The sequence below is a fragment of the Amaranthus tricolor genome, chromosome 4 (genome assembly GCF_026212465.1).
Source record: "Amaranthus tricolor cultivar Red isolate AtriRed21 chromosome 4, ASM2621246v1, whole genome shotgun sequence".
Classification (NCBI taxonomy): domain Eukaryota; kingdom Viridiplantae; phylum Streptophyta; class Magnoliopsida; order Caryophyllales; family Amaranthaceae; genus Amaranthus; species Amaranthus tricolor.
The window spans coordinates 28,528,070-28,636,322 of NC_080050.1; the positions used below are offsets into that span (position 1 = coordinate 28,528,070).

General features: G+C 32.2%; 8 protein-coding genes, 1 long non-coding RNA gene and 1 pseudogene across 15 annotated transcripts in view; 5 read left to right on the forward strand and 5 right to left on the reverse strand.

The window, feature by feature from the left end:
- The window catches only part of LOC130810929 (gibberellin 20 oxidase 1-like), an 8,627-nt gene extending 1,027 nt beyond the window's left edge, over nt 1-7,600 (forward strand). The window contains exons 2-3 of the mRNA XM_057677049.1: nt 1,423-1,744; nt 7,316-7,600. Coding sequence (XP_057533032.1) covers nt 1,423-1,744; nt 7,316-7,600 — 607 coding nt within the window. The remainder of the gene's footprint in view (nt 1-1,422; nt 1,745-7,315) is intronic.
- A 22,164-nt stretch (nt 7,601-29,764) lies between these two features.
- Nucleotides 29,765-32,419, reverse strand: LOC130810013 (uncharacterized). The gene has a single exon (XM_057675915.1). The coding sequence runs from the start codon at nt 32,223-32,225 to the stop codon at nt 30,180-30,182; it is 2,046 nt and encodes a 681-aa protein (XP_057531898.1). The 5' UTR covers nt 32,226-32,419; the 3' UTR covers nt 29,765-30,179.
- Nucleotides 32,420-34,214: 1,795 nt separating this feature from the next.
- LOC130811982 (U11 spliceosomal RNA) lies at nt 34,215-34,328 on the forward strand (annotated as a pseudogene).
- A 15,780-nt stretch (nt 34,329-50,108) lies between these two features.
- Nucleotides 50,109-52,333, forward strand: LOC130810014 (uncharacterized). Its single transcript, XM_057675916.1, has one exon. The coding sequence runs from the start codon at nt 50,198-50,200 to the stop codon at nt 52,070-52,072; it is 1,875 nt and encodes a 624-aa protein (XP_057531899.1). The 5' UTR covers nt 50,109-50,197; the 3' UTR covers nt 52,073-52,333.
- A 1,498-nt stretch (nt 52,334-53,831) lies between these two features.
- LOC130810016 (CST complex subunit CTC1) lies at nt 53,832-74,866 on the reverse strand. Of its 6 annotated transcripts, none has more exons than XM_057675920.1 (20): nt 73,722-74,866; nt 73,488-73,606; nt 73,301-73,375; nt 73,146-73,224; nt 72,953-73,015; nt 72,793-72,870; nt 70,052-70,252; nt 69,415-69,519; nt 68,615-68,884; nt 66,863-67,324; nt 66,132-66,779; nt 65,117-65,208; nt 62,573-62,750; nt 62,350-62,464; nt 61,086-61,417; nt 60,295-60,460; nt 58,323-59,361; nt 58,102-58,218; nt 57,896-58,005; nt 53,832-54,424 (listed from the first exon to the last, which is right to left on the reverse strand). In XM_057675920.1, the coding sequence occupies exons 1-16, from the start codon at nt 74,766-74,768 to the stop codon at nt 60,299-60,301; spliced, it is 4,026 nt and encodes a 1,341-aa protein (XP_057531903.1). In that variant the 5' UTR covers nt 74,769-74,866; the 3' UTR covers nt 53,832-54,424; nt 57,896-58,005; nt 58,102-58,218; nt 58,323-59,361; nt 60,295-60,298. The 6 variants fall into 6 exon arrangements, with proteins under 6 accessions (XP_057531903.1, XP_057531900.1, XP_057531906.1 ...); XM_057675917.1 differs by having other exon boundaries at nt 53,835-54,424; nt 58,323-58,405; XM_057675923.1 differs by having other exon boundaries at nt 54,386-54,424; nt 58,117-58,218; nt 58,323-58,405; nt 73,722-74,857.
- LOC130810930 (uncharacterized) lies at nt 54,030-54,374 on the reverse strand. The gene has a single exon (XM_057677050.1). It carries the CDS (start codon nt 54,372-54,374, stop codon nt 54,030-54,032), a length of 345 nt encoding a protein of 114 aa, XP_057533033.1.
- Nucleotides 74,867-81,441: 6,575 nt separating the features above from the next.
- Nucleotides 81,442-84,086, forward strand: LOC130810017 (uncharacterized). Its single transcript, XR_009040976.1, has 3 exons — nt 81,442-82,529; nt 83,316-83,645; nt 83,724-84,086. It is a non-coding gene; the product is annotated as an uncharacterized LOC130810017 (long non-coding RNA).
- A 1,904-nt stretch (nt 84,087-85,990) lies between these two features.
- LOC130810018 (protein OSB1, mitochondrial-like) lies at nt 85,991-89,806 on the forward strand. The gene is made up of 4 exons (XM_057675924.1): nt 85,991-86,409; nt 88,340-88,475; nt 88,931-89,006; nt 89,314-89,806. The coding sequence occupies exons 1-4, from the start codon at nt 86,063-86,065 to the stop codon at nt 89,580-89,582; spliced, it is 828 nt and encodes a 275-aa protein (XP_057531907.1). The 5' UTR covers nt 85,991-86,062; the 3' UTR covers nt 89,583-89,806.
- A 5,640-nt stretch (nt 89,807-95,446) lies between these two features.
- On the reverse strand, nt 95,447-96,844 carry LOC130810931 (zinc finger protein ZAT5-like). The gene has a single exon (XM_057677051.1). It carries the CDS (start codon nt 96,746-96,748, stop codon nt 95,447-95,449), a length of 1,302 nt encoding a protein of 433 aa, XP_057533034.1. The 5' UTR covers nt 96,749-96,844.
- Nucleotides 96,845-99,452: 2,608 nt separating this feature from the next.
- On the reverse strand, nt 99,453-106,877 carry LOC130810019 (probable sugar phosphate/phosphate translocator At3g17430). Of its 2 annotated transcripts, none has more exons than XM_057675926.1 (9): nt 106,386-106,863; nt 104,800-104,907; nt 104,029-104,060; nt 103,892-103,942; nt 103,594-103,655; nt 103,256-103,517; nt 102,411-102,676; nt 102,169-102,266; nt 99,453-100,283 (listed from the first exon to the last, which is right to left on the reverse strand). In XM_057675926.1, exons 1-9 carry the CDS (start codon nt 106,467-106,469, stop codon nt 100,197-100,199), a joined length of 1,050 nt encoding a protein of 349 aa, XP_057531909.1. In that variant the 5' UTR covers nt 106,470-106,863; the 3' UTR covers nt 99,453-100,196. The 2 variants fall into 2 exon arrangements, with proteins under 2 accessions (XP_057531909.1, XP_057531908.1); XM_057675925.1 differs by having other exon boundaries at nt 99,462-100,289; nt 106,386-106,877.
- Between the last annotated feature and the right edge of the window lie 1,376 nt (nt 106,878-108,253).

Sequence of the window (108,253 nt, forward strand, 5' to 3'; positions counted from 1 at the left end):
TAAAAATTATAAAAATTAGATATTTATAAGAACTTTATGTTGGGACGAATTAAAGAAGATCTCATTCAACTCTGTTTTAAATTATAGATTGAGAATAAAATACAAGAAAAAACGAATGATGAATAGTTCTCAAAATCAAATAGGACGTTTGAAAAGAAATAAAAAGGCATCAATCAGATGAATAACGAGTTCAAATCTCATGATACAATATTCAATAATTAATAATTAAGATTAGAAAATTATAATAGTTGTCTTTTTTTAAAAAAGCCAACCCTGCTAAAATTCCCAATTTTCATCGTCGACCTATTTGAAAATTTAATTTGATTGTAAAGTTTAATTAAAATAACATAAAAAATATTCTTACAAAAAATTGTCTCATTTAATTAAAATCATCCATTTTTTCATTTAAACTTTTTATTGCATAACGGTCTTATTCCCTAAATCTTTTCTAAAATTACAAAAGTAATTTATTTATTTCATCACAATTAATGGATATCAAATTTAATTTATTTTTAATAATCAATTTCAAATATACTAAGTTATCAATAGCTTTGGTAATATATTTTTATACTTGGCTCTAAGTTACTCCTATAATTTCAAGTGATTTCATATTATCATCTTCAAAGGTATGAGTAAACATCAAAAATTAATTGATATTTTTTTTGATTCGAGGATTGGCTAAAAAAGCCGGAATTAATTCTTTTCCTAGATGATAAAGATCAAATTTTTGTCATAAAACTAAAAGGAAAAAATCTCAACTATTATATCTCCTAATATTTTAATAAATAATTTGACTAATAGGAGAATTAAATAGGTAGTGTTATGAGAGAATGAGAGAACATTTTACTCCTATTACTTTTGAAATTATGAAAAAGCATTGATATAGCAAGTAATTCCTAGGATAATAAAGGGATAATATATATTGAAATTTAATTATTGATTAATTCATCTTAGAAGGACAAAATTTGATTTTATTTATTGTGCATGTAGATGCATAACCTAGTTAGCATTGCAAATGTGTACATTTGGTAACTTTACCATTAGTTTAAAACCTCTAATGCATATACTAATAATAAAATTGTTTGTAATAAATGATGAAAATGATAATAAATATATAATTATAATAATAATAATAACGTAATAAATATATAATAATAACATAATTTTGTTAGGTAAATTATATCATAAAGTTTATTATCATGATTATCCTACTTTAACAAAAAAATTTTACGATTTTCTCTTGGAAATGTCATATAATTAGATGGTAGTGAATCATAACAAAAAAATCATAGCAAATTTCATTAAAATTAAGAATTCTGTAAAATTCATTCCTATTACCACTAAATATGACGTTAAATAGCTCAATTATTATATTAATATGTGGCTAATATGTAATTTATGTTAATTAATTTAAATTTTCAGGTTAGTGTATCAGAAATATTGCGAGGAAATGCACAAATTAAGTGTATTAATAACAGAAGTATTGGCAATTAGTTTGGGAGTGGATAGAAATTACTATAGCAAATTCTATGAAGATGCAAAATCAATAATGAGATTAAATTATTATCCACCATGTGAAGAACCAAATCTAGTACTAGGAACAGGACCTCATTGTGACCCTACTTCTATAACAGTTTTGTACCAAGATCAAGTTGGTGGTCTTCAAGTTTTTGTCAACAATAAATGGCTTGCAATTCAACCTCGTTCTGATGCTCTTGTCATTAACATTGGTGATACTTTCATGGTATTATTCCTTATCACTCTTTTTTTTTTTTATTTCACTAGTGGAAAAAACCTCATTTGCTGCGGTTTTTTTTGCCATTATATGCTGCGGTTTTGGCCCCAAGCAATAGTGATAGCAGCAAATAGCCTATTTTAAATGCTGCGGTTAAAAACCGCAACAAAAAAGGGTATTATTTGCTGCGGTCAGTCCCCAAAACCGCAGCAAATAAGTGGTATTATTTGTTGCGGTCAGTCCCCAAAACCGCAGCAAATAAGTGGTAATATTTGCCCCTATACGCTTGTAGCGCGATAACCCACACCTAGGACACTCTTCTAAGTTCTTGTTTTCATTCCGATATAACACACAATCATTCGGATACGCATGAATCTTCTGGTACTCTAAGCCGAAAGGGCATAATATGTCGATTTTGGAAGTTCATTTCCCTCTGGAAGCATCTCACCTAACGCTTCTAATAACATTGTGAAACTAGCGTCACTCCAATTGAACTTTGACTTAATGTTGAAAATTGTCAACACTGCTGTTAGTTTGGTGAACTTTGTACATCCAGGGTACAAAGGCTTTTGAGAAGCCTCTGTCAACAAGTCAAAAATACGAGGACGTTTTCCTAACTCATCCTCGACTCCCTCCATCATCTCATCAACACGATCCACATCCTCATCGACATTCTCTTCATCTGTCTCATACCCATCAACATGATCTACTACATCCTCATTGACATCGGCCACATTATTGACGTCCTCAACAACACTTTTCTCTTTGTAAACTCCCTTCTCACCATGCCAAACCCAAACATGATATTGAGGCCTAAACCCACGTCGAAGTATGTGTTCCCTAAGGATATCAACACTATCTACCTTTGATACATTGCCACAACTGACACATGGCAATAAAAACCAACTCCCCCCGTCCTAACTTGATGTTCAACCGCAATACTACAAAATTCTAATACGCCATCAATAAATTACGACGATTCAATGCTTCCATACATCCAAGAACGATCGTTTGTCATCCTAATTAGTGTGATTAATTGATTCAAAACAAAATTGATACACAACTTTTAAACATATATACTTATTTATAACAAACATATTTACTAAATATGCAAATAATTAATTAACAAACTACAAACCACAATATAAATAATAAACAACAAACCACATTCCTAAAAATATATACTTTGAATAATTAACATTGTATAACCTTAGAAATATAACATTCAAAATATAAATAATAATTAAAGACAAGTATAACAACAAACCACATTTTTAACAAAATATGCAAATAATTAACAAACCACATTCACAAACCACATTTATAACTAAATTACTAAATTACAAGTGAAACAATAAAAATATAAACTTGCAAATTGATCTTTCTATTTGTAGTGAAAATCGAAAACTTATTACAAAGATAAATAATTGGTGTTCTCATAAAAATAGATATACTATTGTAGTTTCTTAATTCAAAACTTAATTCAATATTTCCTTTCTTTGCAATGATATAATTAGATTTTTCTTGTCAATTAACAAAATAAAAAATTTAAATTGAAATAATATAAACATTCTCGCAATACAAAAAAAATTCCACTAGAGGTACATTTAAATAATTAATCTACACAAAACCAACAAAAAATTTCTTATTTATTCGATGTCACATTATCACCACTCTGTCAGTTATATACTTCATTAATTTCCACTTTGCATAAATAATTTGAAATTATTAGTATTGAAAAATTAGTAAGTAAAAATATTAATATAAAATATGAAAACAACATGGTCTAAGGTTCTTGATTATATTTTGTACTTTATATTATTTTGTATTTAATTTCAACTCATGTAATTAAAATTGAGTTTAGACATCACTAAAAACTTCCTTATTCAATGAGGAATTGAGGCAAATTGATGAGCTTGTTGTTGGGCTTACACATATAGGTCCAAAAGATAACCCGACATAAGTCTGGTTTTCATAATACAACCAATTGGTTTAGGTGCAGAAATCTATTAAATTATATTTGGTCATACTCTAACTTTTCCAAGTGAAAATCAAGATGGTGAGAAGCTCACTAACATAACCTTAAACAAATCACAATACATTTCATAGTCTACTTATGATTGACAAAGTTCAAGTTGCACTAATCGTTGATTCCCTCGACCCTTTTAATTCTACAATGATCACAACTGGGTAGTTCTCTAACACAACTATAACCAAATCACAATACATGCCATAGTCTATCTAGTAAGTAGTATCTATCATCATGTACTACAATAAACGTGATTCACCATGAAGCAAGACAGAAGCAAGCAGCGACAGCCAACAAAATTTTGGTTGAATAACAATTAAAAGGTCACAACAACAGCAAAATTAGAAAAACTTCAAAAAACAATCAGTGAATAAAGAATGATGATGATGATGAACAAGAACACGTACAGTAGAAGAATAGTAGGGGTTTATGAAAATTCGAAGTTTGATGATGAACAAGAACAGAAGCAAGGATTTACCTTCAGAAACCGTTTGTGAAGATGAACAGCAACAAGCTAAGAATGATGACAGCAGCAAATGACCGTTTATGAAGATGAACAGCAACAAGAATGATGAATAACAGCAAATGACCGTTTGTGAAAATGAAGATGAACAAAAGAAACGAACACAAATGATCTTGATGCTTAATCTTATACGTTTGTGAAGATGAAGAAGAGGAACAAAGCAAATGAAGATGAAGATGAAGCGTTTTTTCAATGAGGAACAAAGCAAACTGTATAACGTATTTGAGAAGATATGCGAATAAAAAAGAAACTGGCAGGTTTTAACAAAATTTATTTTTGTCCAACGGTCATTTGCTGTGGTTCATAACAAAATCGGAGCAATTAATCTAATTTTGAAGAATTATTTGCTGCGGTTGTAGAAAAACCGGAGCAATTAATCAACTTTGAAGAAGTATTTGCTGCGGTTGTGAAAAAACCGGAGCAATTAGTGCAAGGTGCTAGGTTATTTGCTGCGGTCGAGGGGGAAACCGCAGCAATTAGAGTATATTTTTTTTTTCTAATACATTTTTCTATTTTTTGCTGCTAATACACAAAAACCGCAGCAAATGATGAGCAGCAAATACATTTTTTTCCACTAGTGTTTTTATGTTTAGCTCATTAAATTTATGTGCATTTTTTATTTATACGAAGTTACAAATAATGTTCGCTATAAAGAGTTCAAGGAATCAACTCAATCAAAAGTTTAAGTTGATGGTTGAGGTCCTAGGATATGTTATATACTCTAACATGCCCCCTCATACGAGAACCCTTTGGGCTAAAAGTGTGGATGCGCATAGGCGCTGAATATTTCACTTTAAATGAGGGGTGGTTGAGATTCGAACATGTGACCTTATGTCACGTTGGCTTCTGATACCATATCAAGGAACCAATTCAACCAAAAGCTTAAGCTGATGGTTTAGGTCTCAGAATATGTTATATACTCTAATAGTTATCACTAATTACAATATTATAATAAGAGTAAGGTTGCATACATTCGACCCTTAATATTCTGCTCTAGTTATGTAGGAGCTACTAATGATATTGGGATGATGAAATAGAATCGACTCTTTAATTTACTTTTTAGCTTGCTTAGTTTTTAGGCTATAGTGAAACTGGTTGGCGGGTTATATTATGTGTGTTTTTATTTATATAAAGTCGCAGATGGTGTTTATTACAAAGACTTAATTGAAAACAACTTTTTTTTTTGTTATCACTAATTACAATAGTATAATAAGGGTAAGGTTGCGTACATTCGACCCCTTAAAACTTCTGCTCTAGCTATATAGGATTTACTATGGCATTAGATAATGGAATAGAATGGACTCTTTAATTTACTTTTTAGCTTGCTTCATTCTTAAGCTATTTTGAAACATTGGCGGACTCTTTATATTATGTGCACTTTTATTTATATGAAATTATAAATAATGTTTGCTACAAAAGATTAATTGAAAACTACCTTTTTGGTATCACTGACAATAAAAGAATAATAAGGGTAAGATTGTGCATATTGGATCCTTTAAATCCTAACCCTAGTTAAATAGAAGCTACTTAATTAATGGCATTGGAATAGTAAAATAGAATATACTCTTTAATCTTGTTTTTAGCTTGCTTAATTCTTAGGCTATAGAACAATAATTTGTCCTTAATTGATATGATATGTCTATTGCTTAGAAACATATATTATTAGCTTTATGAGTAATAGGGAAATGCCTTTCAAAACATTTTTTCTAAGAGTTATAATATTACAATGGTTGACCTTTTAAAATCAATCGTTATATTATTTAATAAATTATAAATTTATTGAATTTAACGTTAAATTTGATATTATTATAAGTAATTGATGAGTTTTTAATTATTTACAAAAATCAATAGTTCAAATTTTTTTTAAAAAAAATGGTTTGACATTTAAAATTGCATGATTGTGATTGATGACTTGGACTAATGAGATGATTGCCTATTTCTCTAGTCTCCTAGTGAATGTTATTGTCCTCAATAAGAGCCAAGTATTCACGTCAAAATCACAAAATGAAAAATAACAAGGGACCTATCAAAATAAGGCAAATCATAAAAATTGTTGTCAAAAGTTTACAAATAGCACATGTTAACTATTTACGTTTTTGTTTTATGGTCATCGATTTATTTAAAATTATCCTGATTACATATATATTGTTCCTATGGCCCGTATAGTATTTTCTAGGAAAAAAGTTGAGCAAAAAAAATAATAAAAATGGACAAAAATGTAATATAGAAAAATTAATAATATGTAGATTAAATAAAAAGATAAATAAATAAATTTATGGATAAAGAAATAATATGGCTTATGGTTAAAAATAAAAATATAGCAAATCAAATATGATGAACCAAAATAAAAAAGGTAATAAAATCCATCATGGTACATGAGTTTTTTTAGGGTAGAAATATTATGTAATGTGGTTTATTGTTTGCGTATTTTTTTATCTCCAACTTTTCAAAATATTACAGTAATGGGGTGTTTGTTATGTGACTTATATATTAGTTTTTTGGTTGGCTTTTGGTTATTTGATTAGCTTTTTGGTTTTGGCTTGTTATTTGGTCAAACAACCAAAAAAATTTGGTGAATGTCTTTTAAGCAAGCTGAAAAACTGGCTTTTAAGCCGAAATATTAGTTTTTTTTTTTACTTTTAGCTTGTTGGCTCACTTTTTTTTTAAAAAATAACCAATAACTAATACTTAACTTTACCAAACATCTCCAAAAATAACTGACTTTTTTAGCTACCTTAATGCCAATAAACACAACCAACATTTTCAGCTGGCCAAACAAGCCAACAAAAAAACCAACCGTCAACAGTCAATGCCAAAAGCTCCCCAGTATATATCCCTATACACCAAATATGCGCCCCATCAAAATGCAACTAAAACATGTACCTTGAAATACTTAATATGTATCTGAAAAGGTTTCAAAATTTTAGTTTTTACCGTTTTAAGTAATTTTTACGGGATCTTTTAATTGCCCTTAGTTGAATAAAGATTTATTATAGTTTTTTAAATGAGAGAAAAATAATTAATGCAGGCCATGACAAATGGAAAATACAAAAGCTGTCTGCATAGAGCAGTGGTGAATGAGAAAGTGGAGAGGAAATCCATGGCCTTTTTTTTGTGCCCAAAAGAAGATAAAGTGGTGAGACCTCCAAATGGTCTTAATAATCCAAGGAATTTTCCTGATTTTACATGGTCTCAATTTTTGGAATTTACTCAAAAACATTATCGAGCTGATCACAATACTCTTCAAAGCTTCACCAATTGGATGTGGTCCATGCTAAATAATGATAATCATGATGAAAAAATCAATACATAAACTTTAGTTTATAAAATGCTTTTAGGGTTTCAATATTTATGTTTGTTGATAATTTATCTCTGGATCTTTTTTTGTGCCGAGGGGTTCTTTGGTTGCACTTTAATCGTAATTTATCCTAAGAGCGAAATACATTGGGTATGATGATGATCTTATTTAAGTTTGAGTGGTTTTTATATGTTTATCTACATTTGTTAGATTCATTGCCTACAAATTATAAGAGCATTTGCTATGATGGGTCATATGGTAAGGGATACTGTATGTGTTTGAATCTGCAATACCGATTTAATTTATATGTTACGGGCTATTGCGTTAAGAAGATTTTCTTAAATCTTATAAGCGTGTAGGATTTTATGTATGGGTGCAATTGAAAAATATTGTTATGCAACTCTAGTGGAATAACATAAGAATTATTTTTCTCGCAAAAGTAACTATTTTTCTATTTTGGGCAAAATGACATTGTTTACCTTTATTACTCTAGTTTACCTCCAATGAGAAATGGCCATGTCAAATGCAATGGACTTTAATGCCCTAGCATTAGCTTTTTTTGCTTATGGTCTCTACATACTTTTACTTTATTTAAATATTTTTTTAATATTTGTGGTTCTTATATTTTTTTCGACTAATTTTATTTCATATTTTTATGCTCATGGTCCTTACTTTATCTCCATTAACTTTATTATTCAATAAAATAATATATTCACAATTTAAAATATTCAATTTTTCTTAATTCTCGTAAACATTTCTTTTGTGATATCAATATGAAACGGAGGCGGTATAATGAAAAAGATATTTGCACCCTTCCTTCCACTTTGCCATCCTAATTACACTAATATATGTCATTAGAATTATGTTGAAGTGTAGAGTTGGATCTTGTCTCAGTGAAAACAAGTATTAATTAAATCTGTATTTGATTTTGATTGACGAACTTCAACCTACCACGTAAAACAAAAAAAAAAATATGTTCAAGGGATGCAACATTTTATTGTTTATTTTGAATAGGAGTAAGATAGATGATAAATAAATATTGCTTTCTCCTTTCAAAATTATTTGCAATATTGCTTAGCACATTATTTAAGGCATACTTTGATACTAAATACATTCATTTCCATTTGGAAAAAATTTATGAAAATTATATATTTAAAAAGTAGATATTAAGCCAAATCAAACATGATCTCATATGGCTATATTATTTCTTATACACAAATAGATATTACGTAAATAAAACTTCTAATAAATAGTTACTATGCAAATGTTGGAAGTAATTTGAAACGAATCAAGCAAATAAAAAAAATATTCAGACTCACCAAAAATGGACATCATAATTATACAAGTGAAACGAATCAAGCAAATAAAAATGTTTGGACATCATAATTCTACTACTTAAATTTTATTTTAGGTAATTTTTTTATCTCTAATTTAATTAATTCATCATTTATCTATCTATCTATACATCATACTGTATACTATATATTCATACGCTAATGGCGATAAGAACACTTGCAAGTTCAAATATTTTTGTTAACTTAATAAGTTATATTAATAATTTTGTTATTTATTTTATCTATTTATTTTGATTATAATTTTTTTTATTTTTTATTGTAGCTTTGCTATAAAACAATGATTTAAGAGACATATAATCATACTATATTTTAAAGTAATAGAAGATTTAAACACGTGTCACTGCAACAAGAAAAGTTTTCTGTTCCAATCCTACAACTTACTTATTTTGATTAGAATGTTTTTTTATTTTTTATTTTTTATATTACCGGAAATTGTACCATTACTGTAAAACAATCATTTAAAATTCATATAATAACATAATTACATATATAAGATTAATAATTTTTTATTTAAATAATTAATAAAATGTGCTTGGAAACCTATCTAGTATAAAAATAATATCATATTAATATAAGTTGGTAGCTGTAGGCCTTAAAGGAGGCCCATTTCTGTGTCTTTCTATCCCAATTCAACCAAATTAATAAAGAAAATTTGAATAAAATAAGATGTTTTAACAACTTAATTCCAAAATAAGCTTCGTAAAAATTTAATTCCCAAAATAAGCGTCCGTACATCCAAACCTAGCCTCGAAGTAAGTCGTTGTTACTAACAAAGACTTAAAAAAAAAAAAAAATTTTTAAGTCGCTGTTAATAGCAGCGACTTAATGCGTTTTAAGTTTTCAGTTCTCAGTTACTTCCTCATTCCAACCTACGAGATTAAGGAGTTAACCTTAAAGTCGCTGTTACTAACAGCGACTTGTGGCTTTTATTTATTTATTTATTTTTTTTGTTTTTCGCTGTTAGTAACAGCGATTTACTCCAAGGTTAGGTTTGGATGTACGGACGCTTATTTTGGGAATTAAGTTTTCACGAAGTTTATTTTTGGAATTAAGTTATTAAATAATCTTATTTTATTCAAATTTTCATTAATAAAATAGTACTAATTTTTGTTTGAGAAAGTCTCACCAACTCTATGAGATGCTTTAATATAAGAGTTGAATAATTCAATTAATATAATTATTAAAATATAAGTTTTTTTATATTGAATATGTCTTATTAAAAGATGGTCTCTTACCACTCATAAAAGTAACTCTAAATTAAATGTCATCTCCAATTCTCCTCCATGTCAATCTTTTTTTTTGGCAAGCTAGGTTCGGGGAGAAGGGCATCGAAAATGGAAACTAAACAAATATATGTTCTAACCAGGAGCAAATCTTGGACACTAGTATAAGGGTGGGTCAAGTTTTACTTTTACTTTTTTTTTTTTTTTACCACATTTACTTCTACGTATTAATGGACCTAACAATTAAGCTCTATAAATATCATGAATAAATGCAAACACGAAAAAGAATTACAAATGTAAACAATTGCACTTTTCATATATATAACAAGTTACAATAACTTTATTGAATAATAAATTTGATGGAAAAAAAGTGAGCATCATACACATTAAAAATATCAAAATAAAGTTGGTGGAAAAAATATAAGGATCACAACTAATAAAAAAAATGTTTTTAAAAAGTTAATGGGAAACATGTGGAGACAATAAGGAATATAAAAATGTTAAAATGAAGTTAGTGAAAAAATATGTGAGGACCATAAGTATTATTAAAATATTAAAATGAGGACGAATAAGATTATTTTTTGCCAAAATTTGTGATAAATAAAAAGATTCCTTATGAAAAAAACAATTGAAACATTAAAAATAGCAAATGGAAACTTCAGAAACGGAGGGAGAAACTATCATGTAATAAAAGACTTACACACGTGTCAATGCAACAATAAAAGTTTTCCCTCTCAATTCTACTACTTAAAATTTTATTTTAGGTAATTTTATATCTTTAATTTAATTAATTCATCATTCATCTATCTATATATACATCATACTATATACTAAAGCAGTAGAAGATTTAAACACATGTCACTGTAATAAGAAAAGTTTTCTCCTCCAATGATACTACTTAAATTATTTTATCGTTAACTAGTTGTAGGGTCGCGTGCTATGCACACAGTCCCCCAAGTTACACTATTAAATTTCATAATGTTATTTTACATATTTCTATTAACAATAATACGAATGCAAAGATTAAATTAGGACATCTTTTGAAGTCATAGGGAAAAATAAATATTCATTAAGCACTTTTATTTTAAGTCACCAACAACATACACTTTACCCATCTCATTATCAATAAACATGCTTTAACTGATTAATTAGTCATATACAAGAACCAAATTGCATGAAATTTGTTCCAAGATATCGAACTTTAGAGCAGGAAGATGCCAACTATGATATCATATTTTAAGAGAAATTGAATAATCATTCATCAAATTATCATAGTTGACCATCAATAAGTTCATTAGTCTTAGTTATTATTATATTTAATCCACAACTATTTAGTAGATCAGCTCCTAAAAAACTGAAAGCTCCTAAAACTAAGACAAAAACATTGCACGAAAACTAAATCATTGTTACTGTTGTCAGAAAGATGATAATATACTAGATCCTCCGTTCCATAATACCCGCTACATTTTCTATTTTTGGTGATTTCATATTACTTGCTACATCTCCGTTTTTAGTAATAAAACAATCATTTAAAGTTCTACCTAGCCCTATTTTTATCCTACTCTATACTCTATAATAAAATACTATACCATACTCTATAAAGTAACCTAAAAGCCTATTTTTCCTTTTTCTTTTTCAATTAACAATAATAAAATACTATACTCTATAAAGTAAACAATCAGCTACAGTGTAGATCAATCACTTTTCTTAATTTGAAGATTTGACAATAATTGAATTTCTGGTTTATCAAAGTACAGTTTCTGTTTTTTTTTCTTGTTTATTACAAAGTATTATATTCTATATATACATGAATACAGCACCATTCAATTATAGTAACTGACAAAATGTAACTGCTGTAACTGCAATGTAACCGCTGTAGCTGCAATGTAACTGCTGTAACTGCATAATAACTGCATAATATAAACATCCTTTCCCATACTCCCCCTCAAGTTAGGTCGTGGGATTACCGATGCCTAACTTGCATAAAGTGCTATTGAAGACCTCTGATGAAACTGCTTTTGTGAGAATGTCAGCTAGTTGGTCTTTAGATCAAATAAAAGGGAGACGGATGACCTTGCTTTCGAGTTTCTCCTTGATAAAGTGTCGATCGATCTCTACATGTTTCGTTCGATCATGTTGGACTAGATTTTCGGAGATGCTTATTGCTGCTTTGTTATCACAATATAGAAGACTTGCCTGTGTCTGGTGAAAGCCTAGCTCTCCTAGAAGTTTCATGATCCACAGAATTTCTGTAACTCCTTTCGCTATCCCTCTGAATTCTGCTTCAGCACTAGACAGGTTTCTTACTCTTCCAAGTGACTAGATTACCCCCTACAAGAGTAAAGTACCCCGAGGAAGACTTCCTGTCGTACCGATCACCAGCCCAATTTGCATCTGTATAACCAATAAGATCAAGATTATTATTCTTTGAGTAAAAAACTCCTTTATTACTAGTTTCCTTTAAGTATCTCAGGATCCTCAAGACTGCTGCCATATGTTCCACTTGAGGTTGATGCATGAACTTGCTCACAATCCCTACTGCGTAGGCAATATCGGGTCTCGTGTGGGATAAATAGATCAGTTTTCCCACCATCCTTCTATAACGATCTTGATCTGCCCCTTCAACAATTTGTAGACCATGATTAGCTACCATAGGAGTATCTGCTGGCTTGCAGTCTAACATGCCTGTTTCTGCTAAGAGATCTAAAATGTACTTTCTCTGATTGATGAATATCCCCTTCATTGATCTTAGGACTTCTATTCCAAGGAAGTATTTCAGTTGTCCCAAATCCTTCATCTCAAACTCTTGGAATAATTTGCTCCTGAGTCGATCAATTTCCTTGGAGTCGTTTCCGGTAATCACCATATCATCTACATAGATCACGAGGCATGTAATTGGGTTTCCACTCCTCCTGAGAAATAGAGTATGGTCTGAGTTGCTTTGTTTGTAGCCAAATCTCTTCATTGCTGTAGTGAATCTCCCAAACCACGCTCTAGGGCATTGTTTTAAGCCGTATAGAGCTCTTTTAAGTCGACACCCTTCTCCTTGGCTAAACTTATCTGTGTACCCGGGAGGTGGCTTCATGTATACCTCTTTCTTCAATATCTCCATGTAGGAAGGCATTTTTTACATCAAATTGAAACAGAGGCCACTCTTTATTTGCTGCTACTGAGAAGAGGACCCGAATGGTATCAATTTTAGCCACAGGTGAGAATGTTTCCGAGTAGTCTACCCCGTAAGTTTGTGTGTACCCTTTAGCAACAAGCCTTGCCTTATACCACTCAATGGTTCCATTAGCATGATACTTGACTGAAAAAACCCATTTGCAGCCAACCGTCTTCTTATCATCTGGTAATCTACACTTCTCCCACGTTCCATTTTTCTGGAGAGCTATGATCTCTTCGTCCATAGCTTGCTTCCACTTTGGTTCTTGGAGGGCTTCTTCAGTGGTTTGCGGAATAGTACTGGAATAAAGGGATGCATTGAAGGCAACAGCTGTTTGTGATAGTTGTTCATCACCTGGTCTACCGATAGGATATCGGGATCTCCGGGATTCATACTCAGGATCATACCGCTTAAGAGGCATTCCTCTTGTACTTCGAGGGGGCAGATTATATTTCCTGGGGATCACACTACTACTTGGCACAATATGGTCAGTGGATATATCAATGAAAGGAGCAGTAGGACTCGGTGTTACCTCTTGTTCGGCCGGATGCTCAGGGACTGGAGTGGTAGTCTGAGGAGATGATTTAGTAACAATGTCGGTGGCAATATCGGTGGTAGTACCTACTTGCTCTTTGGGAGCTCGACTGTCAGCCAAGGGATGAATCAACCAGCTGAGATCCTCATTCATAATCTCCCCCTGAGATTGAGGCTGGGTGAAGTAAGGAGATTGTTCAAAGAAGTCACAGTTCATGGTGGTATAAAGTTTGTGATGGACGGGATCATAACATCGGTAACCCTTTTGTGTAGTGCCATACCCAAGAAACACACATTTGACTGCCCGTGGTTCAAACTTTGTTCGGACTCTAGATGGAAGATGGACATACACAACACATCCGAAGATTCGAGGTGGAAGGGAGTGAGAAGAGGGAACAGGAGTAAAGGTATTGAGTGTGGCAAGAGGAGTCTGGAAGTTAAGGATTTTGTGGGGTAGGCGGTTGGTGAGATATGTGGCAGTAGCAATAGCCTCAGGCCAATATTGGACAGGTACATGAGTGTCAAACATGAGAGCGCGTGCTACCTCAAGAAGAGTACGGTTTTTTCGTTCAGCAACCCCATTTTGTTGTGGAGTGTCAGGGCAGGATGTTTGATGAATAAGACTATTATCAAGAAAAAATTGTTTCATTTCAAGAGAGATATATTCACCACCATTATCTGAGCGAAGGATTTTAGGTTTAACATGGAACTGAGTGAGGATCATGTTATAATATGTGACAAAGACATCAAAAACCTCAGATTTGTGTTTCAAAAAATAAACCCAGCACATCCGAGAGCAATCATCAATAAATAACACAAAATATGAAAAACCATGAGGGGTAGTATGTGGGGCTGGACCCCATACATCAGAATGCACTACATCAAAGGGTTTGGAGCACGAGTATTACTAGAAGAATAAGAGTGTTTATGGCTCTTAGCGAGTACACAAGTTTCACAATCTAAGGATTTAGTACAACTATTAAGAGAAGGAAAAAGTTGTTTTAAATAAGTTAGGGATGGATGACCTAAGCGACGATGCCAAGTCCTCAATTGGTGAGCAGGAGACCATGAGCAAGCATTGCACCACTATTTTGAATCACCTCATCGACATAGTAGAGTCCATCTCGTTCAGTACCACGCCCAATGATCGTCCCCGTCTGAGCATCCTGCACAATACAATTGTCTAAAGTTAAAAGCACAGTACAATTTAAGTCCTTGGTTAACTGGCTAACTGACAATAATTTATGAGACAAAGTGGGAATGAGTAAACAATTTTTAAGATGAAGAGAGGGAGAGATATTGACTGCTCCAGCGTGGGCAACCAGTACACAATCTCTATTAGCCATCCGGATATGGGTTCGGTTAGTAGGATGGGTGGATAAAAAATCACTGTGAATGCCACGTTAAATTAGGCTGGACTTATTGTGAATGCCAGCATATTAACGGGGGGACACAAGTGCACACATTTCATAAGCCAAGGAGATTTATACCATCCCAAAACCATATGGCAATGGGAAGAAGGTCTCTAATAGCTTATAAAGCGTGCACACCATTTTCAATTTATCGATGTGGGATAAGTCATCCCAACACCCCCCCCCCCCCCCCCCCCCTCACATGCGAACCCCCGTCAAGTTCGCATGTGGGAGTAATCAATTAGGGTAGGAACGCCATTCTTTTCGAACCTACCATTTTTAAATTGTTGATCGAACCATCGGCTCTGATACCATGAAGATTTGACAATAATTGAATTTCTGGTTTATCAAAGTACAGTTTCTGTTTTTTTTCTTGTTTATTACAAAGTATTATATTCTATATATACATGAATACAGCACCATTCAATTATAGTAACTGACAAAATGTAACTGCTGTAACTGCAATGTAACCGCTGTAACTGCAATGTAACTGCATAATAACTGCATAATATAAACATCCTTTCCCATATAATTCACATACAAAGGCAACTAATTCTACGTTACATATCCACATTTGCAAAACGATCTTTACAATGTACACGAAGCAAAGAACGAGATTCAGGGAGATTTTATAAGGCCGAAGAAGAAATAAAGAACTTAACACAACTAACAGCTGAATCTGTTTTGACTTTTGAGAATCTTAAAATATACACGAATAATAAGCCTTGAAAGTTGATGTAATGGTGAAATGAAAAGGATAAGATATTATGACTCAAGAAAAGCATTACAACACAAATATGTACTTAAGAAAAAGTAGTTAAATTAAATCCCAATGAGTGCTGAATTCAGTCTGTACAGATCAACTTAGACCCTTAAAGCATTCAAAAATTAGCAAAATTAATTCAAGGTTTAGATCGCAAACCCATTTAAAAGCAAAGCAAAAAGAGCTAGCTCCGCCGAAGCTAGCTATGTTGAAGATGAGATATATGATGTTGATGCTCTTGTCGTTACTAGTGAATATAAGGGTGGTGATTCTTGGATTTTGGATTCGGGATGTTCTAGACACATAAATTTTAACTCTAGGTTCTTCTCAACTTATCAAAAGGTTGATGGAAGGAAAGTCACTATGGGCAATGAGGCTAGTTGTCCGATAGTTGGTATTGGAGATGTTAAAATTGTCATGTTTGATGGTGTTGAAAGAACATTGACCGGAGTCCTTCATGTTCCAGGTATGAATAAAAACATAATTTCCCTTAGTATTCTGGATAAATAAGGTTTTAAGTGCATTGGTGAAGGTGGAGTGTTGAAGGTTGGCAAGGGTCCTAATTTGTTCTTGAAAGGATCCATTAATGATGGCATGTATATGCTTTTGGGTTCAACCTTAATTAGTTCGGCTTGTGTGTCCACTACTTCAACCGAGCATGAAAATGAAATTGATACTTCTTTTAACGATAGTTTGAGAATAATTTCAACATATCCCAATAAGTCCATGGGATGTATGGACTTGATTGGTAATTAAAAGCATACTCTTGTGAGCCCTTTGAGGGCATGTTTAGTGCATGTGCTATGTTTATGCACATGTGTTGTTTTTGTTTTGAGTATGATGTTGTGTAAGTTGTTATATTATGTTGGAGTGAATTAAGAGAATTCCATTGACTTGGGTGAACTCAAGTAAAGGTGGAGATTGTTGTGATTGGTGTGACTTGAGTGCACATTTGATGAGGTGCATTCATGTGTGACTCTTGGGATGGAATTCCATAAGTATGTCATGAATGGGTGTATTAAGTTGAGTCTTGATGATTGTGGTTTATGATGGTGATTAAAAGTATGGATTAATGAGGTAATGAAGTATGAGTTATTCATGGGAGTTATGGGATTTAATGAAGAAGTGCAAAGGTTTAACTCTTGATGCTCCTAGGATGCTGTTTTTGACTCTTCATGTACTTGGGGATGTTTCATTATCATTTATTCATAGGTTTAATGTACTTAATGTTACTTAGTGAGATCTCTCCTATAAATAGAGAGCTCTTATTCACATTGCAATAATCCACAAAATACACCCCAAGCCAAACACTAGCCTATATATCTTCTCTATTGTAATTATCCATATTTGAGAGTTCTTTTGAACTCCTCCTTTTGATAATATAAGAGATACTACACACCGGAGGACGTAGCCTTAGTTGGGTGAACCTCGTTAAATGTTTGTGTCATTTTTATTGCTTTATTTTCTCCTACAAACATCAATATTATTGATAGCGTAATTTGTTTGTCACTAAAACTTCATACACTCGATCTTGACAATATTGGAGTTTGAAACGCATTGTTCGAACTCTAATACATCGGCGTTTTTCAGAAAGAAGCGCCATTCTTCAGCTGTGAGAGTGCCGCCCAGAAAATATGGGGAGATTCATTGAGCAACCAAAATTTAATGAGGAGAGAAGATGAGAGCTGATGGAGGCAGAAGAATTTTGTTTTCTCTTGTGTATTAACCAAGAGATTTGGGTGTAAAGGCAAACAGTGTGGAAGGGAAGAGAAACCAGCAATTAGAGGATGAAATGACATTAAAAAATGACAATTGGCACCTTAAGGTTGACTGGAAAGCCACATGGCAAAAACACTATTCATGAAGGGGATGAATAGTGTTCTTCGCTTCCATTGTTTTTTTATAGTAAGAGGATTTTGATTTCAAATTGGATATTCATGCGCTAATGGCGATAGAAACACTCGCAAGGTCAAATATTTTTGTTAACTAAATAAGTTTTATTGATAATTTTGTTATTTAATTTATCTATTTATTTTGATCATAATGTTTTTTTTTCTATTGTACCCTTGATATAAAACAATGATTTAAGAGACATATAATCATACTATGTTTTAAAGCAATAGAAAATTTGAACACGTGTCACTGCAACATGAAAATGTTAGTATAACAAGAAAAGTTTTCTCTTCCAATCCTACTACTTATTCTGATTAGAATTTTTTTATTTTTTATTTTTTTATTACCGGTGTAACATTCGTTTTTTTTTTAAAAAAAAAAATAATAATAATAAATAAATTTCAGAAATTAAAAAAAAAATTATTAACAAATAACTTTCCACTTCTCCCTCTAAATCTTATAACTAACCTCACTTACCTATTATAAATTAAACCAATTACCCTTAATTCCATTCACATTATTACTCACACTTCTTTCTTCTCCTACAAACTACTTCCTACATCTCCCATTTGCTTAAAATTCAGTCAAGAAAACGCAAGATTTTGATATTAAAGGTATGTAATTTCATCTCTTTATAATATTGTTCTACCAATTTCAATCCTAATTACACATTTTGTATTTGATAAAAAAAATATATACTATTTCTGACCTTAGTTTTCCGGCGATACGGCAGTCACCGGGATACCACCGGCGTGCGACGGCGACCACCGGAGCCACCGCCGGCCGGCTTTTCTCTCTTCTTTCCTTCTGTTTTCTTCGTGGGTTGGGTACTTGTGACCCATTTTCTAAATCTAAAAGTATGACAACTTTTTTTTATTTATTTTATATATTTTCTTTTTCTTTTTTTTTATATAAATTCTTTTTAATTATTATTTAAACTTTATCCTTTTCTTTTAAAACCATTACTACTAATCTTTAAAATTTTAACTACATTTTAAAATTTGTCATTTTAAATAAATTATAAAATATAAACCGAGATTCTTTTAATTTATTTATTTCGATGGGTTGATCGGGGTATTAAATTGAGATATATTATTTTCTCGTGTAGACAGCGGATTCGTAGACAGAGATTATTAGGAGCGTACGTTGTCTAGGATCGCGTGACAAGGTAACTCTCGATGTCCATCTAATTAGGACTATCCCGTTAGTATTATGTGCTAAGTGATAATTAATGTGTTTAAATAGGATGCATGATTTTATATGATATTATTTCGTATGATATTGTGTTTTATATATTCTCAAATTATATTTACTATTATTTTTTTATCAAACTTGAATTTATAATTACTATTTTGCTAAAATTTATATTAATAACGAAATTAGATACGGTTTAATTTGAAAGAGAAATACTTATAATATTATTATTTTGATGAGAGTTGTATTATTATTTTAATAATGATTTTAAATGCGATTGAATTTGGGAGAAATATATTATGATATTAATATTGCAATTGAATATTCTTGAGATATATTTTTGTTGGAAAAATTTATTATCCTAAAATAAAATAAATAATGTATGTTTGATTATATGTTTGTGTGCTCGCGACTAATTATAAAAATCTATTAAATCACGTAAAGTGTAACTCGAGGGAAATGAAGCTCTTATATTTGTTGTGATCCAAGTATAAGGGTGATGAACAGGTTGTCCTGTTTGGTTAGTATAGCTACCGACAGGTATTATTATTTCTGATACTTGATACGATGTTTGGTCTTCCTTCTATTCGTTGTGATCCAAGTAGAAGGGGTGTGCACACTAGGGTTCTCTGAGACTACTCTGCTGGCCTTGAATTATTTGGGGTGACGACCTCTTGATGAAGTAGGTATAGGGGTAAAGCCTCGGCCTACTGGCGTTCACGTTCCCTCAAATTAAAAATTGATTATGTGTTTGTCATTATTAAATATCAAATTAATAAATTGGTTTATGTGATATTACAAATATTGTTTTCTCAAATTGTTTTCTTTTAAACTCAGCTATATATTACTTTCTAAAATTATTTTCAATTTAATTATATTTTATTCTTAAAATCATTTTCGAATATAATCGTTTTACGGGATGGTGTTGGAATTACTCAATTTCCTGATTGTGGGAGTTCTTCCCTTGTTTTTCTTGCATTCTTATGTTGCAGCTTGCAGGTTATTGATTGCGTGGGAATCGTGGAGTGAGGATCACTTAGAAATATAGCTTTTATTAGAGTCGTATTTCAGTTTAAATTTTCTTTTGTTGTTTAAATTTTATATGGACACAGATTACGTTTCAGTCTTTTCTTATGTTGTAAGACCCTTTGTTGGATTTAAAATTATTAAGTTATTTCTTAGTTGTTAAGCCTTACATTTATTTTATTAGAAATAGATGTGGCGGTAACACTCCCATGAGTAGGTTTTGGTTCATGTTTTTCATTAAAGGTGTTTTCAAAAGTTCGACCTATTTTGAGGGTGTTACAACCGGAAATTGTATCATTGCTATAAAATAATCATTTAAAAGTCATATAATGACTTAATTACATATATAAGATTAATAATTTTTTATTTAAATAATTAATAAATAGTGCTTGGCACGGAAACCTATCTAGTATAAAAATAATCTCATACTCCCTCCGATCCTTTAATTTAGTCTCATTTCCTTGGGCACGCATATTAAGGATTGTGTGGGGTCCATGTAAAAGGTGGTAGTTGGGTAAAGGTTTACGGGGGTAAATTCGTAATTACGTGTGTGAACTAAGGGTATTTAAGTAAAAAAGGATTGCCAAAAATAAAAATGAGACTAATTCAAAGGTTTTGCCAAATAAGGAAATGGGACTAAATTAAAAGATCGGAGGGAGTATTAATTATAACTACCAATAAATGATTCATTTCAAATTTTCATATAATGATGCCCATTTGTGTGCCATTCTATCCCAATTCAACTAAATTCATAAAACACTAATTTTTTTTAAGAAGGTCTTACCGACTCTGTAAGATGTTTTAATATATGAGTTGAATAATTCAATTAATATAATTATTTAAATATAAGTTTTATATTTTGAGGTCGTCTTATCAAAAGATGGTCTCTCACAACTCACAAAAGTAACTCTAAATTAAATGACATCCTTAATTCTCCTCCATGGCAATCTTTTTTTAGCAAGCTAGGTTGGGGAAGAAGGGCATCGAGAATGGAAACTAAGCAAGGATATGTTTTAACCAAGGGCAAATCTTGGACACTAGTATAAGGTGGGTTAAGTATTTACTTCTACGTATTAGTGGACCTGACAATTAAGCTCTGTAAATATCATGAATAAATACAAACACGAAAAAGGAGTACAAATGCAAACAATTGCACTTATAGATATATAACAAGTTACACTAACTACTACCCCTTCCGTTCTCTAATGAAAATGTTCACGAAAATTAAGGAAAATAGAATCTTATAGATAGTAGATGTATTATTTTATTGAATAATAAATTTGATGGAAGAAAAGTGAGGATCATAAACATTAAAAAATATTAAAAGAAAGTTAGTAGAAAAAATATAAGGATCACAACTAAAAAAACGTTAAAAAGTTAATGGGAAACATGTGAAGACAATAAGGAATATAAAAATATTAAAATAAAGTGAGTGGAAAATATGTAGGGACCATGAGTATTATTAAAAAATTAAAATGAGGATGAACAAGATTATTTTTAGCCAAAATTTATGATAAATAGAAAGATTCCTTATGATAAAAACAATTAAAACACTAAAAATAGCAAATGGAAACTTTTTTTAAGAAATAGAAGGAGAAACTATTATGTTTCATGGTCAAGATTAAGGATGGCAACGGGTCGGATCTGGACCGGGTCGAGGTGGACCCAGATCCAGATCCGTTTTTAAGAACAAGAACCAAATCCCAACCCGGATCCGCAGGTCCAGTTTTGCAAGACTCAGATCCGGATCCGTGGATACTGCGGATCCAATTGAAACAGTCGTATTATTAGGAGATTTCATTAGTCGTTTTTAGTGCCTAATTTTTCTTATATATTTGTTCGTTACTAATTATAATTTAATTAGTGATGGTAGTAATTTGAAAATTCTCTACAATGATTAGAAACTTGTTAATTCGTAACGCGATTATGAATCGTAACAAGTAACGTAAACTTTGGAGGTAAAACTTAAAGTTGAGCAACTACCCATAACAGTTCGAAAAAAAATTTTAATTATTACCAAAGCATATTATATAACCATAATGGGAGTAAATTAAATATTTCTCACATATACAAGTGATTTTTAAACATGAAGTACAAGTTACATAACTTGTTACATGTACAACAATTTTTACCCAAACTTTAAACTATCTTAGATAAACCTTTCTTATACCATAATAGACCAAATTGAGGACAAAAAGCACTCCAAATCAGCCCCAAACAGCAGCTAATATTGCTGTCCCAAATCCCCTTAGTAGCTCCTTGTTCACTTACACACTCAAGCCAATCACACTACCCAAAACCCCTTTTGTTCTACCCAAAGCTTGTGCATCATTACAAGCATGCAAGAGGTAAATATTTGAAGCAAAAGCACTCAATTTTTTGAATTATTATTCAGCCATAAATCCCAACACATTGCTCCCAAGTTCATCCATGAACAAACACTAGAATCCTCCAAACTTTCAATAACTAGAACACCTTCTTTTCTCATCAAATCTCCTTCAAAAACCCATCTAAAACTTCTGAAAATTTATGTTTATAAACTCAAATCTCCCATAAAAATAATCTTCATCTTAAGTGCTTTCCATAGACACCAAACTTGAAGAAATCCACCAAGTATAGAGTAAGTTATGTTCATTTCCTTATTCCACCAGTTTTGTTAAAAACTTGTTTATGTAAAACATTTTTTTTACATGAATCTTTCTATAAACTAAGATAATTATAAAATGAGTATTTTATCTCTAAACTAAGAAAATCATCACTTATAAATCTATAAAAATAGGCCATAATAGAAAGTAAGAAAATGTATTTCCACAAACATATAAATTTTGTTACTTAAAGGATTCAAGTAAAATTATGGGACTTAACTAATTATGTTGCTCAACATAATAAGTATACTCCAAATATGTTAAAATCATCACAAGTATTAGTCTAACAACTCTAACTAGGAAAAGTTAAGTGCATGTTAGAAATCCAAAATTATTATTGATTTTTGGATGAATGCAATAGGTTTAGTTGAAGAGTTGGAGTTGAGACTTGAAGGGCAAGGACCCAAAGTTAGAACCACTTCTAAGAACGCGTAGGAGCTTACGTGGGAGTTTACGAAATAATTATATAGGCTTGGAGTCGAGGTATGTCACATGGGGTGATTTTTAAAGGATTTAAGAACAAGTTGGAAAAGTTTGTGTATAAACTTCTTTTTAAAAAAAAAAAATAAATAAATTCCCAAAGTGAAGTTCTTAAATCTTGAAAAATGATGTGAAAATGATAAATTTGAGTATGGAATAATTTATTACATGTATTATTATTGTGGGCATCATGCATGTTGATTTTATAAATTATTGTATGTTTAAAGACATGTTTAACACTACTTTGTGAAAGTTATTGTGATGGAAATGATTATATGAATTTGAAAATATTTGAAATTCATTTTAAAAGAAATTTTCAGTAGCTATATGTTAAGAAAATTTCTTGGATACTTTTTTTTGAGATTATTCGTTAAATTGATATTTTAATGGATTTTAAGGTGTTAAATACTCTTATTATAAAACATGGTATTAGATGAACTATTCATCATCAAAAATAATTAATAAAAACATATTATAATGTCTCCAACAAGATTTGGCCAGAATATATTTAGTTTGGAATTTTTTTTTTTTAAATTTTTGAATAATCGTTAAATTGTTTAACGGTAAATTGTAAAATGGTAAAATATAAAATAATTACCAAACAATGACATATGGACTTGAAATTTTTATCACATACTCATATGGACAGTAGGTAAAATTGGTAAAAGTTTGGGAAGGTTTCGTTGACATTTAAGGACCTTAATAAATTTTACTCGGTTATTAATAATCGGTAAGTTTGAAAACGGTAAAATACAAAATAAATACTAAATGACGTCTTTTGGACATGAAAATTTTATGAGGCACTTATATAAGCAGTAGATACATGTTCAAAAATTTATATGGATTTTCGTGACCATATATGGACTTAAATAAATTTTATTCGATTTATCGGTAAAATAACGATATTAATTATTAAAAATTTTCCACATGATTTTTAATGGTTATTTAAAATTTTATACCCCTTAAAATAGCTTCTGAAATATCATATAAATTTTTATAATATTTTATTCGGACTCAAATAATTTTAAACCTATTTTATTCTATTTATCGATAAAATGTCTATACAAAATAATAAAACATCATACATGAGTTTTATAAGTTCAAATGGCCTAATAAACATATTATATGACTTCTGGAACTTTGGTATAATTTTATAAAATAAATTATTAATTATATACTAATTTATCAAAATAATAGAAAATGTTTATTTATTAGAAAGTGTAATATTGTTAATTAAATTTGGGTAAAAATAAACCTATACAAAAAAAAATTATAATTATATTAATAACCTACTGCCTCATAGTATAAATTAATTTTAAATGAGATGGTTTATAAATTTTACGGATTTAAGACACCATTTAAATAACGGTAAATACCCAAATTGTCGAAAATAATTGTAAGATCGTTATAAATTCGCATAACCAATTATAATCTGATGGGACAACCTTAAATTCATTTTAAATAAGGTATTATAATGACTTGATTAATTTGGGCCTTGTTGGAGAATTAATATGTACTTTGTAAATCAATTATCGATTTTAATACCTGCAAAACTATCTCGTATTTAAGAAAATAGTGTTTTATGAAATCTTCTGTCGTAATGATTTTATAGACTTAAGAATCATATTCTAGTTGTTTTGAATGAATTTCAAAACCCTTTTTAGTTATATTTACTTTGAGAAGGATTAAAACGAAACATTTTAGTGGTTTTCTTAAAAAAAAAATCATATTGAACTTTAATTACTTTTTGTTACGATGCATTTCCATACATGCTAGTGATGCCCCAATATAATACAAAGGTTATGTTTAATAATATGATTATGCTAAGCATGTTTTACCCATGTGGGAAATATTATGATTTGATTTTGCTAAGTTGCAAATAAAGTATGTTTTGCTATGTGCAAATAAAAGATGTTTATCATATGGAAAAAGTTAATATTTTTGACTTTCAAATGCTATTAAGATTACAAGATATATATTATGTACAAAAAAATGTTTTAGCCTAAATGGCGGGTACATATGCCACAGCAAATGTTGTGTGCATGATTAAACGGCTCACCAATGCTGAGCGCGTATTGTTCACAATACCATTGTGTTACACTTGCCGGACATGTTGCGGACGGTAGACCGACTACCAAACGAGTCACAGGATGACTCACAGAGTACCCATGTAAACTTATGATATGAGTTTGAAATTGATTTGGATCCATTGAGATCTTATGATTTATGATGAAAAATGAGAATTTGAAATGACTATAGAGCCATTGAACTGGATTTGAATCATAATATGATTTATCAAATGAAAAGCATATTTCAAAATGAATTTACTCAAAAAAAAAAAAGGTTTCAATAACTTGTTTGACGGACACCAGTGTGTTTATACTCAGCCTTTTTGCTGATACTATGCTTTGTATGTTTTTCCAATGGTTTTGTTTTTAGAGTAAACTCCTATGGCACCTCGACGGAGAATGGATATGCGAGCGGATGTTGAACCCGAGTTGGAGTATGACTCCCCTTTTGTTTAGATCTCGTTATTTTATTTGAGAGACTATTAGTTTAGATTTAGACTAATTTAAGGATGTAATTTGAACTTTGGACTTATTTCGATTTGGTTGTAATTTTCCTATATTTTGGACAGTTAAGACTTCCGTTATATTGCTTTGGTTTGGTTCAAGTATTATACTTGAATATTGGTTTGACCTTTAAGTAACCCCTTAATTGTGTTGGCAAAAGTAAGCTTCCGCTTGATTAATACTAAATTCCAGTTAGTGTTTGCCTTCATAATTCGAGGCGGTTACACCAATACCGCATTCGGGTCCAAAACGGGTCTGACTTTTTTTGCCTTTTTTTTGTATTTTTGAATGGTGTTGAGATTGCAATAAAGCTATATTTATAGACTAATGATAATAATATGTAAAATTTCATAATTGATCACCCAAAAAAACATTATACAACTTAAATTGTCTTGAAAATATCCAACGAACACATTAAAGTTGTTTGTTACATAAATAAACATAGCTGATACATAATCTTTCATTCAAAATAACTTAATATAATTAACAAAAGTCGATCATTCATGTTCTTAGTCATCCGATACATAAGAAGCGACAGAGCGACAGACCGTGGGAGTTGGGAATAGCCGAAATTGGGAATTGGGGAACTTAGGGTTTTCGTGGAGTGGGACTGTGGGTGTGGGAGCTTGGGGCTGGGAGAGAAATAGGAAATTAGGAATAGGAGTACTCTGTGTCAAACAGTAAGGGAAATGGGAGGAAAAAGAGTGCATCAATGCAAGATCTGCAGATCCGGGTCTGGGTATTTTTCTAAGATCCGGATCCAGACCAGTGAAATTTAAACGAATTCGGCTCCGACGGGTTCATTTTTAAGGATCCAGATCCGTAAAAACGGATACGGATCCACGGATCCGGGTCGGGTCCAATACCCACCATCCCTAATCAAGATTATGAGGAGGGTTTGGTTCTAGACATATTGACAAGATTACTAGACTTAACTAGGGCTGGCAAAAGTTGACCCAACTTGCTTACCCGACCTGAACCTAACCCGAAATAAGTGAGTTTGGGTTGAGACTTTTAACTCAATTAATTAAATAGAACGACTCGACCTGATCTGTTTATTAAATGGGTTAGATTTAGGTCAAAATTTTAAACCTGAAAAAAACTCGTATAGCCCATTTAATTAAATGTGTTAATTTTGAGTTAAATCAATAAGTATAAGCTAAACTTATTTCATTTAATATTTTCTTATTTTTCATAGTAAATACAAAATTAAAAAAAAACATAAAGTTAAAATTAAAATCTAAAAAAATTAGATTTAATCAATGTTAAAAACCTTAAAACGAAAACAAAAAAATTATAAACAAGTTAAGTGGGTCGAAATCAGGTCAACCTGATCTGTTGCAGTTCGGGTCAAGGTTGTGATTTTCGACCCAATTAACTAAATCGGTTGGGTTTGGATTAAGGATTTTCTGACCTATTTATATATGATCCGACCCCAACCCCGATCCCGACTCAACCTGATATGTTTGAAAGGCATAAGACTTAACCATTAAGAAAAACATGCAAACTTGTTTGTGGTCTCAAATGATAAGTCCATCAAACACTCAACCGCCATTTTTGAGTTTCGATAGTATGTGGCTGATGTCTTGAGTGTTTAGAGTAAAGCTTCTAATATTTGCCCAAAACTTTTTAACACATATTAAGGGGGTTTTGTATGATTTTTCAATACTAAATAAGAAATTCAATTAGTATTACTCTTTATTTTTTATTTGGTATAATATTAGGTTAATTCAATCTTTTTCTTAAAGGTAATAGATATCTTTATTCTGTTATTATCCATTTATGTGAAGTTACAAATTCTCTTTCTTTATGTAGTTGTTGTTTGCCTATATTGTTATATCAAACAACATATAACTACAACCCTTACTCCTTTTCATTATTTTCCTTTCCATTATATTTTATGTTCATATACCAAACATTTTCTAAAGTTCTTGATTTAACTTCAAGAAATGAACATATAAGAACAAATATAACAAAAAAGGACTTTAAGCCGAATTTGACTTTTAGGCTACTCTTCCTCTATACATATGCAACGAAATCAACCATTAACGATGCTAAGAAAAATTAACTTATGATTTTTAGGCGATAAAAAACTGAAATTCAGACAACCGACCAAAAATATAATTTTTACCCATAAGAAAGAGAAATAGGCAAAAAAAAAATGTAGAACTTTTTTTTTTGAGCTTTTTAAAAAAAATAAAGATTTGAGTTTCGGGTAAAAAAATAATTTAAAATAAAGTTTTTTTGTAAAATCAGTGTCTTTAATAGCGATTTTAAATCCATATAAACAGAAAATGTGGATTTTTGAGTCAGAAGGCAAAAAACGAGCATATATTTGCCTCTCGTCTAATTTTACTATTAGAACAACTCATACGAGCATCTATTTGCAATAATAGCATCTCCTATGGTCATTCTATTGAAAATGGGCTTAGTACCCACTACGCACCCTCTTCTACATCTACATTTTCCAAATTCTACTCCATTTTTCAATCCTTTTAACATGGCTGACCCTATAAGGATAAGAGGAGCCAATGTCCTCGGCTCTTTAAAAAAAATTAAAAAATTGACATTTTATTAATAGTTAATATTTAGAGTTTTATAATAATTAGAGACTCATTAATTATAGTAATTAGAGATTTCACCTTGGACTTCACAAATCTCAAGATCAACTCTGGGTCTTAATAGTAGGGATGGCGGGTCTGGAGCGGGTCTTGCTAGACCCGGACCCGGACCCTATTTTTTTGGATCCAGACCCGGATCCGCCCTAAGGGTCCAAAATTTTCGGACCCGGACACGGACCCTACGGGTCTGACAGGGTCTAGGGTCCTTAATGGGTCCTTAATGGGTCTTATACAAAGCCTCTTTGATTTGTCAAAATTGAACCTTTTTCGAGTTTTTTTGTATTTTTTTAAGCAACTTATTATCGTATTACAAATACTTGTTCGAGTCCATGAAATTCAAATACAAAATAATTACTAAAACGTAAAATCACTTGTCAAAATACATAATTAAAATGATAACAATAAATCTAAATTTGTTTTCAAATCAAATCAAATGAAGAATACAAACACTGTAATCAATTTTGAAAATGATACTTGGTATGAATTTTCTCATTCTAATTGTGAGATGGAATTTAATCACTGAACAAGAAATATAAAATATCAGAACTGAGAATGGCCCACGCCCCACGCCATCTATTCATAATATCATAATTCAAAAATATAAAATTTAAAATTTAAAAGTTTAGGGTCCGAGTCCGGGTCTTCACCTTAGGACACGGACCCGGACTCGAAAAAAATTTTTTGATCCAGATCCGGACCCAGATCCGACGGGTCTCAAAAATTAAGACCCAGACCCTTATAAAAGGGGCGGGTCCGGGGCGGGTCCTACAGGGTCCTGGACCCATGACCATCCCTACTTAATAGCCACTAGCCACCCACTTCCACATCTATATTTTCCAAATTAAAATAAGGTTGTGTACATTACTCATTTTGTTTGTTAAAAAGTTCTCATTCCTCCTTTTGAAGTGTTCCTCTTGTTGATCTCATAAATAATTTTTTTATCTATATTATAAATTTTAGATAAAAATATCTTGTTTATTCTCATTTTAATATTTTAATAATGTTTATTTTTCTCACATATTTTTCACTAACTTTATTTTTAACATTTTTATATTTCTTATAGTCTTTACATAATTTCCATTAACTTTATATAATAAATATTTTATATTAATTGTAGTCTTCATATTTTTTCTACTAATATTGATTTCTTTTAATATTTTTTTAATATTTATAATCACCACTTTTTCTTATCAAATTTATTATTCAATAATATATCTACTATTTAAAAAATTCTATCTTCCTTTTTTTCAATTCTCCTCAACATTTCTTATGGTAACATTATTAAGAACCGGAAGAAGTATTTGATAATGTAGTAGAAATACAAAATTCAACGGTACATAACCACTAGAATATTACAATAGTAGATGAAGGATGTTGAATAGTTACTACTTCTTACAATGTACAGAAGTTTGGTACACTTTTTTACAATTTTACATTTAGATTTATACTTTATTCCTTACTTATTTCATTACTATTTTGTTTATTTACTTCTTGAACTGTATAAATTTAAAAATCGTAAAAAGTTAATATTATGAAAATATGTCATTAGACGATTCAAACAAAATTCCACTTGACTATATTATTACTTACATATTAGTCGCAATATATAAAATAAATTTAAACGATAAATAGTGCACATAATGGAAATGTGGCGACTACATGTGGACAAAAAATAGGTCAAATCTCTATCACATTAACGATAAAAGTCCTCAATCCAAGACCCGGGTGCTCATATTGACCCTACCACCGTACCCGTAAGGATCTTGATCGACCGGAGTCGGCGTATTCCATTCCCGTCCCCGTCCCCGTCCCCGTCCCCGTGACCAGCCCCTTCCCCGTCCGCCTCCATAAGATGAACCCGACACGTATACTCGACCATCATCCTTAAAAACAATCAGCTGACCAAACTCATCCCCTGAAATAGCAACCTCCATTAAAGCTTCAGGATTAACCTCCTTACACTTTCCATTTATAAACAACTTCATTACATTCTTCGAATACCCACTAACCAAAACCGCCCCCTTCTGCTTCTTAAACACCGGAATCGACATCGAATCCTGCATTCTCCAAAACACAATCTCCGGTATATAATCACCATACCCTTCTTCTTCATACTTTCTCCTTATCACATGATAGTCTGTCTCCCATGGATTCTCTGAAGCTTTATCAAACTCCATATTGCTAAACACAAACACCTTTTTGATCATCTGATCCCCATTAACTTTCCCATCTACTGCAACCCTAAGAATTAAATCAAACACTTTCTGGAAATCAGGTTTCTTCCCCGATTCAATTTTTTTAATAAATTGTATTTTCGATCTTAAATCATCTCCTTCAATCAAATGGAGATGTGGGTTTTCACTAAATGTTATCACCTTCCCTTTCCATGGAGTTTCACTAAGCTCAGATAGTAATAACCCAAGAGATACACAAGCTTCCATGGAAGTACCTTCCATTGATCTAGAAACATCACAAACAGCTATACAATTGTTTAGTTTACCTTCTTTGGATAAATCCTCAACCATTCTCTTCCATTGAAGCTCTGCAACCATTCCACCATCTCCATCATTCAATAACGAGATAATCTCATGGGGAAGAAGACCTCCGGCTGAGATTTTCGCCTTTTTGGATCTTACCCTGTTGAGATAATCAACAAACCTTTTCTCATCGTGATTTAAGAAGATTTCCTTGTATGTTTTCATTGCGACTGAGGAAACCCGATTGTAAGGCAACTCCGTCCACCGATTTTCCGACATGAAAACTTCTGGAAGCTGTAATGCACGGCGGAGAGGGACGAGGATATCTTTACGAAGACGGTCACGAACACGGTAAGCATAGTGTGCCTCCTCCACACCAGAATATTCCTCATACTTGTCCCTTGGAAAAACCTTCTTAGCTATGGCTTCACAGAGAAGGGTAGCACGATCATAGCAAGAATCTAATGAGGGACACCATTTTGCTGCAAGGCTGATCTTATTAAGCTTCCCTGATTTGAGATTTTCCATATCGATTATCAAATGAGAGGAAAACAGATTTGATACTTTATCATGCAGAAATCGGTAATCGTAATCACTTTTATACCTTTCCAATGCCGTTTTCGCCATATCAGAGCGTTTAGAATGGCGAAGTTTTCTGGCTTCCTGTTTTTCTCTCGCTTGCGTTTCAATGGAGGCTGTAATTCTCGCCTCTCTAGCAGCAGACGCCATTGATTTTTGAACCTTCCTTTTTCTTGAGTACTTCAATGGTTTAAAAGATTGAAACCCAGTGCCATATTGTTTCCCCATTTTAGCTGGGTGAGTAAAACCCAGAACCCGAAACAAAATCTCCAGAAGATCTTTTAAATACCCAAATCTAACAAAACTCTCAAGATTACAAGCAAGAGCTTGAGGATGATTTTCATGGAGCCAAATAGCAGCAGTATAAAACCCATTTTTATCAGATTTACCAGTACCTCTAACACCACGAAGATTACAGATTAGTTTAAGGGTTGTTAAAGGGCTGTAAGACCAAGCAAGATTAAGACGATCGATTAAAGAATCAGAAGGAGTGTTCGGAACATCATTGAAGAAAAGATCCAAACAGGGATTTCCGGTAGAAAGATAAGTAGCAGAGTTGTTTCGGGTTTGACCCATTGTTGATGGGTAAGTATGTAAACTGTTGAAATTGGAAACCATATGGTTAATAAATGGGTTGTCGGTTGTGGTGGTGGGCTGGTTTGTATGTGGTGATGGTGGTCCGACGAGAAAAGAAGCCATTGTTTTGGGTCAGAGTTTTTAATTGAAAAGGGGTGCGGAAGGAAGACGATGATTTATGAGGAATTGAGGATTGAACGGAATAGAGACTACTAGAGGTGTTCATTCGGTTGATCGGGTCGGTTTCGGACGGGTGTTATTCGGTTCGGTTGTATTTCGAATCGGTTATTTTTCGGCCGTGTGTTACAACGGGTCACACGCGGGTCGAGTCGGTTGGAGATCGGTTATTCAAGCTATCGGGTTAGCATCAGTTCGGTGTCGGTTGAAGTTCGTGTCGAGTGTCAATCGGTCTCGAGTTGTCATCGATTACTAATTGGTTCGGTTTTTTCGGGTACAGATCGGGTTCGAGCTTTATTTTTCGAGTAGTTATCGGTTACGGACAACTATCGATCGGGTCAATATCGAAATAAGTTAATAGTCGGGTTTTTAATTGATGTATGCTCATTTTATGGCAGATCAATTTATTTCAATTAGTTTATATATATATATATATATATATATATATATATATATATATATATATATATATATATATATATATATATATATGAGACTTTTATTTAATAATGCATCATGTTGCTACTTTTGATAATTGGTTGAATATTAAAACTCAATAATCGAAACTCGATTTGTTTGAATGAATAAGAATAATCTAAACCATCTCGTAGGCTATTAGTTACGTACTTAGACTTATTAGCGTTATTGTCTTATTGAGTACTCTAAAGTATAAACTAATAGTCTCTCCAATTCAGAGTAATTATCTCGATTTCTTTTTAGGCTTGTAATTAACCTATTAGAAATTTAGAATATATTACTAGAGGAGAATTTATGCAAATTCCAAATGAGACATTTGTTTTTTAATTAGAGGGGGTATAAGCTATTAGAATATACATTACTCTATTACACTAATAATCGATTGTATTTCTAAGTTTGATAATTGAAACTTATTATATATAATAAAGTGAATTAGATTAATAGTAATCATAACCATTTTATATGATATTATGTATTTATACTTATTAGTGACCATGAATACTTTAAAATAATAAATCTATTACACTAATAATTGATCGTATATTCGTATGTAATTTAAAGCTTAATAATGTTTGGAACTATATCTATTGGAGTGAATAAAACTAATACAAACTATCTTATAGAGTTATACTTATAGAGTTATAGTTATAGACTTATAGACTATCATTGACATTTGACTGTTAACTCAATGTTATTACTTATTACTATTAGTTATTAGTTATTATTGATCTTGAATACTCTAAACTCTAAAGTAATTTATAGGCTATTATTAATAATCGATCGTAGATTCGTAATTCAAAGTTCACTTATAATAATTCGATCTATTATAGATTATAGTAAATGAAACTAGTGTAGTACTCCACCTTTTTTGATTATTCGTAATGCATCATGTTGCTACTTTTGATAATTGATTAAATATTAAAACTCGATAATCGAAACTCGATTTGTTTGAATGAATAATAAGAATAATCTAAACTATCTCATAGGCTATTAGAATATACATTACTCTATTACACTAATAATCGATTGTATTTTTAAGTTTGATAATTGAAACTTATTATATATAATAAAGTGAATTAGATTAATCAAGTAATCATAACCATTTTATATGATATTATGTATTTATACTTGTTAGTGACCTTGAATACTTTAAAATAATAAATCTATTACGCTAATAATTCATCGTATTTAATTTAAAACTTAATAATGTTCGGAACTAGACCTATTGTTAGTGACTTAGAAGAAGAGGTAATTAGTAATGACTAGCTATAAACAAGACCAAACAAGAGGTAATTTATGCTTGTCCCACATCGACTTAGAAGAAGAGGTAATTAGTAATGACTAGCTATAAACAAGACCAAACAAGTGGTAATTTATGCTTGTCCCACATCGACTTAGAAGAAGAGGTAATTAGTAATGACTAGCTATAAACAAGACCAAACAGCCTTAGGGCATATTTAAAAGGGTCGGTTGGCTAATTATGCCATGCTTACCCTTTGATTTGGTGAGTGCTGTATGGAAATCAAGACATATGGCCGACATAATTTGTGCAAACTTGGCTCGCTTGGCCGACCCTCAATCTCAGTTAAACACTAGGTTGCACTAAAATGGCGGACACGTAAATGGTGGTAATATAATAAATATTTCAAATTAAAGATAATTTTACAATCTTTCATTTGATATTTGTAAATAAACACTTTAAAAATATAAAACTCACATAACATTCAAATAAGTACCAAATAAACAACATGAGTATTTAAAAATAGTCATACAAACCAAATCAAAGAAAACCAAATAAATAGGTAAATATAAGTTTGATCATCACATATCATCCATATGACATCCATCATCATCCTCCGCTACAAAAGTAGTTTTCCAAATATCCTAAGTTAGACTAAATATTTCCAATATTTTAAAACATTTATTTTTTTACTTATAATATCCACTTTTGTTATTTAATATCTTATACATCATTTAAGATGTTTAAATTAAAATATTCAAATTTTGTATTTGGACTTTTTATATCGTCTATCTCATATTTCATACAAAAATTACTAAATTATCTATCAGCACTTTCTAGTTCCTATTATAATGGGCATGTATAATATAAGTCCATTATCCTACAGATTATTGTGGAATGCTTTTATAATTTCAAATACTTATACATTTAATTAAATAACTAAAAGAAGTTTTTTTTTTTTAAACCTTTTCCAGATATAAAAGGATACTAGATAATAAGATTTTACTCACTATACCTTCAAATCAATCTATACAACACTTCTAATTGGCCCATATAAATAACACACTAGTGGGATTGCGTTCTTTCACCTAGGCGATGTGGGACAATGAGAAAAACAGAATTCATCTTGAATTAGTTGGCCATACATAAAAGGAACGAGCATGCATCAGAACTCAATGACCCAATAAAGCTACATAGATGTATAAGTGATGTAAATTTTTGGGGTTAAAAACTTAATATTTATATATTTAAATTTGGTGGATGTATAAGTGATGAATGTAAATTTTTGGGGCTTAAAGCTTGAAGAATTGGTGGAATCTTATTGGTTTATAGTTGATTTGCTAAAATATTTATATATAAACTTGTTTACAATCTTTCAATATTAGAAATTAGTTTTCAAATATTCAAAAAATCATAATTAGAAAACTGAAATTGGATTCGAATGTATAACAGTTCGATTAAGAATCGGTTCGGGTTGGTATCAGTTCGGGTTAAAAATAGTTCGATTCATAATCGATTCGGATTTGTATCAGTTCGGGTTAAAAACAGTTCGATCTTAATCAGTTTTAGTCAGGTTGCATTCGGTTACGTGCATAATTCGGGTCGGATTTGAATCGGGTCGATCATTGTTCAGTTCGGGTAACATCGGTTAAGGTTTATATGTCGGTTATAAAATTCGGTTGCAGTTCGAGTTCGATTTTGGCCTTTTCGGTTATTAAACGGTTCAAGTGAAGTATCGGTTTGGGTAATTGCGGTTCGGTAAACCTAAAAAACTTACATTTTTCGGGTCGGATAATTTTCGGTTCCGAGTCGGATTTTCGGGTCGGGTTTGTTTTGAACAGCTCTAGAGACTACTAACATGTTTATATAAGGCATAAGGGTGGTGAACTGCTTCTACTTATATGAAATATATTTGTTATATTACGGTTATCGGTACTATTAATTATTTAATTTTATTTTGTACTTTTTTTATTCACTTTATTTGTTCTATTTGATTTTTCAACACTATTTACCAATCACTCTTATTATGTAACTTTTTCTAATCTATAAGTTACAACATAGTCATGTGAGATCTTGTTTAATTCGTCTTATTGTAAATTTTATTGATATTAATTTTTTATAATTTTTAATCAAATATAATTAGAGAGATTTAAAATTGAAAACTTGCATTAGCAAATGTGCCAAAATCAAATGGGACAAGTAAAAAGAATAAGAGGGAGTATTATATTGTGAAGTATGTAAGAAAAAATATAGTCAATCTTGTTTGACTGGTCTAACCAGATACTTTCTTAGTCATAGTATTAACTTTTTATGATTTTTCATGTGTATAGTTTAATATATAAATGATCAAAAATAACATGATTGTGTAAAAAAATCAAATGTAGAATGTATATTGAAACAGGAAATATTTAGTTATATTTACGTTTAATTCTAACTTCAAAACGAGGTAGTATTTAATTATATTGACGATGACTTCTAGATGATGTACTTCTTCTGTTCTAAGTTAGGTAGTGTTTGGTCAAACTTTTACGACAACTTCTTCTCCCAATTTTTCAAAAGAGCTTCATAATTTCTCATTTTATGCTAAAAAAATTCCTATATTTTCTCCATAACTATGAAAATCTTTTTCATTACTTTATTTTTCTTTCCCAAAATCTTCCTCCAAAATTCAAGATTTTCTATTCATTGCATAATTATTCATTTTTTATCACAACCAACATCCCAAATTTTTAAGTAATTCTACACTTATTGAATATTATGCGATTAAATTACATCAAAATTTCACATATGTTTTATCCTTAAATTTATACACATTTAAATATGTTTTTTTATATGGTAAATTGTCAAATTTATGATTTATTTTTATTTTCAATTACTTTAGTGTGTTTTGAATTTTTTTTCTAAGATTATAGTGATTTTTTTTTATTGTATGCTATATGTTTTTTGGTGTTTCTCTTAAAATTGATGCTTTGTGACTTAACTCGACTATTTTTTAGTGTATGCTATATCTTTTTCCATCATATAACAACACTAACTTTAAGTAAACATAATAAAAAAAGGTCAAACACACAAATTGTTTTTGTTTCTCAAAAACTCTTTTTAAAAATATGAGTCCAAACACATCTGTTTCTAAAAAAGTATTCCTCTAAAAACAGTTTCTACAAATACTTTTAGGAAACAAAAGTTGATTTCCAAAAGTTAGGCCAAACATACCCTTAGTCACCAATATTATAAATATTACTCCATTCATTCGTCATCTTAAATTTTAGATTAGCTTTTTTATTTTATAAGTTAAAATATAGTCAAGTGGGATACTGTTTGATACGTTTCAATCTAAAGATTATTAATATCAAATTTTCATAATTTTTATTATATATAATTAAAGAAAATAAAAATTAAATTAATATATAAAACTATTTGAAAAATCAAATGTTTTAAAACGAATAAAGTTTTTAATTATACTTGCGTTGACTTCTAGATGAAGTAATTTTATTTGATTTCTACTATGCTTGGGCTCCAAGGTGTATTATACTTGGGCTCCAAGGTATAAGATTTGGTCTTTGGTTGTTTTGACTTAACAAGGGGAAAAATAAGGCGGAAATTAGGGGAAACTAGGAAGTCTTATGTACAGTTAGTATCCATTAAACTTATCACAAATTTTTAAATAAAAAAATCTCAGTATGATACCATTTTATTAGACTGATTTATATATATTTAGTGTGTTAAAACGATCATTTATAATTTTAAATTGATTAACTATTAAAATAGGCTAATTATATAGGTCGCCTTATGGTAAGGCTGTCTAATACAAGATGAGTTGTAAATTCATATAGTGTTCATCGTTATCCTTTTGAACTTTTAGAGTTATTTTAATGGTTATTTCATTGAAATTTCATCCTTTGACTGAATTATGTGAGAGTTTTTTTGAGTCAAATGATACTTTGATGAACCAATGGAGTAAAATAAATGGGGAAAGAGTTAAAAATATAGAGTGTGATCAAATAAGAGCAAATAATTTTCTGTTCTAGTGATTTACTTTTATTTGTTTTTGACATGGAAATTATGAATTTTAATATAGTAGATTAAAGCTGTGGGATATTTAAATATAAAACAAAAAATATGGAGAGTAGAATTGTTAAAATCATACTTTCTCTTTTCACTTATATTTGCTACATTTAACTGTTTACGCAATATAATGTATTATTTTGTTTATTTATATGTTAAATTATACACATATAAAAATTATAAAAAAATTAATATTATGAAAATATACGATAAGACGATTCAAAAAGGATTCCACTTAACTATATTTTTACTTACACATTAACCGCAATATATAATAAGCTTAAACGATGAATAGTGTAGATAATCAAAATATAGCAAGTATTTCTGAACAGAATAAATTAAACCACACTAGAAAGTTAAGTTACTTGTCTTGTTATGTTTTTGGTATTGTCTTGTATTGTTTTGTTTTTCTTTGTAGGTCTTTTCAAAGCCGATCACATTTTTCTTTTATGGGTATGATTTGCAATCTTACATCCATCTCTTCACCATGTTCACAGTTACTATCGCCACCCCCATGAAATTACAAATTTGCCCCTGGAACTTAAAAAATTACAAAATTGCCACTGGACTTAAAATTTGCTTAACAAATGTAAATCACACTTAATAACACTATTATCACTTTAATCCCGAACATTTTTATCGCAACCCTATATATATTGAATTTTCAGACGCGTTATTGTATGATGTACGAATTCAAACACGGTACTATCTCTCTAAAAACACTCTAAAAACGTTCTTCGGTTTTAAACAAGCTGTTAGTTAACTATGGCCAACGAAAGCGACTATGAATCGGATCTGGTACGTTAATTTTTCGATTTGAATTGATGTAATGTTTTTTTAAAAAAAAGTCGCAAAAACTGGGCGAATAAACCATGGTTCAGTCGCACAAAACTGGGCAACTGGACCATGGTTCAATCGCCCAGTATTGTGCGACTGAACCATGGTCTAGTCGCCCAATTTTCTGCGACTGAACCATGGTTCAGTCTCCCAGTTTGTGCGATTATATATTTTTTTATTTACATTTTTATTTTTTTATTTGTTATTATTATTATTAATATTATTATTATTTTATTATTATTATTATTATTATTATTATTATTATTATTATTATTATTATTATTATTAGTATTATTATTTTTATTAATTTTTGTTATTATTATTATTATTATTATTATTATTATTATTATTATTATTAATGTAAGTAATTTATATTATTTTTATTTCAAATTTGCAAGAGTTTGAAAACTTCGGAGACAACGTAGCTTACTCCGGTAGTTTTGTTACAGATAGGGAATATGTTTCCTTAGATGATTTACATAGTTGGGCCGATGCGATAGCAATAACAATTGATTTTCAATTTACACGTGCTTCTTATAAACAAAAAGAAAAAGAAGGATGTTTTAGAGTTAGTGTGTATTTAAGATGTCACCGCTATGGTAATATTAGGGGTGATTTATATAATCCAGATAATACTGCCCGACCTGGTTCTAAAAGTAGAAGTTGCGGGTGTAAGTTTTTGATTGTAGCAACTAGTCGTAGTCCAGAAGAAAGACCTTGGACGGTAAGGGTGTGTCCTGGTGAAAAAGGAAGACATAACCACCCGTTCTTAGTGTACAGAGATGGTCATGTAAGGGCGAATAGGATCAATGTAGATATTCGAGAGCACATACGATAGCTTAGTGCAACCGGAATGCAACCGGCCTTTATTATGAGTTCTATTAGAGAAAATTTTCCAGGTTTTTTTTACTAGTATGAATCAGATATATAATGTAAGGCAATCAATAAGGAGAGAAGAGATGGAGGGTAGGACTCCCCTTCAACACTGTCTTTATATGACCACAGAACTTAATTACGTGGTCTGGACAGACTTGGATAGCGATGGGGAATTGAGCAGATTATTAGTTGCAAATCTTACCTCTATCCAAATGATACGTACGTGGCCATATGTTGTGTTGATAGATACAACGTACAAAACGAACAAACAAAAGTGGCCACTATGTGAAGTGATCGGAAAGCCAACCAATCACAACTTCTTGGTTGCGTTCTATTTGATGCGAGATGAGGTGGCTGTGTCGTATTCGTGGGTGTTGCAGGGATTGAGAGATATTTTTGACACAGCTCATACTCCTAGCGTCATTGTAACCGATCGAGACGAAGGTTTATCTGCAGCTTATTCGTGACGTCTTCCCAGGTAAAAAGGTTTTGTTGATTAATTATTGTCGCTCTATCTAGTGAATATATGTTAATTACGTTCAATGTTGTGTTTAATATATGTGCGGCATTTGTTATACATTTGACATATTGCAAACGACGTTGAGAACATGGTGGACAACTTGTGTGGCGGGTAAAAAAATCAACAAGAGCAGGTATTCAGGAAAAGTAGATGGAACCCCTTGGTTGAAAGTTCTACAATCGACGAATTTAAAGAGACATGGTAAGCGATGGTGAATACGTGGTCGGTTAGGAATAAAAAGGTCGTTCGGTATTTGGATGGAACATGGATTCCACTTAGAGAGAAATTTGTGCGTGCGTGGACGAATGATTGTTTACACATGGTTAACCAGACTACCAGCGGAGTTGAAAGCCAACACTCGTCTTTCAAGTATTACTGTAACATCTCGGAATAACTCGGGTCGTACGAAAAGAGAAAATGACCTTTTAAAAACGAGATAAGTATTATCCGAGTCAAACCGGGATGTTAGAAGGCAGTTTAAACGGGTTTGAAGTTAAGGAAAGCTTGCGGACCGAGTTCTATTAGTGTTATTATAAACTACTAGATATAAGAAATTCTTAGCAGCGGATAAGAACGAAAGTTAAATCAACTTATTACAACTTGAGAACGAAAATCGCCTCATAAAACCAAATGTTCTTTAAACTTAATTTAGAAGTTCTTATCAAGACTTCTATATCCTAACAATTTATTTCTTCAAGGGTCAATCCTCACTCCCCAGACCTGCAACTTAACTTACTGCTAGTCATTGCCCAGATAGGAAACAACATCATCGCAGGGTCGTTAAGACCAAAAGTACACGTCAGCAAACGTCGCATACCAAATAAATAATAACACAAGAGAAAGTTTTAATTAATTAGCTGACAATTCACAGAACCGTACGCTTCGATCATGCTTATTAAGAATATTTATTTTCATGTAAAAGTTAGTCAGCCATACTGCTGTACTATCCAGCCATACTGCCGGTACACTCCAAACTCCATAAGTGAGACAATACATTAGGGGGAGCTAACCCCTAAGCAAGCCTCTACCATAGACACTCGCCTTACTTCGGTGCCTATGGTTAAGTATGCATACCCCCGCGGTGGCTCATAATGCCCTCATATACCGCGAGTAATTCTTTTCCACCAATTGACGTCATACTACGTCCACTTTAAAGTTAGTGAGGTCATACTACCTCTGCTTATCAAAACAATGTATAAACAAATTATTGATTCGAAAGATAACATTATCCGTACTATATATCCATGCTTTTCTTTTGTATACCATTATTATATGATACATCGGACTAATGCGAACCACGCTGCGTGTACATACCTTAAGCAAGATAACCAACTCACAAGCGTCTTAATCAATTCCCGATCACGAATCGACTTCCTACAAGGTTCAATCGTATTCGGGAAATAAGCACACATACACATTTTCCTCAAATCATCCATAACACACATATACAATCACATCCATACCTAGAACACTACACACAAAATGAACATCCATCACATACTATAACATGGTATATACACAAAACCGGACAGCCTATACAATCTGTCCAGAAACTCAACTTAAAACTTTCAAACTAAAAATCCGACTTCACCGTTGCGTCCGGAAGGCGTCAAAACCCCCGGGTACCAATTTTCATAATTTATAACATAGTATAAGTATTTTTAACTTAATTTCAAAGCCAAAAATGCTCCAAAAACACATTTTTTCACCATTTTCAAAACCTACGGGATTTTGTCATTCCATCATTTTTTTTATCACAAAAATATAAATATCAATGCTTTATGTCCTATTAAATCTAAACAACAAAATTTACATAAAAATAAATTTTAATGAATTATTATTATATATATATTTTTTCAATATAATTCTTTTTACACAATTGTATACACACATACACATCACAAATTTACATGTATATTTTTTTTTTCTCTACCAACATTATAAATCCCTTCTAATAATCAATAAAAATAAATAAATAAATTCCTAACACCACATACATTTTTTTTTATATGAGCAACCATTCTTTTTTTTTTTATGTATATACATATATATATATATATATTTTTTTTTTTCAATCATTCATCAGTCAATTCTTCACACACATGTAAACATATCTATACCCTAAAAACCATACATTAATTTAGATAGAAAAACACATACTTTCACACATGAATTTTAAATCATGAACAATCATAAACTATAAAATAACACACACATAAAAAATCATAGAAATTTAAATTAAAACTTAAAAATAAAACTAGGTTAAGAATTACTCACAATTGCTCAAGAACAACACCAAAATTGATGAACCAAACTGGAGGATTTAGGCGTGAGAATTAGGGAGTTTTTGGGAGTGTTTTCTTTACTTGCAAGGTTTTAAAATGAAGGATGTAAAGCAAGGAATTAATTAAGGGATTATGGGATTTTATTGATGATAATTGCCTTAACCATTCATTTGCCAAAATGGAAGTTACAATCTTCCCCAAATCTTCCCTATGGCCGGCCACCCTATCAAATTCCCTCTTTTTAATTTTTTTTTTTTTTGAAATTAAAGATAGATTAGGAAAAAGATTTGGACTTAAAATGGTTTTTATTGCCTTAAAAGTTGAAATCTCATGATTTAACCTACTAACAAAATAAATAATTTAATATAATTTAATAAATAATATATTCTTCAAAAAAATAATAATAATAATATTACTAGTAAATCATTTAATATATCGAAAAAATATCGGGGTGTTACAATTACCTTGGTAGCGGTAATAGCTCATTTGATACCTTGTTCAAAAGGGCACACGCACAAATTACAAACCAGCAAGCCAGGATCTGAAAAGCGCTCCAGGAATCCATGAATTTTGTAGCAAGGTCGTTGCGACAACATTTCTTTAGACCTTTATATCGCCACGTATCTATCTATGCCTTGGAGCAGCCGCGGCTTGAACATAATCGTATGTTAGATTTGGGTGATTTTGTATTTAACAAATGCGGTTGTGTACTTCAACACACCCATGGATTGCCGTGTGCTTGTTATTTATATATGTCCATTGGTTCACATGGTGCTTTGTATGTGGATGACATTCATCCATTCTGGAGTACTTTGAAGTACACAGAGGTAGGAGATGACACCGACGAAGGAGGACGATACGCGAACGCCGATGACAAAGAGTACTTTTAATCTCTGGTCGATGAAGTTCTAAAATCTGATCCCGCAGTTATACGACGATTGTCTCAGGTACTTGAGTATGAACTGCACCCTGATGGAGCTGATATACCTGAGCCTTACGCAAGTCCACCTCGAAAGGGAAGACCAAGCACAAGCAAAAAACTCAAAAGAAATAAAAGTGCATTTGAATATAGCAGATCATCTTCTTGTGGTCAAGGGTCTAGATCTTCATCCCGCGGGAGATCTAGTGGTAGATCTAGTGGTTGAGAAACGCAATCTTCAGTTGGAATTAAGTTCAGTTTCAATTTATCCGGTACATGAGTTTCCTTTCCGTTATTTATATTACTTTGTTAAATCTTTATCTTACTAACCTTATTCTCAATAACTGCAGATGAACCAGGAGGTCGTGATTTTTCACAGTTTTCATGGCCTACTAACATCCCGTACATTCTTTCTCCTTACTTGTTTGGCTGGATTGATGTGTTAGGTGATGGTAACTGTGGATTTAGAGCTATTGCCGTCACAGAGTTGGGAGGCGAGGAGGCATGGCCTCTTTTAAGACGTGCTATGTGTATGGAAATGCAAATGAACAGAGACCAATACCTAAGTTTGTATTTATCTCAGAAACTGTTAGACGATGCTATATTCAGAATAGGTTCACACGGCAATGGACCTGCTTCTTATATTCACTGGATGGATGCACCGATGGAATTGTACTTTGTAGCTACGTTTCTTAACATTGGCATTGCTTATTATGGTTCTGCTGACAGTAACCCGATGTACAACTGTTTGGTTCTTCCGTTAAGGAAAGCACCGGGCGTACATAGTGTAAATAAAGTTATACGTATATGTTGGGTGAATGGAAATCATTTTGTTCAACTGTTAATGAATGATGATTCATCCCCACTGCCGCCCGTTCATCAACGTCGGAGAGAAGCAGTTGACAGTTTTACTAGGTATATAGAAACACATTTTAGTAGTAGGATTATGCTCTGGAATAAACTATGCGGGCCACGACCACCACAACGTAATAACACAGCTGACGATGCTGTAAATTTAGATAGACCATAGTGTAACGTGACGTGTAAATCATTATTCAGTTGTATTATAGAAATTGTACACGGGATTCAATTTGTAGATAATCTTTACACATGGTATTGTGTACGTTATTACTATAGAAAATGTAGATTAAATTGTTTATATAGAAATTGTAGATTAAATTCTTTATAGAAATTGTAGATTAAATTCTTTATAGAAATTGTAGATTAAATTCTTTGTGTATAGTAACGATGTAAGTTAATAAAAGCATGCATTGATGTAAACATGAATTAAATTAAATGTAAATAAATAAACGCATTAATGTAAATTAGTTTAGATACAGACTATGAAGGGCCGTGCCCCTTAAACGCTTGCCATTCGGCAAATAAATCTTTACAATCATTAAGGTACACAACTGAGGCATGTCTTTCCCGAGGGTTCATTTCCTCGACAGGAGGCAGTCTCGCCAATGAAGCGAATCGACTCAGCCATTCATTCACAAAATGAGAAAAAAAAGGAAAAAGGGGGTGAATATGAACTTAAACATTATTTAAATAACATAACGACATAATAGAAAAAAATAAAATTAAAAAAACTTACGTATTCCAATCTGCTTTCAGGTGGACCAGAACGGGCACTCGGTCCTTCACTCGGGACCACGTACGGGTAGGAGCACACTATGAACCAGTCAACGTAACTAGGTTCAGCCTCTGATGGAACAGATGTCCGACGAAGTGCCTGCTCACCAAGGCGGGCACTATAGGGGAACCTACTCCATGCCTCAAAGTACACAAACGAAGAAGCAAACGTCACGGAGTAGGTACCGTTTGCCGGTCGCACGGCCTTGGTTGGTCTCATAAGAGGGGGGGAATACCCTGCACAAAACCGACCTGTCGCACTATCCGCTCCAGCAAATACACCTCGACGATATCAAAGCAAGTGATACCCCCGATGAAGGTGGTGCGTGGGTGCTCGTTCAGCAAGGCCCTTGGAGCAGTCATGTACGGAGTCCATTCCACCTGCACACAGGCCAAGTTAACAATTAAAAATAACGTAAAATTAAAATAACATGCATAAGAAGGTGTGATGTGATGTACAATACCTGAGTTTCCGTCATGGAGTCAAGTATACCACGGTAGTCCCTCAGCTTGTTGACCTGACCTCGGCAAGGCTTTGGCGTGGACCACATCTCCGCCCTAGTCTTATTAGGCACGTCTGCTCAGCGAGGATGAGGGCGAAAAGAGGGAAAGTACTCATAGATCTATGTCTTGAGCAATGTCAGGCAACCCGCAATGGTCCTGCAACCAACCCTAGATGCCATTCCCAACTGCCGATACATGTAGGCCAAGGTCACCGCACCCCAGGCAATCTCCTCCTGATCGACGTTCACGACAAGTACCACGTGAGGTCGCATGCCGGTTCTGGTCTTATCCGCCAGCAAGGTAGAGCCGACAATAGCCATGTAGTAGGCTGTCGACTGGGTATCCGTGGCCTGGGACCTATGACACAGCTGCATCAGTTCAGCAACGTTCACGCAGCCGCTGGTGAATACACCTCTCCGCCGTAGCTCAGACATGGGCTCCCCGAACAGATTGGTGATACCGACCTGCCACTCCACCTCAGAAGGCTCAGCCGGTAGAGAACCTTCAATAGCAATGCCCAATATTCGTTGCACGTCGTGCAACATAATCGTCATCTCCCCCCATGACATGTGGAAGGTGTTCGTGTTCGGCTGCCACCTCTCCACGAAGGCCGATATCAAAGCACATTCGATGTGCTGGTGCATAATGTACGGTAGACGGCCGAGGGGAGTAGCAGGTAGAACATTGTACAACGCATCGGTCATATCCCTCAGTCCGATGAGGGCCTCCAACGGCCTATTTCTACTACGATATTCTAGAAGCAGAGGCGTACGCTCGGAGCCGTCAAAAATAAGGTTAGTTATGTGCCCCCCATAGCTAGGTATCAGTTGCGTATCTGTCGACCCCCCGGGCTGGGGCGATGTGACTAACCAGTCCGTGCCAGCGGACTATGAGCGTCTGCTCTTCCGTGGCGGCTCATTATCGACGAGACTACGTCCGGCGCGCTAAGATGCGCCTGAAGAAGTAGGGGCCGCACGTGCGAATCTCCCGTCGGGCCCCCGGACAATAGTCCAGTCCATTGGGCGAAAATCAGGACCTTGGTATTCAACATCATCAGCATCATTATCCTCGTCATTAGAAACCTTCAACTACTCCGGATGTTGCTAGCCTGGTCATCAACAGGGGTTCGCACTAGGTCCAGCGCACTCGACCTTTGGGCCAAACTGTGTCTGGAAGCCTCTTCCTGCCTAGCCCTCCTAGCAGAACCCGTTACCCCCCTCTCATGCGGGTCCCCTCTGAGTAAGGTAGGCCTAGAACTATTACCTCTCAACAAGTGTCTAAAAAAACCCTTTCCTTTTCCTTGATTACCAGCCATTTACTACAATTTTTGATAATTTAAGTAAATATTAATAAAAAATGAATATAATCAAACGTTATGTTAAATTAACCACATGAACAAAAAACAATATTTAATTAGCAACAACAAAATTTAATTAATCATTATCAACAAATATAATGTTACAACATATTTATTATTATGATTATTAATAATATTATTGTAATTAATTTTCTAAATTGACAATAATCATAATAATAACAACAATATTAACAAAAATAATAACATTAATAATAATCATAACAATAATAACACAAACAATAATAATAATCATAACACTAATAACAAAAACAATAATTAAAAATAAAATTAAAGGAAAATTTAATAATAATAATAATAATAACAATCACTATAATAATAAATATAATAGTAAAAATAATAATAATAATAATAATAATAATAATAATAATAATAATAATAATAATAATAACAATAATAATAAAAATAATAATAATAATAATTATTCTAAAAAAAAAAATGCCACCAACAACAATAATAAAAATAATATTCAAGACAATATAAAAAAGTTATTATTAATAATAAAAATAATTATAATAAACATATTTAAATTAATAAATTAATAATTAAAACAAAAATAAAAATTTAATAATAATAATAATAACAATCACAATAATAATAATAATAATAATAATAATAATAATAATAATAATAATAATAATAATAATAATAATAATAATAATAATAATAATAGTAATAATAATAATAATAACAATAATAATATAAATAAAAATAATAATTATTATTCATAAAAAAAGGGAAAAAAAAAATTGAGTCACACAGATCTGGGCGACCCAGTCCCGTTTCAGTCGCAGGAAAAACCAAGGCTGGACCCCGGTTCAGTCGCACGTTTTGTGCAATTGAACCGGGGTCCAGCCGCAGTTTTTCCTGCGACTGAACCGGGGCTGGGTCGCCCAGATCTGTGCGACTGACTTAATTTTTTTTTAAATTTAAAATAATAACATTCGAAAATAAATTACCTCGATTATTTGTTTGCGGATTGAACTTCTTAGTTTTTGCTCCAAAAATTTTGATTTTGTAAGTTTGCTTTTTGAGTGTGATAAGAAAAGTTTTTAGTGAATTTGTGTATTTATAGGAAATTTTAAGTCTAGTAGCAAAATCGTAATTTTTTAAATTTCAGGGGCAAATTCGTAATTTCATTAGAGGTGGTGATAAAATGAAAAGGGTGGCGAAGTTTAAGAATTGGGTATAAAAATTATGACTTTATTTTATATATGAATGATAAGTTTTGATATATATATATATATATATATATATATATATATATATATATATATATATATATATATATATATATATATATATATATATATTGTGATTGATTTTGCGTCTAAAATGCTAATAAAAATATCTTATTTGAATAATATAAATCATAAAATCAATTAAAAGAATTTTGATATATTTAATGTTTATCGTTAAACTTTTGCATAGTTTTTAATGTTTCAAGCTATTTTTTATTTGTTATTAACAACCCTTGCGTAGATGGGAGACACTTCATGATACTATGATAATGAAATTTATCCTTACTAATGTTTGATGATTCATGGAGAAGCCCATAGACCACCAAAATTTCGAAGTTGTTGTTAGCTGTTAGTTGTTTATTTATTAAGTAGACTTATTTAACTAGCTGAAAGTATTGCTTATTATATTAGCTTTTCATCTAAATAAATAAGTCAATTGTTTGACAAGATGTTTGGTAAATTAGGTATTTCTTGGTAATGTTGATGTTTATAAATAGAAAAAATGGAAAGATGAGTCAAAAACCAATAATAAAGCTAGTTTATCGGCTAACTAAAAGTCATTTACTAAATATATTTTTTTGTTTTTTGACCAACCGAAAACAAAATTTCAAAATTCAACCAAAGAGAAACCACAAATTCTTGTGAGAGACGGTCTCTTTGAGAGACCATTTCTCATTAGGCTGGCCCATTATATATTTTTAAAATATTGTAAGTAGACTTTAGGAATGATGTAAGTAGACATTTAAGATATTGAAAGTAGGTATTAAGAATACGGTAAACATTAAGGATAATAGAAGTAGACATTAAGAATACGGTCAATGGGTATTATTCTTTTAATGGGCTGGGCTTGAGATACGTCTCTCAAAGATACAGTCTCTCAAGAGGCTAGCCGAAGAGAAAAACCCAAAGCCATTTACCAAACACCCTTTAATTCAACAGAATTATTTTATTTACTTTAATTTTTATATGTCTATCAATGTACTAAGTCAAATATTAATTTCACTAAATGTGCATAATTAAATTAAAATTAATAAAAAGTTAATATTAATAAAATTTACATTGAAATTAATAAAAGAAGAAAACACTTGAATATATATTAACTTATATAGATTTAAAATAAAATAGATAAAAATAATCAATAAATAATGTCAAAAAGCACTTAATAATAAAGATGACAGTAAATTCTAGAATCATTTAACGAGTCTAGAACCTTTTTATGGACTAGTCAAATTCATATAAATTTTTACGGATTTTGGTTAGGATCCAAATCTTAAAAACTTAGTTTCGTTGATGTGCTCATGTTAGTATTTACACAAATTCTTGTATGATAATGTATCATTGTGAGATGTTTTCCTTACATAGGTTTAATAGCCTGACTAATACAATTACAATTTTTAGCATATGTGTTCCTTATTGTTTTGAAGTCGTTTCATAAGAGTAGCTCTAGTATTTATGATATAATTATTCTAATTTTCTAATTAATTACTTTAAAATTGTAATTGATCGGTTTAAAATTTAGGTGATCACTCTAATACATTAAATGTATGTAGGTCAACAAATAGGGTGTCTTTCCATTAGATCGTATAATTTAAAAATTGTGAATAATACACATTTTCACTGATTTCCCTATATCAATTTTTGATTAATTATGAATAATAGGAGTACCAACTTAGGGAATATTTCTTATAATAATATCAACTTTTGTTTATAGCATGTTATTTGACAAAAACATGTAAAATAGTATTTAAACAAAGGTTGATATTATTCATGGTCAATCAAAAATTAATATTATAATTATAACAAATCACAAAAACTTATATTATTTTGGTAATTTTTTTTATTTATGTATATACTCCATATATTATAAACACCCTCTAGGCTCATTTCTCACATTTTCCATCTTTCATCACAATTACAAAAGTCAATCAACCCAAAACCACAATCATGGCTCCTTTTCTCGTCGGACCTCCATCAATTCAAACAATCGAACCCACCACCACAGCAACCACCGGGAATCCATTCATGGATCTCATGGTAACCAATTTCAACAGTGCCAATTCCCATCCACCATTAATGGGTCGCACCGAAAACAACTCCGCCACTTATCTCTCTACCGGAAACCCTTGTTTAGACTTTTTCTTCCATATCGTTCCTGATACTCCTTCTGAATCATTGATCAATCGTCTTGATCTTGCTTGGTCTTACAACCCTTTAACCACCCTCAAATTAATGTGTAATCTTCGTGGTGTTAGAGGTACCGGAAAATCTAATAAAAATGGGTTTTATACTGCTGCTCTTTGGCTTCACAAAAATCACCCTAAAACTCTTGCTTCTAATCTACAGAGTTTTGCTCAATTTGGATATTTCAAAGATTTCCCTGAAATCTTGTTTAGGGTTATGGGTTTAACCCGTGTACCCAAAATGAAATCAGTTGTTAAATCATCACGTATTTTTGGATCTATAAGGAAATCCAAGCAAAAGAAGGGAAAAAAAGCGACGAAATCTGGGAAAGAAGCAAGGATTAAAGCGTCTGTAGCGATGCAAGAGGTGGAAAAACAAGTTGCCGGTCAACTTCGTCATTCCAAGAAAGCAGAAATGGCGAAAACTGCTTTGGAAAGGTATACTCGTGACTCTGATTACCGGTTGCTTCATGATAAGGTGTCGGATCTTTTTACGGAGTTTTTGAGATCCGATTTGGAATTCTTGAATTCTGGAAATCTCAATAAGATCAGTCTCGCTGCAAAATGGTGTCCATCCTTGGATTCCTCGTTTGATCGTGCTACTCTTCTCTGTGAAGCCATTGCTAGGAAGTTATTTCCTAGGGAGAAGCACGAGGAATATTCCGGTGTGGAGGAAGCACACTATGCTTACCGTGTTCGTGATCGTCTTCGTAAGGATGTTTTGGTGCCTCTACGCCGTGCATTGGAGCTTCCAGAAGTTTTCATGTCTGCAAATCGTTGGAATGAGTTGCCTTACAATCGAGTTCCCTCAGTTGCCATGAAAACTTACAAGGAAATATTCTTAAAACATGATGAAGAAAGGTTTAATGGTTTTCTCGAGAAGGTTAAATCCGGTGAAGCAAAAATAGCAGCCGGAGCTGTTCTTCCCCACGAGATAATCTCCTCACTGAAAGACCCTGATGGCGGAGTAGTTGCAGAGCTTCAATGGAAGAGAATGGTGGACGACATGTTAAAAGAAGGTAAACTGAACAATTGCATTAGTGTTTGTGATGTTTCTGGGTCAATGTCAGGTACTCCAATGGAGGTTTGTATAGCACTTGGGTTATTATTATCTGAGCTATGTAAAAATCCATGGAAAGGGAAGGTGATAACATTTAGTGAAAACCCAGAACTCCATTTGATTGAAGGAAACGATTTGAGATCAAAAACAGAATTTGTAAGAAGAATGGATTGGGGGATGAACACAAATTTTCAGAAAGTGTTTGATTTGATTCTTGGAGTTGCAGTACAGGGGAAACTTGCAGGGGATCAGATGATTAAGAAGGTGTTTGTGTTTAGTGATATGGAGTTTGATCAAGCTTCGAGTAATCCATGGGAGACTGATTATGAGGTGATAAAGAGGAAGTTTAAGGAGAATGGGTATGGTGATTATGTACCAGAGATGGTGTTCTGGAATCTTCGAGACTCGAGGGCGACTCCAGTGCCGAAAAATCAGCAAGGAGTAGGGCTTGTGAGTGGATTCTCTAAGAATATGATGAAGTTGTTTTTGGGTGGGAAGCAGGATGAGCTTAATCCAGAAGCTATAATGGAGGCTGCCATTTATGGGGAAGAGTACAGTAAACTGGTTATTTTGGACTGATTCTGGATACTTGTATTTTTATTTCATTATACCGCTTGGGAGGGGTGTGGTTGTTGTGGTTCAGATTAGTTGTTAGAAGCAAATGCATAACATATGTTAAATTGTTAATAGTAATCTAAAAGTAAGACTATTTGCGGCGCATATTTGAAAGATTAGATTTTTTTGGTTAATTTTTCTAATGTGTTGAAATACATGCTTTAAAATCAAGATATTTGTATGAGCTAGCAATGAAATAAATAAAAATACTTAGTTTTATTCTTATTTACTTGTACCATTTGCGTTTTTACACTCTTTAATGTACGAATTGAATCGTTAATATCTTTAAATATGCATATAAAAAAATTATGAAAACTAGAAATTAATAAACGATTCAAACAAAATTTTGTATGACTACGTTTTACTTATTGATTACCGATAATATGGAAGTCAATTTGATAAATGAATAATGTCGAAATTAGCTATGCTGCAAGTCAATTTGATAAATGTATAATGTCGAAATCAACTATGTTACAAGTTAAAAAAAAAAAGAAAGTATCACCTTCCATATTATTTTTTTTATTGCCTTCTTCGTCAACTCAATATGCATCTTACAATTACGTGAGAAACGGTAGTTAAGAGGATGCTTCCTAAATACTTCTCTTTATTTTCTATATAGTTGCACCACGATTGGTTGATTTTATTGCCCTTTTTAAATAATTATAAAAAAATAATGATTAAAAAACAATGATAAAGTGTAAGAGTTAGAGGTATGAATTTTTTTAGGCATCCAAAGTAAATTAGAACACATAATAATGCCTCTAAAATCAATGATTAGATTTCCACAGAATTTGAAAAAATTTAAGATTAAGAAACCTTAATTTAAGAATTAGACAATTACAAGAACTAAACAACAATTAATAAACAAACACATTTAACAATTAATCAACAAAAACAGAGCAAGAAACAACCATCCTCAAATCAAGAAGAACCAACTCGATTTTTTGTTAAGTAGGAAAAAAAAAAAACCAAGTTGACTTTAAACTTTGTCTTTAAAACTTTAAAACATCTTTTAAGATCGACTCGAATTTAATTTTGAAACACCTTTTCAAATTCCACTCTAGAAACTATACAATACTAATTTTCTTGGCACACCAATATGCCCACACATGACTACATGAGTATGAGACACAAGGCACCAAAACTTCAATAGTATAGAGTAGGAATAAAGTTGAGATAATAGGATAATTTATAAGTTACTTTATCTCACACAAATATATAGTAATGTATCAAATGTTCTAAACGACCTTCGCAAACCCATATGCCCACTCATAAGTCTAAGACGCAAGGCAACAAAGTTTCAACAGTACAGAGTTGGAATAAAATTGAGGTAATAGGATAATTTATCGATTACTTTATCTCATATATATATATATATATATATATATATATATATATATATATATAATAGAGTAAAATTAAATATAACCATAAAGTTTATGCAATTTAGTATAAAGCATGAAAAGATGAAATATTTAAATATAAAAATAATAAACAAGGTGGAACCAAACATAATTACAAAACAATAAAGCTAAAACACATTCAAATATGGATTGTTTGAGTATCGAAATCACCAACATTCAACAAATAAATACCCGTTGAGTAAAAAATGTTGACTGGCTGCACGATTAGAAAATAAAAGAAAATTTTATTTCAGCTCATGCACTCAGATTATTTATATTATTATTAAATTCTAAAAATAAAAAAGTAGTAAGTTGTTTGAAATGCAATTCAGCTGTAGTGGTTCTGTTTGTGTACTATCTAACACATGAAAACTGAATGCACTACATATGAACTCTAAATTCAAAATTCAAAATTAATTTCCATTCAAATTTGTAAGATCATCTCAAATTGTGACATTTTTTCTCATAAATTACGCAATCGAAGATAAAAATCAACAAAAAAATAAAAATTAAAGGGATTAATTTCCAGCAGAACCAACATTTTCTGCAGGTAACTCACTCCTTCCCTCATTCGTAGGCATTGTTTGCGGCGGCGGAGGAGGCGGAGGCGGAGGAGGAGAGAGAATAAGACGGCCGTCAACACAAGAAGAGCATTTAGATTCAATCCAACTTTCCAAATCATAATGAGCAGAGCCGTGTAAGATTCCCTTACCAAAACAAAGCCTTCCAATGATAATTGCAACAATACATAAGAAGAGAATGACTGATAATACACCAATGACTGCACCAATAGAACCGTGCGTTGCTGTTTCCGGCGGCCGTATTACTGTCGCCGGTGGTGGTGGTGGAAATGGCATTGACATTTTAGGTGTGGGCCCGGCTGGGTTTAACTAGGGAATCTGGTCAGTGCTCTCTGTTGAATTCACATGAGAGAGAAAAAAAAGAGGGTTAAAAAGTGAAGGTATTCGTGACATACAATTTGATGCCAGTGAAAGAAGAGTACCACTGTACTGTACTACACTACTACTATCACTATGAAAAGGACTACTAATACAATTTTGAAAACCTACTACTCCCCAATCAATTTGTCTTCATTCTATTTTTGTTGATTCTATTAAATTTACACTATTATTCTCTCGCAAAGTGTTGTATGAAACGATCTTATCAAGGGATGCACAAACATCTAATTTGAAGTAGATAATACTTATCGGTCCCTAAAATAAAACAAGCAAACAATACAAGATATACGGTGAATTAACAACGTAAGTTTTAGTTATTGGAGATAAAATTATCAGGAACTATATAAAATATGAGGGAAATATTCAGTACTTGTAACATATACTCATATAAGTCACCCTGTTATTGTAATTTTGTCGTATATATATTATTTAGTCTCTTTAATTGAATTTACCCAATACTATTTTTAAATATAATTTTATCTATAATACTTTTTTCAGAGATAGGCTGAAAAAAAGAGAAAAAGTATATGAAAATCAAATTTAGAAAATTTCAATAAAAATGATTTTACTCTCCAACTTAAATAAGATTTAAATTTTATTATAGTACTTTATTAAAACCTAAAAAAAGTTTTTCTTTTCTACGTTAAAATTTATTAATTACCCCAATAAATAGACCGACTACAATTGTAATATACCAATAAAATACTCCAGCTTTCACTTTTCATGTTCGTGCCATATGATATGTAGTGTCAAATCATAACAAAAATTGTATTGAGTGAATTTGTAACAAAAAAGAGAAGATCGAATAAAACTGATGATAAAAGGTACTTCCTCCGTTCCATAATACTCGCTACATTTTTTATTTTTAGCAATTTTATATTACTTGCTACATTTCCGTTTTAGTAATAAAACAATCATTTAAAGTTCTACCTACCTCTATTTTTATCCTACTCTATACTCTATACTCTATAATAAAATACTATACTATACTCTGTAAAGTAATCTAACAACCTATTTTTCCTTTTCTTTTTCAATTAAAAATAATAAAATACTATACTCTATAAAGTAAACATTCAGCTACAGTGTAGGTCAATCACTTTTCTTAATAACCGTACCCATGCAAATATAGCGACTAAAACGAAACGGAGGAAATATCAAAATAGGTCAGCACAGAGGGTCGTACGGCAGTAACTAAACTTAACCGTACTATAAGTGTCAAATCGTGCCTACGGTATTCAACATACCACCTCTTGTACCATATATTTTTTTGTTAATTCAAAATAATTACTCCGGACAAGCATAAATAATTTGAAACGAATTATCTAAATTAAATTAAATTTTGACAATCAAACAATTATAATAAAGTTAAAAATATGATTCAAGACAATTGTCATATTAAAATATGAAGTATATTATATATAAATTTTAATAATTAATTTAATAACTAAGAACAAATAAAATTAAAAAATATATTTTTTACTAATCAATATCAATAATACAAATGACTAAACATTGATATTGATAAAAAAAGAATTAGTCATAGGAAAAAGATATTAAAATAACTAATAAAGCCAAAGTTCGGACTCATGCCAAAAAAGGGTTGGGGTCGCGTATAATGTCTCATATTCATACCAGGCTAAACAAAAAAATTGAAATGAATAAGCGAAAAAATAAGAAAAGTTTCAAAATATTTTCCAATATAAGCAATTTTTACCTCAGAACTATAGTTTGATAGTGTTAGTAACATCGAAAAAAAAATTTATAAAAAAATCACTCTTTATTCACTATTACTAACTGCAAATAAAAATTTTACCTGGATCAAACTTTTATTCGCTATTAATAATAGCGAACAAAACAAAATATTAAATATCACTTGTTCGAACAGCGAACAAACAAGTGATATCCTTCATATGTTTTACCGCTTTGTCTTCATTCATTTCCTACATTCCATTTTCTCTCTCTTCTTTGGAAATGGAAGACTCAAAAAAAGCCTCCCAAGTTTCAATCAATTCATGAAAACTTCTGTATTCTTGTTTAGTAGTAAGCAACTTATTTTCTTCAATTCATTTTCTTCTAGCTTGGGAGATGAAAAATTCATTTATCTTATCTTCATATAAAACCAAAACCTAATTTTATTTACAACATTCAATCTTTGTTCCCAAATTTTTTCTTTTAACCCTGACTCAAAAATCAACTCAAATTTCATCATCAATCTGGTGGGTATAATAGAATCGAGCTTCTCATTCATGGTGGGAACGATTTTTGGTATTTCTGTTGCCTAGAAATACAACTTCCCCAACATTAGGAAGCTGGTTGATTCGGATATGGCCATGTTCAAGCACCTTGAATAAACTTTTCTCAAGCCAAAGGCCTGGTGATGAATCGAAGATTAGTTTGTATCTAAGGTTTTCTTTTGGATTTTTTATGAATTTAGTTCTTCATATTGTTACCAGAAAATGATTGTAGAATTTTAGGGCTTTCATTTTTATTGTTATTGGAAAGTAATTGTAAATTTGTCTAAATTGATCACTATTTGCAATGAATTACTTGATGTGGAATGTGAAAAGTGAAAGAAAGACAAAATGGGCAAAAATTATTGTATCAGTTGTTTGTTGGCGATCAAGTGATATTTAATATTTTGAATCTGTCTCCTTTGTTCGCTATTGCTATTACTAATAGCGTATAAAAATTTGACCCAGATAAAATCTTTATTCGCCGTTAAAAGCTCAACTTTTTTTGACCAAAATTAAACCACATCGAAAAGTGCTTATATTAAAAAATATTTCACAACTTTTATTTTTTTTGGCTTTTTAAATATTTTTTACTTATTCATTTCAAATTTTCTGCTAAATATCAAAAACATTTTCATGGCACACCCGTGGCCAGTAATTTCGTGTCTCATCTTGTGCAAGCTGTGAAATGTGGAGCCAATGGCATAATGATCCAAAAGAGGCAAAAGGTCACCTCGAGCTACAGCTTGCGTAAGCGAAAGACCCTCCTGCCCGAGCTCAAGGTTAGTTTAGGAGGCAATAGTGAACGTAACAACTCGGCACTTCTAGATTCGCGATACAAATGCACAAGACTAAAGTATCAACATTGACCAGACGCTACGCAATTGTATATTTTTATTATAAAGCCCTCCCGATAATAGGCACGCCCCATTCCGGTCCAACAATTTAGGCCAAGTCCTAAAGCTCAGTGGTTAAATCTGCCCCATCAAAGAAGGTTTATTGGAGAGAGTCTACCAGGCTCAACCTCACTTTTGAATTCTATAAGAAAAAAGTACTTGGATTCAAAGTAATTCTAAGCAAGGGTAGATAAATAAAGGACTATACAACTTCGTAACGCAACAACAAACAAGTATTCCACTCAATAATACAATCAACTGCACTTGTAAATTAAAATGTTGTATCCTACTTGGTTACCTTTTATTCCCTAGTCCGATTCGCTCTATTTAGCGCATCTGAAGTTTCTTCTTACATGTATCCAGTTTCAAATTGGGTTGGACTATGGGCTAAGAACGAGTTATGGTTACCTTACACAAAAAAAAAAAAAAAAAAAAACTTCAATAGAAAAAAGAGCATACTACTTATCAAATTGAGAAAAATTTCGAAATGTTATTAGGCCTCACCGTTAAGTATCTTACCCACATCTGAAGCAGTCTGAACATGTGGAACACTTTGCAAAGACACTTGATTTTCCTCGTCTATAACAGAAGTTCATATACCCTAGACCAAAGTAAGGCACGCTGAACCAGACCCGAACAATAGATCACAGTCAGATTTTAGAAGCTGCATTAGATTTCAACTAGATACTGTAATCCCATAGAAAAAATCAACAGAAAGGGAGCACCTTGAGTGGCTAAGACTTGCGCTGATGTCAAATATTTTGAACTTCCGACCAAGCTGCTTCTCACTTGCTAATAGAGCAGATTTCTGAATATCCAAAAGTCCAGGCAGTCCTCATAAGGGTCCAATGCAAATGGGCGTTCCAAGAAAAAAAATCAAGGGGAGCTAAAGTGTAGAATTCATGTAGAAAACTACACATACCTACTAAAGAAACCTCTAAAAATTCCAAACAAAATTATCTGAGCCTTTTTCTAAATTTCTGAATATCCACCTTGGAAAGTTTGCCATTCAACATTAGAGCACACCCAACGGTTGCCCATTAGAGGTGGGCATCGAGATAGCAGGGTCAAACAAAACAATACAGAATCAAGAGAGAAAAAAATATAAGGGAGATGGATGGTTTGCCCAAGGGATGGAGATGACCAAAAAGAATTTGTGCGCATTGAGTTTGAAAGTGACACTTGGCACGTAAATAACCAAAAAATTTTTGTTTGGATATGGTAACTAAAAATAATGAGTAATTATTGGGAGGCGTTGGTCATAAAATGGGCATTGAAATGATAAAAGGTGAGATGAAGAGATATATGGATGACCAATTTTTCGGGTGTCCGTTGTGTTTTTACTCTTATAATCAATAACGTGTCGACTCTTATAATCAGAAACTACAGTAGTGTCTCCTTCTCTATCATCGTCGTCTCTCTTTCCTTAGTACATGTCATCACTGTGGTGATTGTGGACTTGAGCTAGTGTCATGGAAAAAAAAATTCAACCCTTTCCTCTCTCTTTCCTTAAATCCTGTCAAAACTCATGTCATTGTGGACTTGCTGGTGTCAAAGAGACGAAAATATCAATTCCTTTCCAGTTGCTGCTAGCCTACAGATTGTGAACCTTCACAGCTGGCCCAGACGCAAAGGATCATGCAAATTATTTTCGAGTAAAGAGAAGGGAAAGGAAACAGTTAATAAGAAAGGTCTGGAAGCGACAAGAAGGCTTTTAGTGCTTGTTGATTGGTTAGCAGCACTTTCATATATCCCAATGTATGCCTATAAACCACCAGCCAATAGTTAAGGAAGATAAATTAGGTGAAATTACAATATAAAAGGGTTAAAGGCTTAAAGCTAAGCAAGAGATCTTGAAGCAAGCTTTAGACTCAAGGGTTCAAACTAAGTCAAAGTACAAGAAAGTAACTAGAATTTTGTTTAGAACTCACAGAGGAGTTGTATAGTTAGATACAACAAAGCTCCTTCCAATTGAATGTTTAAAATTTGAAGTACATCGGCTCATTTTTTTACATTTTTTCACAGTTGAGATGTGTATTAAGATGAATGGACATGCTTTAACAGATAAAATTCGAAAGAAAGAGAAAGGAAAGGATCTTAAAGTCGCAGATATTAAAAGCAAAATGAGAGAAAATCATTTGCATTGGTTTGATCACGGGCAAAGAAGACCAGACAATACATCACTTATGAAAGCCGAAGGTTGAAAGTTTGAACTTTGTATAGCTTGAAAAGGAAGAGATAAGCAGAAGATGACCTTAGGAACAAAAGAATGTCATGAAGATTAGGATTTGCAGGAGCAGATGACAACATATAAAAACAAATAAAGGAGGAGAATATATGCACATGATCATTGAAATTGAATTTTTAGTTATACTTTAGTCTAAGATAACTTCAATTATATATTTTGTGATCTAAAGTTTTGAAACATTTCTTTAAAAAGAATTTCACAATCACATAAAATGCAAATGAAATTCGTAATCAGGACACGATACTTGTTGAAAACAAAAGGCGTCCAAGTTGGTGCTCTTGAAGTCAATGGCGTCAAAATTAAAGCATCTATGTCATTGATAGTTCAAAACCTCATAAAACCCCATATGAATTATATATTTGAAATGTTTAACTTTAAGCAACCTTAAGGGGAATCAATATGACATCAACTCTAGGGAATAAATGCAAGCACACATTTTGATAATTTACCTGATTAAAGTTCTTGCAGTAAGGCCTTTGCTTGAGCAAGAGGGTTCAGTTGGAAAACTTCTTTTGCCCAGATATTTTGTAAGGCATGCATAGGCAACTGCTCCTCATGAAGAATCTTCTCTAGCATGTTGACAGCATCGATATCCATTGCATGACCAATCACATTCTGTAAACATAATTATAGGTCAGCTAGAGAATAAGAAATTCCATCAAGAATAATTATGTGCTAAAAGCATATGGTTACTTGGTTGCCTGTTATAATCTGCCTTAGAAAATTGTGTCTTCCTTTTTAAACGTGAGTGAAGAAACATAGAGAAAACAAAACCAATAGGAACGCAACAAAAAGGAAATGTTACATAATAGGTGAAAAACTTTTAGCAATACATGATTGACCGAACAAATAGCATTAGGTTGTATTTGGAAAAAATAATTCATTTCAAATTGTAAATTCAAATTGTGAAATCATAAATGAAGAACGTGACAATGACAAGGCTTGAGAAGTCGTTCTCAAATTCTCAACTTTAGCTATACTTTTAAAACAAGGTGGAATTGACTCAAAATCAAATATGATTTTTTTTATTTTTTAAACACTAAATTTTAGTCAAATTCAGATTTCCAAATGAAATCATTGTTTCCAAACATAGCATTATATGATTCTAGAGCTTGTAACAAGATACTACCCTACACCACAGAATTCACAATCATGAATCTTCAGAAACATCCGCAGCCAATTTTTCACTTTGGGTGACCCAATAGAGCTCATAAGTTTTATGCCGATGAAGAGAACTTACCCAAAATGTGCTAGAACAAGCATTGAGCATTGTTAACTTGAGGGCGCTATCATCTTCACTGCTAAAAGTGCAGTCTGAGCCAACAGAAAGGTGAAGATCTTGACACAAAGTCTCATGTATGGATCCATAATTTTTCACGCTCACCCTCCCATGCTTCTTCAAGATACTGTTAAGCTGATGACTGGGAGTAATGAAAGCCCTACCACTAACTGCATCCTTGGATCTCTGCCACCTGCTTCCTGATTCAGTCTGAGGGATTTCTTTGTGCAACTTTAACAGCATTGCTGCTCTTTCACCATTAGTCCAGCAACAACAATGTGATGACCCATCATCTGCTTAGAAATTTATTTTTTAATCGAGTGAGATATAACAGTCAGCCAGTAGTAAAAACACAAAAAATAGACAACAGGTTTGCAAAAAATTCAGCATAGATTAGCAACATGAAAGCATAGATAATTGAGTGAACAGAACATTTATAAGTAAAAAGAAAAAATGTCCAGTAATTTGTGCAAAGGAAGTCAGAATATCTATGAAGGCTATGTAACAATCATTGAATCAAATTCGATCCATTATATGTAAAGGCTGTTTAAAAACACTTTTAGCATGTCATTTCATAATGCATTAATCATACCATAATATCTGTTGTAGACAAGTATTCGAAGTTTGCTAGTATATAGATAGATAGGATAACATTCACATACAGGAAGTATCAGACTCACAATTTAGTGAATAGAACCTTCTATTTCTATATAAAATTAGGCAATAATGTTCTTAGAACAGTATTTACAATGATAAGCTAAGAAATTTGCTTCAGAACTGCTGAATTACAATGATAAAGTGGTATTTCTAAATTTCTCAATTCATTTGGGTTGGTCACCAAGGATGACTCAATGTCCATTGAATAGCCTCTTCCAACACACTCAAGATTACTAAAAACAAATTGGAACTACACATCTTAAGGTAACAATAGGCAAACCTGTGCACGAACAAAGTCCTGTCAGGCATCAGCATAGGGTGCCAGTCTTTTGGCAATCAGAAAAGCACAGCTTCACCGATACAAACAAGTTTGACTTTTTAAATGATAAAGTACCAAACAAACCACATAACAGTGAACTTTCTCAGTAGTATGCCAGAAAAGCTAATCACTCAGTGACATCCATATATGATGCAGAGTAAATGAAATTGTTTTAAAATACAAATTGAAAGTTGAAGCCATTTTTTATCCGTATAAAAGGGAAACCTATAATAGATACACTTTACATACCCAAAATAAAGCCAGCAAGTGGCACGTCCACAACTGGTGTCCCAGAATTATTGCGAGACAAAAGGTTATCAAAATCCTTGTTTCTTTCGAGTATCACAAAATAAACTGCAACAATCTGCCAAAGACAGTAACGACAAAGACATTGCATTAGCCCATTGCAAGAGAGTAAGCATTAAAAAAAGAATAAAGGTAATAAAAATGCAAAGAGGTGAATGAAATTTACACTGCAGCGCAATCTTCTTGGCCGACCCATATCCTCATTGGTCAGGTTAGATATTAAACAAGAAATTACAGTTTCCCCCTGAATAGGACAAAGTGATTTCACTGTAGGTGAAGGGATTTCCCTCACGGAATTGATAGTGATGAATGTTACTGGAGTCAATATGAAGCAATTCTGCCCACTAGAAAGATAGAACACGCTTAACAACAGAAAATCAACATTAATCAACGTGAGAGCCACATATGTACAAGTCAAAACAAATTTAGACAGATGGTTCCAAATGAATCACAAGAAACAATCTTTACCATTGTGATGAGGACAATTTGCTGTTATACAGAGATGTAAATCACAATAAAGAGTTATTTTGAAGGAATATATTAGAACATCCAAATAAGACCTTTTTAATAAAAAACAAAATACTAGAGTCCATAACCAAAAACAACCCTAATTAAAAAAATAGAAATGAATAACCTTGTCCAATATGTAATTCAGTTGCCCAAGACCTCTCTTAGTGGTTTCATCTATCATCTAAAATAATAAGTTTAGTGTACCTAGAGGCCACACCATTCACACCCCAACCCTCCCTCTTCACAATACCCCACCCCCCACCAAAAACAAAAAAATTATTTCTCCAACCAATTCCCACGCCCCCTCTAGAACTCCTTCCTTCCTCCATTTTCAAAATCTGTAAGAATTCTGACTCAAATTCAGAAGAATGACTCTATTGGAGTAGAGATAGGTGTGTTGCTTTCCCATTGTTGTCAACTCCCTCAACTTCAAAAAATCTGGATGGGTTATAGCCTTTCATTTTGTAAAACTTGAATTGAAATATACAAGTACAGGTTTTCGCCTTCCATTTGGTAAATTTGATGCGGAATTTAGGAGTATATTCGATTGTTTTAGTAACTTCAAATAGAAATATATAGAAAGAGATGTACTCCCTCAATGACTCCAACTTTCATTGATGCCTCCTTCCATGACTAGGGACTTTGTTCTTATACTTTCTCTGGCTTGACTTTCCTTATTCAATTTTGAGGGAAGGGGGAATGTGAAGGATTTTGGTATTGTTCTTTTAAACTTATTTTTGTATAATAACATTCTTCGTTTTAAAAGGTCTAATAAAATTCAGTTTAAAACAAAAACATTGTATGTCATGTTCAAAAAAAGCTAGATTGATAAGTTTACACAAGTTGCTAGAACATTGACTAAAGATGTGTACTTTTAAACTTACTTTCAATGATGCCCTCAAAGAACAAAATTCAAAAATAACTCAAGTTCATTAAGGTGAAATCAATAATATTCTCTTGAAAAAAAAGTTTTAGTCACCGACTCATAATGTGCTCAAAATTAAGTCTGTCAAAAAATAACTCAAAATTCAATAATGTGCTCAAAGAGGGTAGTACAAAATCCAAAAAAAACTTAAAGTTAATTAAGGTAAAATCAATACTATTCTCCTTAAAAAAATTTAAGTTTTAGTCATCGTCACATAAATGTTAGGTTGATAAGTCAATAAAGAAAGCATGTGGGGCTCGTGACAGTGAGATATCATTTAGGTTGAAAAGTCATAAAGGAATATGATCAGGCAGTCGCACATCACCATTCATCACCTCTCTATTTTTTAAAATTCAATATTTCTTTCTCTCTCTTTGGATAGTTTTTGCTTCTTTCTTACATTCGGATTGCAAAGGTCAACGAACGGGGACACGACTCAAACCGATTTGGGTCGTATTCGATCCACAATCCGAGATGAACAACATAGGTCGGAGTTTGTCGGACTGTTCCGCATTCCGGGTAGCTATGGTTATTGTCACTCATATTTTGTACCATGACTTGCTTGACATTACACTAATCTTTCAAGCTTCGTGAAAGGAACACATCTAAGACCCCCCTCACTTTTCACGATTGTCTTTCATATTTGGGAAAGTTGGAGATTGTCCACATATTGCAACCATGCTATCATGCAAGTGCATACGGCCCACCACCCAGATTTTAATTAAGGAGTCGTTTGTTTACCCTTAATTTCCACATAAATTTTGAATCCCAAGGAAGTTAGTAAAGAGAGGTTTGTTCTTTAAACAAATAAAACCGTAGGAATTTAGAATTCTAAGGAAGTGCAACTTCCCACACTTCGCACGAATTTAATTACCATAGCAACCCCTTGATAACATAGAATTCCTTCAAAATGAAATTCCTATGGTGTTAAACAAAACTATTCCTTGAACTCCAAGGTATTTAACATAGGAAATAAATTCCTCGAAATCAGAACTTCCCATGGGAATTTACTTCTTATGTTAAACAAACAACCTCCAAATCAAGTTTTAAAAAACCAATCACTTGTATCTTTGATCCAACATCAAGTTCACAGCTAAATGCATATAGATGAAAGGAGTGCAGTAACTGCTAACCCAAAGTTCTGGATATCTACGCTAGAGCTCAAGGTCGTCAAGCAAACTATTTTAAGTTTTCTACAGGCAATGAATTGTTTTTACTTTCCCCTGAGATAAAAAATGTCGATCTAGAGGAAGTAAGTTTTAGATGGTTCCATACCTACATGCAAGTATCCTATGAAATGTAGCAACTGCACCTGGTCCAAATCCAACAGGATAGTCAAGCTTTCTGAGATGACCACAAACCCTCACCTGTTATTGCACCCATTATAAGGAACAAGAATAAAAGATACTTAAGTAAGCTAACTGCATTGTCAAAGAAATCAACAAAGATACCAGCAGCAATGAGCCTATGCATTAGAACAATTTGCATCACAATATAGAATATTGATTTAGGGAAAGATTCAATTCCACAAAGACAGGATAAGTCTAACTTTCACAAGATTGACATCTTCATTGCCCTAAAAGAAGCAATAGCAACGATGCCAAAGCCTTCATTTCAACAATATGGGGTCAGCTACATGAACCTAAAAGAAAGCTATGTAAATTCTAGTACTAGGCTTAATGTTAACAAAAAAACACAGGCAACAAAATGTTCATAATAATGGATTAAGACTTTGATATAGTTTGTTTGGCAACAAGTCTCCACGCAAATGAGCAGCCAAACATTTTTAACTACCAGCTATATTCTATAAATAAAAGACATAGAATGGATTCATTTGAATAAAAGGGAGGAATGAAACCACAGAATATGTATAGAACATGAGTAAAACTCACGAGTCACGACTTAATCACTCGTTTCATTGCAAAATTTTATGCAACTACACTTCTCTTTCTCTAGCCTTTGACATGTTGTGTTGCATTTATATCTGTATCGGTATGAGTTTAGGATCCTTCAAAGTCCACGTATGAGTTCTCTCAGAGAGAAGTACCTCAAATAAGATTAGGAAGTGTAATATTCAGGTTGTGGTTTGACTTTTAGAAAGCATTTCTCCTTGAGAAAGGGATGGCTCTAGGGTGTCATTTATGTATTGGAATATGTATCCTTTTTCTTTATAACTGATAATTAACCCAGTGATCCTCTAGCTAACATTTAAAAGTGGGGTAGTTTCCATTCATCATTAAGTATCAGAACCAGATCATATAGAAGCAATGTAAAGAAACAAGATTATTACCAAAAGCCCATCAGTCAGCATAAGCAGATATATTGAGCCTTCCTTTTCATTGCAAGATCTCGGAAGATGAAAATTGTGTGCAGCTCCATTGAATGTAATTCTATCAGTGGAACAAATGTTAGGATGGTGAAGGCTGACCACAGTTCCCTGTACAGAAATCAAATTCCCCTCAGACAGACCATGTCCACAATGCATTCCTTGATTTTCAGAAAAATCCATTACAGTATTTCCAGGGCCAGCTGGTTGACCAATACTATGAAAAATTGTTGAACTAAGAGACAGATTTAAGACGGGCATATTCAAGGGGTGAAAGTTCATATGCACATCCTGCAGACCAGTTGCATCTGCTTCCACATAGAGATCAACATCATTAAAAGTTCTGAAATCTGCACTTGTGCCAGGGTTGAGCACAAGCTCATTGTGGCGGTAGAACCCTTTTAAGTTCTCAGTTATTGAGCAAGAAGCAGATGGGCGATCATTGCATGTGCCAGATCTGCAGTCAATGACTTCACTAAAATGAAATGACAGGCTCCAAAACTTTGTGTCTGAAGTGACAGACATGCTACTTCCCAGATTTTTGCGTTGAGAATCACAAAAGCACTTGTCAGAACAATGCTTCATGATGTAATGGCCGCCAATTTGCAAGAGCTAAAATAATCATAAAGAGTATGAGTAAGAGACAGCCTCTCTTTAAGTAGAAATAAAATATTTAAGAAGAAATATAGATTTACCTTATACTTGAAGAAATTTTCAGAATTGAACTCCAAAAGAAGTTTCCTTGTGTAAAGAATTTCACAGTCACCAGTAAAACATAGGATTGCAGGTAGAGCCATACTTTGACCGTGTACTTCTCTACCAATTAATGTACAATGATGTTGAAAAGAAGTCAATCCACTAGAAATCAAACTTCTTGTTTTATGTGGCAAGGATATATAATCACTTGGTTGCTCACAATATGTCTTTTCAGATTCCTCAAAAGTGTCGCATAATCCAACTTTGTCAAAACAATTTAATGTTTGATCAGTTTTACATCTCTTCAAAGGAAACTCATTTTGGCAGCCATTTTCTAGATCATGTGCCCATTTTGGCAGAAGATTTGTGCCATCATTCTTAGAAATATTCAGATCCCACGGTAAGACAATAAACTCAGCAAATGAATGAGTTTTGCCTGACACAAGCAGGCTATCATGAAACTGTGACAAAGATAAAATTCAATAAATAATCCATAAAAGCAACCTCAAAGATTTCAGAGCACAAGCAAGTAGTGGTCACCAGTGAATGAGGTTCTTCAACTTAATACGTGTAAGAGCCCGAAATGTATTTGGTCCATCACCAAAATGAAATAGGATAGTTTGGCAGATAAGACCAGATATAAGCAGTGTTCTACTGAGAAAGATCTGATATATTTTATTTTGCTTACATAAACTTAATATGGTAGTTGATATTGTTAAGTAAAAGTAAAACCAATTCATAATATTTCCACAAGTTGACCAACTTCCAGTGTTTCTCTTCAAAAGCTTATATTTTTTGTTGTTTCCTTCTCATGTAGCACCCCCAAAATTCTTCTTCTATTAGTTTGGGAGATTTCTCCCTCACAACCTTTCAAGCCTGTCAAAAAATATCCCTCTTAATCCCATCATAACTTGCATGGGACCCACTACTCCATTTTTCTTCTCTTGTAATCATCAACATCACCATTCATTACCATTACCCTTGCTCACCAAACCCACGCACGCACGAACTCTCTCCCAAAACTCAAAACACCAATTTCTTCCTCTAGTGTCTGCTTGACCTTCTCTTTCTAGCCATATGGTTTCTTTGCACTTCTCAACAGCAATTGGTAGTTCTTCTGTTATCAACAAATGCTGCAATCTCGCGGCTCGACAAGAACGATCCAAGTATCCAGCCCATAGCATAGGATTTACTTGGTGACTCACTTTTACGCAATAGTTCTATACCTAGTAAAAGGGCGTGAAAGGAGTTTTTGGTACAGGGTCAAAGGTGCAAGGTTAACTTGAGAAATCTTTTCAAAGATGAAAGAGAAATATAAGGATGAAAAGTTTTTTTTTGAGAGGAAGTGGGGAACAATCAACAAAAAGAAAAATGAAAAGAAAGACAAAAGAGTATACTGGATATCCAAGGTCAAATTCAAAAAATTGTTATCCTATTGGATCTTTATAGGTGGCACATGATAATTAGAGTAAGTCTTTCCCACGCAAACACCCCTTATAATAGGTCTTTCATAGAGGAAAAAAACAAATAAACTTCCTACAGCACCAAACTAAATATTGCATATCATACCCATTTTGGTCTTTGTATAGATTATTTCATTGTTTTGTGATAGTCAAACATAAAGTACTCAAGTATGGACAAACACCCTGGATGTTCCTTGCTTTTATTTATGATGTTTTTGTTTTCATTTACTACTGAATATGCACATAGAAAACCAACAAGTATGGGTGATAGATGATACCATGACATACCTTGGCTTGAGGACGGAATTTGTGGGCTAAACACAGCAAGTGAAAGGTTCCAGAGTAAACTTTTAAAGAATTAATTGAACTCTGGCACGGATGAGCACCGAAATGCCGGCAGGATACATTGCTCCAAGAAAAGTGCACATAGACTGTTAGATCTGTTTGTCTTTCTATTGTAAGTGTTTCGAACAAACTGCTGCACGAAAATAAGTCGCCATTATGAATTTGACCCCACACTTCAGGCACACCTTCTAACACCAGACTATAATTCAAAACCTGAAAGCTGAAAGGCATTGTCTGATAAGGTTTTCAAGCAATATAAAACCGAAAAACATAAAATTCTTGCATGTGTTGTTCACTCCCTGTATTTATATGAATGTACATGAACTGGGGAAAGCAAAGCTTGAACAAAGCCATAAAAGTCAAGAACTCATTAGCAATAAAACATCACACCTGGATCAACTAAGAATCACGTGCAAAAATAAGGTTGTATCATATCGTATCGTATTGTATTGGCCATTTCTTAAAGGTTTTCAAATTTACCGAACCGATATTACCTGTATTGTAAAGGTTAAAAAAATGCATTTTAGGCCGTTTCAAGAGGTGATTCATGGTTTAGGCTTGGCAATAGGATAACAGCATCACTCCGTTACCATATTACCATGTCTGTTACAGGAACCACGACTGTTACCGTATTTTGCACCATGCTCAGAATTACCCCAGATCTTCTCTCTCGGAAAGCCTCTTAGACTCTTACTCAAATGTGGCATATGTTTAACACAACCAAAAAGATCATAAACTAGCACCTCATAAATAGCATCTGAATCCCAGGTTGATGGAATGTCTGGTATAACAGCATCGATGCTCCCTGTAGCGTCAATGTATTGCAATCTCGTAGTAGCTGGACAAATCTAGATATAAAACAGCCCATTAGAAGTGTTATAGATAATAAATATATGTAAGCTTAGAGTCCTTAGTCAACATCATAATTAAAAGTAACATATATAAATGGGAATACAGGATAACAATTTGGTCATCAGAAGCTTTTTTAAAAAGAATTCCCAATTTGGCTTATAAAGAAACATCAAGCAGGCTTCATCCAACTTCAGGCTAGGAACCACAACGGCCAAATTTTGCCAACAACCCTTTGCCCATTACAGTGGTAGATCTGAAGGAGTCCAACCGAAAATCAAATCCACCAGCTAGAAGGGAAGCAAGCAATAGAAATTTCACAAACAATTGGCAATTTGATGCTAAAATCAAACTTGAAATAGTCGCAGCAGAAAGAAACAATCCTCAAAGGTTTTTATTTAACTATTTTAGTTCCCGAATGTTATCATTCATCATTAAATTATTATTATTCTTCAATTCAATGCAGATATGAGCATGAGTTATTATGTAAACAACTAATGAAAAATAGAGTAAAATGAATCAAATACTAACCTTCAAATTCCCAAGCAAAGAAACTCCAATGTCTTTGCTTGGCAAGATCCTCCTAATTAGTTGATTAGAAAGTCTGTTTTCTTGGGACAAATGACCAACTTGGTTGCAACCTTCTAAGATTTTTAGACCATTATTCATTTGCAACAGGGACTTTAAGCATATTCTCTCACAATGATGGACTAAATAGGTGAACGGCATGGTCTGCAAGAGAAACAATCTCATAATCATTTATAAAGGAAAATAGTACTTTCCAAGAAATAGCAGCAATACTAACTTACACAATCCACCTTATAATAGAACAGCTTCAGATTTCAAGAGTACTAATATATGTGATCGACCATACCATATCATAAAACTAATATTAAATGCAAAATGTAGTTGTGGTTTGCAACATTTGGCATCCTCCTCGAATGCTATGTGTCAAACAACAACAATGTCAAAGCCTTAAGTGTCGTGTGTCATGTTACGTGAACAACTAAGACTTATTTTAATTTAAACAAAAAATTATATGATCGTAAAAAGGACTACATTAGATTTTGGCTATTAATTTACCATTGTAGCCTTCATCATATATTTGAAGAAAAAGAAAACATAATTTTATACTAGTATATCAGTACCATTCCAACCATTTCAAAAAACAATTGGAAACAATATCCACATATGTTATACTAGTATATTTGTGCATCAATATAATAGACAAAGTGACAAACATTTACCAAAGCATCACCTATGTAATGTCTCAAGTGATTTGTAGAAGTGAAACCAACACGAGCTAGAATTGGAAAGCAGGTTTTCATGATAACAAATTAGCTTGCTCTTATCCAATTTTGGAATCAGGCATGGGTAATTTAAGTTCAAATCAAAATAGAGTAACAAGTTCAAATACGATTTGATATAGTCTACACCTGGTAAAAAACTACTTTATATAATTCTAAATGATCTTTACACCAACTATTATTAGTCTGTTTACTATTGTTCACTACAATTCTACTTTATTTCTCTTTTAGTGAAGTACTTCTTACACACTCTATCTTAACTTTTAATTGTTTCTTCAACTCTCCTCTTCATTACGTGCTAATCACTATAAACGACATGAGAAAGTAGAGGGAGTTGTAACCATTAGCTAATAGTAAAAGCAAAACACATAACTGAGGTTCATTGACACTTTTGCATCCTCTACAAACAAAAACGTGTTTTTTGTAGTTTAATGAAAAAAAGGACTTTATTATTCAAGAAAACATCATGCATGGCAGCATAAGCATTTTGCTCAACTTGGGACAATATTAGAATCACAATTATTTAAAGAGTCCTCCAATATATTGGAATTAAACTTATTTAATAGAGCAAAAGTACTTAATTTCAATTTTCAAACAATATGTGTTCATACAAGATATGTAGGACTATGGGAGTGTATTAGATCTCCTTCACAGTCCAGAAATAAGGTAAAACAATTGCAACTATGAAAGGTATCATTCACAAGCTACTATGTTTGTTCCATCTCATTGTATCCCTTATTAGCCTCCCAAAACCTTTGTTTGTACTACATCATGTTTTTCTTGTATTGTCCAATTTAACATTTTTGACTTTTTTGTGATATCTTTTTGGATCAAAGTTGACAAACAAGTAAATTTGAGGTAGTAGTACGCTAAAGAAATGTTTCGAATGGTTTTAAGGAAGACCAAAAATAGGAAGACATGAACATAGTTGTAAATTTGGTGAATATTAAGTGTCAAATGATTTAACAATCCCCTACAATAGTGATCAAGATTATAGCATTGTCGGTAGAAGTTGCTAACCCTTCATCGTGAAAATTAATATTATACTCTTACAATAAGGTGTCTCTAAAAACGTATTGCAACAATTTCACATAAACTTTATCACTAATTTAATGACTATTAGTTTGAAGTCAAATTGTAAATGAATATACAAAAATGATCATCACCATATCTAGACCAAGTGATGATTCTATGATTGCTCAGCAAGATAAGAATGAAACACATTTATTACATCATAACTTCAACAGTAGATTCTAATTTGGAGTAATATACTTAATGAGAGTTAAAGTACTAGCAGTCATGTTATTGAGGTTATACCATATACTTAGACAAGTATTTTGAGTTTAGTTACAAATGTAAATTGTGTGTTTATTATTCAAGTTGTATATATAAAATAATTATTATATTTATATTGTTCACAATTGTAGTAACAGTCAAGATGAAGCGGTAACAAGGTAATGCAGTTGTCTTACCGCCTAGTATCAAACGAAACCACTTGAACCTGCCTAAAACACGATATTTTTAACCCTTTACAAGACCTGTAAACATGTAATATTAGTTTAATAAATTTAATTACCTTTATATATCAACCACCAACATAATATGATGTGGCTTTATTTTTCCGCATTATATACATGTCCCTTATTTTCACAACTAAATTAGATTTTTTGGGAGAACATGGGTTAATATTTGGATAACACATTAATGACAAACACAGTATATTTTTTCATTCACTTGTATTTTAAAATTTTATAGAGAACCCAAATATTGGGGAGGTACTAAACAAAAAGAAGAAATGCACCGGAACAAAATTGCATTCTTCCAATGCCACTAAGTGGCTCCTACCTAGACAGGGTTAAAGGGTAAGATCCACTCAGCTTTGCTCTAGTAATAAGCAAGAAGTTATTTATGATTGACCATATACATATATAAGAAAGAACAAAAGCATAAAGTGAGATAGCTAACCAAACTTAGACTGCCGTAGTAGTTATTGTTACCAGAACCACATGAATTATGCTTGCAGAACTCCAGAAATGTACCACACTGTCAAACATTTATTACAATCTGCTCAATAAAATTGAGTAAAGTCCGAGTTCATTTTTTCAACAAATGCTCCCAAATCTACCTGTGATCGAAGAACTGAGGAAGATAATGCAAACATAGCATAAGTTTGGACCAAGCCTTCTATCTGATAGCACCACAAAAATTCCAACTCAGCTATTCACTTACAATAACAAACATTTCAAGCCTTAATCCCAATAAGAAATCAGAGTGTAGCAGCATATGTCATTTATATTAAGGAAATAAAGGGGAAGTACTTTTTTTGTTCCTAAGATCTCCTTTTCTGAAAAAACACCCGAGAATTTTTTTCTTAAACATTGAACCAACAGTAATACCCTGAAAGCACCAAACGTGAATGCAGTCAATTACCAGTAGTAAAAAGTATTATTAATCTACAAAGAATGTATCCCACCAGAATCTGGCTGGGAAAATCAAAGAATCAATGAACTTCCCCAAAAGACTCTCCGAGCGCAGCTGCAGCTGACACCTACATCAGTCAAAGCGCCTTGTAAATACATAAGTCTGAAGGATTGTCCAGAAATCAAGAATAACTTAGGATGTAAAAGCATAAAAATCAAACCATTACAGTAAACAGTTACCCAGTTTCCAAGGGAGAGAATGATACAGTTCTAATATTGCTCTTACAACAAGCTCCAAGTATAAGCATAGTCCCCCAGCAGAACTTTGAATTCAATACATGTACATTCTTCATGGATATCTAGAACCATGAAAGAAGTAAATCAGAAACTTGGGTCCAACATATCACTGCACCAAACATTGGAAGTCTGATATTCATCAAATAACATGAAGCTATGGCACCCAAAAAAACTTACAATGGAACCAACCCGAGCACTAATAGGCAGAGAAATGGATTGACCAGTTAATAAGAGCCAAACTTCTTGATCCAATTGAACAACCATGCCTTGCATATGTAAACCTCTGACTACACCAATATACATGCCTAGTTCACCTTTTCCCTCAATTTTAGGATAACAGTTTTGAAGCAAACAACCTTCTTTTGGTTGGGAATTCGGAACATTCAGAAAACTTAATTGAGTAGGGACAAACATTAACTGTGCCTCTTCCTTGGCGATGTAGACTAACTTCTTTCTCATTCCCGATAGTAAAATTATACTTCCTATAAGCTTTGAAAACAAAGGGTACCAAGATAAGAAAATCCCACAAAAGTAAACATAATTGGCACTGCAAAAACTATGTGCATCCGTCCCTATGACTGCATTATCAGAAATGCTAACCAAATTTGTGCACAAATTACAATCACAACACAGAATCTCCATGATGAAAGCATAATCATTGTTTGTAACTGCTAGATTTGCGCAAGGGACGGATGAAACAGGACTTACAGATACCAATAATCCATAAACACTATATTTTGCCTTCTTATGAGCATCTTCCTGAATGTCGCTGTTTTGAAAACCCAAGGGAAAAGAAGTAACATTACCATTGCTAGAACCCAAAGTTTGATAAAATTCCCATTTAATAATCTCGAGTAATCCAGTAGACTGCTTAATAGGGATGAAATTCCAGGCAAGAACATTGATTTTAGTGTTAATCATGCGAATATCAAAATCAATAACATCACATAAAACAGAACCGGAAGCATCTGAAAAGAAAAGGGAGAGTTCACGAACATTGGAAGAGGGAGAGTGGATGTTAACCGGGAGAGAAAGAATTCCAACGATTATGGAAGGTTGAAAGTAAGAATTGAGGATTTTGGGATGAGGGGAGTTAGGGTTTGGAGTTTTGGATTGAGCTGAAAGTGGAGGAGATGTACGAGAAGGATGAGAATGGGCGACGGAAAATGCGCCGGAAATTGGGCGACGACGCCGGAGAAGGTCAGAAATTGAAATGGTTTCCATTGCAATGTTGGCGAGGGAAAGTTTCAAATCCAAGTCTCAATCACAAGAGACAAAGTTTTCGCCAAACAAAATAAAATCCCTACTACTACTAGTTGGGAAAATTGTTTGATAAAGTTTAATGCTATCCACTATTAGCTATTCTAGGTGTTAATTGATTTTCGCTTTTTTTTTTTTAAATCGAAATTTGTGTTCATATTACATTATTACTATAATTTTAAATTTATTTTAAAGTCTGAGCCGGTTACAAAATAGAGTATATGTAGAAATGTTAGATTTGCTTTAAACACTTATGCTATCCACATTTCATTTTCTTTGTTACATTTGGAAAAATAAACCTAAGCATTATAGAAATACAAAAGTTAACATATACTTCTTCTCGTTTCACTATATTTACCACATTAGATTTTTTATGCAATTCAATGTGTTATTTTGATAATCTATATATTGAAATATTAAATTATGCATATCTAAAAATTATAAAAAGTTAATATTATGAAAGTATGTGATTAAACAATTCAAACAATGTCCCACTTGACTATATTTTTTCTTACACATTAACCCGCAATAGATAAAATAAGCTTAAATAATGAATAATATATAGCGAATATTTCAGAACGAAGGGAGTATTTATTTTTTTATATTTGTTTAAATAGAATTTCAATATATTTTTTATATGAATAATTTGTGAGTTATATCATTAAAGTTTAGAACTTTTGCAAATTACAACTTTAATGTTTATTATTTGCAAATTACAACCATCAAAGTTTCAAAGTATAGAGCGTCCAGGCTAAATCATAGAATTCCAACAAATTTAGTGGTCGGAATTGAATGGTCGGAATTTTAAATTAAGTGATCGGAATCATGTGGTTTGATTTGAACAATGTAGACTTTGATACTCTAGTGATTGTAATTCGCAAAAAACAAATATTAATTCTATAATTTGCAAAAATCTTAAACTTTAATGTTATAATTTGCAAATTATCCTTTAAAAAAAATTATAAATTTTTTTTAAATACTACTTGAAATATAATTTGAAATTGTGCACAAAAACAAGTGTAGCAAACAAAATAAAAACAAATGAAATTATGATGTTTGTCTTGTTTTTAAAAAGGATTCTCGGCCCGTTTGGTACATGGTATTAGAGGGCGGTAATGGTAATAAAATTAAGTAATGAAAATTTTGGTTGTTTGGATGTCTTCAATGGTAATGGATGGTAATAAAATAAGGTAATGAAATTACCAAAAAGGGCCATTTTCATTACCATCAAACAACATGGTATTAGGCGGTAATGGTAATGAAGTATTACTATGGTAATAAAATAAGGTAATGTTGTTTCGAGCTGAAGAAAAAAAAATAATGAAGAAAAAAAAGGTAATGTATGTAATTATCCAAAAAAATATTATTATTAAAAAAAGAATCATTAGATAGAATAATTTAGATACAATAATGCTTTTAGATACAAATATACAATAATGAAACTAAGAGTCATTACCATTTTTTATTACTAACAACCAAATGCAATCAATGAAATATTATCTTCCATTACCATTCTTTAGTCATGCACACCAAACAAAAGAATCTTCATTACCAATTCTCATATCCATTCCTTCATTACTATTGCCATTACAACATTTCATTCCCATTACTTTATTACCATCAACCAAACGGGCCGTCTATGCTATTGTCTCACCATAAGATTGACTCATACAATTAGAATATTTATAACACAAAAACTTGGGTGAGACCGTCTCACGTCTCACTTGTGAGACGCGTCTTATTGGGCCAGTCTAATTGTGATATTTTTTTTTTACCAATATCACAAATTAAATGTCAATTTCAAGGGTTAAAAGACCAATTTAGAAAAGGTCAATTTCAAGGATTTGAAATTGACATGTTAAGTCATGAAATTTGACAGTTTTAAGATTTAAAAGGTCAATTTCAATACTTAAAAAATCAATTTTAAGACTTAAAAGACCAATTATAGGACATTAAATTTTTATTAACTTTAAAATATGATGATTCAAACATTAAAGTAAATATTTAAAACTTTAAAATTGACCTTTCAAGTCTTAAAATTGGTTTTCTAAGTCTTAAAATTGTCTTTTTAAGTCTTAAAATTAGTATTTCAGATATTTTAAAAAAATTATTAATCTTGGGCCAGCCATCTCACAGGATAGTAACTGACTTTATAATTAAATTCTCACTTTTTATCTATCTACTTCCTAATCATAAATTCCTAATAAATGGGAGATTTATATAGTAATCCTCGTTTAACAAAGATTTAGGTTTAAGAAACATGAAAATTGACTCCAAAATACAAGTAATCGTCGATGCACACAAAATATTGACTCGACGTTTCCCCCTGACTAAGAGACGTCGACTAAGCGTTAAGTTTTGGCAAAAAAACATTTCAAGATCTATACCAAAAGTCGACTCGATTTCTAGTTCTCGACAAAATTCTTGACTTAAGAGAACCGACGCCAACTTGGCGTTTGCTATCATAAATAGTCCCATCTTTGTTTCTTCTTTCAATGTCCTACACTAAATTTGAGTCACAAAACATCAACAAAAAATATTGACAAAAAACAATTGAAAATAAAATTTGTAAAATAAGTGTATACTCCTCCTAATTTCTAAAGGGTATTATTAAACATCGCCACAATTTTCATTTTATTGTCACCCCTATTTTAATGAAATAACGAATGCCCCTGGACTTAAAAGTTGTTTAACACACTTCAATCTCACTCAATAACACTTTTATCACTCTAAAAGCACTAAATCAAAATGTAAAATTTGTGGAGTTAAAGCGTAGGAAATAAAATCCCGAACACTTTTATCACCACCCTATATATATTGAATTTTCAATATCGCCCCTACATAATATACGAACTCAAACACAGTAACATCTCTCTAAAATCTCTCTAAAAACGCTCCTCAGTTAAAACAAGCTAAAAGTTGAAATCGATTTACAATGGCTAACCAAAGCGACAATGAATCTGATTCGGTACGTAGTTAAATCGATTCGAATGGTTCTTTTTTAAAAAAAAAAAAATTGAAGTCGCACGTTTTGTGCGACTGCAACTTTTTTTTTTTAATTATTCTTCCCTCTTATTTATTTAAATTAATTTATATCTTATTTATATTTTGTATATGTTATAGTATATTATTTTATTTGATAATTTATATTATTTTTAATTATACTATTTAAATTATTTTTAATTTTTTATTTAAATTATTGTAGTAATTTACAATTTATGTTGTAGTAATTTATTTATTTTATAATTTATGTTGTAGTAATTTATTTTAATTATTTTATATTTTAGTATTATTTAAATTATTTTATTTTACATGTATTTTATTTATCTAATTGTTTACCTAAATATTTATTTTATAATTTAAATACTATTTATTATTGATTGTAAATCTATTTTACATTTGCAGGACTATGAAAATTTAGGGGATAATGTAGATTACTCTGGTAGAATTGTTATAGATAGGAAATTTGATTCTGTAGATGATTTACATGCTTGGGCCGATGAGATTGCAATAGGAATTGCTTTCAATTTACACGTGCTTTATATAAACAAAAAGGAAGTTCTAGACTTAGTTTGTATTTAAGATGTCACCGCTATGGTAATATTAGGGGTGATTTGCATAACTTAGATAACGATACCCGACTGGTGTAACATTTGAGAAATTAATAATTAAGACGAGTGAGTTTAATAGAATTGTTAGTATGAGAATGACCTTAAATATACATAATATAAAAGCATTCTAAACTTAATTTCTTTTCTCTTTTCCTTCTTTTAATTTTATTACATATACATATATATATATATATATATATATATATATATATATATATATAAATATATATATATATATATATATATATATATATATATATATATATATATATATATATATATATATATATATATATCAAACCTTCATTACTCTCTCTCCCTCTCACTCGTTGGAACCCAAAGGAAGAATCAGATTTATGTTCTTCCTCTGATTTCTTCTCCCTCTGAATCCTTGATTCTAAAATCCATAAGAAGAACAACAGTGGTCGTCGTCTTCTTTGTCTTCGACCTTTGATGGAAGCCACAGCCCTAACACCATTCCCTTCATCTAATTTCGAAGCAACAATGTCGTTATTCATCTGATTTCGCTCCTGGTTCTTCAAGAAACGTAGTCCTTCGCTTGATTTTTTTTGAAAAGTAACGAACTAAAGCCAATCAGGTATAATCTACTCGATTCTTTCTTTGATTTTCGACACATTGTTTCAGCATTATCTTTAGCTTTTCTCTGATTTTGAACCACCATAACTGTAGAAGCAGCCGAAATCTTCCTCCCTTGACTTGAATTCTGCCGATTTGGGGAAGGATTGAGTGAGTTTTGGTCCTGTTGATTAAACATCAAATCCAAGCCGAAAATAAAGCATTGAACCTGATTTCTTTCCCGTTTCTTGTTGCTGCAAACAGAAGGTAGTCCTTCTTGATTTCTTTTCTTACTTTTTTTTTCCTTAATAATTATGCTCTTATTCATTTTAAAGTTAGTTTCATTGTTATACTTTCAAGTTCATATTCCTTTATCATGTATCAAACCCAAAATTTTGATGAATCCTGGAATTTATATGAGTTAATTAGATGAGTGCTTAATTGGAAAACTTATGAGAATTGTGTTATTAGTGAGTTATGTGATGATGAGAATTTAAGTGTGGGCTATGATTTTAGTAGTAGATTATTCGAATGATTTAGTTGTGGTTAGTTCAGTGTTCTTAGATGTAATATTAACCTTTTCAAATTATGGTAATGGTTAAATGTTGATTGATTGGTTGTTCTTGAAAGTATCTAGGGTTCGTTTGGAAATTATTAGTTGAATGGATAAACTGGCTAAATCCTTCTTTTTGGATAGTTTGTTGATCTTGATTGGTTTCTTGGTTTTGAGTTTAGATGAACATGGAAGTGATTGAATTGGAATACAAAGGAAATTGTGGAGACGTATAATCTTTACAAGAATATAAGCTAGACTAAAGCAAGGTTATATATTTTGATGATATTGAGGGTTGGAGTAAAAACTTACACAATCTCTAAAATGAGAAATATTAGAATAGAAGATGGAACTAAGATGCGTCCTTAGGATGAGATGCTATATTTGTTATGCTTCAGGAGGCGATATCAGCGAGGATCCCTTCTAGTAATCACGGAGTACCAGACTTATCTTCTTGAAGCGTACTTTTTGGTGAGTATTAGCAGTCCCTTAAAGGGTCTGGCTAAACTACATTCTTGAAATTTGAATTGGAAATTGTTGAGACAAATGTTGTTGTGAATGCTTATGTTGATATTATGATATGGTCAATGGATCGGGCTTGCGAGCTGGTCATTGACGGAGTTGAGGAACATTGTTCCCTGCTCCCTGTTTTTGAAGCGAATTGTCTCAGATGTTGACTAGCTTCACCCGAGAGCGACATAGCCTTAGAGCTATGGGGCACCTTTCAAACTAGACTCCCTGTGCGCACATAGATCTAGGAAACTAATATTGCTTTTAAACCTATGATTTGAATTACTGTATTTTGTTGTTTTGGATTGTTATTTCTCATTCAGTTAATCCGACTCTCTGTGGTTTCCAATTTTTAGTTGTCTACAGATCGAAACCAGTCGGGAATAATAGATTAGCGGAGGTGATTAGAGGTTCCAAGGATGTATATTGAGCTGAGTACGTAGGAATTTGTAGCTTTGTATTAGGATTTTAGATAAATGTAAATTTGATTTGGTTGTGTTGGTTATATTGGACTTGTAAAGAATTGTATGATTATCTTGTGTTATAGTTAGATGTTTGTTTTGAGATTTAACTGAGTTAGTTACGTTAAAAAGCTAGTAATCCCTTTACTCAAGTTTTGGAAGTGTGATTTCAGTTTCTTGGGAAATGAACCCCGTGATGACCCTGTTTACTCGGTCAACGGTAAGTCGGGTTGTTACAATTGGGTTCTAAAAGTAGAATATATAGGTGTAAATTTATGATTGTACGTAGTAGTCGTAAACCAGGGGAAAAACCTTGGACGGTGAGAGTGTGTTCTGGTGAAAAAGGAACATATAACCACCCGTTCTTAGTGTAGAGAGATGGTCATGTAAGGGTAAATAGGTTGACTGTAGATATTCGAAAGCACATATGAGACCTTAGTGCAACCGACATGCAACCTGCCTTTATCATGAGCTCAATTAGACAAAATTTTCCTGGTATTTTTGCTAGTATGAATCAGATATATAATGTTATACAATCAATAAGGAGAGAAGAGATGAAGGGTAGGACTCCGCTCCAACACTGTCTTTATATGGTCACAGAGCATAACTACGTGAAATAGCCAAAAAATTAGCCGCTTAATTAATTGTAATTAATTAAGTGTATCTGGGATTAGTATTTCTTAAGCGTGATATTTTATTAGGACTTAATAAAATATTTTAATACATTTGGGTTATTAAATTTTAAGTATGTTATTTTATTGAGACACGAAATAATATTTTATTATTTAAGAATATCAATCGTATTAAATTAGAAACAAAAGTAAGTTATACGATGAAAATAGGGTAAAATGTATCTCTATCAATTATTTGGGTATCCTTCTCACCTCTCAAGCCACCTATCACCTCATATAGGATAATATCCTGATATATTTCAACATCACAAAAACTCACCCAAATACTTCATTCCTTCATAAAACCCATCCTTCCCATCCCCTTATTTCGATTTCCTCCTTTGTAAATTGGAAATGTTAATTTCATTCAATTATTGTCTAATTTGTGTAAGAAGTATTTGTGGGTTTTGATTAATCAAGTTTAGAGTTAGGGTTTGTGAATTAAGTATTCATCAATCAAAGTTAAATCAGGGATTTCAAGTTAGGTTATCGAAGAATGAAGCAAAGCTAGGGTTCATCATCAAGTGGAATTGGAGATTTTATATATATTCATTATAATTCTGAAATTATGGTTCTTATTTATCAATTTGGGTTATTGAAATCAAGATTAAGGAGTTGATTGATTCAAGTTATAGCTGTATTGGGATATTGAAGAAGGATTCAATTGAAGTTTCTTGTCGGTATTAATGGATTAATATTTGGGTATTGTGTTTCAAATGGATAATTGATTTTAGTATTGTTTAGGTAATTAGTTCAAGTATTGAAGTTGGCTTCATTTGAGTTCTCTTTGAGTTCTAATTTATATGGTTTAGTATTTTATTATTGCACTTTTATTGGTTTTGATTCATCTTCAAAGTTTAAGAGCAAAGTTCACTTTTAGTTCTTAAAAATTAGTTTCTGTCTTCTCTGTTCTCGGCTGATTTCGAGCCTCTTCTGGCCGTTTCTGGGTTTTGGTGTCTACAAAAGAATTGGTAGAGCTTCCAGTCGTAGTCGTGCGGGTACTTGAGTCGCCCCAAATGAGTTTGTATGAGAGAGTTATGACCAAAAATACTAACAGACTATTATGAAAATTGAGAATAATCAATCATGAGATTAATTGTTCAAATTGGGATTTTAATTGGGTATTTCTTTAATCAAGTATTTAAGATTATTTTATGTTTCTTTATTGGGTAATTATGGATAGTATGAGTTTGTTGAGTATTATTGATGGTGATGAAAAAAGGAGCTTGGATTGTTATCTTTTGGCGTTATAAATTAATATACACAAGGTGTTTGTTCAAATGCATCAATGAAGTTCTTTGGTGTTCTAACTTGATTTTTGGTTGAAGAATTTATTCATAAAGGTAACCTACAAGCAAACTACTTTCTTTTAAATTTAATTTATGTATTTTAACGTTCAAGTTATATTTTATAAGGTGTGGTATATTGCCACTGTTATTTGAGTAAAATTGTATAATTTTTGGTGTTCAAAATTTATGATTTTGACTTTGTTTTACCTTGCTTCTAATCCTTGATCAAAATTATGTTTTTTATGTTCACATCTTTATAAATATGAGCTTTTAAATATATTGTACTATGAAAATGAGTTATGGTTATTGATTTTAAAGAAAATCAAGTAATTTATTGATTCATTTTATATTGAAATGTTTAATATTGAAAAATGTCCGTTTTTGGGATTTAGCAATGAATATTTATATCCGGATTATTGTGAAATCCTATAGCTTGATAATAGGTAATGGTTATTCGGATCGGTCTCGAGCCCTCGATCCCATTTCGTTCTTGCAAGAATCGTAATTTTGGTGATGACGATCATTCGTGTTATCAGGATTTAGATCAAGCCTACTTCCTGACGGTCCATATATTCCCACGTTTTAAACTATTGTTACATTATTTTTTTTAATGAGTTTTGAATAAATATGTTTGATATATAAAGTTTTGTTTGTTTCGCTATGAAAGCATATGTTGCATTTGCCGTATTGTTCGCTATTGACTTATAAAGTAATAGTCATATTTTGATTTCGCTATTAACTTGTAAAGTTATAGCCGTATTTTGATTCGTTATGAACTAAAGGTTCATAGTCGTATTTATGTCGATACCAAGCGATGTTTTTAATCGTTGCTTGATGAAGGAGTACGGCACGCAAACGTCGATGATAAAGAGTACTTTTAATCGTTGCTTGATGAAGTGTTGAAAGTCGATCCCGCAGTTGTAGGCCGCATGTCTTAGGTACTTAAAGATGAATTACGTCCTGATGGTACCGATATACCTAAGCTACATGCAAGTCCACCAAGAAAGAGAAGACCAACAACAAGCAAAACCCTCAAGAGAAATAAAAGCGCCTTTGAATACAATAGATCATCCTCTAGGGGTCGTGGGTCTAGATCTTAATCCCGCGGGAGATCTAGTGGTCGAGAAACGCAATCCTCAGTTGAAATTAACTTTAGTTTCAACTTATCTGGTACATGACTTTGCTTTCGGTTATTCACATTAGTTTATTACAGCTGAATCTTACTAACCGTATTTTTAATAATTGCAGATGGTTCAGCAGGTCGTGATTTTTTAGTGTTTTCATGGCCCATTCACATCCCGCATATTCTCCCTCCTTACTTGTTTGATTGGATTGATGTTATAGGTGATAGTAATTGTGGATTTAGAGCTATTGTCGTATGTTAGATTATATGGGGTACAACGACCACAAGGTAATAACATCGCTCTAGATGCAATCAATTTAGATAGTCCATAGTACAATACTGTATATTGATTTAAGATTTGTATTTTTTTGTAATTATTTATGTTGCCTTTGTATCTAGATGGCATTCAACATGTGTAGATAAATACTTACGGTTATAGATAGTATTCAACATGTATAGATAAATGTATTAATGAAAAAAATATAATGAGCATTGTTGTAAATTAACGTAAACAATTCGAATATATTATAAATACAACACAACACCAACAAATAGTTCATAATTACAAAAACCAATGTCTATGAAGGGCCGTGACCTGTAAAAGCTTGCCATTCGGCAAACAAATCTCTAACTTCCATGTAAACATCAGTAGTCTGTTGTTCCTGAGGGGTCATATCTGCGATGGCAGGCATCCTGATCAGCGTCGCGAGTCGACTCAAAAATTCATTAGCAAACTGTAAAAAACAAAAAAAAGGTTTAAGTAAGATAGTTAACACTGTTTAAGTTATGGAAAAAGATCAAAGGAAACATATAAAAAGAAACATTAACGTATCCAACTCTGCTATCAGCTGCACCAAAATCAGCATTAGGTCCTTCGCCGGGGAGGAGGAATGGGTGAGAGCACACTCTAAACCAGTCAACGTATTCACGAACAGCCTCCAATGGAACAGATGCCTGAGAAAGTGCCTGGTCATCAATGAGGGCACAATAGGGGAACCTACTCGAACATGGGCTCTCCAAACAAACCGGCCAGCGCGAGCTTCCAATCACCATCAGCAGGTTCAGCCGGCAGTGAACCATTAATACCAATGCCTAAAACTCGTTGCACGTCGTGCAACATAATAGTCATCTCTCCCTAGGGCATATGGAAAGTGTTCGTATCCGGTTGCCACCTCTCCATAAAGGCTGAAATTAAAGCCTTATCGATGTGTTGGTGCATAACGTACGGCAGACGACTGAGGGGAGTGGTAGGTAGAACTCCATACAGCTCATCAGACATATCTTGCTGTCTGATGATATCCTCTAGCGGCTTCTTCCTGGTACGACACTTTAAAATCAGAGGCGTACGCTCAGAGCCCTAAAAAATTACCGTAGCTATGTGCCCCCCATAGCTGGGTATCAATCATGCGTCAGTGGGCCCCCCAGGCTGGGGTGATGTGATCAGCCAGACCGTTCCATCGAACTGTGTGCTCCTCCTCCCCCTTGGAGTCGTATTTTCCACTTGGTTGTCTTCTGCATGATCAGAAGCGCCTGCATTACTAGGGCCTGCTCGTGCGAACTTAAACGGCATGCCCCCGCACGACAGTCCAATCGACTGGCTGACCAACGGAGCCTTCGTAATCACTATCATCGGAACTGGATCCCCTCGAATTACTCTGGAGGCTAGTCTGGTCATCAAAGTGCGTACGCACTTGGTGCAACGTACTCGAACGTTGGGCCTAACTATGTCTGGCCGCTTGTTTCCGCCAAGCTCATACTCAAATATTATGTTAAGTTAACTACATTAATACCAAATAAAAATTATTTCCAAAATTAATTCATGATTAATTAATAAACATTTAAGAATAACCAATAACATTTAAAAACAATATTAATTAATTATTATTACAAATAATAACAAATAAAAATTATTACAAATTAAACATTAACAATAAGTAATTAACAAACATTTAATTAATATATTATATTATTTAATAATTGTTAACATAATTTTATTATTATTATCATTATAATTAATTTTAAAATAATAATAATAATAATAATTAATTAATAAACATAATTTATGAGCATAAATATCAATTATTATTAATAAAAACAATATTAAATTAATTATTATTACAAATATAATTTAATAACATAAATATTAATTATTATTAATTAATAACATAAATCGCAAATATTTAAATTTAAAAAAAATAAAAATAAAAATTCAAGTCGCACAACACATCCGACTGAACTACGGTCCAATCACACATTTTGTGCCACCGAACCGTGGTGCAGTCGCACGTGTTGTGCGACTGGTTCTTTCTTATTTTTTTACATTTTTTAAAAGAAATTTACATAGAAAATTCAATTAAAAATTAGCTCAATTTATTCTTCACGTTCTGTTTTCCATACCTCTGCTAAGTTTAAGTATTGCATTTCTAAACCTATCAGCGAGCTACCATTACCAGCGTAAGTGACCATGTTGTCTAAATCGACCAAATTGATCCCTACGACTGTACGATTACCTTCTCGACAATCTCCGATCACCACTTCTGTCACGAATTACCTCACGAGAAGAAACCTATCTTCTGGTTTCAATTATGGGAATCACGCAGACTCTGAGACCAGTAGCAGTAGAAGTAGCTTTAATGGCCGCAACTGCGCTCGTCCTTCAACAGTGACATGGTCTTCGCGCCTTCATAATTCTGCCCGTTTTATTGGAACTGTTGAATACCCTCTTAAGCAATATAACACTCGCAATGGCAGACTTGGAGTTTATACTTTCCTTCGTGTTAAAACTTCTCCTTATTCAAACTCCTCTTTTAGGTTATTTATCTATCTCTCTACCTTTTTCCATTCCTTTTTCTCGGTATTCCAGTTTTTGAACTATTTGTGTTTTTCTTCAATTTTTGTATCATCGTTCGATAGTTTATTAGGATTTTCACTTTGCTAATTACTGCTACTAATTGGAATTTTGAAACCCCAAATGTGAAAAGTCCTCGAGATTAGAAGAAATTATTAATTTAGGAACATGTCAAAACATTTTTCTTGCTTTCAAATTAGTAATTGAAAGTATGAATGAAAGAAGAAAATGGCCTGAATTCACTTAAATGAATCATGTATTCATGTGTGTGCGTTCATGATGTTAATTTCTTCTTTGATATGATAAATTAGTGCTCTCCAGATTATGGGGTTTAGCATTGTGATTTTTAGCTTCGAATTAATGAAAAGATTATTGTGCAATATTTCTAGTCTGTATATTTTTTGTTAATGGAGTATCATAATAACGAGTTCATGGCGTTAAGAATAACAACGGTCATTTCCTAGTGAAGTAAGTAAGCAGGATAAATAGAAATAAAAAGGTGTAGCTCATGTGAAAGTTGTTTTTAGGTTCAAGATTCATGGTTAAGTGCTTGATAAGACATAGGGTGCTATCTTCCATTCACGAGCTTAATTTTAAAAAGCATGAGATGCATTAAGGTGCAAGGGGCCGCCTTTGTGCGCTTTTAGGGGAAAAAAGCCAGCTAAAATTGAAATATTTTTGGGATTCTTTAGATTTTCTTTAACAAAATTGTTCCTAGGCTATGGCGCCTCCACCTCTGTGTGCCTCTAGGTCTGATCCTCATCTGGAGTACCAAACGCATTTTTGTGGCACTTGTGTCTTTCTGAAAACTAAGATCTCACCTAAACTGATGAAGAATAACAACTAGTATAGTTAAGAGTATTCATATGAAGTACTACTTATGGGGGCATGATTTTTGAAGTGAAGGTGATGGTGATTCGATGACAACATAAAGAAAAAGGTGGAGCAAAGTGAGAAGAAGATTAAGACAATGAAGGGCTTGTTCAAATTATCTACACTCTACAATAATGGAGGACACATGTGTGGGGTCAAATTAAGGATTTATAGATGCAAGAGGAGGCTTGCAATACCCTAACCACTCTCGTTTATGTCTTCATCTTTACGTGTGTGTAGATGATGTCTTTCTCTAAATATACGGGAATAAGCAAACAAATTAAAGAAAAGTTTAAAAAAGTTTGTTTGTCTTGATTTGGGTTTTTCTCACGAATTATTCTCCTTCTGGCTTTTGAGTTGTCTTAAAGGTTTTAGATTAAAGCCTTTATTTAAGTGTGTCTCATTGGGTGGCCTAAGATCCTAATGCACTTGAGCTTGTCTTGTTGTATTAGTTAGTAGTTTGGGAGAGAACCAAGTTCCTAGCCACGGTTTGGGCTAAGTTAATGACATGCTTTTTGATTTTACTCTTAGGTGATTTTTGTGGGCATGAAAGGAGAGTCTTAATGTAACTTTCTTATTGTATAGGCATGCCTTATCCCTAGAAATTAATCTTGTAACTTTTCTTTATTTAATAGATACAATTTTCCTTGCCAGAAAAAACTCAACAATTTGAAATTAGCTCATGACATAAGATTTGTCAATGTTTTATGTCAGTAGTTAGTAACCTATTCATTCCTCCTCCTTTAGTTGAACTTAGGATCGACAATGAATGAGTTTGATGTATTATATAAATCTTGTCTTAAATACTTAAATATAATTTGAATCAATAATACATATCAAAACATCAAACAAATCTAATTCCCTAAAAAAACTATTTGAGGGGTTCTATTGAACTTGGTTTAGTTGTACCTATTATTACTTTGTAGATGTGTTTACAGTATCAACTTATTATCTTGAAGTCCCCCTGTTGTTTAGAGAGCTAATTCTTACGTACTTCTTTGTACAATGTTTCTTAAGCAGGATATTATTTGAGATGTGGGGTGAGTTGGCTGAGCGAGTTTTTCCGCATCTTAAACCAGATGATTTCATTTACATTTCTGGTGAATTGGGATCCTATACAAAAGATATTGAAGGAGTACAAAAGCTGATGTATAAGGTTTTGCTTGCAAGTTCCCTTTGTCTCTTTTTTTTCTGTCAAGTTTTTTTCTTTTTTTCTTTGGGACGTTTCCACTCAGCTAAAGGTGGGAGTATCTTTCTTATTTTCTTTGCAATGATGTTGCATGCTTTATAGAAAGGTTACTTAAATTGCTATGGTGGAAGGGTAGAAGGTAGTGAAGTGATCTTAAACTTTTTTCTTTGGTTTTGACTATGGCTTTAGATGGTCTTGGGATCTTATAAAAGAAACTCTTTACGATGCGATCAGTTTATTTGTGGTAGATGTAAAGCTATTACGATGTGATTTGTAATGAGTTGCAACTTTAAAAACGTGCCTTTTGGTAAGCTACATCTGAGATCATTCGGGTAAAGGGGTTGTAGCCAAAAGGTCCAAAATCAAACATATTTGTCATTGTCAATCAATACCGTCATTGACCGTCCAACTGATTTCTACAGGTTACAGCAAGGGAATTAAATTATGTCAAACTAGACGAACCTGGAGAATATGTCGTAAACTCAGGAAAAAATACGGGTAAGACTCATGTTTATGGTTAGTAGACAAGTTCACCGTTTGATTTCTCATTCACATTGAGATGAATCTATGTTGGCAATGTACATGTTCTTACGAAGTGTTTGGATTTTCGAAAACACTTTGCTATTAAATTACATGGATCTCGCGATGTTAGTATGAGAAGAAACGGGAAGGTCTTTGCCTTAATCCTAGCTAGACTTCTCGCCTTTAGGCAGAGAATCAAAAGCGTGAAGCAAAAAAAAACAAGATATCTCGGAAAAATGATGATTTCACACTAATTTAGATTTTCATTTTGTTACTTCGATAGGTGGACACTTCGACAAATCTCACCCGCAAAGTTATAAAAACCGACTTCATTTGTGGCAATTGTTGTTTGCTAGTCCAGACGAATGGCATGACCAGCGGAGAAGTAAAACGAATCCTAAGCAACCAGATTTCAAACATAAGAGCACTGGTGAAGCACTTTGGCTCTCTGCAAGTGATCCACCATGGGTTAAAAAGCAAGTTGAGTTACTCTACTTCTCCGGACCTAATAATGATCCGATGTCTAGATTCTCGCTATCTGGATGCTTGTAAACACTGTAATCCCGATTTCTACTACAAGTACCGTGAATTTGAGAGAAATCGCAAAATTTTTAGTTAAGAAGAGTAGTGATGGTGTTCTATCTAGAAAGGAAGGACATGAAATTAACTGGAGGATAGGAACATATCAATTATTATCGTGGTAAGTTGTAAAGTGTGATTACTTTATAAAAATTGTTGAATCGAATATCAATATATACCTTGTTTTTCATGTGGAACTGAAAGAAGGAACTATAGTTCCTGCATTATTTGTGTTCATACTGATATATTCCCTACTATTTAAATTAAACGTGCAATTTGGTTTTGCACACTTACAGATACACACTTTTCATCCTAAATATAATATCTCTAATTATGTTTGGTTATAAATTTATATCAAAACGAATCAAACAAAATTTTAACTGATTATGTTTTAACTTGTAGATTGAAAATAAAATACTAACAATCTATTTGGTTATTGGTATTAAATGGTGGTGATGGGAATCTGTTGTACTGTAAATTTTCATGATATGTGTCGAATCATTTCCATGATGATGAAACATTAATCACAAAAAGATTTTTTTGCTTACAAATTTTTATTACCACATATAATTACCTTGACAAGAGATTTTCCTATTAAAATTGGACTATCTTTGCATTACATTTCAATCATTTAATATCGACTATCAAACGGACCGTAAGAGTAATTGATGAATAATGAAAAAAACAAATGAAATTTTGATATGAATACAAGGGTGTATAAGTCAACCAAAATTTAGTTAATTACTATGTAAATTCAATTTTGGAACATGTGAAATGCATGTTATTTGGTCTTTAGTTGAAATGAAAGACTTAAAAGACCTTTATGATGAAGAACAAGTTGAAAACAATAGAGAAAAATAGAGCATACACCAAGGAAACAATTAGCCTTCATGACTAACCCAAAAGCCTTCCACTGGATATGGTTTGAAAGAACTTTCTTTGATCCAAAGAGAATGATCTAAAACTATTGCTTGTTCTAGTTTTTGCATAACATGTAGAACTAGTCCGAGGGAGATCCGAAAAAACTCCAGACTTATCCTTAAGTAACCGCGCAAATTATTATGAGAGACGGTCTCTTTGAGAGATTATTCCCAATTTGATCAGCCCATTATCATCTTTTAGTTTAATTAAGCTTTAATAGGCTGGGCTTGAGAGACGTCTCTCAAAGTAATGGTCTCCTAGAAAACCGGCTGAAGAAGTCGTGCCTAGTGACCGTCCTATAGATGGCCCATGCCTCCCCTGTTGCTTGGTTTAGAGACACCTCCCTTACAAAGTGGTTATTACAATTTGCCTCCTTACTCCAATGGACGCACACTTTACACAGGCTCAATATTGATTTGTTATTAGGGGAAAACAATGGCACCATCAACATTTGGTTTTGTTCGTATACATACCAATAAAAATGCTAGAAAATGATAATTGTCATTTTTATGGGCCTTGAAAAATAAACTTAATTTAGTTGATTATAATTGATTATATGAAAATATTTACCTAATTTAGAATTTCATTTTTTTTTGAATTGGAAGTAAATTAGGTAAAGTATTTATATAATTTATTATAGCGATTTTATATTGTCTAACCTAGAAATTTATACGTTTTATTGAATGAAAAAGTGATGTATTCAATAATATTTTAAAAAAATCAGTATTTAATTTTTTCTTAAAAATCATGTATTCGATAAATTTTATCATGATAATCATGTATTTGTTTTAATGAATTGACAATGTTTAAAAGAAATAAAACAAATGCAAAAGAACACAAAGATTTAAGGAGGTTCACCTAATGATGGCTACGTCCTCTGTGGTGTGTAGTTTCTTATTTATATTATAACAATTGAAAAATACAACTCCTACAATGAAATATAACCAAAATGTAAGAGAATGTAAAGGCTATGTGTTTAAGTTTGGGGTTTGTGTTTGATGTGTTTGGATGAGCAAATGAGCTCCCTATTTATAGGAGATTAAACATTTAATGAGTCTAACATACTTAAGGCTAAGAATTATTACATAATAAACATCCTCAAGAACTTCAACTGGCCAAAATAGAAACCTAGGAAGGATTGTACAGCGCCATAGCCTGCTCGTTCGAGCAGGATCATCAGAGACTCATTGACTTGTTGTCTGTTTCTGTTCTGGAGCTTCTGACTTCTTCTAATCTTAGTGCTCGTTCAAGGCACTTATACTAGTCTTGGATGCCTCTTTAAAACATCATGTGTAGCATCAGAAACTCTTCAAATTCTCATTAAGAATCATTTAATATCCACCATAAAATTCTTGATTAAGTGCGTCAATCAATACACCCAAGTAATTCATGCATTAAACCACACACTTAATCTCCACATTCAATCACATACATTAAGTCACAACTTAATACACCTATTAACTTACTCCCATAAGATTCCACACATGAATATACACATCAATTGTGCACTCAAGTCACATTTTTCTCAACACATACATTTATAAAGTATGTATGTCATTTTTATAAAAAAAAAAATCAACTTTTAATTAATTTAATATTGAATGATTATCCATAAATTAATTTAAATTAAAATAGATGAGTATTATAGAATCATTTGAAAATATAATTATAAATAAACCTATCTATTTATAATGATATTTAAATAGAGGTAAATCCTACTCAAAAACTGGTTTAAGATATCCAAGAAGCTGTTAAAATATTATTGAACAAATATCGATAACCAAGTATTTAAACGTAGATTATTTGGAATTCCAGACGAGGAGACGTTAAGGATATATAACGATTGAAATAGGGGAAAAAAACGTTACTCTTCATGTGCACATAAGACATGTACGCTGTTTATTTATCACTCTATTTTGGTAAAATAATTTCTCATTTAATAAATTATTTAGTTTTTCTATATTTACTTGGGAATAAAATTTACTTTCCTATCTAACAAATTTAATTTCCTCTGAATTTATTATAATGATTGTTTTTAATTATGTCAATCTATGGTTAAACCTGAGCGTCGTTTAAGAACAATTTTAACAAATCTAAAATGTAATGAAATTTGTTTATAGTTATGAATCAAAACATTTTCGTTAATAATATAATAAAATCAATGTTTTATTTGAAGATAAATCAATTAATTATTTTAGTTGGAATTTTTGGCAAAGGTTAATTACAACACTATTGTTTAGATTACAACCACAAAAATATGTGATATTTTAATGCAATAAAAAAATATTAACATTTTGGAAAATCTTAGTCATATAATTTTTAAATTACACAAATACTAACAATTAGTTGTTCTATTAAAACTCTATCAAATATTAGAAGCGGACGTGGGTGGTTATAGAAAAAATAAAATTTAATGTTTTTATTTTTTATTTTTAATAGAAAAGGAATAGAATATAAAAAAATAAGGAAAAGGAAACAACATTATTACTTTGAAAACCTATTTGATTTAGATAGATAATGAAATCAATTACAAATTGAGTACGTATTAGAGATGCTTCTTTTAACCGTTAATTTGATTAGTTCTTTCACCACCAACATTATCCCCCTCATATCTAATATAAGCCCTTGTTCTTTCTTGATTCTCTTTTTTTTTTTTTATATTTTTTCGGTTTTTAATAGTTGCTATAGTTTTTGTGGTAATTAATGTTCATCAACTTATCTTATTTGGTATATATTTTTTCATGTATGATGTAAAACATAGTCGAGTGAGATCTTATTTAATTTAATTCGTCTTAATGCATATTTTTATAATATTAACTCTTTAAAATGTTTTATCATATGAAATTAAAGATATTAAACATTAAAATCATGCATTGGATAGTGTGAAAAATAAAAGTGTAGCTACTATTAAAAACTCAGAAAAAGTATATATTATGAGATGAGATGTAATTTAAAAGCCAAAACTTACCAAAATCAAAGTAGAGCCTTCATCATCATCATCGTACCCAATATCTCGCCCGAAAGCAGGGTCTAGGTGAGGGAAGGTAACAGATAATTCATACCCGTACTCTCTTCACAGGAAGGACTAGAGGAAAGCGGTCAATTTTACCCCAAACAATAAGAGCCTGTTGCTTATAAACAGATGATGATTGCGTAAATTAACTTGTTTTTTATTTTTTGATGAGAGCCTTAGAGGTATAGATGAATTTTGTTACTGGTGTATCATGAGCGGAACAAAATAAGGGTATGGAAATGATAACGCTTAAAAAAAATACTCTATCCATTTTCATATTTTATTTTCAAATAGAATTTACAAACTTTAGTATTAAGCTTTGATTATGATATTTTATCTTCTTTTTATAAAAATATTTATTCATATGGAATCTTGATAAATTCATCTCAATATATGCAACATTTCACTCATTTTTTCACAATATTCCCCTCTTTTGATTAATCTTGAATAATCCTAATTTTTTTAAAGGTGTTTTCTTATGGTAAACGACCTAACTTATTACTTCTTCAACAAGTAATAGGCCTAAAAATAAAATTGATATTAAAAAAAAAAAAAAAAATTAACTAACCACCAACATCTCCTCCCCTCCCCACCATCACAAATAATCCTCATTATTATCACCAACTTTCAATATAATTTAAACTCACCACAATTAACTATGCTCTTCATCATCATAAATTATGAACATTTAAACTCATTTCACCATTCTCTTTATTATTATTATTATTATTATTATTATTATTATATTCCATGATTAAGGAAACTATATATTACATATCTCAAAATAAATAAACAATTGGAAGTTTTGTCTAAAAAATAACGATGAATATCAAGAAAATCAGATTATTGGATTGTGAGTGTATATCATAAGGTGAGAGATATAGTGGTGTTTGTGATGGGTTGTAGTGGTGGTGGAGATAAATGTTGGTGGCAGTGACGGTGGAAGGAAAGAGAAGGGGAGGGTGATAAAGGAGAGAGAATGGGGAGTGAAAGAATTTTTTTTTCTTTTTTAAAAAAGTTTTTTTTACTTCATTTAAATGACAAGTGATGTTCCGAGCAAACACTATATAAAATTTGAATTATTCATGGTTAATCAATGATTGATATTGTTATACGAATAAATCAGTAAAGATCGAATTATTGTAAGTATTTTTAACTTTTAAATATTAATTTTTAGATTTTTAAAAACTCACAAATAAAAGTATTTGATTTTTAAATTTGTATTAAAATCAGCGAAAAAAATAAATAAGAAAAATAAATGAAAACAGAGGTAGTAAGGATGAATAAGAAGGAGACACAATAAAAAACAAAGACAAAAAAAAAATCAATTGTTATCGTGAAAAAATAATAACAAATGAAAGTTATTGGTTTTTATTGGAATTATTCATTGACGTTAGAAAAAAAAACATTAAACTCAGTTTAAATTTGAGTTCACTTTTCAAACTAAAGTGTTGAGATATTTTCTTTTGCAAAAGACAAAATAATATATTGTAATTCATGAGATAAAGAAAATCTTGAATAAAATTTGTTATACAATCATAATTATTAGACATGCACTAATGTTTTAATTCAAATAATATAATTAAATTTTTTTTTTGATAAAGTATATATTAAATCCATAGTGAATTAACTAATAGAATATAAAAAAAAAAAAAACAAGTTATTCTAATATATAATGATGATGAAAAGATAATATTTCACCAAAATTAATTAAATTCTAACTCTAAACAATTCATTCTTTTATAATGTTTATTATTCAAAGAAATAATAAATAAACTTGTCTCTAAACTTTTAATGTTAAATTGTTTAAAATAGTTTAACATAAAACTAATATGCTATCATTTTTATAAAAAAATAAAAAAAAAAAAATAAAAAAAAAAAAATAAAAAATCAAACCTTGAATTTAGTAGTGGCAATCCACAATTGAAGACGAGGAAAGAACAACTTCTTGTTGTGTTGATGGTGATGGTTGATTTGGAAGTTCATTAGACTGAAGAATAGATTTGGATTCTTTTTGATGATCATCACAAACATTATCTTCAGATGGTGCAGGAAGATTAAGATCTAAATCGACTGAGAAAGCACTATTACTACGATCAATATTTGTAGGTGGTGCCATAGTCATGGTAGTATTAATCATGGTATCTTGAAGAATTTGTGTTACGCCATTAGATGGTTGTTCAATGGCCAATGGTGTTGCAGGAATAGGCAAAGTATTGGTTACTAAGCCTCTATGACGTCTCATGTGACCACCTAAAGCCTGACCAGATGTAAATTCCGAACCACAAATTGAGCACTCATGAACTCTTCTTTTGTTGTTGCATTGATGATTGGTTGTACAATTGCTGGTATATGAAGATCGATTTGTAAGTTGAAGTGAGAGTGACGTTGAATTGTTGTTACTATTGTCGTCCCGTTTAGCTAATTTGAACGAAGGATCTTCATCGTCCGAAGAAAGCAACAAATTATTGTTGTAATTATTAGATCTACTGGTGTTCCTTGAAGAATATATCTGATTAGACCTAATCTTGTTGTTGTAATCTTCATCTTTGTTGTTTTTAGGTTTCTTGTGACTCGCTCTATGCCCTCCAAGTGCCTGAAAAGATGAGAAAGTTTTTCCACAAGTTTTACATTCATACACATAATAACCAAATTTTCCTGTTGACGAAGGTGCCTCCATGAATTTCCTACTTATAAATTTAGTACCATCATTATTATTATTATTATTATTATTATTATTATTATTATTATTATTGTTGTTGTTATAACTTCTACCGGAACCTAAAGAAAAAATTGGGATAGGTTGAGGAGGGCATGGATGACTTTGTGCCAAAAGGATTAGACAATTTGCGACCTCTTCCTCTTCTTTGGTAGTGACGATGTTGTTGAAAATATTTGTGTCTCTGGAATCCTCGTTGATGGTAATGGTGGTGGTGGTGGTGGTGGTGGCTGCTGTAGTGATGTTGTCTTCGATCATGTTGTTGTTGCTACAAATATCACTATCTTGAGCGCTTTTACAAGAGTTGGTGGTGGTCGCAATCATTCGAAAAGGGATCGGAGATTGTGGCTTTTGTCTTTTTGTTCTTTTACCTTTAACAATTGATTGTTGTGTTCCTCCCCCTTCTGCATCCCCTTCTATATTTTTGTCGTGGTTGTCGTTGTTGTTGTTGTTGTTATGGTTAATTACTTCATCTTGATCATCCATTTGGATTTTGATATCAAGACCGATCTAAGATCGGCCTTTAGAGCACTTCCACATTCACTAAAACCACCATAAAACACCACACTTTTAAGTCAGATGGACGAGAAATAATAAATTAAACATATGTTGTATAAGACTAAAATGAAAAATGCATATATCTAGTAATTGAAAGAGAGAGGATGGGAGACATTTTTGGAGAATTTAACAAGGTATATGGTGTTAGATTAATTAGTATAGAAGATGTGTGATTTTAGAAAAAATTGAGAAAATTTTGGGAAGTGATGATTTAGAATAGCTATATTTAAGTATAGGGAGCTAACACCATAGATGAAAGAAGCCAGTGTCAAATCATATACTTTTCAATTTTATTAAAATATAGTAAAAATAGGATAACTTTTCAATTTTATTAAAATATAGTAAAAATAGGATAACTTTTCAATTTTATTAAAATATAGTAAAAATAGGATAACTTTTCAATTTTATTAAAATATAGTAAAAATAGGATATATGATAAAATAGACATAAATTACAAGATGACTATCAAATAGAGGTAGGGAGATTATATCGTTATAGTTCTATGTTATTAGCTTCTATATATCATACATGTCATGTAGCATAAGTGCCATGAACCCTTGCAATATATGGCATTGGTACCCCTCTTTCCATTATTTTTTTATTTTTTATGGACTTGCAAATTATTTAGTTTTAGGCCAAAAATAATTATTTCATAGAGTTAAATTATTATTAAGTTTATATAATTAAATGACATAAACTAAAACAAATTTCAACATATTCATGTTTATTTAGTTCAAGGGAGCTATTATATAGCTTTGTGGAGGATTAAAAGACGACAAATCATTATCTTTATCAAATGAGATAAGGAGAATTCAACTATTGCGACTCTCAGCTTGAAAATACATGCGAATGAAAGCCAAAGACTCGCATGTCTTAAAGAATAAATTTAATATTTATTCACAACCCGAAGGATTGTATGATATCCAATATAAATATATCCAAATCGGTAGAGAATCGTAAAAATATTTTCTGATTAAATTACTGAAATTTGCCTATCATACTAGCACAACGTTAATGAGATTTATTTTATGAAAAAGCAATTGTACAAAAACGATGAACTCAATATATATATATGTGTAATATCGAGAAAAAAAATAATGTTAATATTTCTGTTAAATTGTTATTAACTAAATAATATTTCAACCCTTGATTATTATATTGGCATTTTTTGTTTCTTTTTATGTTATAGTTTTTTATTTAGGTTGTTGAACTATTAAATTATAAATTAGGTAACCTAAATGAATAATTATTTTATAAAGTTGTATTTAGGTTGCTAATATAAAATTGTTCACTGGATCTATATTGAAACGTATTTCTAAATGAAACATATTTATAACATAAAAGTCTTGACAAAGAAAGAATGTTTATGAAACTTGAATTGTTTTCTCTATATTTGAGAAATTCGTCTCATTAATGCATGCATGCAAATTCCAATAACTTAAAAATCTACATCCATTATTTAAGGATTATAAATAAAACCGATTTTAACTTTTTAATTTCGATTTTATTTTATTAGATACTTTTATATACTCCTAATGTTTATCGGGAATCTTTTTAGGAGTTAATTTAGGATAATATTTACGGATTAAAATCATTTAGGAAATATATTTTATGTCTAACAGACTGACAATTCTATTTGTGGAAATTAATTTTTAACAGTCTGACATTTGTATACTTCACTATTTATGTTATCTATCTACTCCTGTATCTATTATTGAATATATCAGTTGCATTTGAAAATTAAATTTGAATTGAAAAATAAACATAAAATACGGATAATAAAAATAAGTGATTACAAATAAGATAGAGTGATAATAAATTTGTGAATGAAATTATAAGGAGATTGAGATCACTCTAAAAAAAGTGCAAAATTAATAAGTTTGTTGATGATAGAAAAACTATATCCTGTTAAAAAAAAGGCATGAAAAATGCAGTCTATGTTAAAAAAAAAAAAAAAAATTAGGAACTGCATGGCATCAAAAAATTTGTAATCCTTATAGAAGTTGTGAAGAGTCAATAGAATTGAATCCAAGGACTTTTAAGAGAAAACAAAAGTAGAGTTACGTTCACTATACAAGAGTTGTTCATTGTTAGTTGTAAGAGTTATGCACCGTTTTCTAGTGGCAACCAAGCCCATTTTTGCATTTTCTTATTTTGCATATTAGAAAAACATAATTATGTGGGATTTTATTTTATTCGTCTTAACGCATATTTTCATAATATTAAATTTTTATAATTTTTTTTTTCTGGAATAAGAAAGGGATTTTTCATAAAAACAAACCACAAAACATAGTCCAGGCTGCCACCATTGACTTCTAATTGTTGCATCAGAATGCTAAAGAGGCACACCTTCTAGGAAGGGTTTCCAAACCGCATTCTTCATGTGCATAGAAGGGGAGCCTAATAAATAAATAAATAAATAAATAAATAAAAGAGTCCAAAGTAGTCACTCAAAAAACAGAGCTATACATTATTGATGTTCCTACATCTCTATCAAATTTTTATAATTTTTAGTTGTGTATAACTCTAGATATAATTAATTGAAAAAAGCATAAAAAAGTATTTAGGTGCAATTAAAAAAAACAAAGGAAGTATAATTGAGTGAGTTACTCTAGTTAAAGACCGTCTTTTGATAAAACGGGTTCAAAACAAAATGCCCATATGCTAATAGTATGTACTCTTATTAGTTGGCTATTTAACTTACATGTAAGGTAACTCTCATAATGAGACGGACGGAATGTCCGCTAGAATTGATCCAATTGTTCCTCAAAACAAACAGATATATAAGTTGGGTCGATCCGAACTCAATTCAAACCCGACCCTGAAAACTGAAGGTCTAGGTACAGGCTAGCTGGGGATTTTCAACAGCTGACAATTGAAACAAACAAAATGGCGGGGGTATATAAGTTGCCATCCCTGGATCCAGATCCAAATATACTTTCAGGACCGAAATCCGCCAAAACAGATTCATGTCTAAAATCCGTTGCCATCCCTACATGTAGCTGCTCGTTGCTTGCATTTGACGCATACACCGACGGAAAAAAGGAACTCAGATGATCAAAAAGAAAGGGAGAATGCTCTGATAAAAAATACAAAGTACAAGAACCCACAAAAGGGTCGTATTCTGAATCATTACAAATGAATTGACCTAGATTACCATGTCCTAAAAATATTACAGCAAAAAGAAGGATCTGGATGTCTAGAATATATTGTATGCCTCTATTTATAGTTCCTATTCTTCTCTGTAAAATTGGGGTGATATAATGAAGATCACAATACACAATTCACAAGTCTAAACCTGAGTACGCCCTATGTGAGATAGCCTTGAGGATGGAATAAGAGGAGCTTCTTCGTCAACAATCAGTTCGGAAGCTAGCTACCTTGCTCCACTGTTTCCACCATTTTTGCTATCGTTATCATCAGGAACGTATAAATCAGATGACTTCTTTTCCAGTTTCCAATCCTGTATCTAACAAAGTACATCACCAACAAAATGGGTTCAAAGATATGAATTTTTATTTACTAGTAACACGGTAAGATCTATGTGTATAAGCAGGAACACCACAGCAATTTCAATAACAATCTATAAGGATTTTAGTTATTTTTTACAGAAATCTAAACAGAGTTATCACCTTATTCACTTAGCTCTCCAAATTCAACAACCAAATTAGGTAACAGACAGCAGTGAATTTAAAGGCAGCCACAGAATCGGCATAAGTTTCCCCATATGCTGTTTATAATGCATACATGTTTAGAAAGCATTCCTTACTACTGGAAGGGTTGGTTCAGGTAATTGAATCAGGTCTTGATTCAAGTGTTCGGATTGGGCATTTTTGGGTGGATAAGGATCGTCTTCAGATTGGTTCAAATTTGACTCAATTGCGCACCTTTAGTGACAGCTGTGAATTCATCATGTCATAAAATCCAGATATCAAAGTAAGAACTTCAATTTGATTTAGATCAAATAGGAGAACTCATCCAAAAGACTAGTTCAGTAGGTGAGAAAAAACAATTGATTTATAAACTCATTAGCAGCACACAACTCAAGTGGACCAATCCCATAACTTGTTGCGGACTCAAATCCATAACAAAAACTCAAACAAGAGACATAATATAACCACATGACACGACTATTATAGTACTACCAAGGTAGGATAGCGTAAAAGTTCAAGTAGAAACAATTCTTGACCCTGCACAACAAAACTATACTACACCCAAAAATCTGTCCATATTTTAAAATTCAAAGAAAAAAGAAAACACATAAATAAGTTGCGGGATGTATTAAAAAAAATTCCAAGACATACAAATATGAAACACACAAATATGTCCAAAACACTTCTTACGATTACCTGCCGTGAGATTTGAGATTTTTTTGCCTAAATTCGGAGAAAGTGACTAGAGTGGTTCAACTATAAGAAAACATCAAAAAATAGTAGCCTCTAATGAGGACAACCTTTTGGTTAAGTGGAGAAATGAAATATATCTCACAAATGATGATTAAAGGGATTTCCTTTACACATTTTACACTCTCAGGACTTGTAATACTTCTATAAAGCTACTTCTTTAGCCGTTTGAGTGTTTTCTTAGGAGAAGTTCCTTCCAGAAGGAGTCCTTAACTGCAGGTTCTTGGGATGTAAGACCGATTCTTGTAATGGCTACTATACTCTAGCTTGGAAAAAATAAAATTTGTTCACTTCCGACGAATTAAAGATCTGAGACACAAAGAAAGATAACAAACAGAATTGCTTGCTAGAGAAAAGAATTGGATACCTGAATTGACACATAAATATGAAAGGAAAAAACATGTACACACAGAACCCAAATGAAAACACCATTAACAAAACCTGAACCGATGACCTGAACACCCACTTCTAAATGAGATATAAACTATAGACATCTGGGAGCATCAAAGAATACTATTTAGAAACAATGCTGATCTAAATTTGCAACTAAATCTCAAGGGAAGGTTGCTAGATGTAACTTCTGGACATTTAAAATCTGATACAAGATACAATTGGTTTTCAAACCGATTAACACACGAAGTCACTTGGAGATGGCCAATCCCACGCTGATGGAGTAGAGTGATTTAAAGAAAATACCAAGTAAAAAACACGGCTAGATTTCAATCAATATAATAAAACATTTTACAAATAAATCAAAGTTAATTCAAGAGCGAGATAAATTCCGTGAAAAACAAAAGGAGCTTCACAGTTGTAAATTTCAAAAAAAAATTGCTAGAGAAGAGTTCCCAAATACACACGAGAAAATGCCCATAAACAAGGAAAAAACACAGATGAAAACAGCTCACAGAACAAAAAGGCTAAATCTACTAGATTTAAGAAGCAAACCTTAGCTGCTCTATCTGGAATTCTTTCAGGAGTCCCTGGTTGAGAAGCTCGCACATCCTTTACCTTCAAATAGTTGTACATAACTACACCCAAAAGTGCTGCATGGTTGAAACAAAAGAAAGCATAAGCAAAAAAATATCAGGAAAGCTAAACACAACTAAAGAAATTGGAAGCATAATGCAATGATAGATCCATATCAGACACTCAAATAACATTAAACAATGTATAAATAAGAACAATACCAACTGCATAGCCAATAATATTGAGCCCCGTGATGGTTGACTCTGGAAAAATAACTGTTGAAAGGGCTATCAGAATCCAATCTTTTAAAACACCAGCAACACGGATAGTAACTGCCCCAGTTCTACCAATTACCAAGAAAATTGAAAAATTCAAAGCCAGAGCGCAAATTGCATTGGAGAAGAAGATCCAAAAATTAAATTGTATACGTGAAATATCCATTTGAGGCTGCTCCAACATAGACCATGGTATAAACAAAAACACAAAGCTGCATGGAAACAGGAACAGCCGAGTTAGTTTTTTAAGATTGTAGCAACGTACAGTTTCAATAGTTCAAAGAGTCAACTGAAAAAAAAAAACAAAAAACTGTCAATACAAGTTTATTCTCTAAGGCAAGCAGTCTCATTTAAATAGACAGATTACATATAGACACCATACTTCATGTCGAAATTACACCATATTGAAGAATTGTTGGTTGTGATTTCGTTTTTCAAAACAAGGTTACATATGTATGTGTGTGTGTGTGTTGGTGTATGTGCGTACGGATATGTGTGTGTCTTAAGAGTATCATTGTCCTAAGAGTATTATATATATATATATATATATATATATGTATGTATGTATGTGTATGTGTGTGTGTGTGTATGCGTGTGTGTGTGTATATATTAAACAGTTACTTCACACCAGATTCCAAGAATACTTGAGAATTTAAAGCTCGAAATTTACTAATTAGCAAACTTTTCAGGAATTTTAAACATAGATCAAGCAAACATCTAGCTGAATGAGATTATAATGAAAACATTGTGGTTGATAGAATACAGAGAAAAAATAATTAGCCAATTCATACCTGCAAGGAGCTATGTAATACAAGCTAGTGATAGGATTTAGGGTCAGGCCTTTCTTCTGGAGAAGGACTTGAGTTAGGACCAGTCTAAGTGCTTCAGCGAATATCCCTGTGACCTGGTATAGTGTGCCAACGATGTTAAAATGGATTTCCCCATATGAGGAAATGACCACTCCAACACTGACCAGGAGCATATTCAAGAACACGTCACACCTTAGTTTGTCGGTGCCACACACAACAGCCATGAGAAATGTAGCCACAGGCACTGCATTAAGAACCAGGTTAAAACAGCCATAGTAAAAGAAGCAATGAAGCTGATTTAATGTATTTTTTGCACATACTCAAAGCTTTAAGCATTTGAATGAAGGCCACAGAAATATGCAAATAAGCAGTGTTTCCAAACCTGTGATGACCAAAATGATAATCTTTAGCATGTTCATTCCTAGTCAATACTAAAACAAAATATAATACTACGTAAAAAAAACTTGAAAATGAGATTGAATAGGGAGAAGATGAGCCAGATGTCAAGGAAGGAGTAAGAAATTCACCACCACTATGTTTCTGACTAGGTTGAATTTATTCAGCCTTTAGTTAAACAAAAGCGGGGAGTGGAAGAAAGGTGTACATGAAAGAGCTCACCATAGACTTGAAGCAAAGAATGCACTTATGGGGATCACAGACGTTGCATATCTGCCAACACGTAAAAATTTCAAATAAGAATATGTACAAAAAGTACCAATTAATTAAAGAGTTCATATATTTGTGATGCTACTCACATTCTAAATGTCATTTTGACAGGAGATACAACCTGCAAAAAAATCAGATAGTGTCACTATAAAAGCTATCCATATGATGGGGAGGGATAGGAGAGGAGGGCATGGAGGGAAGGATTTTAAGGCATTCCAGAATGAGAGATCAAGGGGATCAAAATTCCTATGAATAAAAAGAAAAGAGATGCTGCCTCAATTACTTTAGCATAATCCCGAAAAAATTTTTTGCAATAAAAATTACTAGTTCATCACGAACATATTAAGAAATGAAGCATCCAAGGAATATGAAAAGAAAGCAAAGTGCAACTCGTTAAGAGATCTTAATTCCTTAATTCCTTTCATGTTCGACTCTGCAATGCATAGTTACAATATAGGAGTAATAAAAGTTGATTTAGTCGTGTTCTAATCATCTATTAGGTCCAATCAAACCAAAAAGAATAGAGATATTCAGTACCCACTAAGTCCTAAAAAAGAATTCCTAATTCATAACAAGTATTGGTATGCATACAACTTCCCAACTCCCAAGTGTATAAAATTATAGTGGAAAGCTAGGAGGTATTTGAATGTGCATTGCTCTATGTTATTAAAGGCCTAAGAATATGAAGATAAAGTATATACAAACACTTATTTAAGTGAAATTCCTTCCAGACTTCTTGGTGCTTTAATTTATGGTACAAGTTATGCCTAGTCAAAAGAAAAATTGCACTTGGCAAGAACACAACAGGATGACAAACAATTGCTTATTGGAGCAAAATTTACTCTTACTTCAAACCATACCTTAAAAACACGAACAAGAAAGAATGCCACCAGTCCAGAGAATCCCATATGAACCATTGTGAGTGTTATGGGAAATGGGAAATTAAAGTACTTTGGGGAAAGAACCCACTGCAAAAGATTTTCGAGACAAAACAAAGGGAAACCCAGTTAGAAGTGATCTATGCAGCTTTTTGCAAAAACAAAGAGGAGAGAGAAAGATCACGCATTAATGGCAATGTAAAAGTAAATGAAACTTATAATTCCATATAGATTACATAAGAAAATAACCATAAACCACTCACCCCACCCCCAAAAAAAGACAATCCAAACACACACATGGTCTACGACAATCATCAATTCCCTCTTTGGAAGATAAAAAATTATTTTGTGATGAAATATTTGACGACTCTTCCACAATAATGATAAATATATAATATCGAAAACACATAATTGATTCTAACAAAAACAACATAAATCTAGACACACCTATTGGGTGCAACAAATGCCATAGGCTAAAACATACAAAAAAAAAGAAGCTTCATTACTCGTTAAAAAGACGAGACAAAGTCTATGCATATGTAAAAGTTTATAGCCTAACCCCAAATTAAACTAAAAACTATCAAAGATGCTTGCAGTCCAACCAATCATTAATTTAGCATATTATATCCACTTATCTAGTCTCACGAGATCGCGCAAAATTGCAAGATACATTGAGAGTTAATAATTAAAACCTATATTTATATGTAAAGCAATGCCAATTGTCCCATCACCCATGGATAAATCAAACGCTCAATCATTAAAGCATGAATGGTGAAACATTGCATGTAAACTGTTCATACTAAAGCGGTAAAACAGGTTATGTTAAACGCCAACACTAAGGCACAAAATTTCGATCATGGTTATATTATGTTCTACTTTTGTGACAAATGAATTATGATTAGTGTTATGCTTATATGATCAATGTATTTGGACAACATTATGTTTTATTTAGCAACTATTGGATCAAATTTCATTTCCTAAGTTTTCGGAACAATAAATTACAATTTCTCTTTTTTTTCGTTTTTCTCATATTGAACTGAATCTAAACATTGGCTCAACCACCATAGTTCATACAATTATGTAGAATTTCTCTCTAATTGCTTGACGGACATCCATTATGGAAAACATACAATCTTGCATAGCATCTAGAAGCAATCTAAAAAAATAAATTATCCATTAAGACTACAGCTTCTAGACGCACTTTTTACTTTTCAAGAACGACATGATCTTAGTTTCTCTAAAGTGGAATGTAGGTTTTCAAGAAACAATTGGAGATCCATAGAACATTCCAGTATTATTTTATGAGCAACTTATGCCGATCAGCATATTATCCTATGAGATTACAATACTATAAGAAGTCTAGTAGCTTTAAGGGGAAAACATTCAATGAGGCTTAAAAACAGAAAAATTAGCAGCTTTAAGTGATTTTAAATTCATGAGTAATAGAAATGGTGAGTGCAATGAGCAAAATTACTATTTAGTGCCAGTTTACAATGTTAAATTGCAAAAATACAAGAAAGATAAAGAACAAGAACAGGAAATAAAAAAGGGTAAAGAAAGAAGAATACCTTATTGTAGAGTATAACTCCAGATGAAAGTAAAATGTAAATGAGCAAGTAGAGATAAGTGAGTGCAAATGATGTATTGATCATTTTCGCAAACTTTAGGACTATGAGTACTATTGTACAACAGTGTTGATGAGTTTTCAACCAAAATTGAATCAATGTGGAGAGTTCAAATTCACAACCACTCAGAAAGTATAATTCAAACCCAAATTTAGAAATTTTGACATCTCCTACAATTGGATCGGATATTGATGCGCCATCGATGAAGAAAGGAAAACAAACAAGAATCCGTCAGAAAAAGGGAGATTGTCGGTGGTATTAGGTTGATAGTTAGAATTCCAGGCATGCGGAAAAAAGTAACGATCTAGGGTTTGGTAATTCAAAGAAATGAATTGAAAATTGAGAATTGGAAATGGTTATAAACAAATAATCTCAGATTAGGGAATGCAATACAAATTGAATTGAATCGACAGAGTGACAGTCGGTCAATGAATATAACAAAGTAAACTTAATTTGTGTTATATTCCAAACTTGACTAAATTTAAATTTACAAATCATAGTTTTTTTTTAGATAATTTACAAATCATATTCAACCTTAATATTTAGAGATAAATTATTATTATTATTTTTTTTTTTGGCAAATAAAAAACTTTTTCATTCACCAGAAAAACCAATATACATCAAGGCAATAAAAACTCATCCTTTCTTATTTGCATTACTGTAGAAACGAGGCCCACCTTCTATGAAGGGTTTATTTATCCCACTCTTTATATGCATACGAGAAAGGAGAGGCCTAAATAACAGTCAACATACTAGAGTCAGCTATAAAGTCCAAGCTATACAAAGGAGCTATAAGATTTACAGACAACAATAAAAAAGGCAGCCAACAGAAAATAGTTGTACCAGATTAGAAAAACAGCAACAACCAGCTACATCAGACCAGAAAGTATACGATCACAAGACTAGAAATGTGCAGCTGCTGCACCAGATACAGACAGCAGCAAGGAAAGCAGGTCAATTCAGCAAGAAGACAAATTAGACAGCAGATTGAGAGTAGCAAGCAGGTCATCAAGCACTGCAACATAACAAGTCTGATTCCAAGAAACCAGCAGGTCATCAAGCAAGAAGACAAATGTGGTCATCAGCTGCACCAGACAACAGTAGCATGAAGATACTAGCAAGTCTGATTCCAAGGGGAAGCAAAACAAGAAAGCAGTAGCTTCAATTCTCCTTCAAAGGCTTAATATTCCGCACACGGCATCTTTGAGATATATCTGCGTTAACCATGTAAATAACACACCTAGGGGATCGTACACAATGATTCCATATCACCTCATTCCTGCACTTCCAAATATGGTATATAATGGAAACATATACTGCAGTCATCACTTATTGTTTTAATCGAGAAAGACCGCATTTTCTAAAGTCCATGCGAGTAAACGGCTTCAAAGAGATGCCTGTCCAAGCCTTAATTCCTGCCACACATAAGAGACTAAAAAGACACTCAAAGAAAAGATGAGAGTGTGTTTCTGGGTGTATACCACACAATGGGCACAAATCATAATCTACCACTCTGATATGCTTTAGTTTGTCCTTTGTTCTTAGTCCTTGTTTAGCAGCTAACCAACAAACAAATCTAGTTTTTGGTATGGATAACCTATTCCAAACTAGATGCCTCCATTGCACCTTTGGACTATTCCCCAAACTAGGTTCATATACCTCCTTGATTGAGTATTCATCCTTGCATATCCATGGCCTCAAGATTGTTGTTACTTGACAAAGCTTCTTAATAGTCCAGCTAGCTGTAACCGGAGCATTGAAAATCTCCCATTTTGCACCTTTAGTATACACTCCATGGGCCCACTTAACCT

Bases quoted from the DNA above. Each gene is read 5' to 3' on its own strand.
- LOC130810013 (XM_057675915.1), bottom strand. From the start codon at position 32,225: ATGGCTTCTTTTCTCGTCGGACCACCATCACCACATACAAACCAGCCC.
- LOC130810014 (XM_057675916.1), top strand. From the start codon at position 50,198: ATGGCTCCTTTTCTCGTCGGACCTCCATCAATTCAAACAATCGAACCC.
- LOC130810930 (XM_057677050.1), bottom strand. From the start codon at position 54,374: ATGTCAATGCCATTTCCACCACCACCACCGGCGACAGTAATACGGCCG.
- LOC130810016 (XM_057675920.1), bottom strand. From the start codon at position 74,768: ATGGAAACCATTTCAATTTCTGACCTTCTCCGGCGTCGTCGCCCAATT. The intron at 73,016-73,145 runs GTACTTCCCCTT...TGGTGCTATCAG, and splicing joins AGATCTTAGGAACAAAAAAA to ATAGAAGGCTTGGTCCAAAC. The intron at 65,209-66,131 runs GTAATAATCTTG...GTGCAATAACAG, and splicing joins TGCTGACTGATGGGCTTTTG to GTGAGGGTTTGTGGTCATCT.
- LOC130810018 (XM_057675924.1), top strand. From the start codon at position 86,063: ATGTTGTCTAAATCGACCAAATTGATCCCTACGACTGTACGATTACCT. The intron at 86,410-88,339 runs GTTATTTATCTA...TTTCTTAAGCAG, and splicing joins TATTCAAACTCCTCTTTTAG to GATATTATTTGAGATGTGGG. The intron at 89,007-89,313 runs GTAAGACTCATG...TTACTTCGATAG, and splicing joins AAACTCAGGAAAAAATACGG to GTGGACACTTCGACAAATCT.
- LOC130810931 (XM_057677051.1), bottom strand. From the start codon at position 96,748: ATGGATGATCAAGATGAAGTAATTAACCATAACAACAACAACAACAAC.
- LOC130810019 (XM_057675925.1), bottom strand. From the start codon at position 106,469: ATGATCAATACATCATTTGCACTCACTTATCTCTACTTGCTCATTTAC. The intron at 104,061-104,799 runs GTATGGTTTGAA...ATTTTTTTGCAG, and splicing joins TTCTTGTTCGTGTTTTTAAG to GTTGTATCTCCTGTCAAAAT. The intron at 102,267-102,410 runs GTATTGTTCTTA...TCAACCATGCAG, and splicing joins TATTATTGGCTATGCAGTTG to CACTTTTGGGTGTAGTTATG.